The 144,179-nt window shown below is 32.6% G+C and overlaps 1 protein-coding gene and 1 pseudogene across 3 annotated transcripts; both read right to left on the bottom strand.

Annotated features, from left to right (window-relative positions):
• Positions 1-36,355: 36,355 nt before the first annotated feature.
• LOC149482471 (uncharacterized) lies at positions 36,356-42,341 on the bottom strand (annotated as a pseudogene).
• Positions 42,342-52,507: 10,166 nt separating this feature from the next.
• On the bottom strand, positions 52,508-134,339 carry LOC149482470 (neurotrimin-like). 3 transcript variants are annotated; one of them, XM_089704060.1, is made up of 8 exons: positions 134,199-134,339; positions 89,771-90,001; positions 71,343-71,554; positions 61,994-62,122; positions 58,514-58,607; positions 55,201-55,328; positions 54,612-54,780; positions 52,508-53,191 (listed from the first exon to the last, which is right to left on the bottom strand). In XM_089704060.1, the coding sequence occupies exons 2-8, from the start codon at positions 89,874-89,876 to the stop codon at positions 53,067-53,069; spliced, it is 963 nt and encodes a 320-aa protein (XP_089560186.1). In that variant the 5' UTR covers positions 89,877-90,001; positions 134,199-134,339; the 3' UTR covers positions 52,508-53,066. The 3 variants fall into 3 exon arrangements, with proteins under 3 accessions (XP_089560186.1, XP_089560188.1, XP_089560189.1); XM_089704062.1 differs by having other exon boundaries at positions 52,508-53,188; XM_089704063.1 differs by having other exon boundaries at positions 52,508-53,164.
• Positions 134,340-144,179: the final 9,840 nt, after the last annotated feature.

Genomic DNA, 144,179 nt, shown 5'->3' with positions numbered 1-144,179 from the left:
CTCATCCTTCTTAATAAGTACCTTTTTCATTTGAAATTAGTAAAATTGAAAGGAACAAACTGTTGTTCACATAGCCCCATATAAACCCAAAGTTTATAAAATTCCCGTTTATAATATGCAATACTTCACCTGCGCTCTTTACACGAGCTCACCTTCCCAGTTCCCAGAATTTCGCTTTGAAACTTTCCAAAAATACCAGAAGAAGCAGTTAGCATGTAACCAAGTTTATTATACGTATCGCTGTTAACGCCACGCGTGCTCCACAATTTAATTAACTCTTCAAGGCTTTTCGGGACCTCTGTTTATTTTCGTACTCTGTATTTGTAAGAACAGTATGTGCGAGCCTAATTGCGATCGCTGTGTGCGTGAGTTGAGTGTGTGTAAACGTATGTTTTTTAATTGTTGTTTTCTTTTCTGTGGTTGCTAATTTTTATAACTATTAAATTTTTTTTTTTTTTTTTTTTTTTTTTTTTTTATGTTAGCTCCAACAAAAGAGCAGGCGACTCACTTTCTAGAGGTTCGTCGCCGCCCATGAGCGTTCGCACTGTCGGAGACTTTGCGAACGTTTTGCTGGCCTTTCAGATATGTGTAGGCTTTCTTCTTGAAGGTGCCCATGTCAAAGTTTTTAGGAAACACAGAAGCAGGTAACTTGTTCCACAACAGCGTGGTTCTCGGCAAGAAGTGTCTCGAGAATCGCACTGTAGACGAACGCCACGCATCCAGGTGGTGTGGATGGTATTTAAGCTTGTGTCGTGCAGTGCGGTTGTGGAATTGCGCAGCTGGTATCAATCCAAAAAGTTCATCAGAACACTCTCCATTGTATATCCGGTAAAATATGCACAGTGATGCGACATCACGCCGCAGTGCTAGCGGATCCAGCCGATCGGTGAGCTCGGGTCGGTCGACGATTCGAGAGGCTCGACGTTGCAGGCGGTCGAAAGGAAGCAGCTGGTATTGGGGTGCTCCAGCCCAGAGGTGAGAGCAGTATTCCATATGTGGCCTAACTTGGGCCTTATAAAGTTGTAGGCGATGAGCTGGCATGAAATACTGTCTCGCTCTTGCGAGCACCCCTAGTTTCTTTGAAGCTAGTTTAGCTTTGTCTTCCAGATGACCCCTGAACTGAACGTCGCTCGCAATGTCGACCCCGAGGATTCCGATGCAAGGCGTGGCCTTAAGGAGAGTGTTTTGAAATTGAGGCGCAATGTCAAAAGGCTTCTTTTTCGCGGTGAAAGCGCAGACTTGTGTTTTGGAGGGGTTGAACATAACTAAGTTATTCTGCCCCCATATCGAGATTTCATCTAGCGATTTCTCAATTTTCGACACAAGTTCTTTCCTGTGCTGGTCCACTTGCTCCTGAGAGATATTTGGAAAGCCGGCATAAGCGGCATCACCCGTACTATCATCCGCATAACAATGTATATCACGTATTCGCAACATATCATTGATGTGCAATAGGAATAGCGTAGGCGATAACACGCAACCCTGTGGGACACCAGCATTCACAGGCATGGATTTTGAGCACGATCCGTCGACAACGACCTTGATGCTTCTTGCCGTGAGAAAGCTGGCTATCCAGTTGCAAAGTCTCTCAGGAAGGCCGTACGAAGGCAACTTGGAGAGGAGCCCCTTGTGCCACACCCGGTCAAATGCCTTCGCTACATCTAAACTGACTGCCATAGCTTCCCCCTTACTCTCAATCGTGGACGCCCATCGATGTGTTAGGTAAACCAAAAGATCACCAGCCGAGCGGCCTCGGCGGAATCCGTATTGATGGTCGCTTAACAGCTGATGATCTTCTAGGTACCGCAACATCTGGCAGTTAATGATAGATTCCATCACTTTTGAGAATAAGGAGGTAACAGCAATTGGCCTATAGTTTTTTGGGTCAGAACGTGAGCCTTTCTTGGGTATTGGGTGGATCAAGGCAGTCTTCCAAGCGCCCGGGACGTTGCCAGAAGTGTAAGAACACCGGAACAACTGCGTAAGAACTGGAGCCAACTCGGGAGCACAAGTTTTAAGTACAATGGCAGGGATTCCGTCCGGCCCGTTCGACTTATTTACGTCAAGAGAAGAAAGGGCTTTACGCACGGCACGTTGTGTGAATTTCACGTCTGTCATCGTAAAATTGCAATGTGGGATGGTAGGGGGTGCCCTTCCTTCATCGTCCAAAGTTGAATTCGACGCAAAGAGCGACACCAGCGTATCAGCCTTCTCCCTTGCCGTATGAGCCAAAGTATCGTTATCCCTGCATAATGGTGGAAAAGACGATTTACAAAAGTTCCCCTGGATGGCTTTGGCAAGTGACCAAAAAGCACGTGTACCTGAAGGGTAGCGTGCTAGCCTCTTGCCGATCTTCGTAATGAACTCTGACTTTGCCTTAAGGATCTTTTTCTTGTACTGTCTACAGGCAGCATTAAACTTTTTTTTAAGGTAACGAGCTCTGGGATTCTTTTCTGCTGTCGCTTTTACCCAGGCCTGAAAACAGCCTTGTTTCAGACGAGATGCCGCTTTACAGGACTGTCCGAACCAGGGTTGAGACTTGCCACCTATTGGTACCACTGAGTAGGGAATATAAAGTTCCATACCCTGTGTGACCACATCGGCGACAGAGTCAGCGCAAGCATCAGAATCCTCAGACGTAAAGCAAATTTGCCTCCATGGGTAGGATGCAAAGAAGGTACGCATGCCATCCCAGTCAGCTGATCTGTAGTGCCAAACACGTCGGTAACCTGCTGGTCGAGGCCGAGTTTGCCGTATGATTGGCACAGTGCTCTGAACTAAACAGTGGTCAGACGATCCAAGTGGAGCTGCAACGGTTATCTGGTAGTCATCCGGGTGAGAGGACAAGAAAAGATCTAATAAAGATGGTGTGTGATCCTCCACGTCCGGGATCCTTGTGGGTGCAGAAACCAGTTGGGTTAAACCATAAGAGAGAACAAAGTCATAAAAAGAACGTCCTGCATGATCGGTGGTTCTAGATTTTAACCATTCGGCATGATGAGCATTAAAGTCGCCGAGAACCACTATTTCAGCAGAGGGAATCTTTTGCAGTAGTACATCGATTGTGACCTGAATGTGCTCAATCAGTTGGTCAGTTTCGTCATTCCCGCTGTGTCTCCTGTAAAGGCACGCGTAGATACGAGGATGATCGTCGCAGTCTACACGTAACCATAAGATGGATAAGTTATTATTACCTTCAAGGACGCCAAGGCGGCGACAACAGACATCCTCTCTAGTATAAACGCACACGCCGGCACGTGGTACAAACGAATGTTCTAGCGCGTAGCCCGGGTAGTTAAGGTAGGAGATGTCAGCAGGAGTAGAGATCTGTGTCTCCGTCAAAAAGAGTAAATCCGGCTTAGACGTCTCGAGGTGTTGGTGGACGGCTGTAAGATTTGAATGAAGTCCCCTAATGTTACAAAAGTCCACATGTAGTGGCATGATAGGGGACGCCGAGGTAGTTTTACTTTTTTTGCGCCTAGTGGTGTAAGAAAGCGGGATTTTGCCCCCCCCAGAATACGTGGGGCAGCCTAAGCGTGAAAGCTATTAAATGCAAATGTTATATGAATATGCAGGTCGATGTTCTAATGAGGTAATATAAATCTAGAGACAGTTGAATGATTAAAAAATATCATTGAATTTACTGACTCAAAACCGTTTATCATAATAATTGTAATATTTAACCTACAAATTTTACAGGCATTACTACCAGATACAAAGAACTCGATAGGAACTTTGGCATATAATATTTAAATTGTGCCGACATTCATTTATTTCCATGTAAATTATTATAATCGAATGGATATAATGATGCAGAGAAACACAATGTTATTACCGTGAATACAATTTGGTTATCTTTAATTCCTGGTTATTTGTGAGAATTCTTATTGAAGTGGAAAGAAAAACTTCCCTTGTTAAACCACCATTAGACTTGGACCCTTAATTATCGGTACGATGTTGTATTTATATTGAGGGCTAACTTTTGGAAGTCATTTATAAATTCTAAGTACGCATTGCTTTGGACTTGACCTTTTGAAGAGTTTATAAAAAATTAATGTATTTTACAGTATTTGATGTTTTATGGTTTGGCCAACGCATTCAATTCAAGTGTTTTAAAAATTGAAATTACTTGAATTGATTTGACGTTTACTGGCAATCCAGTACACCGGCCTAAGCTTTTATTTAAGTCTTGTGCTCAATAGGTGTAAACAACGAAATATTTATAAATAAATAAATAAATAAATAAATAAATATTTATTGATTTAACTTATGAGCTGTCTGTGTTACATTGTTACAATTTTACCAATAAATTCTGTGTTGTTTTATTGATTGAGAGCCAAATATCTAAACATAAACTTTCTCTAACCGAAGAAGATGTCACTTTAAATACATCCGTCATCTTGAAAAGTAAAAATTAATATTGTATCAACATTGATATTATGAAAATAGTAATTTCTTTCCCATTAGTGCAGATTTAATTAATAGTCCATGAAATTAAGCCTTCGAAAGTCTGCTTTGAATTCCTTGAAATGGTATAAAGCTCTCAGTGCATCAAAGAGAGAATTTTTAACATCAAACGACACGTTATATTTGTGTTATACTTAATATAATAATATATTATTATAAGTTATATTAATTTTATTTCCAAACTATATTAATATATAATAATAAGGAAGATTACGCTCTATAATTAATAGAAGAAGGAATAGTAGACTATCCTTTTGTGGTTATTTTAGTTTACTACATAATTTACCTAATTTATCAAGAAAATAACCCAAAATTAAACCACTACTGTAACTAAGCCTCGATTTGTACAAGTTAAATATACTAAATTAAAGCAATTATACCCCTCAGTAATTAAATAAGCTCGCATGACTTCACACGAAGTACGGCAAAGGGTAAGAATTTAACATCAAAGGAATATTTTTAATCAACTTCGTATACGTCTTGTGCCTTATCCCAGTATCTTATTTCAATTTTGTTCCTTTGAGTTCTTATAGATTATAATAATGTGTAGAAAGGGTTTAGCAAATCGTACGTGTATCTGGTAAATGTATGCGTAAAAGTTATGCGTAAATGTTTAACGTAATTTAAGAGTGGAAAATTAGAGTTATTGTTGTGATTATAATATTATGTGGTAGAGCTACTTAAAATATACTATGTATATTTGACATCTTTTATTATAAAATAGCACAATATAATTCTTATACCTAGTAGGTATCTTACTCCTATCCAAAGATAGGTAGAAAGTATTTGTCATGAAGAGATTTAGGAATTTCAGACCTAACCTATAAATCACGGCTTAAAATAGTTAACACAAAACATTTTCGCAATGCAAATACGCAATCTATAACTAATACTTAAAAATGTTCACATCCAAGTGTTTACAAATAGTGTAGCTATTAAAATATATCAAATCCGTTATAAAACGTAGCAGTGGGAATGACGAGATATGCAATACATGCTATTCTGTGAGGATTGGAGAGGAGCTATAAATTTAACGGCATAGACGGGTTTTATTGTTAGCAACAGCGCAAATCTGCGAAATTGGACGCGTCTGTACCATTTCAAAGCTGGATTTTATCTGTGAATAATCTTACATTGTAGGTATGCAGCGGGAATGTGAATTATTAATAGGTATTATTGATCTGATTTTGATTGTTTTTAACTGACTTAAAAATAGGTTGATAAAGGATTTTTATAATTTACTTGTTCATGGTATAATTAATGCATGGTCATACTTCGATTCTCGGTGAGAAATATAAAATGCATATTGAAATATAATTTATTCAAAAATCATTTTATTATGTAAGTATAATCAATTATGTAAAAAGCAGCTGAATAATGACGATGATGATGACGTAAAAACATAAATCTCTATTGCTCAAAAAACTGTGATGGTGTACTAAAATTCTACTTTTCCATACATTTTAAAACATAATATTAAAGAAGCCATAGAGTATAAGGCTTACATACCTTAAATATAGGAGTTGCGGGTGTTATTTGATTTATTCGGTCAATAAGTGTCGTGCTAAGCTACGCTTGTGGGTTGGGTCGGTAAGAAACGAGGCCTAAGGTTGAGCTTTTATAATTAAACAAACTCTGTGTAAACTGTACTTAAATTTAGGTAAAATTAATTATAATATAAACAGTTATAACAGGAAAATTTGGCTTATTCTAAAGTGCAAGAACTTCAAATATTTCTTTAAATTTGCAATGCGTTGTAATTAACTGACAACTGAAAATTTATTTTATTTAATTTACTTTTTAAATCATTAAATATTTACTACCTTCGATATTGATTTTGTTTTTTATGAATTACTATTAACATATTTTATTGTTATTATGATATTTGATAAGAAGAATGTTGTCGTTAACATAATAAAAAAAACTATTTTATTGTACTAGAACAAGCGTCTATACCATGCCTTACCTTTACGAGATATCTACTAGACCATAGAGTCTCATTAGAAGAGTTGGGCCTATTTGTTTCTCTTTCTGCTGAATTAATCTTCTAACTTAAACCGCAATCCCGGGGGAGGCCCACAAAAACAATGTTCGTAGCGTTTATTAAACAAGCAACGGTGATTGACGTGTTTTAATAAAACCCAAAAACTGTCTAGCTTTAAGTTGTTGTTGTTTACGATCGACAAACGATGCGGTTTGATGTTATTAGGCGGGTACACACAGAGCGAATAAACTCGGCGCAATGGAGCAACGAAGCAGCTTGGTCAGTGTGAACGAGGCTGGGCCAAGGAAAATGACGTATGACGTGTAGCGGGTACACACAGAGCGAACAGCCTCACGAGGCAATTGCTACACGAAACAGTTCGGTCAGTGTAGACGTGGCTTGTCCCGGGAAAGGCACACGCGTTTTCCTCGCTTTGTGTAGACCAGCCTAAAGCCAATCTGAAAACTTTTACAAACTTATGTAGATTGCGTTGTGAGCGAAATTTTTGGCACGGCCATGCTCCGCTTTATTGCGTCTTAAATTTACGAAATGCCCATTTGTCACGGGGAAGAACTTTAAATTACCTTTGCTGAATCGGATGTTCGTTTATTAGTTGCATACATTGTAAGGATACTAATATTCATACCTGTAGGTGGGAAAACATATAGAATATTCTTTACGTTGCAGTTGATTTGTTTGTATGTACTTGTTGGAAATATTGTGAGATGTAATGAGTTAATTTGCTCCTGGTATAATATTATAATTTCTTATGCTAATAAAACGGAAAACTCATAATTTCACGAAAAGTGCAGTCTCCGTCAATTTTATATATCATCATCGACAGGAACATTATATAGAGTTAATGTTAATAAATTTCTCATGATAATATATTTGAGTCATCAATTGTCTTCATCGATATGAAGTGATCAATCATGGGCCTAGCCAGGCTATGACTTACATTTGATAGACGGTCCGAAATTTGATGGAAGATCGCAATTCACACTGAGTTGTTTTATTAGTTTCCATTTCCACTAGGACCAGACGCTTTTTATACTACCAGACGCTTTATATTTTAAGGTAAATCTATACCAATATTATAACGATTAAGAGTTTGTTTGCTTACTTCAACACGCTAATTTTAGGAACTACGTGTCCGAAACCTTTCACTGTAAGATAGTCCATTTATGAAGGAAGGCTATAGGCAACATAATATCACGCTTTGACCAATAAAAGCGGAGCAATGCGGGTAAAACTGCCGAGCACAGCTAGTAAACAATATTAATAATATATCCATTCAATCTTTTTTCAGGCTTGGCAAATAATATGTGATGACGCAATAACCGATTTACGTCATAAAAATAAAGCTAGAACATTCACATCCAATTCGAAAGCAAATTGAAACAGAAAGGTAGCAATTAATGAAATCATGAGCGCTTATTTGAAATGGAAAAGTGAATCTAATTGGTTTTGCATTGCGTGCAAAGTTGGGATCATTATCACCCCTGTTGATGATTGCGGCTCGTTAAGATACAATGGTGATGGTAGGAAATATATTATAGTGATTTCCGTGACGATGATTAATGTTAATGTTTTCGGTTTGAAGATACTTTACTTTTAGTGTAAATTACGCACTCATTTGCATTTTAAGTAATGGTTTTTTTTAATTTATTAAAATCCTGCCTGGTCAAAACACTTTTAGGTCACGATAATCTTTGGTTATCCTGAGATCGACACAATTCACTTCCAATAACAATTAACAATGAACAATAACAAAAACCAATTAACTTGTTATTAAGTATTACTATTCAACACTCGCATTTACATAGATGACAATGATATCCCAGTCTAAAGTCAGACACACTAAATCTACAATCAAATAGACCGGATTTTATCCGCATAATCCTCTTGGTGACATTTTGGATCCTAAATTAAAGAGCCATTTGTTTTTAATGAACAAAAGGCAGTCGCAGACAGAAAGGTGATATTAAATTGTGTAAAATGACTCGTCAATTTTGAGGCACGTGTTATTTAAAATGTCGGTGTTATTACCGGTGTCATTAACATTCGATTGGATTCCTGTACACTCGATAATGACGGGAATTAATTAAAAATGCTCGCTACGAGCACCCTCAAGGAAATATTGAGCAAATATTTAATAAACGTCCGTGGTAAAGTTTAAAGGTTGAAGTTTGTTGTTGGTTGAACACTTAATGTATTTATGGGGAAGGTATGATTTAAGATCTCATTAGGGAGGTGCTGAATAATATTTTGACGACCTCTAAAATTCTGTGGAAATTGTTTGCTGTAATATTTATATAGATATGAGTATATTTATTTATTAACGCTTTCTGTATGTGATATTGATGTTGGTGAATTTTTAGGCATATTGAAAGTGCTGTGAACCACGAATGAACACACAAGACAGATTGGGATAAAATTTTACACACGAGTACTTCATGACCTAAATTAATGAGATTCTACAAAAAATGGCGAATAACACAGGTGAGTAACGTGAAAGGCTAGACTCTAGAGTCTAGACCATATCACGAGGGTCACGGGTTGTTGTATTTTTATACGTATTATGCACCCCGGACACTCCATACAAAATTATCGTTTTGACAGTCACACTGTAGAGACTGCAAATGTGTGTGTTAACGCTTTATGGTTGGCACATTTTTGACTAGCGTAAAAAAATTCGCGTTTTTCTGATGAAATACATCCGTAAACAGCACAATATCTAACCATTTTCTACGAAAACGATAATCACAAATCCAAAATAATAAAATTACTTTAAGTCAATTTGATTAATGTTGTCAATCTTCGTTGCGTATCGTCCCTGTAGAAAAATATGGACCATTTTTAGCCTGATCGCGCGGGGTGAGGTAAGTGTTTAATTTTGGCGGGAGGCGGAGAGTGTCCGTTCTGTAGCGTTTAGCTACTATTATGTATTCTGTGGTAGCGCGTTATATTATATTGATTGAGATAAAAAAAACACCTACTTATAAATAAGTAGGACTCGTTGCTACAGATTTTCTGCCCAGTAAAATGATAAAAAATAAAAATTTAACCAATTGTAGGTTTAAAAATTACAGATAGTTTCAATTTATCGTAAATTATATTATATATTATATTATATTATAGATGTTAATTTATGAAATCACATTGCAAAAAAGCACAAATACAATTTTTTATCAAATTCGGCAGTTTTACGTTTGGCACGAACGTTCTCTCGATTTATTATATCAAAAGTGTTTTCCTAAGCATTTCTTTTGTCATAAAAGGACAAAGGTTGAGAAATGTTTTCAAGACAGGTCGTGGAACTTCAAACGGCGGTTTGTAATATTTCATCAATTGAAGTATACGCAGAGCATAATGCAAACAGAATCGAAAATAAAATTCGCAGAATAACTTCTTTAGTTGTAATTATTTTATGTTGCAGTAAATATTTATTTGATTGATATAGGTACATGGTTATATTTTTTTACGAATTTTATGTCTAATGCGATGGTTTTATATTTTATTATATAGTAAAAAATAAATAGTCTTTATTTTATGTGTTATATAAAAATAAAGATATATATACGAAACTACATTTTTTTAATAATTTGATTCCAAACTAGACGTAGGCAATTCATTCTTACTAATGACAATCTAGAACTTTCGTTAATATTAATAAAGAGTTCTAAATATCAATATCAATGACAGTCTATAAGATTTAATAATACATACTTCTTACAGCTTCATCTCTAATGCTTTAGGATAACGCGTCATTGAAGCAGATCGTTTATTACATTATAATAGACCTACTTATCTCCAGTACAAAGTCTATATTCTAGAAATGACAAAATCTAAATGTAAATGTTATCTGTAGTTACCCAACGTCGCCAAGACATCTTATTAGTCCAACTCTAACACAATTACAGTTAAGAAGCTTGCAACTGGAAAATGTCCAAAGATAACAGTCTAATCCAAGTTTCAATTAGGTTCCGTTCAACCTATCGTATGTCTGACCACATATAAAGTTAATTAGATGATCTTATTTTCAAAATTTTGTTCTCTGTGCATGTAGGGTAATTGGCTCTATCTATATTATTATGTGGGTTAATTTTTTACGTTGGAACTAACAGATTGCTTCTTATTTAAATATCTAAAATCTTTTAAAACGAGCGTGTGTGCCGAGCACACGTGGCAAAATTCAAAGATACCAAAATCGTCGCCTTACTCCAATTACGTGACGGTATTGCCATGACGTGACTTTAAAATTTTACTCTCAACGTGCCTAAAGAAGTTCCACTTCAAAAAAGGAATTGACAAAAGAGGAAGAAATATATTACTCATCTCTATATATTACTCTCTTAATATATACTCATCTCGGTAACAGCTGAAAAAATTCGATTATTTTACTTTTCAAATATTTATTAGTTAGTGTGTTAGTTATTGAAGAAAAATAATATTATATTGGCTCTTAATAAGAGAGATAACTTAAATAAGATATAAAATCATTGTAACAAATTGTATAAAAATTCAAAATTCAAAAATATCTTATACAAAATCAAACAATTTTGCTAACGAAATATTCCACATGGCATTAATGAATCCGACAAAATGTTCAAAAAGACATATCAAATGCCTTTACGTTCGCGACGTATATACGTATACGTACGATATACGTATCGCGAAACCTATGGGCGTATGTCATGATGTGACGTGACGGTTTTCTCTGACAGAAAGAAAAACGCTTTTATTCAACCCTTTGTTTTCCCCAAGGTTTGATGGTGGACAACAAAAGCCTTGATTACTGGGTACATAATAAATTGAGGAAATGTATTGCGTATGTCAGAATAATATGGCAGGATGGGAAAAGATTTGTTCTTTTGTTTGTTTTAAATTCTGTGAAGAACCGGTTTTTACAGCAATTTATTCATTCGTTTTAATGTATTATTTCTAAATACATATTACTCCCGAAAAATAAAACACAAGAGTACTAAGCTATTCTATTTAAAGAAAATACCTACATATATATGATTAATTTTATATTTGGACCTTGAATTTAATTACTTATAACATTCACGTTATATTATATACGAGAATATTCTTATAATAATTACCTATGATATTTATAGGTTTCCGCCCGCGGCTTCGCGGCTTCTCTATATGTGTGCTAAATTTCATTGTAATCGGTTCAGTAGTACTTGCATGAAAGAGTAACAAACACACATCCTCACAAACTTTAGCATTTATAATATTAAGTAGGATTCATAAAATAATATGAATGTTGCCATAGCAACAGTTTTTTCTAGTGGAATGATTTTGTACAAGTCCACTAAAGCTGTTTCTTGGCTCAAGCTTTTGTTCGAGACAATGTTTTTATTTCTATACCTTAGAGGCTTTATTTATAGAAAATTTCCGAGAAATATCTACAGCGCTTGAATTCTGATCAAATCTTTGCACATATTATACAACTAGCTATGCCCCGCGGTTTTCCCCGCACTCCGCAGTGCTCCGCTCCTGTTGGTCTTAGTGTGATGGTATATAGCTCATAGCCTTGTTCGATAAATGGGCTATCTAACACCGAAATAATTTTTCAAATTGGACCAGTAGTTCTTTTGATTAGCGCGTTCAAACAAACTCTTCAGCTTTATAATATTAGTATAGATAAATATGATATTGGAATTAAACTACTTATACATAAATTACATAAATAAATCATAAACTATGATAATTAATTATTTTCTGTGACATTTGTTATTAATCTAATTTCATAATTCGCTACCGCATACAATTCGAGTAACTAAATAAATTGAATATGTATCCAAAATAAAACTATTTGTAACCAGAGTTTAAATATCCCGTGCCCCACTTCGCCAACAACGAAGAAAAGGTCAAAGGTCAATCTTAATTTCACAATTATCACCTTTCACACAAAGGGATCAGGCGCTCCTTTAAGAGTACTGGAGTAATCTTCAACCATCTTGGCTGCTTGCTTTGATGTCGACTCGCATTGCTCGATCTATTATAGCTAGATCAGATGTTAAGGACAGTTGTGCTGAAAGGAAATGTTAAGGAGATGCATACCTAGTTTTAAGATTGGACAATGGGTTGTGTGTAAAAGTTTGGAATAGTTCAAGATATAGGTTAAATATTTTTATTTATTGCTGCAATATAAACCTGCTAAAAACTACTTTATTCAATGTTTATTTATATACTGAATTGTGAGTATGAGTTTAAGGGTACCTAAGTGAGTATGAGTATGAGTTTAATTATGACAGAAAAATAATCACAATTCGAAATGTTATAAAATAGAGGGAAAACTTCTGAATCTAATTAAAAGAAACAATTTCTGTTTAAAAATCCAAAATAATAATCTTTTCTCTATACATACACTGTTACACAACCGACTGAATATATTATTATGTGGTTAAAAATATTATACTATATTGCACGCCTCATAAGCGAAGCGTTGAGGTGGGTACTACTGTCACTTCGCGCAAAACATCTGATTTTTCAAACTTAAAATGTCTTTATGTATCATACATTGCACTTGTAAGATAATACATACACACACATATTAAGAAAAAACACTATTTTTAACGTTCATGATATTTTTGATGTCATTTTTGTTATTTAAACTAGTTAAAAAACAGTTTAAAAAAGTTCTGTCTTGGACGTCCGTGTGTCTGTATGTGCGGATCCTTTTTCTTGTTAACACGATAGCGACCGAAATACTTTACTAATCGAGTCTTTTTTTTTCTCTTACGCTTGAGTATGCTCAGGAATGAACCCTTTCATTTTTCAGGGTCTGATTCGATGTGGTTTAATTGTTATTAAATAAACAAAAATAATAATTAATAAATATTTATTAAAAAAAAATTATGAGGCGTGCACTTTTGGATTTTCCAAATTTATTTAGTATTGCAATGTATTAGTATTTAATAATATCATAACAAAACGTCCAACGAAAGACATCACACAATACATAGAGTTTAATAAAACCCATTACCGACCTTTGTTCACAAAACCATACAAGACTCAAAACTATTCCCGCCCAATATCGAAGCTCCAAAGTCAACAATAGAAAATCTCTTAAAACGATTACAAAGAAACATACGGAAGCACTCAGACCGTATGGCCATCTAGTCCAGGAGGAATCGGCGCATGAGTACCGAAAACTATTCCACCTCAATTTTTTTACGTGATCCTCTTCAAATTGCCCTACTGATGATATAAATGCATGTTGCCATGGGGCAACCCGGTGCCATATTGTTTAAACCGAAATTGTTTAAACAATTGCAAGGAATTGTTATTTTTCAACCGGACAAATTTTTTTTATATTTTTTATCGAAATACCAATAAAAAAGGTCCAATTACTTTTCACGATAAAGTTAATATTTTCAAAGATATGAATTTTTTAAGGTTTGAAAAATCTCAAATTTGGGTACTTTCGACCCATGAAAAATATATTTAAAAAAAAAATAATATATAAGTAATATTTTTTTTTCAATTCTCTATACAATAGTTAATAATATTGTTAATAGAGATTTAAGAAAATTTCATTGTTTATATCTGTTTTTTAATTGTTAACTTCGCGCGCTCACAAGTACGCGCCGCTTACCTTTAAGTATCGCCGTCTCTCTCTTACTCATGCGCTGCATCGGCCTCTGTGTCTTGAATCATTATTTATCATTTATCTTAAAAACTATCAACTTTATCAAGATTTCTAAAGAGAGCAATCTTATTAATAATTAAATTGTCTACAATTTGTTTCTTATATATTTTTTTCTGAAATCAATTTTTTTAAAGTTATTTAAGCATAAATTGAAACATGTAATTAAAATTACTTTTTTGTCAGTTTATATTACTTTTTTGTTATTGAAACAGAAAGTAAGGTAAAAGACCCAGTTATTGACACTGGCCTAGTTGTTTGACACTCGCAATTTGATTTTAATTAAAAGAATGAAATGTTCTCAAAAAACCAAAGATCTTAAAATTTTTAATTCAAAAATTATATTTATTAATTTATTAGAATTGATTTGTTTTTTTTTTAACTAAAATAAAATTTAAAGTGTCAATAACTAGGTCTTTTACCTTGACACTTTAAATTTTATTTTAGTTAAAAAAAAAACAAATCAATTCTAATAAATTAATAAATATAATTTTTGAATTAAAAATTTTAAGATCTTTGGTTTTTTGAGAACATTTCATTCTTTTAATTAAAATCAAATTGCGAGTGTCAAACAACTAGGCCAGTGTCAATAACTGGGTCTTTTACCTTACTTTCTGTTTCAATAACAAAAAAGTAATATAAACTGACAAAAAAGTAATTTTAATTACATGTTTCAATTTATGCTTAAATAACTTTAAAAAAATTGATTTCAGAAAAAAATATATAAGAAACAAATTGTAGACAATTTAATTATTAATAAGATTGCTCTCTTTAGAAATCTTGATAAAGTTGATAGTTTTTAAGATAAATGATAAATAATGATTCAAGACACAGAGGCCGATGCAGCGCATGAGTAAGAGAGAGACGGCGATACTTAAAGGTAAGCGGCGCGTACTTGTGAGCGCGCGAAGTTAACAATTAAAAAACAGATATAAACAATGAAATTTTCTTAAATCTCTATTAACAATATTATTAACTATTGTATAGAGAATTGAAAAAAAAATATTACTTATATATTATTTTTTTTTTAAATATATTTTTCATGGGTCGAAAGTACCCAAATTTGAGATTTTTCAAACCTTAAAAAATTCATATCTTTGAAAATATTAACTTTATCGTGAAAAGTAATTGGACCTTTTTTATTGGTATTTCGATAAAAAATATAAAAAAAATTTGTCCGGTTGAAAAATAACAATTCCTTGCAATTGTTTAAACAATTTCGGTTTAAACAATATGGCACCGGGTTGCCCCATGGCAACATGCATTTATATCATCAGTAGGGCAATTTGAAGAGGATCACGTAAAAAAATTGAGGTGGAATAGTTTTCGGTACTCATGCGCCGATTCCTCCTGGACTAATCAGATAAGCGGCTATCTCTGGACAGGAACACGCAATACAATCCACCATAAAGGCGAATAGAAGAGAGTTCACGGTTTAAACCGGCTACAGTTTTAAACCTCGACTTTACAATGTATTGAACGATGGCTTCGAGTCGTGCCAAATCGTGTGGTAATAAAATTATACCGGGCTATGTGTTTTTAGTAGATAAAATTATACAATAAGTATTGCGTTTTGAACTTTATGCATTGACAGAGCGATATTTTATCTGCAGTAAAACTAAAGAAAACTTAAATCTATTAATTAGTAAGAAAAAAATAAAAGTGGGTTTCAATCATCATAATATTATAGTATAACAATCCAGTTTCGTATAAATCGGAAATCCGTACGTTAACATGAACTACCTCTAGTCTATTAGTTGGGATGCTTCTAGAAACTTCCACGTCCACAAAGCAAAGTCCAAACATCCAGGTATCTATTACTAACTCTTTCACGTACCATTATTTACGTAACCTTGAGAGTTATTTCAGTTGTATACGTGAGCTGCATCCATCAGAGATAGAGAAGGGACTCTAACGTTGATCCTTTGGATTATCCATATAAGCTCCTTTACCCCTACTAGGAAATGTTAAGCGTATTCTAAGAAAGCTTCGAGAGTTTATTAATTAAATTCACCGTGTTATCCTTAATTTGGGTAAATATTGTCATTGCAGAATAACATCGTAGGGCGGTTTTTCTTGTGAATCTGTAATGCTAGCCCGGAGTCAAGAAAGTGTTAATTTGACAACATTTTACTAGACATAGTACAACTTTTTGTGTTTCATGTGAAAGTAGAAATTTATTTATTAACCAAGTATCATTCGGCTTTAACATTCAATAATATTAATGAGGCCATAATGTAGTTCGGGAATTGACAGATTTATCATGCTCGCAGTACAGTGATTATGTGTTAAATGTCATAATAAAAACAATTGATAATTTAGAAACTGTAGGCTTATTGTCATATAACATAATATTTTTCGTTAAAAATATTTTTTGTCTTTCGTCTTTAATTACTTCATATTACTTTAACTAGAAATACATAAAAACGATTGTACAGTGAATAAATATACGCATAAAACCAAACAAATCCTGAAAAATATGGTAAGGGTGCTCCAGTTTTTTAAGTCTGTTCTTTTTATTGTCGCGCGTCGATCTAGAGTAATTAGTTCGCTTTAATTGAAGGGATTTGTGGCGAGCTTATCGTTCTGGATCACGGACGATTGCCAACTGTATATCTTTTAGAAATAGGCATGTGTGTTTTTGGTTGGGTTTGATGTTAATTATTTAAGCATGCATGGAAGAAATAAATACAGTAGGAAGGTTTTAGGATTTTATTTTTTTTGTTGTGGAAATAGATAAAGACATTCACTATAGTTAATGTCACGATCTTTGCCGTCTACCTAACATAGTGGGAGTTATTTAGTTTAAAATTTACACTTTTAAATACATTCTGTTTAAGAGTTGGCCATCTTGCTTGAAGTATATTTGTAGTATAGCAGTTTTCATGTTTTTATAACATTGCATTTTTACGATTATTTTACTATGTTACAATATAGATTTTTGATTAAGCTCATAAAACATACTCCAGACTGAATCTCTCAACCTTTAAGCGGTATTGAAACAAGCTATTTTTATTCAAAAATATTCATTTTGTATTTTACTATTCATCAAAGTTATTTATTCTTGTCTGTCCCCAGGTGGTTTTGTTAAAGCGCAATCGAAAAGAGATATACGTACTACTTAAATTACATTTAATAAATTCCATCACAAAATTCAGTCCATCCAGAATATTCGGACTAAAAACTTTTTAATTTAAATATATTATTTTTCTGAATAACAAATTCAAATTTAGTTTCGAATACCTCCATTCTTAATTAGTCGCAACGGGGAAAATCCAAACGAATTAGTTGTGTTCGTAATTTTCAAATAACTATTACTACAAGTTTTCAGTTTGTAGTTAATTAAAGGTAACCGCGACGCACCGCGTTGTCTAGTAATTTGTAAAGGTCCAATTCAAATGAAATTACGATTTTTGTATGTGGAATTGTTACGAAGTACCTATAAATATTTTTTGTAGAGTAAACGTGGATGGAACTTTTGCATGGAGAGCTATTTTTAGTAAAAGCTATAATATTATCTTGCCGTTGAATAATATACTCGTCTATAAAATGTGATGACTAATGAATATTATTATTTACTTTCAAGTAAGGGTTTTCTTCTTTCCATTTCATTTTTATACAATCACAAACTTTACAAATTTTAATACGAATCAATTTAATATATTTCTAAATAATTAAAGAGTGTAAGTTTGTAATTTGTATCATTACAAGTTGAGGTTTTTCGTTCGTTTCGTTAGTTTTAATACACATTCTTATGATTTCTATGCCAAGGCGAGGGCTTAATAAAATGAAATTGCTATTAGGCATAATAAGATGGGCGGGTTTATAGTGGGCATTAAACACAATTCCCTTATTAATATTTTTACTAAGGTAACTAAATCTGGGTAAAAATAGATTGAACTACATAAAATGTGAAGTATGGCTTTCGTTACTAAGTAGTAGTGGGAAGTAAAATCATATCTAAATAAACAGTAGAGGCCTCCTACCCTCATATTATTATTAATCTTTATTTTTTGAATGAGTTGTAATTTTATGTAACAGATAAATTATAAGCTATTTATTATGTGCTTGTACAGTGTACACATTTGTCGTGCAATTCTGAAGACATATAAATTGACTAGCTGTGCCCCGCGGTTTTACCCGCACTGCTCCGCTCCTGTTGGTTTTAAAGTGATGTTTATAGCCTATTGTAGTCTTCCTCGATAAATAGGTTATTTAACACCGAAATAATTTTTCAAATCGAACTTGTAGTTCCTGAGATAAGCGCGTTCAAACTAACAAGCAAACTCTTTAGCTTTATAATATTAAAAAATTAAAGTATAAAATGTGTCGCCCGCTCAATTTTCTTATTTAGACCAATCATAAACACGAGTACGCAAGCGGCTCGGCGAAGCACTACAGATAACAAACGAACGGATCTATGAACTTTGAGTTTTATTTCGCTTCATTTACGATTTGTTTTTAAACAGAGCGCCGATGTGGAAAAATAAACTCGATATTTTTCAACTTTATACAGTTGAATTATGCATTGATATTTGTTTTTGCAGTTTTATTGTGTGTTTTCTATGATAGATGGAAATCGGTGTTGAATATACTGATAGCAGTAGCAGACTAGAGTCATCAGCACAATAATTTATGTTGTGAGTTTACTATAAGTTCTACTGAGTACATAATACAAAGTTTTAGTTTCATGTCAGTCAATTCATATAAATTTTCATTAAGCTTTAAACTTAAATTAATAAATTTGATTATCGATTTACATTATTGTTGAATGTTTATCTTTACCGCGTTTGTTTGTTGTTGAAATCTTAATAAAGTAACTAAATATTATCTAGGTACCTCTAGTAAAACAAAATTGTACATGGTGGTTCGAAAAAGAAGAAAAAGTAATGATTTACTTAACATTGTTTACCTAGAACCTAGTACATAAAATTCTACGTTTACCGTTCCTAACGATCAAGTAAATAGAAACTTCTTCAAGATCTTTAAGATCAAACTGCAAATATATAAGACGGATTCTGTACGCAGTTCTAACATGTATTGCGACTGAATTAAATTTAGCAAATAACATGAAAATCGGCAATGAACGTAACCATTTGGTGTTTAATGATGCAGCCGATGATGGCATATCTACCCGTTCCCAGGCCTGTCCATTTTATTGAAATTCAACGATTCGTAAGAGGCAGTGAGAAAATGCGAGGACAGGATATAGAATAAAACATTAAACTAATATTATGTATATTACAGTTGTTTATTTTGAAAGTCTTTTTTGCATATTTAGTACCTACGTCCTACATCACTACATAGTATAAAACAAAGTCGCTTTCCCTGTCCCTATGTCCCTATGTCCCTATGTCCCTTTGTACGCTTAAATCTTTGAAACTACGCAACGGATTTTGATGCGGTTTTTTTTAATAGATAGAGTGATTCAAGAGGAAGGTTTATATGTATAATAACATCCATTAAATAGTGGAGAAGTACTGTTATTTTTGAGGTTTCTAATGTGATGTCGTAATTTTTTACATATTTTCCGCTTACATTGCAAACGCAGGCTGAACCCTACGAGTTTTATCAAAATAATGTACTAAGTATTATACACATTGAAAAGGTCTACAGAAAAGTCCGCGATGGTATATGTCTATCTCTTATGGATAACCCACAATAACATTTTTTTGTCATTTACTTTTTACGAAAAGTAATGGCTAATTTTCGATGCGATTTTAACCAATACAGCATTAATCCTTAACCAATTAAATACCTTGAATACATTGTTCGTTTAATATAGATCTATATGGCCCTTTACACCGTATGATTTAAGTGAATATTTTCGAAGATATTACAGATTAAAAAATTGCGGGACGTAGCGTTTGCGGCGGTACCGGCCGGCCGCCAGGCTATCTATACGAAGTCGGAGCGGGCCGCTATGTTTTTATATACAACGTTCACAGTTTTTCTGTAGTGTATTTAGTATCAGCATTGCACCCGTGCGAAGCCGGGGCGGGTCGCTAGTCTTATATATATAAAATTCTCGTGTCACAATGTTAGTCTGCATACTCCTCCGAAACGGGTGGACCGATTCTCATGAAATTTTCTGTGCATATCGGGTAAGTCTGAGAATCGGCCAACATCTATTGTCAGCTGTGATGTGTACCTATTTAAATAAATAAATAAATAAATTATAGTTTTAAAACCTAGGATATAGTTTCCTAATATTCAAGAACATGGTTGTAATACCACATTTCTTATCATCTCACTTTAATTGATCTGGATTTCAGCCAAATGTAGGTTAGTCAAACAGTGAGTGAGGTTCAAACATCACTGAGGATAAGCCTCACTATTTCCAAGAAAACAAGATGCAGCGACTAATATATTATGTACTAGCTGCGCTCCGCGGTTTCACTCGCGTGGCTCCGCTTCTGTTAGTCTTAGCGTGATCATATATAGCCTATAGCCTTCCCCGATAAATCAGCTTTCCAACACCGAAAGAATTTTTCAAATCGGACCAGTAGTTCTTTAGATTAGCGCGTTCAAACAAACAAACTCTTCAGCATTATAATATTAGTAAAGATTTGTGGCTAAATATAGAGTTACCTTAACATCTACATCAGGTGGGTGTATGGTGAGCGTGTAGTGTAAAATGTAACCTTTTACATATTTATAAGCTGGACTAAAGTGCCGGTCCGGATTTAGGATGGCAACGGTTTCCCATTGTTTTTCTCCACTGTATTCTTGTGGTTAAGTCCTTATTATTAAATTTTATATTGGAAAAGCTAAAATATGGAATATCACTAATGTAGTAGATACAGGCTGGATAAATAGTGCTTTTGTTTATGCTAAAATGTTACGTTCAAATGAGAAAGGGTTAAAACAAAGGAGAGTGGAAACGAATAAACTGTATTTTGGTCTCTATCGGCATATCTGGAGAAATGTAAAGGAACGTATTTTGATTAAATTGACAGCTTTAAAATTATAGATACGATTATTTACAGAGGTTGCTTCTAATTCGTTTACAGTGGTTTTGCGGCTACTGGTTTTTTAGTGTCTTAGTAATCTAAGGGGTTATAGACTCAAAGATACATTAAGTCGGTCAACGATGTAAATAATATATAATAGGTCATATCATGACATTGAAAAGAAAAGGGTTACTTGAAATAACATCCCTAGACACCGTTATGTTATACGAATTCGGTCCAAAACTTGTTATTTTTAAATAACAGGACAATTTGCCGTTCACATTATTGAGCAAAATATACATGAATTACAATGTTACCGACAAAAGTATACAAAATTCGAACACAAAGGAAGGGTCCTCTACATAATATCAACATAAGGGCCGATAGGACGAGGGATTTTAAAGGTACAATTTCAATAAAATAATACGGACGTAAGTGAATAAGAGTACATTTCGGTTCGAACCGTTTCGTTTGAATTCGGGTAAATTTCTATTTTGAACCATGAGTGAATTTGTAATAGACCCGGATTGACGCTAGCTCGTTGGTCCTAATCGAAAAGTCGTTCGACAAAAGTGTTTTTAGTTCGAGTTTAAAATAAAATTGGACGCGCTTTTACTCCTTTGTCAATTGATAAAAACGTTTTCATAAAATGGACATGCGCTGTAAAATCTATCGTTTTAATTTAAGCTGTCGAATGGGTTCGAAATTCTGGAATAAAATTCATTTATTGTTTTTAATATTTTCCTTAATTTTAGATAAATAGTAAGTCAATTTGTTATTTATGACAATTTAAGTCTACATTGGTGTATTGGGTGCATTCAAAAAAGACAAGACGAGCTAAGTAGCTCACAATAAAATAATTCATCTATTCATAGCTACTCTTAATACTAACTCTTACACATAATAATTAACTGTTAAAACTACCCATTTTTATCATAATAAAATCGTATAATGACCGTATAGTATCGATAAATGTAAACATTGAGTTTAAATTTGTTTATACGCTCAAATCCGGCTGGCCATAAAATTTTAAAGTTCCACATTCATTCAATACAGTTTATCAATGTTGATTTGCGAATTTAATCTTTAAATTCGTTGTCTGGGTAATCGAGCATCAAAGGCTTATCGGCCTGAATGAATTTTGCATACATACAATTTGAATACCATTTCATATGTGGTAATAAAATGAATAAATTGTTATTGGGTGTAATGTGCGAAGTGAACGATGTTTATGTTTAATTCATTATTTTTATGGTAGAATGTAAGTGTTTCATCTCAAATTATTTGTATTATCAATGTATACACGCATTTAACTATTCAATGAAATATTTAAAAATGAGCAGAAGAAAGCGCTTTTTACTGCACACCTTTTTTTTTGAAACCTAGCTTATCCTGTGTTTAAGGAAAATTAAAACTAAATCAGTTTTCCTAAATGCCTGATTGCGAAGCTCCTTTTCCTGCTGTGATATTAATTGTAGTTCTGTTGAAGAGTGTAATAAATCCTATCCTACTAATATTATAACTGCAAAAGTTTGTGAGGATGTGTGTTTGTTTTTTCACGCAAATACTACTGAACCGATTACAATGAAATTAAGCACACATATAGAGTGTAACTTGGATTAACACATAGGATAGGTTTTATCCCGGAAATCCCACGGGAACGGGAACTATGCGGGTTTTCCTTTGAAAACGCGGGCGTAGCCGCGGGTTGAAATCTTGTTTATTATATTTATGAACTCTACAATAGATAAACCTATTTTAACCAATATAGATAAAGGAAAAAAACACGCTATCGTAATAAAAACAATGATAAAAGTGATTTAGTAAAGATATTTTCATTTACATATTTATAAATAATGTGACATTCTGTACTCCTGTATTTTATTGTTTTTTGGGGTGAAGTCGATACAGTGTGGAGATAGGATTTTGCAAGTACGTTCAGGAACATAGAAAGTACCTATTTAATTTATTTATTTATTTAGGACAACTTACAAAACAGACACCATTACAAATATAAAAGATACAAATAGATAGCCGAGTGTTGTTTTAATTACAAGTTTTCACGTCTTGTTAACGGACAATACAAAAAGAGGTTTATAATAACAACTTAAATATTGATGGAAATTCAGAATAGATTACATTATAAAAAGGGAACTCACGTTTTGAAAAGTTACTTGACATACACACAAAAAACGAGCAGCTAATTTGTCCGAAAAAAATGTATGTTTTCTTTACCAGAACGATCTACAATCTCATGGTCCACCGGGAATCGAACCGACGAGGCTTGCCTGTTAAAAACGTTTGTGTAACGCCCAATTCCTCTGCAAATCACTTACCATTCGGATCACGTAGTTACATTGAACTAGGGGTAATTTGTAGGCCGTTACATTTTAAGATTCCTAACATACATCCCTAACTACCTTTCGGAATTTATCGAGAACTTAGCTTATTGGCATGTGGTCTAGATATACTAAATACGCATTAATATAATTCGGTACTTTGTATTGTAAATATTAAAATATAATGGTATATTGAAGAAATATTGTGGACTCCACGAATTTTTTAAAACTGAGTTTATCTTTGATTTCTAAAACTTTAATTTATTCTTAGATAGTAATAACTAATTAATAATAACGAATTAGACTCGTTTCTTGATGATTTAATTCAATTTGTAGTAAGCTAAAATAAAATCAATTACGTAATATTTGTATTTAGATAATTAAGTCTCTACATTCAATGTATAATTGTACGACATTTGTTTCAGTTCAATATAAGCTTCATCCAAACATAAAATATTAAATATAGTATGATAATAAATACATTAATTAAAACCACGAATTCAAACAATTCGCAAATTGAACTAATAAAGTAATAAAAGCTAAAATCTAAACCAATTAACGAAATTTAAACGTATTTGCGTCTCGCTCAGAACAGTTTCTATAAATCAAAATTAATGATTACCTTCACACCGAAGTATCGCTACGCACGGAGGCTTACAATCTAATGGTAGAATGTCATGTCGAAATATAAAACGAGTGAAAATGCCTTGGAAAACACGAAAAACTCTTAAGTGAGACTTTGCGTGACCCGCGGTCAATGAAAATTCAGTAACGTTTCGATTCCCACTTTCTTGTTTGATGTTTGTAATAATATGTATCGTGCTTTGATATTTTTACCCAATTAGCAAAGGTGCGCTAATTCTTATGTAAAGTAAACGAATATTATATCAAATACATACCTATTGGTATAATTTAATTCACTGCTAAGCTGATCATTGACAAAGAAAATTTAAAAACAAAGAAAAAGAAATCTCAGATCTGAACCGTCATATTTGACTTCAATTTTATCTACTTTATGTATGTGTAACTTTTATCTCTACAAAAAAGACAACTTTTATCTAAATACAGTCAACCATAAAAAAAACATTACTATAGATCTACATTAGCTAAATAATATAAGAAGTATGTGAATTAAAAAGGAGCTACGACGTGCTACGATAAGGCTACGATGGACGTAGCAAGTTTGTTTGCGTTAAATTTTCTCTTAATGAAACATGCATCTAAAGATATAGTTTTCCCGTTAATTCAAAGACCAGACAATTTTAATTTCCATACCTTTCTAAACGCAAATACGTAAAAATATGATTTCTCTCTATCATAAAAAGTTTATCGTCAATAAAACTAGAACCAATAAGGAGTCACGCAAAGCGGCACTTACGATGCATAGTGCATTTTAGTCAATTCAGGGAAACGCTATTATAGTAAAATCCATTTATACTCTTAGACAGAATGAAAAGTTATTTTAAAAGTATGAAGAAACAATTTGAAAGGAATTAATGCATTTCTTGAAATAAAATATTGTTTCGTGTAATGGAAGAAATAATTGAGCTATATCTGAGTTTTGCAATGTTGTTATGCTTCCATTTTTATTTTATGGAACATAAATTTTGATGGAAATGAGGTTTTAATGTTTTAATGCCGTCTGTTATTGGAATGTTGTAATTTTAAACAAATGGTGTAGTCCCGATTTTTTTTAAAGTTTTTCCCGAATGCACTAAATGGAGTTACAGAATATTCTAAACAACTTTAAATATTTGGAAATACATACATACTTCAGAACTAACTATGTATGTCCATGCATTTCTCCGAAACCATTATTCGTATGTAACTACGTGGTATTAGGGCAACAAGTCTTATCAAAAAACGTTTAAATGAGAATATGATTAACCTTTTTTCATTGTCTAATCAGACTCTTCTCATCGCTTTCTATTCAATATATATGAGCCAGAAAATAATGATTTAGTAATCATGCTTTACTGCTAATTAAACCTAATATTAAACTATTAAAGTACGAGAAATCTAAACAAATTGTGACACGTCAACACGAAACGGCAAGAATAAAACGCACACTATCTATTTGGAGCCCAAAGGTAACATTAGAAGCAGACAGTTTGATAATTAACGTAGTTGTTAGTTAGGTACAAATTGTTGCCTTTAACTATTCAGTCCTGGTTGGTTGTTAGTCACGCAATTAGCTTTCAAACACTGTTTTTGTACGGCTCTATGTAATTGTCGTCCTTGGAACACATTTCATTACTTATTAGTGTACCGCAGTCGTAAATCAATCAACGCTTTTCGGTAAATAAATACGATTAACTTTTAAAAGGTTGTATTCATATGGGACACATATTTATGGGAAATTAATTGATGTGGTTCCATGTCAGTGTTTTAAATATTGTTTGTGAGTCTTCTTCAAGCGAGAAACGTTTTTAACATGTGAGATGTGAGTACCATGATTATTTTTGTTTCCATCCTTAAAATAAGGTCGATCGATGTAAATGAGCTTATAATGCTTATAATAAGCTTATAATGCAATAATACTTTTAATTGTAATTCTTAGCACTTACATAACAATTACTTCGTTATTTATTTTTACACGGATTACAAATCCCAATTATTATTATTTGCACGCTTTCGATTTATTTCAGTAAAGCCAGGCTCACAGTGAAACCATACGACTGCAGGATTCTCGTAAACACGCTCCGTTTATTAGTAAATTGATTGTCTCTCATTAATTGCCTTATCCATAAAAAAAGTTATGGTACCAATTGACAGTACCCACCTTAACGCAGGTGACAGGCCTTAATAGGCTAATTCGGCAAAAATTTTATGAGCAGGCCAGCGTGTGTACTACGCTTTAAGGTGTCCCTTGAGACAATCTAATTTTACTAGTATGTAATCGGCCTAACATGACTCTTGTTTACGATGTACAGGGTGAATTAGTACCTGCCAAATGGGATATAATATGGTTCGTTTGGTAATATAATGAATTGAATTTCTCTTTACGTATATAGAGCACTATTTTTTGATTATAAGCGTTAGATAAACAGAATTACGTATCTAATTTTGTGATCTCTATTAAATTTTAGGTCACGTCTATATTTGCTACATTTATACTAAATATTAGTTTAGTACCTATACACAGCAGTAAATAATCTAACTACAAATATTACCATTTCTTCCCAGAATACGCTTAATTTCGAACAAAATTTAAGCACAAAATTCCGGACTAATAATTGTGAAAATTCCCTGACAATTCCCAAGTCTTACAATTGGGTTGATTAAATGTTAGATTAGAGTGTGGAAAACTATCGAAGCCGAACGATTAATCAATCGAATTATTCGACTGTCTAAGATTTATTGCCCTGTGGCCTTAAATAGATGTCTCTAATCCTATTATATTCGAGTGACTTGATAGAACTAGCTATAGCAGTGTCTTTAAATTAAGATTAATAATTGGATGAAAGTACTTTACTACTTCAGAGTGTAAGTACTGATATTCAGAAATTGTTTTATATGTATGGTTATGTTTTGTGTTGTGTAACATTAATATTAGTTTACCATATTTATGGTTAGGATACTCTATGTAGGAGACAGATTATAAATAATTCTCAAACTTACCCTATATGCTCACAAACTTTCATAAAAAACACGGACACGGCTTTTGTATGTATTGTATAAAAAATTACATTTTAGAATGAATCCTGTTTTGAAAGCTTTTAATTTTGCACCAAAATCGTAAAAAAGGGTCCTAAATCAAAAATCCCGCGACCTAATATTATGACTAAACACATTCTGTGAACAAACAGGCAAACGTTTCCACAGATTCAATACATCGGGGCACCGACCTTCCGAATAACGGACAACACGCAATCCCCCTACATTACCGTCGGCAAAGGGGAAATAATTTCGTTTTCCCTACATTTGTATAAAATAAATCCTTTTAAACTTCGTAGCGCGTAATTCGAATTAAAGACTATCATTGTCGTTGTATCAATTTAAACTTGTTTTATTGGATTTCTTCTGTGTACTGGGTTTTGTGCGATCGTGCGAAATATATTGCTGGTAGAGCTTGGGTTTGGTGTTTTATAAGTATTAGGGTGTATCTTAGGTTTGATTAAGCAGTCTGAATGAAGATAGATTTGTGATTATTTATTTTAAGTAATTGATAGAACATTAACTTGTCCAAATTATAATTTTTCGTTCTCCTTTAAATAAAATATCACCCATGTCTAGTACATTAATGTGGATAATAAAATCTATGAAACTATACAAATTACCTTCTTCTTCATCTTCTACCTACTAGTCGAAGAGCAGTAATCTTCTGCTTATCTATTTGTATGGCTCAAAGCAATATGCGGCCTGAAAACGGGCCAAAGTCCAAAAGCTAAGTTTATAGAACTCAAAGGTAAAAAGACGTTCAATTATCTAGAATTATTTGACCAACAAAATAACTTTGAGAATATATTATGATGATGGAATAAAATAACAAATTTTGATAATATTCCATAATTTATAAAATAAAGTACCTAAAGATGATAAACGAGAACTAATATTTGTTTAATCAATGTACTTTAGTTATCAAGCTATTGGTGCAAATAAAACTTCCAAAGACTTTATTGGATTTGTTAGCGAGTGTAATTTTAGTATTTTCGTAATTAATTTATTGTTATGAATATAGATTTTAATTTGTGAAACCTACGTTGAATTAAATTATATTATCATGTAAAAGAACTGCTTTAATTAATAATATCCTACAAACATATTTTTTACATTACGCATTTTGATATTACGTATTCAACAAAACTGTGGAAATGTAATGCATAGATTTATGATATTGTGTGTTTTGGAAGATTTATCGAACTAAATTTATTTCTTTATCTTTCAAAGATTGAATAGAAATGTGTAAAATATTTTAGAAACATACCTAGTGCTAAAAATACTTAGATTATTGAAAATCTAAACTATTTTTAAATGCAATGATATGGTCTAAAATCTACAACTTATTAGTTTCATAAATTGTTTGTATAACACACAAAGTGTATCTATGAATAGTAATGTTTAGACTCCTTACAGCCTGTTTCCTTCATTACGTCTCTATTAACCCGAATGTCCCATAAATGCTATTCAATTAATATGAAGATGATTCCACAAAATGTTATAATGTAATCGAAACTATTTAGAGCTGAAAACGGTCTGTTTCTCGTTTCTTAGAAGTTTGTATTGTGATAGACATCGAAGAAATACTTGCGGACGAGTGTGGGCGTTTTGGTTAGACGTTGACAATTTCTTCCAAATATTTAGGGTGCACTCACACACATCAGTCACCGTCAAGTCACCGATGACTGATCGGTGACGGTTTGTGTACGTATCCACAAACACCAGTCACCGTCATGTTGTCCGTCAGTCACGTCGCCGGTTTGACTGAATCATTGAACACATACATCAGGTTAGTGAGTGATTAGACGTGTGTCACGCTAGAGAACATGTAGCAATTGACGGTAGCACGACGCTGACTGAACTGAGACGTGACGGCACCGGGTGAGTGGGGATAAAAGTATGATACATGTATGGAAAGATTATTTGACGTGCCTGACCGGGGACGTCACTGATAGATTTCGTGCCGGCGACTGTCGTGTGGGAACAGAGTCATACTAGAACTATTGATACATATTTTTTTTTAATCCTGTCCGGTGACGTGCCGTGACGGTGACTGATGTGTGTGAGTGCACCCTTTAGGCTTCTTTTTTACTGTTTTTAAAAGTTTATTCTGTTAATATAAAGGTTATGAAATCTTATGAAGACTATTTTAGGCCCCGCTACAATTCTTCAAGACGAATTGAATATCAGCGTTATGATAATGAGAATATTAAAAATGTTTTTATGATTAGAAATGAAATAGATTCTGGGGTTGTTTAAATTTTGTAGATATATTTAATTTTGTATTATATTTGTAGATATTTAAGTCTAGGTATGTGCTTTTGGTTTTCTTTTGCTTTCTAAATTAAGAACCCTTAGTGGTTATTAAAATACTATCAATATGTTAGATATAACTTTTGGTATAAACAAAAATAACAACGAAAATTTCTATTTATATGAAAAAGTAGGTCATAGGGACCTTACCCTCTAACAAACTTCACTAAACATAATTGGCACCAGAATAACATGATAACTAGTCATAACATAAATTACATATAAACGTCGTAGAATAAATGATTCACCATAAACAACTGCTAGCTACGATCCACGGAAACATTAGCTCCAGATTATACAATAAGCAGCTTTATTGTAATGTCTTAAGGGCCATCCGGTCACCGCGGGCCGGCTTATAACCAACCGAGCGTGACCGTGAAGCCCGAAAGAGTATTACAACGCTGTCTCCATAAGAGATTTAAGCCGCTTTCTTACAACCGCTCCTATGTACAGAGCAATGTACAATATAAGCTATGTTTGAGAATTGCTCGTGATAGATGGACCTTAATCAAATTATTCAAATAAAGCAGATTTCGCTCGACTCGCAGGCGCCCGAGTCAACAAACACGAGTATTTACTAAGACAAGTTGTGCGGAATTGCAGTTCAGGTACAGAATGGATTCTCTGTTTTGACAGCTTTGTTTTTGAAATGATTTTATCTCTTTATTACTAGCTATATTGTTCAGAATAAATAGCGACGGAAATGAAGTTATTTTTGTTCACGTAAATTGTAAGTATAAAACGTATTTTTATAAATAATTTTGAACTTTGCAATATTTCTATTTATACCTTTCGAGCCTCTGAAAGGTTAAAATATAATAGCTATCCATGAGCATATACAAAACATGCCTTTGAATATTAAAGCAGTAGATTACAGACGAGGCTTTTTACGTCTTCTTGACGTCATTAAAACATGAAAATTTCGTTCTAAATAGGTAATGAATCAGTCAAAAGAGATAAGGGCATGACCTTTAAGACAAACACAGAGATAAACTGCTCAATCATAAGCGTATTAACAACTAACTATATTATCCATTGACGTTTCCAATAATACCTTCTATTGTGTATATAATCACCGACTAAAGACAGACAGATAGAATGCACCTCATTAGGATCGAAACATCCAAGTAATAGGATTATTGTTGAAGTGATATGACGAACTAAATTGTTTGAATACTTAGTCTAGCCCGCTTTCTGGTCTAATGAGGCGCAGCCATTATCAGTATGGCTCATTAAATTTTACGCCCCCTAATCCAGACGACCTCGGTGATTCGGGTAAGCGATTTTGGGCTTTATCGAATAAGCAATTATGACTATTCGTTGGCTATTGTCGACTGAGGTAATCAATTTAACCGGCCGAGTGAAAAATCTTTCAGTGGGAACGGTGTTTAGTGAATTTTAAGCGGATTTCGATGCTGGTTGTGTTTATATTTATTGGATAACGTTATTTGTGGTTAAGTCCTTTTACAATAGAGAGTTAGTATAATTATTCTGCATTTTAAGTGAGAATAATATAGTGTTCTATTGTTACTTTTGTTCTATAGCGACTACAACAAACATTTTTATTCCTTTCTTCTTTTATAAACTGCTGATTTATAACAAACAATATACCATATTCTCTGAATTACGACGTCACATAACTCTTACCTAATATACTTTTTCAACGTTTACCCCAACAAGTTTCTAATTAAAGGAAAAAAGCAAAAACAATAAGTCCGCGGCCATGGGCGGTACGTGCTTCGCCTTCTAAGTGAAAGTAAATAATAAAGGAACTTGGTCTGCGCTGAAATAATAATTGTGTGAAGAGGCTAGAGGAGATCCGAGTGTGATTGTAAATTAACTGGGCTACGTGATTCGTTACCTACATTAGCTGACGCTTCACGTGAAATTATAAGGGTCTGATGTTATAAAGAGATAATGTTTCTTTTGTAACTAATGAAATCAGAGACTAGGTTTGGTCTAATGTGGTTAGAATTATGCTTTTGTATATAAAATAAAGCTCTAAACTAATACTAATAATAAGAAAATAGATTTTTTTGTTTGTTACGATTTGATTAAAAAACTACACTATTGATTTCCAAAATTCTTTCACCATCAGAAAGCTTATTTTCCGAGTAATATATTATGCTACATCTTGGCCTGGGTTAAGCCGGGTGAAGCTGGGGTTAGCGATTTGTTTTCTTATCTTACATATTATAATATAGGTATAGGATTTTTTTTAATGAATTCAATAAGTGCAACCTCAAGCAAACCAAATTTAATCAAGAAAAATACAATTGAAACGAAGAATTCAAGAATTCGCGGTGGAACTTTCGCAAACTGCACGTAGATAATGCTCCAGAGACCGGCGTTGTCAGGAAATTCCTTGGAAGCCGCTGTTTTAATATACCTAAAGCATTTTAAATTATCAGGGTACTAATTAAATAATTAATAGTGTTCAAAAAACACGCTTAAATCATGAACGTATTATTGACCGACCGGTTAATTGACTGACCGGTTGGCTTGGTTGGTAGTGGCCCTGCCTTTCAAGTCAGAGGTCGTGGGTTCGATTCCCACCCGGGGCAAATATTTGTGTGATGAACATAGATGTTTGCTCTGTGTCTGGGTGTTAATTATCTATATAAGTATTTATTTAAAATTATATATATGTATGTTTATCAGCCATCTGTTTTCTATAACACAAGCGAAAAGTTTAGTATGGGATCAGATCATGCCGTGTGTGAAAATTGTCCTGAAATATTTATTTATTTATTATTGGTCCCGATCCTTGATAAGTGTACTAAATTTCAAATAAATCTGTCCGTTTGAATTCAATATATCGCGTGTAAAGGAGGATCATACATACATATCAGTTACATACAAGTGCAGTTAATAAATGCATGTTAAAAAGGGGGAGTTGAGCATGCTTGGTCAACTACTTCTTTCTAAATATATTCCAAAAAATATTATTTCTAATCTATACTAATATTATAAAGCTGAAGAGTTTGTTTGTTTGTTTGAATGCGCTAATCTCGGGAACTACTGGTCCGATTTGAAAAATTATTTCGGTGTTAGATAGCCCATTCATCGAGGAAGGTTATTACTTATTAGGCTATATAACATCACGCTACGGCCAACAGGAGTGGAGCTACGGGGGTGAAACCGCGCGGAGCAGCTAGTTTCTAATATATACTCAAAAACATAAGTACGATTTATCTTTCCCCAGCTTTCAAAGAGGCAAATAGAATATTAGTATTAATGTTTAATAAGAATATACACGTGTTACGGATAAGCTGATAACCATAAGGCTGGTGGTTTCTGTTTTATAAAGCTTAAAGCTTATCCATCTTATATTTCTGTGAATCATAAACCGCCAGCCTCGTGGCATATTGCTCCTCGTTATTATTTAAATTAAATACTATTAAGTAAATCTTCGTCATAATTGCATGCATCGTATCACTAATAGTATAAAACAAATTCGTTTCTCGCTGTCTGTTCCTATATGTATCAATGTATGCTCATATCTTTAAAACTACGCAACGAATTTGATGTTGTATTTTGTAATAGATAGAATTAAAATACGATCTTGGGAGGGAAGGAGATATAATGTGTCTTAGTTTTGCCAAGTGGATGGTTTGGTAGAATTTTACTACAAACAACAAATACTGTTATTATAATTATAATATTATTGTTTTAAAACCTACGCTTTGATCTTACTTAGTACTGTACCTAATTATTTGATGTACGAAGAATGGGTTGCACTGGGAAAACTATATTCGTAATTGAATTCGTTGTAATATAGAGGTAATTAGATTCGCAAAATTAAGAGAAAAGCTGCACTACAAATTTTCTTATTTATAACATTAATTAGCCACATAAGCATATTTTAATATTGACAAGATTTCTTTTATGTTGTTAGCATTCATTGTTATACATATGTATATCTTAAAAAAAGCTTAGTTTAGTTATACCTACATTGAAAAGATAATTTATCATCGCACAACCTAAACTAATGGACCGATTACATTGAAATTTGGCATGCAGATAATATACACTATGATGCAAACATCATCATACATCCGCTAAGAAATAATTTTAATAAATTCCGCCCTTCAGGTGAAATTTTTTTACCATGAATATTTATTTTGACCACGCGTACGAGGCTGGGGGCAACAGCTAGTAAATTATTATTTTGAATACCATAGCATAATAATAATCTACTTGAAAGGAAGCCATAATATTTTGAGACCGTATTGAATGTCTTACCCTTTCAGTCCCACGTTTCGAAATATGATCACTTCGTTAATCGTTGCTTAGACTGTCTAAGAATGTTTTTGTTTTAGAAATAATAATGTTGAATAAATTTCATTTTAGTTGACTTAATAAACGCTATATTATTCTTATTAAATTTTACAGAATTTATTATTGAATTTTCTTCTGATTGATGTTTAAAACTAAAATTAAATATACAGATTTGTTTTAGGTTAAAAATCATAATTAAGTACTGCATTATTTTCATATATTTCAATCGGCTTGTTTTTCATTGTGTGAAAATTCCCTCAATGGGCACACGGAAATAAAAACCTTCATACTAGTACAAAATTTGCTCTATGCCTATGTGCTTTTTCATTTTATCACACCCCCATGCTATAATACACAAACGATATGCGTAAAATTCGAAACATACAACGCCTCCGGTCTTAATTCCGATTCCCCATGGCCGACATCTATATCGGTTGTTAAATAAATGTTAAGCGAAATAAGACTCCAATATTTCTTTATTCACCCTTCTCACGAGACCCAAGCAAGTTATATTACATATCTTTTGCAATAACAGTAACGTTTGACCCTCCCGTTTTACTATTTTTATGTGAGCGCATCGCGGATTCCTAGATTAAATTTGGCAAGACTCGCCTCTGATAAGGAATCAGATTCAAACTTTTGCTATTTTTGTAGACGAAATACGAAATTGGCTGCACTTTACGTCTGAAAAGTATGCTTTTAAATTTTTATGGATATTAAGTCAAAAGTTGTTTCCTTTTGTTCGAACGCATTATAAAAGGTGCATTAAAATGTGGTGCAATTTAAAATATAAATACTTATGTTGTATTTTACAGTTGTAAATATATTTTGTTCACTCAAACATTTTTTATTATATTTTTTGTTGATTTATTTTTTTATGTCAGAGCAAGCAAAGGGGCCGGTGATGACCACTTAACATCATGTGTTAAGTGGTCATCACCGTATACAGAGAGACGCATCGTCTCTTCGCACTGACAGAGGATCTAGCCTATATGATTACCATCAGAATCATAATAATTGCTTCATTGACCAATAGAACCATTATTATATTGACTTCATGTCTCCTTCATGTATGGCCCTTTTTATAGAGTCGATTTTTTATAGACAATTATTTTTAAAAATCGTTCTTATACTCGTAAATAAATTCATATAACGTAGGTTTCGATACCCATTACACGGACAATATCTTCATACAACTTAAGCTAAACTACGGAAGGAGAGTCAAATGCGATTACATCGTTCAGGATATACATTCGCAAACTTATCCATGTTGCAGTGATGTCTTAAATTCAGTCTTAGATTCTTAAATGTCTGAGAATATATTATATAGTTACAGTTGAATAAAAACAGTCGATAAGAAATGTTATTCGTCATGAATATGTCATTCAAAGCAACTAGATTAATGTTAAAAACTACTACTTCTACTACTAGTACTAGTAGAATTAAAGAATCTATTTTAAATATATAACTTGCAAAGTACCTATATATTTCTCCAAATTCCAAGACTTGAAACTTCAGGAGATGAGTAATATAATAACAAGTACTGCGAATGTACATTGACGGCACTTATCACTAAAACTATAATTAATATGCTGTCGTTTTCTCCTGCAATAAAATATAATATTATTATATTTCTAAATAAAAAAAATAGAAGATATTTTATAAATTCACGGTAATATAACAGAACGGCAATCGACTAGTTTTGATCGTTTTACTACAACAGCTCAGCAGACTGTTGTTCTGATATTTTGCCAGTATAGGCAAAATTGTTAAACTTTACCCAGTTTATACAGGAATGTAAGACTTCGAGCATAATCTTATTACTTAAATGCTTAAGCCTTTTTACATTTTCCAAGCTATATTTTAGTGTGTGTATAACAAGTGCGTGTAGTTCCTCGTATAGAACGATGTATTTCGTGTAGAAAAAGGTTCAGTGACAATATACAAAGAATTTTATTAAAATGACTCTATATTTTTATTATGACAGCCGTACATCAAATAGGCTCTATCAATTTATCCAAATGAGTTGTGGTATAAAAAATGATGCAAATAAAATAAGTATATTTAAAAGAAAAAATACGCGTTCAAAGTAAACTCATGAAATTATTGTATTGTTACCGATCCTTGATATTACCTGTATAAAGTTTGAATGTGGTTTGAATTATGTGCGTTTAAAGTGAAATCGAGTCTGCCTAAACGAGTTCGTTACATACAAATAAACAAGCATACAAACACAGGTGAAGCTATTAAACGCGTATTAGAAATAAGTCGAAATAATAATAGCAATTATGCCGCAGAATACAGGCGTTATTTTATTTAAAGCGAGACGAATTAGGTGCAATAAGTGTGATATATGAATGCTCAGTGTGGCTATTAAGTTAAAACCATTTATTTTTTGTACTCTACAAACCATAAATACTTATACATCGCATGCTATAGTCCCTGATTACTTGTAATGGGTGAAATTTTACGATTTTTATGTTCTAATTATTTGTATCACATTGAAATGATGGTGTGGGGTTTTTAGCTCAGTGCTATTAAGTTAAAACCATTATTTTATTTTTTGTACTCTACAAATCATAAATACTTTTACATTAATGCTATAGTCCTTGATTACTTGTAATGGGTGAAATTATACGATTAATTTTTTCGTACTAATTTGTATTTCGTTGAAATGAGAGTGGATGTGGGATTTTTAGTTTATAGTGTACTTTGGTGGTCTTAAATCCGAAAGAGGAGAAGAAGTCCATTGCTGAGGTGAGATCGTGGGTTGCCAAGCGATCAGAAGGTACTGCAGCAAAATGACGCTACCTAATTGAAATTATATTATTTTTAATTTTCTTGTAGCATAACTGAAATTCAACCATGTTTCAATCGTAACTATCCTCAATACATTTCCAATAAGGAAGATATCTTCTATACAAATTTGTCTCAAGGATCATTACTCGTATAGATAACTGCGTAATTCCGGATACATTATTCCTCAATTCATTCAAGTGGGTGGCGTCCGCCATTTATTTATTTTATTCGCGCCATTTGTGTTTTGGTTTTTTATATCATTCCCTTGCATTTGATTTGTTTGTCTGTATTGGTTTTGAAATATAGTAAGTAGATATCTAATAATAAAAAATTGATCGAATTTATATTTATCATTCTGAAGGACGATTAAAATAAACGCAGTATATGGCATGTAACAACATGTTTAAATTTCGTTGTATTTTCTTTCTTTTTTCACTTTACAATAGAGCTAATAGTTCTTTGAATATAGACCCATGAAATCTCGGAACTGCAAATACAAAAAACAATTTTTTTCAATGGACATTATTATTCACTTTTTCTCGTAATGTATGTAATTACTCATACAAGATGGACACAAATCGGATTATAGCCAAAAAGTAAATAACCCAAAAGTACAGGATATACAAATAGTAAATATCCAATCCAAACATTTCATCTTATTAATTGAACAATCCACAATATCCTAAACCAACGGAACGTATAAAACAACGATTCAGCCCTCATCGATCGACGCGTAACTAATTGTTTTGCTGTCGAACATTAACTATGACTAAATCGATTGTATTAATCGACCTACAAAAAGGCATGCTTATAACCTGTCCTATACAATTATGTATTGCATATGGAACTCACACTGAAATTTTATATAAGCATAAGGTAATTACTAAATACTAAGTAATAATGTAATTATGCAATAATTTAATACGCATCTATATTGAATTTTATTTATGTATGCTTCTTCGTACCTACTGTATATGTAATGTCATAAAATTCCTCTTAAAATCCGACTTTGAAGTTGCCATTATATTTGAAATATGTAGAACTTGAATTTGTAATTATATTATTACACACTTAATACTAGTCTATTTTTGATATAAAAAATGTATAACCTTCGTAGAAACATATGAATATAACCCGCTTCCAAATAGTTCTTGCTAAAAAAACAAAAAGCCATCTTTTGTCTTAACAATCAGAGAAAGAGGCATATTTTCATTCGTGTTTAAAATCAGAGAGAAACATTAAAGCTATACGAAGAAGTCTAAGCAGCGAATAAGCAGGGTCATTGCTATAAACGTAATTATCATTACCCCGAATGTTTCATTTCTAATTGTTTAACTACCCTTAGTAATACTGCTCTTCACGGTATTTTAATTTTGTTTAATAATGCGTAGAGAGAAAAGGTTTCGTTTTATATAACGTACATGTTTGCGTTTTCCTTTTTAGTTTTGTTCATAACCTACAGATTGGGAAATCCTATGTTTTCGGTAGATATCACAATTTTTTTTAAGCTATTGCATAGCTTCTATCGCGGGCCTTGAGCGCGGGGACCGAATCGAGAAATTCCGTAACGAAAAAAACTCACGCTCCCCACTCCGACGGACACGGAGGTGTGGCTTGAAGGCATGCTATGCAATAGCTTTACCGCGGCAGTCCCCGAGTGCCACACGTCTTTTTTTCTACTTATCCGACCATTAACTAGTATGAAAAGCAAGTCTTTCAGCGAATCATTTTGACGATTTAAAACATTTTACACCGCAATTAAGTTTTCACAATTAAAATGCAATCTACGCAGAATGACGTCACACTGTTATTATGCTTGGAGTGGGGTTTTTATCGCAGCGAGCGGGTGTGAAGCGTTCCCTTTAATTTTGCAGTTTGCTTCACCTGGTGTACGTTTAACAAGCTTCACTTGGAGTTTGAAAGAAAAACCAGCAACTTTGGCCTATACTAGCGAGTACGGTGTATTGATTCAGAAGTTTCCACGCTTAGTAGGAAAACAGTTGTTATTTTGTGTACACACTAGTGATTTTCTAGAAAGCGGTACCTACATATTATGATGTAATTTTAATATTATATTCAGTTCAAGTTATATACTACTAGCTTCCGCCCGCGGCTTCGCCCGAGTAGTGTTTTGATTAAAGGTATATTAAAGGTATGTTCTTTCTCAGGGTCTAAAGATTGTCCAAATTTCATCAAAAACGGTTGAGAGGTTTAAGCGGCGTAACAGACAGTCAGACAGACAGAGTTACTTTCGCATTTATAAGATTACTAGGGATTCAGGTTATATTGTTATTTCAGATAGAAAATAGCAAACCCTTTTATGTATTTTATTTTTTTTTTTATTTATTTATTTATTTATTTATACAAAACCATTCCTACCATTACAGTTTACCCAATGCGATAGGGAGGTCAAATTTACAATACAATTTATTCATTAATACAAAAAGAAAAAAAAATTACATTAATTAAGATTATAATAGGTATACAACCGCTACAATTATGTTTGATATTCTAGTCAAATATTATAATGATTAATACATTATATATAAAGCTGAATAATTCACTTTTTTTAATAATGTCAAATTTAAAACATATTAAATTAAAAGTTAAAAACTAAATTTAATTCAAAAACGCAATATTAGTACATATATAATATAACAGTATCACTACATTGATTTAAGTACACTTAATACAGTTTTAGATAATTTCCAATTGAAAACATAATATTCCATTAATAGTCAGAAAATAAAATTCATTTATAAATCCAATATTAAAATAATAAAACAATAAAAATACATCAATTTAAATAAAGCCACTCATTTCTCAACAATTTAAATAAGTTGTAAAATCTAACACTGTATAATATGTTAGATTTTGGGACTAGGAGTAAGCAATAAAATTTAAAATAATCTTTGTCAATTCACTCAAATTATTTGAAAAAATGTCAGACTTACTGTGCACCTCATTGACAACATGGATGGCCTTTGTCAAAGGGGCTCTAGACAGTAAATTAGTTCTGGCCTGGGGAACAAGTAAAAGCGGCGGGCTTCGACGCTTCCATACATATGCGTCCGGTACACAGAAACTAATGCTTCGTAAAACTTGCGGGTTCTGGTCTTTGCCCCGTAGTATACGTATCAGTATCAGTGCAAGTTGGCACTCCCTTCGCACTTTTAAATCGTAATATCCTACCATTCCGAGAACAAAAAGAGTAGGATACTGCAAAGGATAATATGGGTACACTGCATAAAGTTTCATGTATAAATATCTTAAAAATTTATTTTGAATTCGCTCCAACATAAACGAATATTTTTGTTCATACGGAGCCCATACAACTGAACCATATTCAAGATGGCTTCTTACCAGTGCATTATATAGTGATTTGATGGTTCCGATATCGGTAAATTCCCGTGATTGTCGCAATATAAAACCTAGGTTCCTATAAGCCTTTTTGCAAATGTTTATAATATGATCAGAGAATGTTAAATCAGAGTTGAAGTATATCCCTAGATCTCGTATTTGAGAGACTCGCTCTATGCAACTCGACTCAATATTATATTGGTGAAGTAGCGGTGTTCGAGTGCGAGTGAAACTCATTACATAGCATTTAGTTGTGTTAAAATAAAGTTTATTGCTCTGACCCCATTGAACAATTCTATTAATGTCGTTCTGTAAAAGTTTACAATCCATGTAGTTTTTCACATTCATGAATAATTTTAAGTCATCCGCAAATAGTAAGCAGGTCCCGTGTTTAATCACTTCCGGTAAATCATTAATCATTAATAAGAATCCAAGAGGTCCTAAATTACTTCCCTGGCTCACGCCTGACCAAGTGTAATATGGTTCAGATAGAAAGCCTTTGTAATCTACATATTGTTGCCGATCTCTCATGTAACTCACAAAGAATTCTAATAACTTTGGGGTGTATCCTACTTCAGCAAATTTTTTTAAGAGGATGTCATTATCGACTGTGTCGAACGCCTTTCGAAAATCAAAATATGCAACATCCACCTGGCCTCCAGCATCCACCGCCGGGATCAACTGAGTCATGAAACTTAGGAGGTTTGTGGCAGTGCTGCACGCTGGCCGGAACCCATGTTGCTCGTCCGAAAGCATTGGTCTGATTTGCTGCTGTATTCGACTATGGAGGGCTGCCTCAAATACCTTCGCAGGTGTCGACAATACAGCCACGGGCCTATAATCTCTTACACTGGATCCAGTTTTATTTTTGGGAACCGGGATGACACGTGTTATTTTCCAACGGACCGGGAAAGTAGCAGATTTTAAACAAATATTAAATATATAGAGAAGGGGTTCGACTAACACTCTGCTGCAATCCTTGAACAGAAAAGCAGGTATACCATCAGGCCCTGCAGAATGCTTTGGCTTCAAATGTTTTAGCGCATCACTTACATCTTTTTGGCTAAAAGCCTCCACATGCACTCGTGCGCAAGATACTCCACTGGTCGCCGCCGCCGCCGCCGCCGCCTTGGCATCTAATCGTGGTGGTACGCTGCTATACACAGACTCAAAAAACTTCGCAAATTGTGCAGCACATTCCCCATCGTCTAAATGTTTGTTATCCTCTATAATGACTGGTTGATTCGGCGTGCCTCGTTTAGACCGGATATATTGCCATAAAGATTTCGGATCCCTTTTGAACTGTTTTTGAATTTTATCCCTATGCAGTTTATGGGCAGTCTCTATTGCTGTTTTTATTCTAGATCTATATGCAGCAAATGCAACATAATCGGTTTTTAGTTTGGATATTTTATATTTTCTATGTAACCTAGCCTTAACTTTAATGTCATGTATAATATTTTTCGTGTACCACTCCGGATATTTATATCTCATATTTGTTTTGAATTGTTTTTTCTTGGGAACACATCTATCAAAAATATCATACACTTTCGCATAAAAAAAATCTAGCGCCTGTTCAACACCTTCCATTTTATATAAAGGATCCCACTCAGTAGACGTTAAAAGTGCGTACATCAATTGAAAATCAGCCTTATAAAAGTTCCATTGTAATCGGTCATTTGTGAACCCGGCGGAGGCGGCCTGGGTGGTGGGGGCGGCAGCAGCGCTCGCGGGAGAAGCGCGCGTGCGCAGCCTCACCGTCAGAGGTGGATGATACGCGTCCGCAGGCACTAAAACTTCATCCGCTGCAACTACCTCAATTCCATCGCTAAAACCCGAGCACAGAACCAAATCCAACTGTCGACCTAAACAATTACATGTTGAATTTTTTTGAGTGAATTGACAATATGTCATAAAATATTCATAATAATTATTTATATTTATTGAACTAGACTACAGATTAAAGTCACCTAACACAATAACTTTTTCATATTTACAACATAATTCCTCAATTTTCTTAAATAATACCATATACTCATTTTCTGAACTACTTGGAGGAATATATACAACACAACATAAAAATAACATTTTATTACCTAAATGTACAGTTGCACAAACCATCTCGAACACGCAGGAGTCTATCGCGACGCCGGGCGCGCGCACCTCACGTAGCTCCAACCGCTGTGTGGCCACGAGAAATACGCCGCCTTGCTTGCGTCCGTCATTGCGGTCGCAACGTAGAATTTGATATCCGGGGGGAATAATTTCTCTATCTTGTATAGACGGACTACACCCAGATTCAGTTACAGCAAAGAGATCTGCATTCAATAATTCAATATTCACTCTAAGTTTATCCAATTTCGTACGTAAACCCCGTGTATTTTGATAGAATATTTCAAACTCAGAACTTGGTTTATTCATTCGCTTTTTTATTGGATTTTCGAAACCAAATCCATTCATTAAATTCAACATTTACAGGCCAAATTTCAGCTTTATTCAATTTATCAAACATCTGCTCCGGTACGCTGATAATAAAAGATACATAATCTCTCTCGATTTTATGTTTGATTTTTTCAATTTTTATAGAAACATCAGGACCACATACCGATTGCACGTAAGAAGTTATGTTTTCAATAGTGGTATTAGAGTGTAAGCGCCACACGTGTAAATGTTTCTTACGTTCAGTGCCCTTCAACGCCACAATTGACTCGTTATTACCTTTAGTCACATAGTTCTTGGTTTGACGTCGCTGAATATTTTTATACGGCATTGATTTAAAATTAGTATCCGCGCTTTGTTCCATCATGTGCTCATCGATTACATCCGATCCATTCATAGATAAAGCAATTTTAATATTTTATGAGGTTCTTAGATAAACGTTTTAATATCTACGGAGATATTGGTTGCAAAATTTAAACTTAATGGATGAGAAGATATAGGAGGAGTACATTCTCTTTGATTGTGAAGTATTATTTTTCATTTAAATTTCATCTGATTATTCTTTACAAGCATGTCGTTGAACAATATTCTGTGCACCATCATACCAGATTTTTATTAAACATAATATCTCCCTAATATAAATCCACGTATGTATAAAATTACAAAAGTTAAGCAAAATAAATTTATTTACATCTTTCGTAAATGTATTTGGCTTCCACACAACCAGCTTAAATCAGCTCTACCTTCACAGATGTAAACAATAAACAAGATGTATACAGTAAATACGGCATAGATATATTATTTGAGAAAATATATTCCTGTAATCACCCAGATTCCCTTTCATTATGATTACTAAGTATATTACTCTTAACTTTTTAAGTGTAGTAATACAAAGTATGTGGTAGAAATAACGCCTAAGAATTAATTTGGAAAGAACTTAAGTGTTATAAACGTACGGCTTTAAAGCCGAAACAAAGATGTAACTAAAACACTTTCATTAACAAAGTACTTACAGTCAAAGTTTATGAAAGTAACACAGCTCTTCCGAATATACCTAAATAGAACTACCTTTATTAACTCCGCCCTGGCAGGATAAGCAATCTCGCCACTTTAATATAACTAGTTGCAAAGCTTAACTAAGTTAAAAGTTTTATGCTCTTAATTATTAAGATAAACAGAAATTTCTTTGAGTTTGCGAGAAAAAATTCTTTATGAATTTCGTTTATGTTAGTCCCGAGAAATAAGTGGTTTCTCAAAGAGCGAATACGTGAATGTAAGGCAGTAGATTTAATTTATGTAGATATAATGTTGGGAATTGTTAAAATATTTGCTCAGAAAGAACGTATTGTAGTCAATTGATACTTGGAATTCAAAGTGAGTCGAATCATTTATGCATCACGTTTATCAAACTTAGTAAACGTCTTTATAATTCGACGCCCCCCGCGAATAATCCGGTAATCGTAAAAGTGTAAATGTTCAGGAAAAATAAAAAACCATTTTTCCTTAATAACTCCATTAAACAACAAGTATCAGAGACTTTTAATATCGCATATGGAAGCTAATTTTTTCAGCTATCTGGTTATTTCAACAAAATTTAAGTAGTCCCAAGGGCTTCGTTATAATTTAGCTGGATTCATTTTACTATACTAGTGTAGGTCAAGCTCTGGTCAGTAATGTCACTTACGATATTGTTCGTGTAAATTTATATTTTCGACGGCAACAGTAAAATCTTGTTGCGCTAATATTCGTGTTATTTGTTTTGTATACTGAACATTTGTAATAATCTATTATTTGGTTATTCGATTGTTTAACAGTAACGTACATTTTATTGTTATAACTATTACTGTTTATTCGAATAGTTTACTTAAGTATTATTTGATGATTATTATAGTATGTTTTATGAAATACAGGACATTTTAGTAAATGAAACAACTTTGGATTGTTTCACAAAACACGATAGTTATTATTATCATAGAAAATAGACACTGCACTGAAAACACGACTATTACACATGATAACACAATCATGAAAATTATACTATGGTCCTATTACAGTTAAAATTTAATCAGAATCCTCATCAGAACCTCACAGAAGGCGAATCCACCGTGACCAGTCAGTACTTGTGTGGTGTGGTGTGTGATGTCTTTTTCGCGACTACCTTGTATACAGCAGCAGCGCTTGGGAAAAAGGGCTTCGTGACTCCGGCCGTTCCTCCTACATCGTATCTCCTATCCCATTCGCTGATCGTATCCTGTCTCAAAATAAGCTTGACGAATGAAACAGGACACAGATCGTAATCCGGTTTCCGGAAAGGGCGGCTCCGACTCGACGGCCGCAATCTTGCTGCCGTTCCTATAGACCCTGAAGACGTGGCTGTTAACCACGTCGGCATAGGCATCTATCAAGCCAAACCCCAGCTCTACCTGCTCTGCCGTATGTGGGTCCGTATCGCGGGTGCCATTCGTTCCATCTCCCTGTCCCTCAACACCGCCGGGTGCAACACACCCCTCTTGATCTCATAAAGCCTCGAAGCTTCGAGTATCCTGAGGTCAAGAGGGAGAATCCCAGCCAACAGCATCGCAGAGTTCAGAGACAGTCCGATATGCTCTGCAGATCTCCTGGGCAAAACCCCGTTGAACGGTGTTAAGCCTCTTTTGGACCCCCATCTTTTCCGCTTTGGGTGCCCACGCTGCTGATGCATACAATATAGTCGGTTATATAACTGCGATATATATAGTCTTAACTACTTGGGGGTTAAGCCCCCAACTTACTTTAGCTGCTCTTGCTAATAGCTTATAACGGGCGATTGTCTTTTTGCAAACGCTCCCGACATGGGCGTTGAATGTCAGGCCGCCATCAATATAGTAAGGGCCAGTATCTTAATACTTTCGAAATATTGGATGTCCACACTCCCCATTACAAGTGGCCTGTCAAATTTTAATTTTCGTGTCGAGAGCAGAGCACATGTCTTGTGTGGCGCGAATTTTAGTTTATTTCTGACACCCCATTCGTCAATTTTCCTCTATGTGCAGTTTGCCTCTACTTCTAAAGCAGTATCTCCATCAAACACTAGCACAATGTCGTCGGCAAAAGCCTGACAAAACACATCCATCTCCTCTAACATCCACAGAAGAGGATCCAGCAAGAGGTCCCACAGGAGCGGCCCACCTATGGAACCCTGCACGCACCCCTTGTTGGTCTCTCTACTCACTTCCACACCCGCATACCTAACTTTCACACCTCTTCCACTCTATATCTGTATCTGCTGATCACCCGCCTAACGTTCCCCGGACACCCAACTTCGGCCAACCGCACCTTTATGGCTGGCCACCAGGCGCCCTTCGAAGGCTCCCTCTATGTCTAGAGATACCACAACAGAAATCTTCTTCTCCTCCCTCTTATTTCTGATGTGGCTCACTAGTCTATAGAGGGTGTCGTCGGTGCTCCTCTGTGGCATGAAGCCATACTGATGGGGGCTTATTTTGGCCAGCAGGTAGAACCTGAGTCGGACGACCAGCTTCTAATGAAGATGAAGATGAAGGTTTCGATGTGGTCTATTCTGATGCCTGCCTCGTTTATCTATCAAACTTTCATCTCTTTTAATTTTTTCTAAGGCTGTGTAAATCATTTGCTCAGTAATAGAAAGAGTGTTTAAAAAAATACCTTGCATACTTGCACTCCATAATGAAAGTAGCGGGAAATCGATTTCTTAATAAAACCCCGAATAAGCCTGTACTAGCACTTAATTAAATAATGTAGAAAACTTTTTACCTGAATAATATCGTAACAACGTTTACTGTCAAATCATATTGATATTATTTTTCGTAAAGATCTAAAACCATATTATTCGTTTCAAATACATTTTAATGTTATTTTATGGAATAAACGCGTAGTTTTTTATATCTTCGTAAATAAAGATAGAAAAATTCTGAAAAAAATTTACATGGTGTATTTTAACTTCTAGATGCCGAAAAACGCATAACATGAAGAACCCCGTAATAGGTCATTACCGGATTATTCGCGGGGGACGTCGAATTGTTTGATATGTTATATTTATTCCACCGAAATGGAAATTAAGTGTGCTTGATTATGTATTTTATTAATTTATGAGAAGAGCATGTTCATAAAATGTATGATATAGGTAAGTAATAGTTATTCGATATTTATAATATAAGACTTGTACTTTCTTATTGATTTTAATTGCTACCGTTATAAGGGAAGTAATTTTTAAGCTATTGCATAGCTTCTATCGCGGGCCTTGAGCGCGGGGACCGAATCCAGAATTTCCGTAACGAAAAAACCTCACGCTCCCCACTCCGACGGGCACGGAGGTGTGGCTTGAAGGCATAGCATGCAATAGCTTTACCGCGACAGTCCCCGGGTGCCAAACGTTTTTTTTTTTTCATTTTTAACCGGCGTGAAGAGTCCAAAACTTTATTTTATAAAACATTGCTCAGATGAATTAAAAGAGATGTGTTAGTCTTCTTTATCACTCAAACTTATACAGAATTCTAATAAATACGCTAATAACACGGTAATTCAATTCAAATGAACATTATTCATATGGATGCGTATGATAAATCATTAGTGTATTCGTATATGATTGTTATGGATTTATGAGCTGTGTTTTATTGCTAGTCATCAGTAACATGCGGGGTCATTAGCCGATACCTTCCGTAAAAATTTCATAAATTGCATAATATGCAAATCTTAATGCAAATAATAATGTTCTGCTATGAATGTTATAATAATAAATGTTTGTATTCTGGTGAACTTAATTTACAATGACTATTAAACTTATACGCAAATCGTAAGTATAAGGAAGAGTAGATAAATTCTTATACTCTTTATTGTAGCTTTACCAATTTCAATGCTCGTTATTTCAGGGAAAATTTATATTGTAAGTTCTAGTTTATTGTGCTCAAACTTAAATTATCTAGACTTAATTTTAGTCGCATGTTACTAACCTCGGCAACATGAAGTCATACAAATCATATTCCATTTTTGATTGAAATATATTATCCATCAATTTACGGCAATAAAATCTCTCCCAAACTTATAAAATGAGTAAGTACTATTCAATGAGTTTACTTGTTTTTAAGAATAATTTTTACATCTCTCTCTCTCTCTCTCTCTTTTCAGCCTTTTTCCGTCCACTGTTGGATATAGGCCTCTCCTAAGGCACGCCGTTTGGCTCGGTCGTCAGCTTTTCGCTGCCATTCTGTACCAGCAATCCTGCGTATATCGTTGCTCCACCTTGCTACAGGGCGTCCTACACTACGTTTGCCGAGTCGTGGTCTCCACTCAATTAATAATAATTACTCAAAATTACTAGTAAAGCGTTATAAACAAGCTACATAAAGATATAGTACAAATTAGAAATTTATTTTTATTTTCCCTTACTGCAAATCGATGCACGCACGAATACCTGTAACCTTGGGTTGAATACTTTATGACGAGAGCCAGTACCGCCATTAATAAACAAAACACAAATCTAATGAATACTTAATGTAGAGAAAAAAGTTAATAGCCAAACATGGCTGCTGACCTTTGTTCTGTCGATAGGTTAGATTAGGCGAATAAATGAATAAAAAATTAATAATTGAGCTTAAGTTTCCATCGCAATTATATCCCAAATTTTATTAATGTCAGTGCAATTTACTATTTGAAATTTTGTTTAATCGAAAATCATATCTGTCTTTCTTAATTTTAGTAGTTTTGTGGAATACAGCAGTAATAAATAAATAAATAGCTTAATAATTATGTCGAGACAATTTTCTCACACGGCACGATCTGGTCCCATACTATAAGCTTTCGCTTGTGTTATGGAAACCAGATGGCTGATAAGCATACCTATATAATTTTAAATAAATACTTATATAAATAATTAACACCCAGGCACAGAGCAAACATCTATGTTCATCACACAAATATTTACCCTGGGTAGGAATCGAACCCACGACCTCTGGCTTGGAGGGCAGGGTCACTACCAACCAAGCTAACCGGTGAGTCAAATTTTTAAAGAGATCACGATAACTTTTAATATAGTAGAGCTTATTCGTTACCGCTACCATAAGTACTTGAATTATAATACAGAGAAGGCTCTTCTTTACAAGGCACATGATCCAATTTATTCAGAACGGCTCTTGCGTAGGTAATACGCCTCTGTTCTGTCAATGGACCCATTACAGTTTAACTTCAAACAAATTTGCTTCGAAAATACGTAATCTATTAAATAACAGCTAGAATACATTTACGGGTTTTCTCTTATATTCAATTATCATGTTTTCCTTTGGAACATCTATTTATAGAATTTTCTGATTACGTGGGCAGTATGTTTGTCTGCGGAGAAAGGGGGAAGGTATTCAGGGTTCAGTTAAAAATAAATATCATGTTTAACCCATTGACCACCGAGCGGCCCGATCGGGCCGCGACACAATAGATTTTCTATTGTGTCTGTGATTCAGGGACTGAGGGATTAATAAAGATATGAGTAGCATTGTAGTCACAAAATAGACTTGAATTATTGAGCGTGTAGTCGTCAGTCATAGGTATGGCAGTTTTTGAAGTGAAATTCTTCTTTAGCGGCGTTGAGCACTTTTTCTGTAATGGGTATAAAATCTTAAACTCGCATCAGGACACGTGACCTGATCGAAAAAGCGTAAGATGGATACCATTCCAAAATATCAAACATGCTCAACGTTAATAATCAAGTTTTCACTTCTGCCGGCACTCCCGGAGTGCAACCCGTCTTTTTTTTCAGAGTTAGTTTATACCATCCATTCTTTTGGATTAAACTGTCATTCACTCTATCGCAAAAAGTGATCATGAAACTTTAATACATAATATTATATTAATGAATGTGATTGTGTTATAATTTGTTATGGCGTATTTAAAATAAACTAAATACTTAAACAAAATAATACGTGATAATACTTCGGTAACTTAAGGTGAAAAACTTTTTAAACATTATCCTACAATAAAAGCATTCTTGGTCTGATAAATGTATAAAGTAGATATCTTGCTGAATCGCATCTGCCAGATACGCCTCACGTCTCGTTCATATTTCATTCTTTTTATTGCCTGATCAATACTTTCAAGTGTGTCAATAATACGTCAATATTTTTACCCTCTTCTCGAAGCTTAATACTTAATTAAACCTCAATGAAAATCAATAGATAAAATAATTATGACTGATCCTGGATACCATTTGAAATGTTATTATTTATTAATAAATTACAATTTAAAGTGTTTTCCTTATTTCGTAGAATATAAATGGTAAAAGATAAATTACTACTAAACGAGAAAGTGCTTTAGTAGAAGTAAATAACACATAATTTTCAATGCGCTAAATATTACATCAGTTCCAGGGCTATAAAATTAAAACTTTTAATACGGAAAACGAACTTATCCATACAGACGAACTTTTACAATTTGTTTACGAGGCATTACGCGCGAGATAAGAAAAACGTCCTCAAAATAAAATTTTAATAAGCGACTTTCGTGCTATTACGGGCTTGTACATTTTCCTCGATAGACTGCCTACGTAACATGTAAATACGTCTCTATGAATTAGGGAAAGCATCTTTCATCTCTTTTCAACACGATTAGATATTCATAAGGCGCCGTCGGGGCCGCCCCATTACTGTTTAGAGCGGCCTACAAACGGATTTCTGTATTTTCCTCGCATGTAAACAAAAAGTTTTGCAACTCTGTTATATTCTGAATCTATAATGCATAACTCTGGGCTGTCCCGCCTTATTCATATTCGTTTAATCGTCAGTTTTCTGGGGTGCGAATACTTGAGACGTGGGGTCCAGACACCCTTTGGAAGTGATATGATAGTTGTTTATGGAGCGATTTAGGTAGGGGAGTGCGTATTATATTACCGAACGTTAGATTTATCCCTCGCTCTACATAAGAATATTACTTCAATAAATTGTAATGGAAATTTAGGAGATGTCTGCGATTTCAATATAGAATACGAAGTATTATTATATTTTATTTGTTTATGCATTTAAGAAATATCTAGAATCTAGATATTACCTATAGAAATACTCACTTAATTGATATTCCCAAAGCAACCCAGTAACATGACTGGCAGTAACAATCCTTGTTTGTTTCCTCTTCCAGCTAGCTTCCAGAAAGCAAATAGCTCATTCGATAAATTGACATCAAGTTTTTTGAAATGGATGAAGATTTGCTACTCCATTTTAGGTTATTAGAAAATTTTGAAAGAAAACGCAAATATTTTTTCAAAACTTTATTATTTTCTTTATAATGTTTATTATACACATAATTTATATCGTGCGTCCGCACAGTCAAGTATTATACGTACAACAAATGTCTATTGTTATTGTATACAATAATAAACTTTTCACATAATAATAACTTGTTATACTAAAGGAGATTCTGATTTACATAGCCGAAGACCAAATACTTATCTTCGTTTAACATCGAGATGAATGAAATACTATCGGACACAAAAATTATATACAATTATCATAGTTATTTTAGTAAATAAAATATTTATATTTATCGACAGTATCTGTCTTGAAAGCACTTCGAAATTCTATACAAAATGCAGATATTAAAAGTAGGACGGGGCACGCCTATAAAATTAAATAAAACAGGTAACCTTCACTAGATTTAGCTTCCAAAATTAATTACCTAAGATATGATCTGGGACCACATTATGACTACCGCAGTTGCTCCAAGGAAGAACGTTAAGTATAAACAGCGTTATTAAAATTAAATAATCATTACCTCATTTATCTATGCTATAAAATTTATATATTTTTACTTATTATACTATTTATTACCTAAATATTTTATTTTACAAAATTATTTACAGGCTACAAGCAATAAAAAAGAACGGAGGAAAATAATTTAAAATAGCCTGTAAATACTAATTTTATATGTACAATAATTAAGACATTTATAATGATCACTAACTGTACTTACAATTTACATTCTTATGCCGAAATAAAGCTAAATAGAATGTTCGTATAGGTCATAATATACCATACATATAATATTATGTACAAACCACGAAATATCTCTCTGTTAACATAGTATTGTCAGCTGCTTGCCTGGTGTGATCTATCATATATCTTTTGTATTATTTAATACTCTTCTAATCCATTTACATGTCTGTCGAACAATTACGATTATCAAATGATAAAATCGTATGCCCTTTGTAGAACATAATATTTTGCTTTATTTCGTGAACTCGGCGACAGCAATGCGGCATTTGAGTTCACATTTAAATATCGTAATATTGTTTACGCGCAGTCAAGAATTTCGCATTTGAGCAAATCAAGAGAATTACTAAGAATATTGTTTATATTTACTCGGCGTTATTTTATTCGATAAAAATATTTTTACCGAGAACTTGTGGTAAATAAAATACGTATAATTCGTGGAAAAGAAAGACTTTTTTATTCTCATATTTAGAACATACATTAAATATAGGATTGAAAACAACTTACTGTTTTTTCAAATATATTTAATCAAATTGAATATCATCTTCGTTTTTTTCTAGAAAACGGACTATTACGTTAATTAAGTCCCATTGATGGTAAAGGCATGTGTGTACATGTTGTAGAGACAGATATTTCTCTTCAATTGTACTATGTCCTTTCGATGATAATATTTACTACCACCGACGGTCTAACCTACGAATTCTTTGTTATTATTGCACTTAATACACGTTTTAGGGCATACGATTTCATCAAACACTATATCCATTATTGAAAATACATTTGAACTCGGAGAAAATGAATGAAACCAGTACGAAAGACTTAGAATAGATTATATACAGTTCTATGTAACAAGCACATTAGCTACTTGCTCATGGATTTAATTATATAGTACATAACACAACCCACACTATATTATATAAAATAGCAAAAAACATCACAGCTTGTATCGACCTTTGTGAATCAAGTTTATTTTAGACATAATTGGGAAACAAAAACTGCTACGAAAGTCCGCATTAAAATTCATAATATAGGTTAATTTGATTTTTTATAAGTGTTTTAAATGAAATTTAGTTTAATAAATAATGAAATCGAGCCAAAAATATGTTTGTATCAAATTCTTTTGAAATTACTCAAAGTATAATATAATAATTAATGGTTCATATTCGTATAATCTTTGAGTATTTTAGTTCTGATTACATTGAACAATTCATTTAAAATGTATGATGAAAGGTTGGACAACATATATTTTATAGATATTTCGTAATTATAGGTTCAATGTATATAGAAAAAATGTAGATTTAAAAGCATATCATGTTATTATTGGTTATCAATATAAAGCGAATAAGTTCATTAAGGTATTGCTATCAAACATGGGTCAATATAAAAATATATAGCAAAATAAATAATTGCTTTTTAACGATCCAATATCTGTAATGGCTCCATTAAAATACATTTACAATCACGCTATATTTTTCACGTTCGTATTTAAAATAAAACACAAATAATACGATACATCACTTTACTGATTAATGCAATAAATAAACATAATTATTACAATAAGATATCAAAAACATAGTTTACTTTGTACATATTCAAACTAGCCAACACATGACCATCGTGGTTCCTCTTCACAATCGAGAACGTTGGCCCAACAAATGATCGTCGATGCCGCCATTACGGTGATTACGAATAAACTACTCGCCCAACTGCGCCCATCGTGAAGAGAACCCATTATGTCATAATGTGTAACATTCCCACGAATCCACAAAGGTCAATACACCCAGTTTAAGATAAAACTATTTACAAATGTCCGTTCAGTGTTTGTCAAGAGACCGCCAGCAAGAGGGCCATGGCCAGCAGAACGCAGTGCGTGTGCGGTGTGAAGCTCCGGCCACCCCGCTGCATCGCGGCTGGGTACTCACCTGAGAGAGGAAAAATCGAGTTTGCTTCTGCGGCAAACATTAAAACTGTCTTTAACATTGCCGATTGTTGGAATGTATACAGTGTTAATTAGCCTGCCCGCGGTTCGCGACTACATGACGTTGTTAAGACGTTAAAATGTAAAAACGTTATATTGTGAAATAATAGTTGATCTTGTCGACTCTAAAAGGGATGGTATTCGTAGTAGGTATATCTGCTAGTAAAATTAAACCATCAAATGTTTATTTTTTTAAACAAATTGTCTAAAAATTGATTACTGCAATTTTTGTAATTTAACAACTTGTGTTTAAATTTCATTATCAGAGATTTCATGCTATCGAATCTGCTATTAAATAAAATAAAGCATTCAATTAATTTAATTATTGACTGTACATGATAAATAATAAGGCAATATTCAATATCCATTATATGTTAATTGGTTATTAAAAAACTGAAATTAACATGTTGTTTTATTAAGCATAAAAATATTTAAATATCTGTTAAATCCTAAGGAAATTATTCACATGAAATTCAGTTTAAAGTGACTTTTGTTCGTGGTTACAATGTAGCAGCTCGGTCGGAAAACCGGCATTTCCTCACAAAGACCGTATTGTCTGATGTGTGGTAGTTCATGCGAGTTATCTTTAAAAATAAACAGCGAATTTTTATCTCTATAGTAAATAATTTGGAGAATATTATATTGAAAAATATCAGTAGGAAAGGGTAGGTTACTTTTTGCAGTAAAATAATAATAAATGATGAAACAACTGAAAAACCAAAAGTGATATCGACATCATTCTTCATTCAAGAATTCAGAAATCATTTTCTAAAATCTCCCCAAAATTTTCCAGCCACGTCATCAATATTTTATTCAAGCTTCTGAACCTTTTATCACTGTAATCGTCTTTCATCTTAAATTATTGTAAGTACCGAGGGCGTTTATCATAAAACTAATCTCTTTATGGACAGGGAATCAAAATGTTGACTGAAGATTGGAAAATTTATATTCAACAGTGACCTGTTTTACGACTCGTACTGGGTCAAGGAAAGTGTCAGATAAAATCAGTCGCTTCAGACTTCATTACATATTCAATGTTTCAAATTGTTGTTGTGTGGACGATTTGTCATCGTTCTTATAAATACAGTTATTATGATAAATCGATGTAAGAATTGTTGGGTGGTAATTGCAGGAAAATGGGGAGCAAATAACATGTTTGATAATGTATAGTTACTTTAACAGTTGCCTTAATCAATAAGCTTTTATAGATGTCGTTTTATTTGAAAGTTCGTCTGTTTTTATTTTGCTTTTATGAGCCTCTGTAGTTGTTTGTTATACTCCAAGTATCTCAAAAGTCACTTTAATCTTTCGTCACTTTCGTATTTACCTAACAAGATCTTATTCTATCTATTTTATAAAAACAACATCTAACATCTACTACATATTCTTACCATTAAGCACATGAACAACAACGCTCTTAGACTGCGCGTTGCTCGGGTTGCACTGGTAGGTGCCAGAATCCGAGGGTCTAGCTTGCTGGATGAGGAGGAACGACGTGGTTGTCTCCCCCTTCTCGGTGACCACTGAGACACCTCCTCGAGGCGAATCGTAGCTTATTATCTAGAAGAGAGAACTTTCGTTGTAGAGAAGGTTAAGAGTGACGTCATAATTAGAGGAAGTAATGACTCTTTGTGGACAGCTGATTTTTATTTTTATTGTATAATATTTTTTTTATTGTATTAATTTTTTGATGACTATGAGTGTATATTTTTCTGGTAGATAGAGAATACCGATCACAATTTTGGCTACTGATCTTTATAAATATAGGGAACCTAATGCATGTTACATTTGAGAATGAACAAAATATAGCAGTCTACCAACATGATAGACAATCGTTACCAAATAAAATAACAGTACGGTCTTTATATCCTTACAATTACATACAACAAAATCTATTTCAGCCGATCGAATGAAAATTGATTGATTTACACGTTAGAAATTAAACTCTATATCAAGGATACAAGGTATATAATCACAAACCGCATCATTATGGTTCCAGAAAATATACGCTGGTGGTTCAGGGGAGTACAGCACCACGCACGTTAAGTTTATAGTGCTCCCCCGATCGATGTATAGCTCGGGCCCGCCAATTATCTCCGTCGTAGGTTCTGCAACAAATCCAATTAAATCGTAAGGACAATGTTTGAGTGCGGCTGATGTATTGTTTGTGAGACGCAATTATAGGAATCGTGGGTAATAATAATGGACTGAGGGACACGGAAAATAATGAGTACTAGTCTTTTACAACTTTTTTATCTATCATTACTCAATCTTTTGGAAAGTAATGATGTTTGTTAAAAACGTTGTAAAAGGTAGTAGAAACTTGTATAGATTAATGAGCTCTATAAAAATAAACTGTGATATGATGACATATTATGATGTAAAGTTATTAGTTAAAAAAAACTGTAATATTCTAAGAGTCGTTAAGTTTTTTCTAAAAGCTTATTTTAATGGTGAAAAATGTACAACAATTATGAATTTATTACATTGTATTGTGACCACAGATCCTACAGGTAACCTCAGCTAATTCGAGAAACTGATATACAATTAAATATAACGTAGTTTAATACAAATTACAAACAGATACAGATCGATATAGAGAAACATTTGAAAGAGAACTGTGTTTGTTGATTTCAATACACAGGAACGGTGAAATGAATAGAAATTGTAATAACAAACGCTCTGGGTGTTTCTTATCTCTGTGAGGCATTTAGTTAAAGGTTAAGGGCCCCAATACCTTTGCTGGATTTAAGCCGCAACCCTTGGGTTTGACGTAAGGTTCGCTTACAGTGCAAAGGGTCAAGCCATGTTGTAATAAGTCAATTTCAATTCAAGAATTATTGGGTATATCGCATTGTGTATTGATCGTCTTGGCTTATAAAAATCGAGAAGTCAACGCGTATATAAGAGGTAGCTTAAAGATATGTTTTGAAGATTTTTTCTTAATATATATTCAATATTATATTTTTATTTGCAGTGATTAATTAATTGCAGACGTTCTATTGTTTAAAGATCCTCTTCTTGTTTTTTAAAGAGAAGTGATTCTGAATGTAAAAACTGTTTTCTTTTAATTCAACCAAATTGAAGCCGCACAATTTGTGTTGTAATGTTATTTGATCTTAACACACATATAAATAGTTTTGTTAACTAGCGGTATAAGACTTTATTAACCTAAATATATCCCTCGAGACTCAAATCACAACCCACATGTACGAAAAATAATATTCGATTATAATTTTAGAAGTGTTCACCGCTTATCAAAGATGCCATTCATTCACAAAATAAAAATCATCTATCTTGACATCCAATTTACTGCTTAATCGAAAATAACGCCTACGTATGATTAAGCTGTAAATAAGCCACAACATAAATATAAGATTCATAGTTTTAAAAAGACCATCTAAAAATATTGTATGAAAGAAATTATATTTTCCAGACGCTTTAAAATCACTTACAATTCAACGCCATTACTATTCATTCTTTCAACATTTTAAATTGTCCTTCAGAGCTATAAAGTGCACATTAAAATAACATGGCAGACGGTAAAAAGATAATGAAAATGCAAAAGACGCAGCTAGCATTGTTGAAAATTAATTTTGGTCTTGCAGACATTTTTTACTGTACTCTCGGGTGGTCGCCTCCTCTTTATTACATGATAATATACGATGTAAACATTGTGGTTTGTAAACAACTTATATAGAACTGTAAAAGCTAGATTATTACGTTTACACAAAAGATGAAATACCTTGATGGAAAATGCTTTTGTTATTTATTGCAGTAAATAATCATGTTGCGGTTTTTCTTCATTAGAACAGCTATGATGTTCATATTATGTTTTTCTTTTTTAAAACATTTTTTATTTTTAAATTATGTACCTACTACTTTTACTTATACTACCTATATTATACCTCTAGTATCTATAATCTATACCTACACAATTAAATGTATCGTGACTAAAACAGCAATTCTCATTAACTGTTAGAAATCAATTTACATTGCTACCGATTTGTATATAGCTTAATTACGAAAGCCACACACAATACGTAATTGCGAAAGAACAACAAAACAATAAAGTTTGCTCATAAAATCCAGCCAAATAAAATAGCAACAGAACTTAGTCTATTATGCGTATTTTGTAACGGCCTGCGTGTCTTCAATATAGCGGAGTTAATTAGTTTTCTTGTTCAAACGCAAACACAAGGTACGTTGGAAAACGGTCCGTCATACGCGGGAAATTCAACAAAGAAAAACGGCGCAGTGTTATTTTGTTTTCAACCTTTAATTATGTTTGTTTTCTTTAATAAGACGCGTATCAGAATGTTATAATTATGAAAAGGATACATTGTTTTTGTTTTATTATGGTTAATGGTATCGGAAATTGCACTCTTTTAAAACTTTTTAACTGATTACGAATAACTATAGAGGGAAAATATTATCTACTAGCGGTCCGCCCCGGCTTCGCCCGTGGTACATATTTACGTTTTCTCTACATAAGAACCATCCTTGTACTTCAAGGAATATAATAAAAAAAGAATTATCGAAATCGGTCCACCCGTTCACGCGTGAATGCGTGATGCCGTGACCAAGGAAAACGGGTTTCATTTTTACATATATATATAGATAAACTATTTGTTATTAATGCTGCCTTATAATATTTAATATTTTTTTTTTATCACTATACCTATACGATCTATGAGATGAGGTGTGTTAATTGAATAGAAAAAACTCAACACATAAATAATTTTATACCACAATAATTGACACCTCATACTTTAAATAAAGAGATTAAATTTCATAAATTTTGACCTCTAAATAGAAGACGCAAGAAGACAGTCATTGACCTCCCACAGAATATTATTTATCGTTAAATTTCTAAATACAAAATATAGTAACTACAATAACATAAATCAAGCGAATCAAAAATGATGAGAGTGCGTTTTCGTTCATTGTTTAGTGGTTGTTTTAGCACTGGTTAAGGTTGAAATAACAAATTTATATGAGAAAGCATTTACCGTTGTTTTACTTAATATATTAACAACATTTTTTCTGTTTTGTTAATTTGTTTTTACATATTTTAAAAATATGCAGTTATAATTCACTTATTGTTACACGTGTGTTATTATACGTATTTTGAAATAAAATGAAAAAAGTCTAAGGCAAAATAAACCGCCTCAGGCAACCGCGTAAAAATTCCACCCTCAAGTGTATGAAACACAATATATGAAACGTTCTATCAAATTAAAATGCAAATTCGCAAACTTTAGCAATTTCTAAATAATGAAAGTGAACTTACCGACAACATTCAAATGTATAAAGTGACTCATGTGTGGTGTCGTCGATATTTGGCATTCGTAAATACCAGAATCCCTGTGTTGTGGATATTTGATCTGAAACAACAATACATTTTAGTATGATCGCATCAATTTTCTCGTCTGCTGCATATTTCAATAACAATAGATAGAGTTGTTGAACTGAAGTATTAGATTATCTTAGGCGGAGCTGATCCAGTGCATTGCTTTATATTCAATGACTTGTCTCGTTTTAATGAAGTTTCAATTGAAGGGCGTTTGTTGAACTATAATATCATTTTATAGTTTAATTGGTTTATGAGATCGATTTTAAAGGGATAAAGGCGATAATATAAACATTCAATATAATACATTTATAATTGATACTTCAAAGAAGAACTAGACGCTACAAGTAATTGGTTTGTATACGATTTATATGCAAAATAAAATAATGAATCACAATCGATTGCATTTAATATTATAGTAATAAATTTGAAGTATATTCTTAGATGTAAATGAAGAATTTTAAATTGTTAAATTTATTAGTATGTAAATATTTCATCAAAGTAGGTCATTGATAAACACAAGTATAAAAAATCTGTATTAAAGTATGAGGCGTGTTATTATTTCTTGATGAATATTGAGTGAAAAACAAACTGCACTTTAAATATCCATTATTGAATACCGCCTTAATGACTCTATGGTTGTATGGGCTAACAAAGTAAAGGCTTTTAACAAAGTTAATGGAAAAACAATGCTTTAATGTGTGTACTTATATATGTAAAATACGTAGGTATTAGGTTACGTAGGTATTATCGCCGCGTCTCGGCGTCTAGGTCACATGGGGTGAATCCTTCCTACGAGGAAGTAGAGGAGTGGAGGGCCGAGGCTGTCGAGCGGCGGTTCCGAGAGTGGGAACGCCGGCTCGAGGAGCCCAGCGCGGGTGAGAGGACGGTTGCGGCCATACGTCCAGTCCTCCAAGAGTGGTGCGACAGGCGGCACGGGGCCATAACCTTCCGCCTTACGCAGATACTGTCCGGGCACGGCTGCTTCGGGCGGTACCTGTGTAAAGTCGCGAGGAGGGAGCCCAGCATGGTCTGCCATTGGTGTGCCTGCCCGGAGGACACGGCAGATCACACTCTTGCCGTGTGACCCGCGTGGGCCGAGCCCCGTGCTCGCTTAGTCGCGATAATCGGGCCGGATCTCTCTCTACCCTCCGTTGTTCGTGCAATGGTGGATGGCGACAGATCCTGGCGTGCGGTGATCGCATTCTCGGAGAGCGTGATCTCGCAGAAAGAGGAGGCAGAGCGGGTGCGCGAGAGGGATCCTCACGCGGACCCGATCCGGCGCAGACGTCTTATTGGGCGTCGTCGCCGTGTTGCGGCCGCTTTACACGGTCGCAACGTGCCTCCTTGACGAAGGGCGCCGGGCGGTGGAACGGGGAATGTAATCCATCGTCCGGTGCGGTGAGGCGACTTGAGACGTGTTCTGCTCATGCCGCCAACGGGAGGGAAGAGCAGGCAAACCACCTTTCCTGTTCTTGGCTTGCGCCTGGCCTGGAGATGGGCTGCCGCCGAGGGGGTCGCGGAAGAATTCTAACAAATACCCGCGGCCCCATCATTAAAGCGGCTCGACGGAACACAGTGGGGTTTTAGTCGGTAAGAATCCGACATAACCCACGGCTCCTTCCCCGGGGGCCGTGGGCATCTTTGGAAGATTTCCCCACTATAAAAAAAAAAAAAAAAAAAAAAGGTTACGTAGGTATTAATATACCTATATTTAATTAGAAATATAAAATAGGATCGCTCATTCGTGATAAAATTATGAACTTATAAATTGTAACCTATTCCTTACATTATTTGAACTTGTTCACATTAAACTTAACACAAAAAACAACTGAAAATTATTGTCATGTAAAATTCGAATAATGCACAAAATATTATCAGTTGATAAGGTGCCTCGTCAACTGATAATAATTAGTATATTTTTAATATTTACTAACATTAATGGATCTCTAAATAAATAAATAAAAACAAAACATAAATCAGTTTTACTTTTATCTAACACTCATTCAAGACACTAACAATGTATTCCCTGCATTACTTTTTTAATTACTCTCAATCGTGAAAAGAATCTATATGTATGTAAAGAATGTAAAACATACAAAACCAATGCATCTATCGCATATTGTAAAGAATACTTACAACTGAAATGAAACTGAAATACATGGAATTTATCCAGCACACTTATCATAATTATGTACGAGAATATGAAAAAGTATATACGAACTCCCACATAAGAGACGATATTTTTAAAATGAATGCCTATATATCGCGAACAACAGAAAACAAAGACCATCATTATGATGACAACTTTCAGTACGGCGATGAAAATAACAAAAGCTTTTCAAAATGAGAAGTTGCTGTATTAATGCAAATCTTATGACTGTTACACTAGGTCCTATTTTTAAATGAACAATGCTCTGTTCCGCGAAATTTATTTTAATTATTTAAATTAAAATATACTTGGAGTGAAATGAGATTTCTTTAATTATATCCGCATAATGCTAAGCGCATTGCGAAGGAAGCTTCTTCATTAACGATGCACTATAAACGATATCAATTTAACGGGGAATTCGCTCGAGAGAACCTTTCACCAATATAGGTTATAGATTTGTGTAACACTAGCTCGTGCATGCGATGTTTACCTCTTTTTGTGTAATTTGATAGTAGTGTCATCAGGTCATTGCCCAATTTTAATAGTTTCGTAAAAAGTTTCTCCAATAATACTTAAAACAAACATCGGGTTAAAATACACGATATTAGATCATTATTAGGAATAAGAAGATAATATATTTATGTGGGAATACAAAAATTCGTCTATCAAAATGCTATTAACACAAAATTGCAATGATAATTTTAAACTCCTATTACATGGTACTTATAAAACAATACAAAGACCGGTATCGATAAACAACTACCATCGTTGCGTAAATTAGTCAAACGCCCAGCACTATTCAACTGCGGCGCTCCAGTTTCACAATGGTATCTATTTCATAATACATTGAATATAGCGTTTAGTAAGGACTTGAAATTCTGCTGGTTCTGGGAACATAGGATTAAGTCGTTTGTGTTAGAAGACCGGTACGGTGCTGTGAAACCTGCCAACTATACATCTGTACTAGTATCTCTATGTTATGGTGATGTTTTTGTTCCTCGGATTACGGGCTGAATATTGTTCCGAAAAATTACGAGGATCTCTGTTTATTATACACATGTGAAGGTTATCTTTCACGAGTACAACAATAAATTAAAAAGAAATAAGCAATACTAACGAGTTAACGACGTAAAAATCTGATACTTTCATAGTTATGAACAAAAGAGTGTCAACTTGTCTACACAATAATATAACATGTCTCAAGAAGTAGAAGGAATCTCGACTGATTGAGAAAATGATTGTCAAAGTAGTAAAGAGTTATAATATACCTGTAAAGTCCAGTCTTCAGAATGTGGAAGGTGTATAGCTCGAAACCGCTGGTCGCTCGTGTAGGTGTACCTGCCCACAGTCAGTAAGTGGATGTCACGGTGCCTCACCCACGATACTTGCATGTTAAGCTGGAACAGAACCTATTGTGAGATAGTAGGAAACGTCTCAAGAGGAGCCTTGAAGAAATTGTAGTGAAGCAGCTCTGTCAGTGTAGACGTGGCTTGGCAGCAGTATGGACATGTTTTGGACGGGAAAGCGCCTGTACCATAATTTTCTCGCCACGTTCACACTGACCGAGCTGCTTTGGGCAGCATTTCCTTTCCTCGAGGCTGTTCGCTCTGTGTGGACCCGCCTAATAAGGACGATATTTTCAACCATTATTAGTAAAGGGTGAAGATCTATTTGTCCAATGACTTCGATGTTCAAAATTAAATACGGTTCATATAATTTTATAGAAAAATTACTGGAAGCATGGGGTTTTCAAGAAATTTTTCGTTTATTTTCGTTTCGTACAATATGAGCGTAAAAATATTTTGCTTCTTCTTTCACTGGAAAGGTCACAGTTCTGAGAACTTCTTCTGAGAACTTTCGTATTTTTGCTTTTCCAAATTAAGTAAATAAAATACGAACAAAATACATGAGAAATTTACCAATAAGGTTTACGTTCGAAAACCGAAATGATTGAAAATTTAAATATCTATTAAGAAACAATTCCCCAAATTGCTAGGAACCTTTAAAGAATAATTAATAACGAACAAAGATTGATTTATCTGACTGAGCTCTTGTAATCACCGACGACGGTAATCTCATTATTATTTCAAATGCTTACAAAAGTGCTTGGGAAGATATACTAGAAATAATTAAGTGGACTGTGAAGCTAATTAAATTATGTCCCCATTGGGATGCGAAACCGCAGTTCCTTTATTAGAGACGTGGCTTAATTACTTTAAAACTTCGGACATCGGCTGTATGATAATTCTGATGAATTAACACATTATTGTCGTGTAATTTATCATACTATTGTCATGTAACTTAACATAATATCAAAGTCATTATAAAAGGGGGCACTGAAAAACAGCGCTGCCAATGTTCCTGAACGTTGCAGCATATGCTGAGCTGTCTCCTTTTTGTCAGGGTCGTATGACACACCTTATAGTCCGGGATACATCGCCCATTTTTGCAAGTGATTACTATCAAGCTAATTTTTCGTGAGTAGCTTTATTTTGATGAGATGCCCAATAATTTCATGTACAAAACTCTCAATTGTGGTAGCTACCAGAGGAAACAAGGTTAAAATATTTTGATTTGATGGTTCTCAAATATTAATTACTAACTGAATGTTTTTTTTGTTCAATCTCAAGATAATTATCTAAATTATTCGAAAAAATATTTGTCCTACAAAATCTATGGTTTGATCAAAGAGTCCCCCTTTCCAATGTGTATCGATAACGAAGTCATCATAAATTATTACTAACCAGCTGATTTTTTTATTTTCACTTATTTAATACTTATATAATTCAACAGACATATTGTCCTACAAATTGCGTAATAAATATTTGAGAACCGTCAAATCAAAAATTTTTATCCTTGTTACCTCTGTAAGCTACCACAATCGAGAGTTTGGTACATGAAATTATTGGGCATCTCATCAAAATAAAGCTACTCACGAAAAATTAGCTTGATAGTAATCACTTGCAAAAATGGGCGATGTATCCCGGACTATTAATAAAAAATATTGGTTATCATTTTATTTTCTGTACGTGTTTTTTTATGTTATTAATTTAAGTGTTATTGTTGCTATTTCTTGTTGTGGTGCTTTCTTATTTAACTTTTACGGTTCTTCATGTTTTATATCTATGTGTGTGCGTGTGTGTTATGCTGTCCTTGTATCAACATAATATACAAAGTGTGTTTATCAGTTCAGAAAGATCTGAACTAATCAATTCAGTAAAATTTAGGACCAACAATCTACATCCTACATGGATTAAACTCAAACTCACTTAAAAAGAAACATAACAACTAACAAAAATTAATCAATTACTTATAAAAGCTTCCAACTTTAGCTGAACGATAATTCTGATGTTTTTATCACTAATATTGATAAAAACATCAGAATAAGTATAATTAAGTTTAAGTATAATACACTGTTTGTAGTAAAAATAAGTATAATTTAGGTTTGTATGAACTTCGAACTTTTAAGAATATAATGTGGTGTAGAAATATCAAATAAGTGACCTTTCATTAAAATATTAATTCAGTTTTTCGAGAATACTGATTTTTATGCAGATAAAAATTAATTCATCACATTCTTACTATTTTGATTTCCAAGTTCAAAGAATCAAATTTTGAAATTACATAATATAATTGATTCATAAAGAAAAATACAGATTTTCGTTACTATAATTTAATAAAAAAACTTGAAATTTTTATTCCATACATAAAATTTTAATAAGTTGGAGTATAGTTTATAAAAAATTGGTCTATTGATACAACATTTAAATTCACCGAAGCTTCGAGATTGAATTTTCATAAAGTAAAATCCTTGGAAAAGACACAAATTAATTAAAATATGCTTTAACTTGTAAACTTAAAAAATGAACAATTCTTTAACCCTTAAAGCTTTTCTGTCACTTTTTTAGTACATGTACTTATTGCCGTGTAAATCTTGAACGTTCCAAAAAATCTAGAAAATTGACTACGTTGGAGAAAGTACGATAACAATCCTTTATTTTTCTCCTACATGCCAATTATAGAAAACATTTAATTCGTGTGCTAGGTGACTGTTGAATTTAGGGAATCCCGGAATTAGTGATGGTTTGTGTTTCTGGTCAATAATAGCTTTAATGAAATAGTTTCCATGTTTGATTGCTATTGATTTAACTTTCAGATGAGATAAACTGTTGTTTTTGCTATAAAGATTATAAAATATTCAAATAATTCTATGACAAAATATTCGAAATATAGCTGGTCCGTTTTTTGGGACAGTGCCGTAGATACAGGTAACTAAGAACCCATTGGCATGTCCCAAGAAACGGACGTTGCCATGATTCGTACTTTAATAAAATATCACTTTTATTGGATTTTCTTGCTTTAGAGTCTTTAATTATATGTAGAATTATTTTTAATTAAGTTCAAAATGACGAATATAATCTAAGACCAGTTAAATCTGTTGGGTCTACAGTAGAACCGGGAGTTCCTCGACCTCCACATGCATTTCGTCTAAATGTCCTAATCATCGGCCAAATATCACTTCACATTTTAGAAAAACCATTATTATTTGTATTAAATGAAACTAACGGTTACTTGACACGAAATAATAAATGTTATATAACATTCCACACAACTAAATAGTGTGATTGAGCTCGAGAGGGCTCAATTATCATTTGTTAGGTATTTAGTTAAAATTTAAGAATTTTTTGTTATAATAGATAGTGAAAATACTGTGATACAATAAAACAATAAAATGCTACTTGAAATTGTTTTCAATTGTGTTATATTAAGTGAATTTTATTTTTTTTTTCATTCTTATTTTATAAGCTGTATGACAGCGTTGTCCGTTTTTTGAGACAGCAATGAAGACGGGGTTCTTGGCAAAGGCCGTTTTAACGGACATCCTGAAAAACCTACTTACAGGAAATTTGTTTTATTTTTTTCTTTACTATAGTATTTTTTAATCAATAACTATCACTAAAACCAATTCAGGTCATATCTGGATACATTATTTCAGGGCTTGCCGTGTTAAGGGTTAAGAATCTGTTCATACGAAGAAAAATATTAACATAATAATTTTGCGATAGGGCATTACAGAATAACTAAAGAGGCATAAAATGCTGTTGTAACAACGTTAAAAAAGATAGAAAGAGTTAATTTAACAATTTTTAATTCCAAACGGCAGCTTTTATAATCACTAATGGCTATGTTTTACTTCTTTCATTTAATAGGCTCATAATAATACTTTTCAAAAATTAAAAAATTACAGGATATAAAAAGAAAATCAATCATACTACTACTATTTTATAATTATTTATATTACAATCTAACGACTCGCTCCGGTTCCACCCGTAATATGATGAAATAATTTGTAGTTGTAGTTTTGCCTTAAAAACATACCAGTAATCGTAACTTCTCTGTCTAATAAGCAGGTTATTAGTGAACCTAATTCTACGATCAATTACTTATAGATACTGAAGATTTATGTATAATGATAATGCATATATGTTATTACTAGATTTCCGCCCGCGGCTTCGCCCGCGTTTGCAAAGGAAAACCCGCATAGTTCCCGTTCCCGTTGGATTTCCGGGATAAAACCTATCCTATGTGTTAATCCAAGTTACCCTCTATATGTGTGCTAAATTTCATTGTAATCGGTTCAGTAGTTTTTACGTGAAAGAGTAACAAACATCCATACATCCATACATCCATACAAACTTTCGCCTTTATAATAGTATTAGGATGATAATGCATATATATTATTATAGAAAAAACCAGTTTTATCTCGGAATATACAGTAACATTTATTATCCCTACATAATGCAAAACCGCTGGTGAACGCCATGCTATTCATTTATTCATATTCCTTCATAATAGGACGATAATTTTACACAAATTTCTACGCAGCACGTTCGCGAACATTGTAAATTTAGCCTTCGCATTTCCACGTAATACCAGGTTACCCAAATATTTAAATAACATTCAATCTTCGTTAATTTTAAAACAAATTGGAATCTTGAATCTAAAATTAATTTTGTCTGCAATTAATTTGATTGAAGCTACGATTTTAATACTTATTTAAGTGGAGCCAACATTCTTATTTGTTAGAGACATCTAGAAGATAATATAATTTGAGTTTACTTGGTTACTTTGAAACCAAACCACTCAGTTAATCCGTGAGACGTGAAATGTAAAGATTCCTCCGATAAGTACTTCGTAGACTGTATACAATGATATTAGACTTTGGAGGTCAAATGTTGAACTTGTTATAATATTCAGAGGCTATTTTTATATTGAATAATTTTGATATACTTGGATAGTTGTTCAAATTTATTCAGTGAAATTTTCAGTAATTTAATTTCAAAAAGTACCTCTAATATTGATTAATGTTATAAACTTTGAGTATTAAATGAAAAAATACAAATTTGATTATATTGAGCCAATTATTGAGTCAAAATTATTATAACATTGCTTAAATTTAAGCACAGATAAGATAATAGTTTTAAAAAAGAAATCACTTTTTCCAATAATTCATAATAACTATCATATTATATAAAATAGGTTTCAGTACTTAATTTTTAGTTACTTAAATTATATTTATTTATTTATTTATTTAAAATATACATACATACTCTCATTCACACACTCACTCACAAAAAGTCTTTTGTGAGTGAGTGTGTAGTGTAGTCACACACCATTCCTACACCTACACTCATCACAATAGTACTTTGTTTATTATTTTAACGTATATCTTTTCCTCCTACTTTCTAACTCAATTTTCTTTGTCACATGTTTATTATAATAATTCTATTAATGGAATTCCTTTTCATTGGCGTATTGTTCAATTATTATGTAATTTTTGTAAGAATAGCTGTAAGGAATCAGAAATAAATAAATAAATAAATAGTTACTACGTGAATTATAGTCCGTTAAAAGAAAAATATTAAAACAAAAATCACTATTTTATAAATTCGCAGTCACTTAGCGCTTTTTTTTACATAGGTACTTAAGCTTTTTTTTTAATAGACTCTTTGTAAAACTTTAAAATGAGAAATCTCTTATATTTCTTTTTATCTTCTCTTCTGGTTGGATTCATCTAGACAGTTAGTGTATCTGATTTCACGGTATTCAGAACCCTTTCATCTTAAACCACGCGAGTGGATGAACAACTGAGGAAAAACGTAACGAAATGTATTAATAATAATTACGAAAGGGAAGTAAAGCCGTAAGCAATTATAGTATTTCCTAAACATCAAGATATTCCAATTTTTTTTTCTTATCTATTATAAATAAATTTAAATTGAAAACTAACACGACTCACCTGATTATTATAATAATTAACACGACCGTAATAAAATATATAAAACAACATAAAATTAAAACTATATTACAAAATGGTAGTAAAGCCGAAACCAATTAAAGTCTTTCCTAAATACTTATTTAGAAATTATACTATTTTCTTATCTAAGGTAATAATTTTAAACCTGCACGTCAATAAAGGTGCCAACTACGTGAACGAATATCCAAAGCCATTACATTAGCACACACAATAAACAAACACGAACGTAATAAATATTAAACAACATAAAAGAAACTGAAACTCATAAAATCTGCACTAACAATCGTATCTCCTATAAAGCAGATACCCGATCATATTTCGTTCTTTTACTAGCACTATTCTGACAGAGGTTATATTATATGGGCTGTAAATCTAATAACACAGTGCTGAATTTAGCCGATCCGGTTTCATAGTTTTGATCAAATCTATACTAATATTAAAAAGCTGAAGAGTTTGTTTGTTTGAAGGCGCTAATCTCGGGAACTACGGGTCCAAATTGAAAAATTCTTTCGGTGTTAGATAGCCCATTTATCGAGGAAGGCTATATGCTATATATCATCTCACTGAGACCAACAGGAGCAGAGCATTGCGGGTAAAACCGCGGAGCATAGCTAGTGCCGAATAACCGTTTGCGCATATATATGTAGGTCAAGTAAATGAAAAGGATCCGTTCAAATGCATTTGGGGCGAGCCAATTCTCACAGGAAATCATTGTGGCTGAAGGAGCTCGATTCATTACCGACTGGGTCTATTTTTGTGTCACTGGAATTGATTGTGTGACGAAGGTTTCAATCTTCATTCTACATTATGGTGTGTTATAAATGTGTACGGAAATAAATGTAGTTGAAGTTAGTTTGCCGAAATGTGACATGGACGAATCTTTTATTAGGACGCTTTGTGTTGATAAAACTGAAAAGAAAGGTAACATAACATGGATTTTTTTTACCTTACATGAATAATATTATAGCTAACCGTGTTTTATTTCTATCTTCATATTTTAGTACTCAAGTATTTGTGGTTAGCATTGGCTTAGCTTTAATAAGTGAGATACTACACTGACCTAAAACATTGGCATGCTGACCACTGACCACTAAAGTAATTGAAATATTTAGTCAGAATTCAGATCTCCATTTCATATGCTCATTCGGTAAGCTATAACCCAAGGCACTAACTGTGTCATCGCGTAAAGCAATTACTCTCGGGGTCATCCAGTAAAAGGTACCAAAACTAGGCCAATACCATTAACAGTGAAGAAAAGGCGTTTTATTTTCCACATTGTCGTCATAAATAGCGCGGTGAAATAAAAATCTGAGCTGACGATCTCATTAGGAATACTTGTCATAACAGTTAATGTGGCGTCGAATGCGCAGTGGACGTGACACCCACAAATACAGTTTAATGCTCCATTTCCTAGGCGCTACTCATTAGCATATCTAATTTCAAGCTCGACTTTCATTTGTCCGATCGTTAGTTCTATCTCACGGATGCGCTGGGGCGGTTCTGTTGATTTGTTACATTTTTCTCGTTAGTTCAAGTGGGTTGTGGGATTATTGCCTGTGCGGTGCACATTACGAGCTTTTAATGCGCTTTGTTTTTTTAACCAATTTTGTAAGGATATTTTTGTGTATTGTTGTGTTAAAAACCATCGATAATGAGATATTGTCTCTCTCTGTCAGGGAATTTCTTGCTGGCTCTTCCCTGTACAAATTGCTATCAGAACCGGTGTTAAATGGTAAAAATTTGTAACCATTCAACAATACTTGAAGCACTTTTCTTAACATAGTTTTGAAGATGAGATAGAAGAAGTGAAATTTAATAAATGTTTTGAGTTTAATAATAACAAAACTATAGAAATAGTACTGTATGCAAATTACAAGCACTCGCAGTGCGACATACAATTATTCATTATACATTTAGTGATGTGAATTTCAATGCATGTTTAGAGCTTAAGCTACCAGCTTAAAATATAATCTGCATACAATATTGTGCAACGATTTGTGAATGATAAATGAATATAAATGGATGTTTTATTGTATGTATTGTAAATGATAATAAAGAAATTTGAAAATATAATGTTATTAGAGTACAAGTATTGTTTATTAAAAATAACGATAGTTAACTAAAAAGGAGTTTAAGAGTTGAACATTAATTAACAAATATAACGCTTCAAAGCTTTCAAATATATTTGAAAGAAAGCTACGAGCCGAGTTGAAAATTGACAAACTTAAAAACAAACAAAACATTATAAACGGATTTTCATCCAACACTCTTTCAAATAATAACTTTTTTAATTAGCACAACCGTTTATCACGAAGAAATTATGAATAAATTATATCATCATTCAGGCCGAAAGTTGTCTTGTGTCTTTGACGAGAACTCGGAAAAAACTAGGCCAAAAATGTTCCTTTTGTGTTCTATAGCTAATGAGGTGTACATTTTTGAATAACATTATGCTGAATTGGAAAATGGAATAATACAGTCATTATACCGTAAGAGTTGTTATAGTGGATGATATTAAAGTACATGAACTTGACTCAACGCTTGCTACTTATGAAAGATGTGGCATCGCTGCCTAATGAGCTTTTTATTTATAAACTTGCTCCAACAATGCCGGCTTAAAGTTGCATTGTGCCATTGTTACATTTCATTTGAAACGCGGATTTTGTGGTACGCCATCTGAATTGGACGTTGGTTATGAAATAAGGGACCTCGTTAGTGAGAACGTGCACGGCCTTGTTTTGCTGTGCCCTTCAATCAACTTTATTTCATTAATGAAATGACTATGATAGTGTTACGTATTTCTCGTTATTCGTTTTCCATTTGTAGTAAAATAATGGAAGCTTTACCTCGAATTTCGAATGAATTTGTTCTTCTGATGACAAATTCAAGGTGTTTTTTATAAAGTACAGTAAAAAGCCTTGTAGGCTGTAGGGGTATCCGTTCTCAACGAATTTCTACTACAAATAAAAAGCGGCTACTTTTTAGTCTATTGATTGCTACGAAAGATACTTCAATACAACATATTAGTATGTTATTATATGCATAAGTAGTTTGAAGTTTGAATTTTCAGTAGGTTTGCTGAATAATAACAGTATACAGTATAATAACAGACAATTTTTGCCACTAATCACTTACCGTTTTGTTTCCCAGGCTCTTAACTCGGCAGTTCAAGTAAGCGGTCTTGCCAAGTAACGCAGTGACATTCTTAGAGGCCGCCAAGTCAAAGTACAGCTAGTTTGGGCCTCGAGCCACCAACCAAACTACTGTCACACTATTTGATAATACTTTTTATTGCTCACCGTTTTGTTTCCCAGGTTCTTAACACGGCAGTTCAAGTACGCAGTCTTGCCAAGTAACGCGGTGACATTCTTAGAGGCCGCCAAGTCGAAGTACGGGCCGGTGCGGGGTGTCGGCCGTGGAGCATCTATGGAGCCCCCCGGCCGTATCGCGTTGTCCACGGCCGGCGGCGCGGTGGCGTTCCCCTTCCCTAGCTCCCGTTGTGCTGATGACACTGTAAAAGATATACTGTTAGAAAATAAACATTTAAATAATCTACACTTGTATTATAAAAAGGTTTTTATAGTGAAACTTTTATTACATCGTCTCAAACTTTTTGGTCTGTGTAGCGCATGTCGCGTGTATCGCGGCTGCCGAGTAGGTATACCTACTCGGCAGCCGACCGTCACGCGACATGCGCTACACAAAGCAGTGTTCGGAACCGTTCGAACAGTTTTACTTTTACCGTGGTTTCATAAAACCACACAACATTTTTTGTTTGTTTCTGTTGAATATGCTCCGAAAGTTCTGGACCGATTTTAATGATTTTTTTCATTAATATGAAGCTATGTTATTAGGAAGTAGCATTGGGTATTTTGTTTGCTTCATCCACCCTGACTAATAATATTGTGCAATTCTAAATATTGATAATCCATTAGTATTTATTAAGCTTAGACGAAAGCTTAGAAGTCTAATTGAATGAATAAATGTTTGAGTTTGAGTTTGACGGAATTATAGATGGAAATCCGTAACCGATATCACATATAAATAAAATGGAAGAGGACACATTCCTTTCTTATTAATAGAAGTAGTAATAGTTCATTTTATTTAAATATTAAAATAATCTACTTAAAACATATTTTATCTCGACAATGTGTATTAAGCATTTTTAAAGTCAATAAATAAAAGCATTAAATTTATCCAACACGCATCTCTCTTAGTTAAGGATACGATTAATTCTCTAAGCTTCTGATCTTTTTCTGATCTCAGTAAGACTTAGATATATAATTAATATTTATAGTCGCATCGTGCTCAATAATAAATATAATATAAACCCGGTTTGTCTAAAACCTAATAAATTATATACTAAAACCTTCCTCTTGAATCATTCTATCTGTAAAAAAACCGCATCAAAATCCGTTGCGTAGTTTGAAAGATTTAAGCATACATAGGGTCAGAAAAAGCGACTTTGTTTTATCCTATGTAGTGATAGTATTATATTATCTATGGTATAACCAAGTAAGCGATTTACCTACACAGAACAACACAAAGCTCTTATGTGATAGAGCCTCTATTTGGAGCTTGTCAAAACGTCATTTATCAGACCAAATACAGTACTCTCATGTCCGAATTATGTCATGACAATATTATCTAAATACGTATATGACAGAATATTGTACTAGAATATGGATCATCGGACACGTTTATTATAAGAGTTTCCTCATTCAGAATATTCGGGAAACCAATAATAACAGGAAATTTTAAGGGTTAATAATTATGTAAGTAGGTACGAGAATTCGCGATGTTAAATTGAATGTATAAATTAATTATTTTGCGAAATAATTAATTACGAATTTGTTATAGAAATTAAAGTCTTTTCAAAGGATTTAGGATATTCAGTTTTGTTTAATATATATCGATATTACGAAATATTCAGCGGGCGTGGTTCTGAGTACGGAAGTGTATAACCTGAATTTGCATTTGTAAACTAGTAAATTATGATTATAGAAATGGTTGCTGGTTCTGATTGCTCTACATGTTAATGTATAGAAAACGGAACAATTAAAAAATAAATAAATAAATAAATAAAATATTTTCTTTACAAAAGGAAATATTTTAATTAATATTCTAAAAAAGGAACAATTAATTCAAATATTTTCTTTACAATCCTAACGATAAGTAGGTATGCTATATATTATAGAGTATCGATTTAAAGTACTTGTTTACATTCAATAAAAATATATATATTTATTAATTTACTAATGAGCGCAGATTTAAAGTACAATCTTTTGACAAATTGAATCCAGAATAGGATGAAAATTAAATAATAATATCCTCCTCAATTATCAATAAAAACATCACAACACAATAATGAAAAACAACATTTTCGCAACCCAATTTTCCGTCATTAATAATTAATTGCCGGATCCAAATTCTATTTGCTAATAAATGATTTTATTTCGCAGTGACGAAAGCAGGTTAATGACCAACTCTTCAACTCGGCTAACGAGAAACGTCATGACACTTGAAATTGTAGGCCTTTGTACGGAACTAAGGTTGTGACGTCATTCATCCAAAATGCGCCCTAAATATGAGGCAGTTAAATTGACTATGGTTTAGCGTATATGATATGTGAATAATTGATTACCGATAATCTAAATCGTAGATTTATTTGTGTAATTAATTGTACTTGGTTAAATAAATTATATTTGAAGGCTCTGGAACAATATAATATGTTTAATATATCCTCAATAAATGATTATCTGTTTTACTTCACAAACAAATAAATTATTTACTTAATAGATTTCCACCCGTGGCTTCACCCGCGTTTGTCTTTGAAATAATTGTAGGACTACTTACTTACATACCTACCAAATATCATTGTATTCGGTTCAGTAGTGTTTGTGTGAAAGTATAACAAACATCCATCCATCCATCCATCCTCACAAACTTTCGCATTTATAATATTAGTTGGATTTATCACACGATATTTTAGTATTTCTCTGTGTGGTTTTATTTCTATTACGACGTTATAATAGAAGTTCAACAAAGGATGTCACATGATTGACAATTCGGTCATAAAATTACTTTTTTATCTCGTCCATTCAAAAAGCCATGATTGGTTCTTAAATAAACGCGGGTAAAGTCTTCGAGAGACTCGTAAGGGACGGTAATGAGATTTAAATTTGGGACCTGAATATTGTGGCCTTGACCAAGAAGGTTGAACATAAAATTTTCAGAAAAAATACTGGCTGTTAACATTGTTTGAAAGCGTACTAATTAGATTTTGTTTTTAAGGTCTCTGTAAATGTTCATGGGTGGTGCTGGTAGCTAGTCGCAAAAAAAAATATTAAAATGAAATTGGCAAAAGTATCTTCTATGAAGATATTTTAATGTTAGTGAACTTAGCAGATCATTTTTAGCAGATCAAAAAAAAAATGTGAGTTCTTATCGCGTGCAGTTGAGTTCTACAGTTCCTGATACTTTTTAGAAATAGTTCTGGCGTTTTTACCTTAAAAAACGACATTTGGAAAAATGATCTGCCAACTTCCCGTAGCAGATCATTTTTAGCAGATCAAAAAAAAATGTGAGTTCTTATCGCGTGCAGTTGAGTTCTACAGTTCCTGATACTTTTTAGAAATAGTTCTGGCGTTTTTACCTTAAAAAACGACATTTGAAAAAATGATCTGCCAACTTCCCGTAGTAGATAATTTTTAGCAGATCAAAAAAAATGTGAGTTCTTATCGCGTGCAGTTGAGTTCTACAGTTCCTGATACTTTTTAGAAATAGTTCTGGCGTTTTTACCTTCAAAAACGACATTTGAAAAAATAATCTGCCACCTTAAATTTTTAGCAGATCAAAAAAAATGTGAGTTCTTATCGCGTGCAGTTGAGTTCTACAGTTCCTGATACTTTTTAGAAATACTCGCGTAAAATGAAACACTAGAAAATTTATTTATGTCATATTTCATCACGCCGTAGCACCATGCCGTAGCATCACGCCGTAGTATCATGCCGTAGCTTCATGTCGTAGCATCATGCCGTAGCATCATGCCGTAGCATCATGCCGTAGCATATCGCCGTAGCATCACGCCGCAGCATCACGCCGCAGCATCACGCCGTAGCATAATGCCGTAGCATCATGCCGTAGCATCATGCCGTAGCATCATGCCGTAGCATCATGCCGTAGCATCATGCCGTAGCATCATGCCGTAGCATCATGCCGTAGCATCACACCGTAGCATCACGCCGTAGCATCACGCCGTAACACATGCCGTAGCATTACGCCGTAGCATCACGCCGTAGCATCACAGCGTAGCATCACGCCGTAGCATAACGTCGTAGCATTACGTCTTAGCATCACGTTAAGCCGGGTCCAGGTCAGGTTTTTTCAAATGTCGTTTGTTAAGGTTAAAAACGCCAGAACTATTTCTAAAAAGTATCAGGAACTGTAGAACTCAACTGCACGCGATAAGAACTCACATTTTTTTTTTTTTGATCTGCTAAAAATGATCTGCTACGGGAAGTTGGCAGATCATTTTTTCAAATGTCGTTTTTTAAGGTAAAAACGCCAGAACTATTTCTAAAAATTATCAGGAACTGTAGAACTCAACTGCACGCGATAAGAACTCACATTTTTTTTTTGATCTGCTAAAAATGATCTGCTAAGTTCACTAACATGATATTTTATCTGTATTCCTATTTCCTACATAACCATGTAACTATAACGTACTGCAATGAATCCTGTCAGAGCATAGTTTTAAATAAATGTGAAAGCTATATTACCTACCTAAAGATAGACTTTTCGTAAAATAAAACTTGCGAGTGCGTCACTCATGCGAAGGTCGACTCCATTTATATCAACAATCCCTAACAAAATATTTGCTTAACCCCGGCTACGTTTCTTCCCGAGGCTTTTAGCCTGGCGTAGAATAAAACAATGTTATAGGGAAAGTAAACTATACATTTTTTTATTAAATTGAACTTTATATGAAGGTTATGATTAGTTTTTAAAGAATAATGAAGGTATGAATTCACTAGTACATATTTACTAAGATTTACAAGAATCTATTTTGAAATGTAAGACGAAATGAACGATTCACTAAAACTACAATTATATCAAAACACAGCTTGTATTCGAACTATACATACATAGTGTATTTATAAGTGTAGCAAATGTAAATCAAATAAACATAGCATAAAGGGAAATTCTATAAATAACTGCACTAGACTTGCATGTGTCCGCAAACATATAAATTGGCAAGGCAAATAAGTTATATCATATGAATATTATATAATTATGTGCAAATACTGCAGAGGAATTTATATACCTATGGTATATACTATGGTTGGCATAATAGGAATGCCATGTAGCTTGTTTAGCTAAACATCAAGGATTGGTTATTGTTTTACTGAAAATAGCTTTCGATAAATTGTTGATTTAGTGTTACAGCGGTGCCTACCTGTAATTTAGATACGTAAGTACTACTTAATGTTTATTTTAAACTAACTTGAATTATTGTAACAAATATTATTATCTAGATGGTAAGCCTTTTTTAAATAAATAAATAAAATGCAAATGGCAAGACAGTAAATACAATCTAATAAGATTTGCCCTAATTTAAAGAATATAACATACACTATCGATTCTAACTTACTCAAGAAACAATTGCGTGATAAATTGCAAATAGATAATTATTTCGTATTTATTCAATTAAGAAACTGAATAAGTGAAATATATTTGTATTGAAACAACTTACTAAGCCTCATTTACATGCTTTAATATCTATTCGAATAAATACTTAGAAAATATTAGCATAAACCTTACCCTATAATACGCCCAGTTAGAAATGGAAAATTAAATTCATTCTTGAAGAATAAAGTAACATAACCATCTATTATCTTTCCCTCACTATACGAAGTTTATATTTACTGAGCTTTTAACATGATTTATATGAACGGCAATGAAATAAATGCGAGAACGTAATAATAAAAGTGACCATTACATAAGAAAACCAGCCAAGTGCGAGTCGGACTCGCGCACGAAGGGTTCCGTACTATAAGGTCCCCTTAATGTTTTACTTTTTTAAATTTTTAGTATTTGTTGTTATAGCAGCAACGGAAATACATCATTTGTGAAATTTTCAGATTTCTAGCTATCACGGTTAGTTAGCTACAGCCTGGAGAGAGACAGATAGACAGACAACGAAGTCTCAGTAATAGGGTCCCGTTTTACCGTTTCGGTACGGAACCCTAAAAACTGTATTAGACACAGTTATCGTAAATCCAGATGTAATGTGTATGGACCTGGCCGAAACGCTGATGTTTTGGTTTCTTCATAAAGGATTTCAGATATTTATTGAATGTGTACGGTAAGGTTCGTTATTGACACAGTTTTGGTCGGTGAAGGGATAACACATATTTCACAGAGATAGGATTGCGGGGTTAAACTAATACGGTACGATAAGAAGGAACTCTGACATTTATACTTTTGCAATCACTGAAATGTTTACGTATTTTGCTGTTACTATAGGAAGTTTTATATTTTTCCTGTTTTGACTGTTCATAAGAAATAATAACTGTTTTCATTTTAATGTAAAAGTATGGCTCAAAAAGGAATGCGTAGGTTAACAAGCGAACATCGAATCATAGTTAAATATTATTTTACGGTTGTCACTATTTATAATAAACTAGCGGTCCACCCCGGCTTCGCCCGTGGTACCTACATGTTTAAACTATCCTATCTCTCAAGTTGGATTGAATTGCACATGGTGTGCGAATTTTATTATAATCGGTTAAGTGGTTTAGGAGTCCATTGAGGACATACATTGTGACACGAGATTTATATATATTAAGATAATACGTAATTTAATTTTAATGTAGAAGTATGTCTCAAAAAGTAATGCGTAGGTTAACAAGTGAAGACTGAATCATTTGAAAATATCTTGATTTTCACTTATACAAGCGAGGCCCGGTGAAAATTATTACTTTTGATTAAATCATAATATTAAAACAACTTTCGTGAAATAAACAACTTGATGGGCAGAGATAGGCGTGGTCTTAATCAGCTGTACCAAGCAATAGAGCGGCTTTATTTTAATTTAAATATTCAATTGACGTTGAAAACGTTCATTTGGTTTCCATAATAACATCATATTATTCTAAAATATATAATATAATTTGTATATACGTATATAATTGAATGCGGAAGCCTTTGTGTTTATATTTACATAACCTTGAGTTCTTTAGATTTAAATTTTTACTTTGATTCAGCTGGTACTACCGAAAATGCTATAATTTTTTTTTCACCTACGTACACAGTACAGTTTCGACTCGAGAAGCGAAATGAGATGGAAAACAATGCAAATGTACTTATACATCAAGGAAAAAGATCTCTTAAGCTCAAAGGCATATGGCGATGTTCTTTCGATGTAGGAAGAACAGAAATAAGGTTAAAAGTCCTTCAAAACAGTGTCAGTAGAAACGCACAGAGTTCATCGTGAAAGTGCCCAGGTTATAATGCGTGCTTACAATGCTGCGTTTTCATTTCACGAAGTGTGCTATTTTTCTAATGGCGGTGTGTAAATATTGGTTTATGTTGTGTTTGTTTCTAACTGTTCCTTAGCATCTTGGTTAGAATGTTGTTCATGAACTATATGGTTTACTATTATCTAATCTATACTAATCTTTGTTAATATTATAAAGCTGAAGAGTTTGTTTGTTTGAACGCGCTAATCTAAGGAACTACTGACCCGATTTGAAAAATTCTTTCGGTGTTAGATAGCTCATTTAATTAGGAAGGCTATAGGCTATATATCATCTCGCTAAGATCAATAGGAGTGGAGCACTGCGGGTTATACCGCGGAGCACAGCTAATTTATTATTAAATTCATTCACTGTCATGTGTGAAAGAGTAGCAAACAATTTTTTATCCATTCTTATCTCAGCCACAGGACGTCCACTGTCGGACATAGGCTACCCTCAAAGATATCCATCAATATTCTAAGCACACATTTAAAAACAATCTTGTTCATCAGAAATGTAGTCTGCGTTGTACAAAGTTATTTCGTTTGAGATCGTGCATAATAAGATAAAACAAATAGATCGACAAAAACACATTTAAGTCGCACGGATTCAAGATGCAATTCAATTCCAATACCGAGAGTAACATTGTATGATAGTTTAATCAAAAACTCTGTATATATTGGACTGAACAAAGGAAATAAGCTACTTTCTCATTTGTTCCTTACGTTTAGTGATTTCAAGCTATTCTTAACTTTTCTTTGTGCAGTACTGCTTTGAAAAGAAAAACTTTAATAGCGTGATGCCACCTCGAGGAATTACGGAAACGTACTTTATACAACTTGAGGTATAAAAGGAAAATGAAAATTTAACAGTCAACTCGCTCTTTCCGGTTTATTTTGTGTCCATTAACTTTTTAAAGAAAGACTTATTATCTTTCCTTTGAATATGATAAAATTGTACGTTATCGCAGCGAAGGCTGAATGAATAAATCTTAAGGATTTAATTTTATATGATTTATTTCATGCGTCTATATTTTTTTGGTATTTAGCTACGCAAACGAGGCATACGTACCCGTTCGAACAACGCAAACGTATCATTCATTGCATAGTGTTATATTCAGCAATGAATATATTTAAAGAGAACTTATCTTTTTTTTAACTATTTATTCGGAAGACTAATATCTCGAAACTCAAACTCAAATCTATTTCATTACTCATGCTGGCTAATGTTTATGAATTATTGTTTGTTATTTATCAATTCGTCGAAATGAAAATGATAAACACCTTATATTAACACGAATAATTTGGGATCTAAATGGCATTCTCACCGTAATAATTGTAAAATAATTGAATATTGAATAATATCTTCCCAAATTTAATAAAAATATTGTAATAGACTTTTTCATCAAGGCTACTCAAACAGATTGCGATCAATATCGTCCATGTTTGTTTAGTGTATAACTTCTATAGTCCTTCGTAGTAGTACGAGCAAATGAAGTTGTTCAACTATTATTATATTTATCAAGTATCCAACGCAACGCTGTTACAAGCTAATAAGTTTTGCTTTGGATAAATCGTTTAACATATTGTTATTTTATACAATAGAGTTGACTAGCAAATAGTAGCTTTTGTTTGATGGGACTTTGATTATCTTCATTCCTAATTGATCTAAATTGGTTAAGCAGTTAAAGCGTAACCTATAGATAGATATTGTTGAAAATGTCAGGAAAGACTTTGTAAAGGTTTCTACTCATGACTCTCGTTTCGCAACAAAGTTGAATTAACATGTTGCGGAGTTGCAAGCGACACTAGAGAAATTTCCAAATCGGACCAGTAGTTCCTGAGACTATTGCGTTCAAACAAACAAGCTTCAGCATTAATATTAAAGAATAGACAATTCGTCATTAAAACTCAAGTCGGAGCAGTATTCTCGATAACATTACGCATTTAAGCCCCCCGCAAATTGCTTACAAACATTTATACAATTTATTTATAAATCATGTCCTTTATGTGTTTATCGAATCTGATTTAATTAAAATGTCTCCTCTTCGGGGATTTTGAAACGGGAAAGTTTAATTTTGCAGTGTAATAAAGAGATTTTCTTGGAAATTCATTTCTCCTCGTTTTAGAAATGTCTTTTCTATGGCTGAGTTAATTTTTATTCTAAATTCGTAGTTTGTTTTTAATTACTTGTATTTCAATTTATTTATAATGTAACATTCAGTTATCGAGCAAATGATTCAAGTTTTTCTGTTTACTTGAAGCATAATAATATATAGGATGGGTTTCGTTTCACATAATTATATAAGTAAGCTACTCTTGCGTTTTTAGGTCAACTGACGCAATTTTAGGAGGCTTTTGTAAAATGAAACAATTGAATAAATAAATTAAATTAAATTAATCCCTCAGTCCCTGAATCACAGACACAATAGAAAATCTATTGTGTCGCGGCCCGATCGGGCCGCTCGGTGGTCAATGGGTTAAATTAAATATTTAAACAGACAGATACATGAATTTAGTTTGCAATATACATACAAGCAAATAAATATAGACTCGACAAGAAAACTGATCTAACATGAAGTTTATAGAATGATATCTAAAATGAAATAAATTAATTTTATAATTTTAACTACAAGCCTTTCAACGATGCTGTAATACGATACAATTCACGTGGCCATAAAATCAGGTTTATTTTCCATTCAATTTTATACAAATTAGATAAAGAATACTTACAAATACGAGTTTGATAAACGTCGAGTATCGTATATCCAGCTTTCAAAGGATTTTTATTACAGTCTGCTGAATTAACAAAAATACTGTTTGAGTGGAAGCCATATTGCTTCGGAGCGCCTAATCTGACGCTCGATAAAAAAATTGTTTAAAATTTTTATTGGAATCTTTAAGCTAATTAAATAGTCTGAATCTTTATTAAGATGTTTTTATTAATAACGTAGTAGTAATAATATTTCGTATATTTTAATATAGTTTGTCGAATGAAAGATTTATTGTTTTTAAGAAGTATATAAATAATTACTAAATAATATTAATAGCCGAAGGCTTGGTCACAAGGACTCAATGGATCTCATCATCAATAAATAATAGTATGTATTAATACAGCTAGCTTACCTTGTCTAGAAAAATGTGTAACGTAGCGACCAAAAATGTTTAACAAGTGACCTACTAATAATTCAAGGAAAACTTCAATTGACAATTTAGTATCTAGATAGCCTAACACAATAATGAAATAAAATATTAAATTAAACTAAAGTCACGTCTCTAACTATATTAGACTTTGGATATAACATCTAAATTTACATAAATAAATATGCAGTGAAATCCAAATACAGATAACTTTTCGGTATCCAGTGCATGCGAAAAACGCCTCTATATATTATTATATACGCCAGAAATCCGGCTAAACGGTAATTTAACTTCTTGAACGTAATATAACTTTACTTGTTTCGCATTCACATGAACATATTTAGAGGGTTATGAATAATTTAACGAATGCCAGCTCTATTTATCATGGCTTATTACAGAACGCTCTTTTATTGTCCAAACTTTATTAAATACTGGAGGCGTTTTGGTTCTAATTCAACATTCTCATTATATCACCTGCGTTCCTAACGTCTAAAATGTTCAATTTACATATTTGCATTGTAATATTAAAAATTACGATAGATTTAAAACTTACTCGATAAATGGAAAACACAACCTAAACACCTACGAAATAACGACCATATTCGTAAATAATTTGATATTCTGGCAACGATCCGCATCAAAATCCGTTGCGTAGTTTTAAAGATTTAAGCATACAAAGGGATATAGGGACAGAGGAAGCGACTTTGTTTAATACTATGACGTAGTGATATTATAGTGAAATTTTTTTCGTAGGCGGGTCCGAGCCGAAAAAGCAGTCTCATGAAGCTATTTCTACAGCAGCTTGGTTTATATAGACGTAGCTTGGCCAAGAAAATCCGTATACTGTCAGTTTCCTCGATCGAGCCACGTTCACATAGACAGAGTTTTTCTCTGTGTAGACCCGCCTATTAACTATGAACATCATGAGGACTGCTATTGGAATCGCATTTGATTAGTAAAATTGCAATACTATGTTTTTTAATACCTCTCAATACAGGACATTAAAATATCACTCCCAGCGGCATAGCAATAAAATAATAAATGGAATAGCAATTAAATGATTTTATCACAGTTGCGACTGCTATAATAGAATTAATCACTGATTCGATAAGAGTGATTTCATTCGGATAAAATATTTAATTGATTACGATACGTAATTTATTGCAATGTAATTTATTCCATATGAGTACGGTTGTGGTTCTCCAGAGTAATTTGGGTTTGAAATAGATGGAATATGAAATTTTGGTCAGATGTGTTAACCGGTACAATTTATTAGAGCAATCTAATTTGGATGTGTTACATGGGAGAGGCAAAACAAATAGTCTTATCGAACCTCATAACTTATTTAGATACATAAGATTGTTAAGATATAGGTACTATGAAAATAATAAGACATCTTTTGGTTCAGATTAAAGCGTACCTAGTATTGATGAAGAAAGTTTCCAGAACATTTATTTTATGAAAAGCATTCAAAAATTAAATGATAAAGCATTCGTAAAGTATGCTGAAGAAAAAATAGTTGGTAATATATGGATTTGGAATTTTTAAGAATTATTCATCTATAGATTCATACGTAGGAAGTTGAAGTTAATATAACTTGCCGTGATTCGGAAAATAATTTAAAATAAATAATTTACCAAGTATTGTATTTGTAACTCGACATAAAGCCATACATGATTGTGATTGAAACATCAGTACAAGCGTAGAATATATAAACCATAGTTTAACAAACACTATTTAAAACAATATACAGCTTGGTCGTCGATCTAACAATAATCTACAGATGCTACAGCGAGTTAGATGACCTACTCTCTAAGATTGAATCCCTGCATACACTATACCAGTATAATGAGACTATAGAATCAAAACCGCTTCACACCGCACTGTTAGTCATGCTTAGTTAAAGCTTGTTAAGCGTTATTTATTTATACTCATAATATTATAAATTGGAAAGATTGTATAAGTTATGTGATTGAACTCCAAAATAACTGGACTGATTTGGGAAATTCTTTAATCATAAGAAAACTTCGTCTTTATCGAGTAAAAAAAGCGATTTTTTTTTAACTTCGATCAACGAGCCGCTAGTTGTGTACTTACTTACACCTAATTTCACTGAAAGAATAGACCAATTCAATTTATCTTACTAGTTTTTAATAAATAGAAAAATTTAATTAATTTAAAAGAAACAAAATAGTTCCTAGTTATTCGAGTATCTAACAAACATATTCTTTTAAACATTTATTACTTAACTAATCTCTAGTTAGATATTATAATAAAATTGAGCAATAACGTAAATTAGGTCAAACTATTAACGCATATTAATGCTAAAGAAACTGGACCCACTTTATTTTTTTTTAAATTGATATAAAATCTGCGTCTTGATATGATGATACCTACATTAAAAAAAAAGTTATTGAAAAATATTAAACCTTATTTTTCAATAAAAAGTTTAATTGCAAGTCGCCAAACTAACCCCATTCGTGATACAGCCTTCGTGCCTTTACTATATAGTTTGAAACACGAGAAACTGTCGTGCAGAAAACTGCTGAAATAGAATTTCTTTTACTATTGTTACGTTATTAATTTAGAGTAAGAATGGGAATATTTGTGTCGTATAGTCTGTGGTATTATGTATGAATCAAATGCTCGAGTCACAATATTTGTAAGACTCTTTTGAAATGGCTCAACGGATTTTTCTTTGTTCTAGTAAGTTTGAGAATATAGATTGTATTTGATTGTATCTAACTATTTTTTAAACTCATATGTGATAAAGGTGTGCTAGTAGAACAATGTTTTCCAGTGTAGTTACTATAATGTATATCACTATTGATGGGACATTTGGTTGCTTATTGCTGCTTAGAATAAAGCGCGTCACACACGGTGAAGATACTATACTATTTTATCTTAAGATACTGTTATATTTTATATTACAGTATCTTAACGCATCCGGTATCAGCGTTCGGACCATCATTTTTCTTTTTGTCATTGCGTACTAAGACTCCTGTAGAACCGCCATCCTGTTACAAATGACCCACAAAATTTCGCGTCATTTGTAACAGGATGGCGGTTCTACTTAATTTGAAGCAAACAAACCGTGCAATCCATGTTAATTTAGTAACAAATAGTATTTTCTAGTGTTTGATAGTAAAAAATAAATTTTATCGTAATTCATATAATTTTCATGTAAGAAAACACTGATATACTTAATCCTTGAAAAAAAAAGATACCTATTCATTCATAAATTTTAATCAATTTGGTGAATATATTCATTAGAAAGCCTGCACAAAAATGTGACAGAGAACTAATGACTAACAGGCTTTGCTGCAGTAATTTGGTTTTAATTTACTTTATAAATTTATTTTTTTAAATATCGTTAACAGTTAATGTAGAAATTAATGTTTATGTTTTGATTTTAAATTATGTGACAGTAAATTAATGTAAACTAACCTGTACATTTAAATTATTATAATTAAAATGTATTAACTTGTTCTTTTAAAAATCCCATCCTTCGTTTCGTGCAATTTAATATCTTCAATTAAATATGTTAATATCAATAAACTTTTCACTTCACACTAAACAATGTTACGTCGCACAAAAGTAGTCTACAAACGACTAATTCCGACGTCAAATTGCGCCGGTTGTAATTCCCTAAACTCGTTCCCGTGCTAACTCATTTAAATATCTAAAACCAGTATAATTTACCGCAACATCCAAGTAACATACATTTACTAGTAATTTATTAAAAGCATCCACATCCAACCCTGCATTACTGAGATTGGCCGGCTATCAGATCGAAACAAAATCCCAATCTCGTTACATGACAAACGAGTTCAGAGCTATAAAATTTTAGCGTATTTTCATAGTTTTTACGAAGGTTGAATTTACCACTTTATTACCCGGTAATTTCATTTTATACAACCTTCATTCGCAATTGCAAACGTGAATTTAAAGGAAAATATGTAACTTTGTCGTGAAAGTATTAAGCGAATGAATGTTTGCTTTTAGAAGGCAAACGAGTTATATTTCTTACGAGATCGATTTTAGTTTAGGAGAAAATGAACTTTATATATTGAACAATCTTTTGCTATAATTAACTTGATCCAGCATTTGTGTAAATAAGCAAACCGTTTATCGTGTTAACTTTAAGTTTTACTCGTGTACTTTTCCTAAAAAAGGCAAGACTCTCTGAAACACACTGTTAAAAAGGTACTTATTACTGTTGAATGTTTTATACAAAATAGCTTGCTTTGCTTCAATAAAAACACCTAGACTTTAACCCCAATCTTTAGCAATCAAACTACTTAACTCGGTCAGTGCTATTTATATAATATAACATCGCTTAGAGTCCGAATAATCGCTCAATTGCGTGTAAAAACATCTCATACTTTACCATAACCTTAATCGCATTTACTAACTACTTCTCCATAACCCTTTAATAAGGTTACTGAACTATAAATTTAAAAGTTAACACCCTTATCTTCTGAAATTTAAAATCATTCTTGTGAACTGGGCAAGCAATTAATTTCACGGTATTAGTTTTAAGGGGACCGTAAACGATTATTTTGAAATATTATAAGCTTGTTTGGAAAGTTGCGTTTGACAATAATTTTAGGGTGCGTTGAATTTGTTAAATTTTGTTAAACAGCAAGTTTACATTTGGCTTGGTGGGTTTATATTTCGACTTGTATACTTTGAAAGCTTTTGTTTTTAGTAATAATTAAACTGCGATAGAAAAGCTATACTCAGCATTATTGAAATTTAAAAATCGTAGGGTATAACCGAGACCAAAACATGCTACATTTTTCATTTATAAGTACATACCTACATTGTATCTTTTATAATTAAATTCAGCACAGCGCCTTTGGGTTTCACTAGGTTTTAATCATTAACATTATAGATGATGTTTTTCATCAGACAGAACTAGATGTTGATATAAATAATTGTACATTAGTTAAATCATCATTACATAGTATAACAACTATGTCCCTAGTCTTCTTCTTCTTATATATAAAAATGAATCGCAAAATGTGTTGGTAAGCGCATAACTCGAGAACGGCTGAACCGATTTCGATAATTCTTTTTTTATTATATTCCTTGAAGTACGAGGATGGTTCTTATGTAGAGAAAACGTAAACATGTACCACGGGCGAAGCCGGGGCGGACTGCTAGTTTATTATAAAGTAGTATTAATTATAGTAAAATTTTATGGTTTATAAAAACAAATCATCTCTTGCAAATAAATTGTAATTTTTAGGTTGCATAGTGTTTGTATGTACAGCTACTGCCCTAACACATTCTGACTGTTTATTTCGTTACATGGATTCCAATATATTATCCTAGTATAGTGCAGCATATGTACGTTCTATAAAACGTTCAAGTACTAAGAATAAATTCTTTCTAGAAACAAAACACATCTGCACGTTCCTGCTTCAACCTCGAACGGGTCAGACCCTAAAGTTTGCCGTAATGTGGGAAATTTTCAACCATCTTCCATAATTTCTGTTCAAACTTATAATACGTCGATTCATGAAGTTCGACAGTTTTATTTAATTGTTATTGTTATAATACGTCAAATTCGAATATTGGAAAAAATGTTAGGTAATTCGTTAAAATCTGCATCAAAGTAGAAAAAATGAAAAGTAATTAGTAAAAATCTGCACCAACGTAGCTCTAAGTATCCATACGTTCTTTTTTATTTACCAATTCCATCGTTATTAAAATATCAGTCTAATAAAGAAATCCAATCAAAGAGTAGCAATGTTCCATTCATGTTCTATTTAAGTTCTGTGTTTTTTATAACTTTTTAAGATATATGAGCTAGTGCAAAATCTATTGTGAATTCCAAGACAGATGAATTAAGATTGCATTTATTTTACCAAACAAAAGAGCATTCTAGCTACAAAACAACGAAAGATTGGAAAGATTTAAAAATCTCTAAATCCACGACAAAGGGAAAAACGGAATCAGGATCGTTCGTCGTAATCCTGTATATATACTTCATTAGCATACCTGTTAAGCTTTTAGCGACCTGCGTCAGAATTCACCAAACTAGTTTTGTCACAGTTAAATTTGTTATTGGGACTTTTTGAAAGGAGCCCCGCTGAATTCGGGGCGGATAATTAGGTTTGCGAACAATTTCCCTCGGTTTGCCTTTCAATGGGAAACTACAACACGTTCGCGTAATGCATTTCAGTGCTCTTTACTCTTGTAATTTTGCTTTTCGAATGCTTTTTTGCAGTTAGTCTCTGAATCCAAATTAGGATCGTTATTGCGAAACTTAATGGATTTTAAATATATAATGTACGTTGTTAAGAAGTTTTACATTTTTGTACGTTGATTTTGAACCATATTACTCGTAAAATAGAGTCATCAAATATTTTTTTACAATATACGAATCCAATATACATACTTTAAAAAAGCATGCAGTTGAAAAACATGTTAAAATACACCTATTTCGATTTTTTCCCTGATATTATTCGAAAATAACTGTTCAAAACAGCACAGAAATCCTCTCTAAGCGTAGTCCGACAGTGTAGTATGCATTCGGATTTTTGTTAGAGGGATTAGCGAGGCGGACCACAAGCACTCTTTAAAACCTCTGTATTAAAGCAGGCTATTAATTTCAATATGCTGTGTTATCCACAATAGTATTAGACGCATAAAATATTATACATAGAATAAATCTAGTTGTGCTAACAAAACGACGAAACTGTAAGAGTAGAAAATAAAGTTATCGTTTATTATCTACATATTACTCATTCAGTGATTTTTTTAGCTTACAATCCATACTAATATTATAAATGCGAAAGTAACTCTGTCTGTCTGTCTGTTACTCAATCACGCCTAAACTACTGAACCTATTTTCATGAAATTTGGTATGGAGATATTTTGATACCCGAGAAAGGACATAGGCTACTTTTTATCCCGGGAAAATGACGCAATCCCAGAAATCCCACGGGAACGGGAACTATGCGGGTTTTTCTTTGACTGCGCGGGCGAAGCCGCGGGCGGAAACCTAGTAATTTTATATATTAGCTTTATATTATAATTTAAATTTGTCAATAACCATGCTCACTGTTATGTGATTGAAGCGTCGAGATAAACAATAAAAATTAATAAATCATCAAGCCTATTAGTAAAATAATCTTAAATTCGAAAGTCCCCTAGATATAGTTAAATCCCATATTCAGCCATTCTCTTCCCAGAAGGGATTAAACTCAATCCTAACCAAGTAATCAAAACTCTGACGCAACAGTCAGGCTCTAACTCTGCCAATTAGGTCGCCAGGATTTAAAATATAACCCCCTAACCCATTTATAAGAGGTTTCCTTCAAAAGGGTAATTTTTCTCCACTATGTAAGGAATTTGCGATATTCGTAAATGCCAAAGGTCTCGCAAAATTCTGCCGAGTTAATTTAGAAACATCATACAATCTTTATTATTTTTTAATATTCCAGACGAGCAATAATTTTGATGAAGACGACGACGATCGTTTTACAAAAGAATATTATAACTAATATCTGAAAATAGAATAAATTGAAATGCTTCTATTGTTGATGAAACGAATATTACACAATATTTAATTATTTGGAAAAATCTTGATATTTTCAAACATCTAATAAATTTTTCCTAAGTAACATTGTGGAATATATTTTTATCTGAAAAGTTGTGAGAAGTTAAAAGCTAATGACATACTTGCTAAGCAATTCTATTAAATTCAAGCACGTACAATAGGTCTGGTTTATTCCAATGCTGGTAAAAAATAAATTTGATTCTTAATGAATGTAAAATAATATTATATCTTTATTCATATTCTGTCTTTCAAAATGTCGACCAAACTTTTATGAAATATATTTTATTTTTGGGATAAAAATATGATAAATATCCAGTGCTATCGTCCTTTAACATTTCTTTTCAAACTTCGAAAACAAAAACATCGCGATGTACAATACAAAAATGCACCAACACATTGTGTTAAGTTCATAATTGGCGAGTAACTTTCCAAAAATTCGGCTACAAAAAGCGTTTCAGTGAATACTTTGAAATAAAGGAAAAAAGGATACATACCGTATTCGGGGCAAGTGACACAAAACGCTACTGCCAGTAAAAAGCCGACCACCTCACCGCCGAAACCTTTGCTTCCCATTTTCTCTTTTTTAACCCACGCTAGCATTTACCGACATTTTTATTTCTGTACTATCACGGTGTTACTAAAGCCTGTGTGCATTCATCGTTGCTCCTCCGGTCGATACTTCTAACTGCATTTTATGTCCCTCCGTTTCGTTTTAATGTTCATATCTGCAACAAGAAAAAGTTCGTCCTGAGTTATAGTCGCAGCGGCATTGATGTATTATTGCAGAAGTTTTTAATTATTGTATATAGTTTTCCTATTAATGTTTAGTTTTGAGCCACGTAATACTTAGAAGGAACTATGCAGTTGTATATGATTTAACACACAAAATATAAATTAGATGAATATCTCTATATGTATATGATATTATGTGCAAATGTACACTTCTAAAAATGTAATTTGTTACAACACAACTGGATAATAAAATTGATGTAATTTTAACATATCTACTCAAAACATGTCACTATTAATACTAAATGAGGGTAGTCGTTCAAAGACCGAGACGAATGCGCGCCATTGCAATGGGGTGTAATGATATATGAATTTGTCACATTGACAGGCGACATGTGTCATTTGTATTGTCAGGTGATTGTTGTTTGCGAAATACGGAATTTATTAAGCAACAAGTAGTCACAGTTATTTATAAGCCTTAAAATTTCAATTAATTCTAGATAGTTAAATATTAATGTTGATTACTTCTGGAAAATTAACAATTTGTTTTTTTTGTTAAGCTAAAAAGTAAATGTAAAAATGTTACTACTTGCTCTCATACAAAATTCAAATTCGAAAGTCGTCCCTATAAAAGTTTTAGCTAGGCAAATATACCTAATATTTACATAAAAAAGCTTCAAGTTGAACTTTTAAATTTACAAAAAAGACAAATAATTAAACTAGACGAGCATAACCCTGTTAGTCGTTAATGTAAACATAAATCTAGCTTAGCCAGGGCAAGGCGAAAATATTTTCGGCCATCACCCATCCATTCATGTTGACCTGCCCAATGACACGTTACTTTAATGCGAGCAAATAAAATTTTACGACAAAATCAAATACAATTAAGGCCAAGATAAACGGGTCACAGATAACTTAATCGTACAGACGCTCCATGTAACATTTCTCCCTAATCATGCCTGTCCGTCACAATTTCTCCCGCTGTCAGCTACACTCGTTCGTCACATACGTTTGAACCCATATTTTACCAATTTACCTATTCTTGGATACAACCGTCGTTACTGTAACGCTTCAGAATTTCTTTGAACGATATTCGCTTTCCATGACTCATTCGATTAACGTGAAATGTTATATGGTAATTACTTACTGAAGTTTCGAACCGTTTCGTTCCGAAATTGGGAGATTATTCTTTATTCGCTTTTATTTTTGTATCGAGGTGGGAAACGTGTTAAATTGTAATGAACAACTTTTATTGGGAACGTATTATTAAAAAGTGACTTGCCATTATATGAATCGTACGTTTTATGCAATATTATTGAATTTCTATACAATTTACGCTGTGTATATAAGCCTTAATAAGTTTAAACATTCCACGGCGGCCCCTTAAATTAATTATCTATGTATTGATTGAATGAATAAACATTCCCAAAATAAAGTTAAAAAACCACTCATGGAATATGTAAATAAATAATAGAAACAGCACAAACACTATCCCCTTAGTACAATTAAAACCAATTTTTACACAATACCCTGTATAATTATTAGTACAGCGTATAGCTGACCTGAAAAGGACGACATATTGTACAAAGGCGTCCGAGGCAGAAATTGTATTGTGTGACGTCGCTTTATACTGCCCGCGAGTGTCACTTCTGTTTACCGTATACCTTCGTCTATTCTTTGTCGTGTCACCCACTTATTACGGCGTTGTTTGTACCGCGCTTTTCTAATGAAATGTTTTATTCACTTACACAGGTATGAGCTCTTTGTGGTACTATTATTTTAAGGATATAACATATTGTTTTAGTATTCCTATATGAGAGTACCTATAGGTGAAGAGCTCTTGTGATCTCGCTTGACTGTTTTATATGAAGATGTCTTAAGGATTAATTTGATTGACTTGTTTAAGATTACATGCGAAATAGTTGCCGTTAGTAAACGCTGATAGATAAAATGTATTTTACTAGTCTCAAATATAACATTAATATTAATCAGCTCTTCAAAGCGTGGGATGATGAAATAGGAGTCAAAAACTTATTATAGATTAAGATGTTTCAACATATTATTATAATAAAGATGAAAAACACACTACCACCAAAATTTTCTTCGCAAAACAAAGGAAAAGTCTAAATCTTTCTGATTGTATCTATACGGATAAAACGTACTCTTCTTTATATTTACAAAAAATGTTAACATATTTGATTATAAACATGCAGTAACGTGTAACTCGTTTGTAATTTAACTAATCCTAATGAAGTAATCTAAATAATGCCTCCAAACGGAAAAAGGGGAGTCTGTGATTACTCAAAGCGACAGCAAAATCCTATCATTTCTTTGCCTTTCAAGCTTTTTCCAATTTATTTCAGATGTTAATGCAGAGGAAACAAGATTATTTACACTCCAGTTCATGCCGTTGGTTATCTTTCAAATAATAAATTGCAAAGAATAAATTTTTGTTTTATATTGTTTTGCTTATCATTAGCTACATCTACAAGTTTATATTATAATAGACTATATTTTCTTAATTGCAATTGTATAGGTAATTTAATATAAAATAACTAGTACTATAGAAAGAGTATATTTCTACAGAATGGTATAAATTGTATAATTTTTCATATTACGATTTATGTCCGTTTAGTTACAAGGTACAAGTCCTTAATTCCTGAAAGTCCAATAGCATGAAATAGAATGCCTTGCATCACTCCCAATGCACTTATATATTTTAATTTATTAAGTAGCACAACTTCAACACAAAATTATGCTCAAAGCTTTAATTCGAATCATGTTGACGCAAACAACCAAATTCCCCACTTTATTTTACTGTGATACGGAACTGCTTGTAAACAACAATAAAAGTTATTATATAGGATAAATACGAAATCACCGACATCCTTACATATCCATTTTTCGGCGAGGTCATATACACGCCGTAAAAACAAGTTTGTGTCAACATAAAACCATTTTATGGCACGTCCCGACGGATGACACGCTTTATTTTACAGTAGGTGTATTAAGATCTGCCTATTGTGATTCGTTTTGTATTGAAGGCGTGGAGGGTGAGTAGATTTGTTGCTTAATATTGTAGGAAATATGTGCAGAACATATATTTATAGCTATTTCCTTCAATAAGGTCAGGTTTTGAAGTTTGTCTTAAATAGATTGATTTCGAATCATACGGGGACAAAATATGACAGCACATACGCAAATTATACCGCCTTAACATAAAATACATGTCGAGCTTTGTGTATTTGCACATTTAATTAATATTATTATCTGTAACGTTGATACAATAGCAATAAAATCATCGAAATTTATTTACCTCTTGTACATACTGCTTAATAACAATACATAACTGCATAATTAAATTCAAGATTCAAATGACAATAAAACCTTAATTAAAGCGCTTGAAGAATGAATACAGAATTCGTTGCTTGACGGCCTTGCAACGGATCGATATAATCTCTTGCCATATTTTCTCCAAAGTAGGCTTTCAATTCAGCCACGCTTAAAAGATTTACAGTGTGGAGTTGAAGAACTCATTTGCATTGTTACACTGTAACTTTGTTGATGTAAAAAGTTTATGGCAACGGCAAGGCGACTAACTGAATTTATGGCCAATATCTTTTAGGTTAAATGCAATGGTTAGGTGTGGCTCGTTAGATGCGTTGAGACATTGTTATTGATGACGTCATTTTTTCCACGTTTTTAGATTTATGCAAATTGATAGCAAGAATTGTTTTAGCTTGTAGCTTACAGCCGAAAACAAAAGTGTTTTTGGCTGTAAGCTACAAGTTCAGGAGGCTTGTGCCTCTACAATAGGCTGTTGATATAACTTTGTTAGGTACTCTGTGAATTAAACTTGATTACGAAAATAAAGAACTAAATTGTAAGGTAAAACAATGTTTTCCAGTTTATATAGATTATAGTCACTATATACCACTTAGTTTTAATAATATATTTAATAGTTCTACTAACATCACAGATTATTAAATGTACTACGTACCTAACAATTATTATACATTTAATCGTTGGCATTTACGCAGGTTTGTGGGGTTGGATCATGGTTGGATGTATGTATGTTTCCACGGGAAAACCACTGAACGGAGTTTGATAATACTTGGCAGTGATGTAGGTAGCTTATATATCAGAATAACATATTATTATATTTATAAGCTATAAAAATATTTACTTTTACGGGGGGTTCGTTCGCGGCTGAAACCGCGCGGCACAGCTCTAGTATTTTTATATTCGTAAACATTACCTTCATCCATTAGTCATACTATTAATTTTATAGCCTAAACCCTCACGAGGCTTAATCTATAGAAGTATGAATAGCTGGATGATGATTGCGAGTCATTAGTGAATAATAAATTAACTTAGTTTTGCTAGTATTTAGACCATGTAAGTATATACCTAATATGTAATATTCCCCTTTTTATTTAGTATATTTTCGGAGACTACAAACTTCACTTTTCAGTTTATGAATTATGCAAAAACACGTTGACCCAGCGGACAAAAAACAACAAACTCCACCTGCTCAACATAATACAAAGTTTGAAGTTCGGAATATGAAGGTACTGTCGAACAGAGAATACAGAATATTGCTTATTTCAAATACAATGCATTGCTCGCGACTGTACCACATCCGCTGGTAAGCACAACACCGGTTACGAAACAACACTCCGGTACAGTTAAAGAGAGAAGTCAAAGAGAAATGCCACTAGCTCACGTATCGTTGCGCACGGAAGCTGCGAAGCAATTCTTATCCGCGAATCAGGGCGAACCGGCACGGAATATCAAATAAAGGTGACTGTCGATTTTTCTAGTGATGTATTGTCGAACGTCCGCTTTATTAAACGTATGCAGGTGGCTCCTATTTTGCAGAATCGGAGGAATATATTTAGGTCATTCTATATTGGATTTAGTACGTATCTTTGTAATTTTTGTCACGAGATAAATATTTTGAATTATTAGTAAAATTTATTAATATAAAACCTAAATGAAATTGGATTTTATTCACCAAAAGTTACACCGAAAAATGTAATCACAAAACCAGATTGTGAGTAGAAGAATTGAAAAGTACGGAAATTACGAGCAAATACATTCAACAGATACATAATGAAAGGGCTGATTAAAAATTGAAACGGTGTAGGCATAAAAGCGCGGGCTCTTTCGCAAATTTAATATTTATCACTTAGAAGCCTTTTACATCTACGTTAATGTAGTCGCATTTATAATTTATATTTCATCGGCTTTTCGAATAGTACTTTGATATTGCCAGTAATGTCTTGGCTCTTGCTAATTAGTTTTAGCTATTAAAGCGATGACATCTTGTAGAAGTTTGTGGTTTATTATGCTTGCGTATTATGTATAACTTTTAAGTTATTATTGTTTTAACACTAAATTTATAGTTAACTAGAGGTCCGCCCCGGCTTCGCCCGTGGTACATATTTCGCAATAAAAGGTAGCCTATGTCCTTTCTCGGGTATCAAAATATCTCCATACCAAATTTCATGCAAATTGGTTCAGTAGTTTAGGCGTGATTGAGTAACAGACAGACAGACAGAGTTACTTTCGCATTTATAATATTAGTATGGATTTAAAAGTATCATTTGTAGGATTTTTGGTTATATAAGGCTTTTACAAGACGATTTTTTTAGTACAATTGGAACTAACTTTAAAAAGGAAACAATTCTGCCGTTTAAATATCCTAAGTAAAAGAAGTCGGTTAATAATAATGTATCACAACGTCAAAAATTTATGAAAACAATATAAACGTAAAAATAACAAATTTTATTCAAACAGTATTAGTTCTTGCATACCAATAGCCTCGCCTTCATAGCGTTGGAAGCGTTCCAAAAGCGCGGCCATATTTTTTGTCCAGAAACTCTGTTCCTCTGACATATTTCCTCTGTCAAGTTGATAAGGAAATGTAAAGGTTGTTCCATCTTCATTAAGCATTAGGGAAATATAAATTAAGATATTTATACAGATTTGGGAACGATAAACTTACTAGGCGGAGAAAGTATGACGTCATGAATAGGCGATATTGGCATCGTTCGTTTAATACTTTTACTATAAGAAATGTTTTATTTGGAATTAAATATTGTCTAAGATATATTCTATCGCTAATATAAATTCATGCTTATTTTAAAACGAACTCCATTTTGTGATTTAAAAGATTGTATCCAAAGTAATAACTAATAAGGCAACTTAAATGTTATATTTTCCTTATTTTCAAAAGTTTCAAGCTGACCTTTTTATATTTAATAATTCTTTCTTTCAAAAGCAAAAGAAATTGATTATCACCATTCTGTGTAAGTGCTAAAAAATTATCTACTAATAAAATAATACAAACTTTGGATCAGTTCTTATTAAATTAGCGAAGTTTGTGTTAAATTTGAAAAACACTGACGCTTTTAAAAATATAATCTCACTACTGAAGTTCTTTTCTTTGATACTTAATAAAACTGTAACAAACAATTATTCCTCGAGCACAGAAAAATGCCTCAAGGTTTCACGGCCTCTATTAAAACTAATTAATTAAAAAGCTTGCAGATATAATATAAATTAATTTAATTCTAGTCCCCGTCTCTATCTTTGTGTAGAGAAGATCGTAGAATAGAAAGAGAGGTTTGATATCTAGTCAAATAAGCCAGCTAGATTGGACTCACAGATTGGACTGCTTATACATAATGAATTAGTGTTCAATCTGAAAAACAGATAAATATAATAATATGGTTTTAACATTACTTCATTTTATAAAAAAAAATCTCTTAGGCAAAATGATATACGAACATTAAACATATTTTAACATTGTGTTTTTGAACAGACATAATTGGGTAAAAATGTTAAAACTAATTTTACAAAGTTCAAACTAGTTCACGTACTCAAACTTTTTCATTATCTACCTATTACAAAAACGACAAGGAAAAACAAAGTTTACCACTACTGTTATTATTACAGAAATATTAAAATAACATTAGCAGTTACTTTAGAAATTTTCATATTAAAACTGATTGAACCTATTTGGATTAAGTTAGCCACAGCAAGAAAGGAGACAGGATAGATATTAGGTATTCCTGAAATTCCACGGGAACGGGAACTATGCGAATTTATTCTTTGACCATGCGGACGAAGTCGCGGGTGGAAAGCTAGTATGTTATAAAAGGGTGGGCTTGACTGTTCCCTGTATGTATGTTTACCTGTAATTACATCAGGTAATCCGAGTAGGTATTCAATATTTATTTAGCCCTACTAATACTACCTACAATCCTTAATCTGGGTCCGATACTTCGAGCTGATGAATAAAATCAGTCCTTCATAATCTCCTTTAGCACTATCCCCAGTTTATAATTAACAAAAGTAATTCAAGTGGCTTAGTCCACATTAAAGTAACGACATTTTCAACTCGAAATTTCAACGACAAAAGACCTTAGGGTTGTGAAAAAATGGCTGACTCTTTTGAATAATTGCACTCGTTCCGTTTGACGCGCCTGTTTCTCATAATATTCGCGTCTTATTCGCGTAATTGCTACGGTATAATAGGATAAAATTTTACACTTTATTAATGCGTGCAGTCATTTATGCCGTACGAGCGCTTTTGATTTTTATTTATTGTTTTGTCATCCTTAATAAGGAGGCGAATTAATGCAGCAAGCTTTTTGTATTAAAATATAAATTTGATAAATGAGAAAAGTTGTGTAGCAATATTTACAGACTACAAACCGAGATCATCATAAATCTAAGCTGGCTGGCCTCGTTAATTATATTATGGGTAAATAGCATTGTCTGAAATATGATGCTGATAGGTACAAACATTTACATATTCACAATATTATATTGTGTAAATAAAGGTTTATTTCTAACTTGATTTGGAATGATTTCTGCTTTTAATGATCGATATATTATTAGGGAATCCAAATTTATAAAGTATTGTTACTCCACATGATAGTCTACAGTCTTCTCTCTACATTTACTTTATCCAAGGATAAGAATATACATACAAAACATCGACAAAATACCTCTATGAGCTAAAAACAACGCTCATTGCAAAGTCGACTTTATGCTATACGCAATAAATACTTATTTCCTCTATCAAAGAACACTTTAATCGGATAAATAACGAATATTTTGTTCCACCTGGATCAACCCTTGGTAACAGGTCAAGTGTATGAAGGAGTCATCGAGGCGCAGTGGAAGCATCTTTTTGTTCGATGCACCTGTTTGTTATCGTAAGTGTCGCGTAAGATAACCATGCATTAATTAGGAACACAAAAGACGGTAATAAGCGATATGCTGGTATATCACAAGGGGGTGAAGTGGATAGATTGCGGGCTTCGTTCGGATGCAGGCGTGTGTATTGTACACTTGTGCATCCATGAATGTGCAATTTCTATAAGGTATTCTTTGGTCGCTTCGTTCGTGTTCTGTTATTGAATTATAATATAAATCATGAGTATTCACGTAATAATATACTATCATCGTCTTTTATGAATGGAATGATTTTCTTCATTTGTTATACAGTATTTTAAATTTTAATACAAAATAAATTAAATTAAAAGTAAATATCTGCTTAATTTTTCATAATAGTCATACATTTGTGTATTACAAATGAATAAAATATTTTAAATAATGAAAATTAATATAATTCATAATTAAGTTGACATATTGACTAGAATAAAATTTTATGTATTGTTACTAACATAGTTATAAGAATATTGTTACTAACAAGTTATGACGCAAGGACTACAAGCTATCCCTCAGATAACCCTGAACGGCTCTCAGCTGCGAATTGTCGATAGTTTTAAATATCTCGGATCAACTCTGTCAAACATACTTACTCAGGATGCCGAGATTGACGTGCGCATAGGCAGAGCTGCTACTATGTTTGGCAAGCTAAATGATCGGGTCTGGGATAATAAATATCTGACAATCCCAACGAAAGTAGCTGTTTACAGGGCATGTGTGCTTAGTGTTCTATTATACGCGTCAGAAACCTGGACATCTTATGCCATCCACGAAAGACGTCTCAATGCTTTCCATTTACGTAGTCTTCGAAAAATACTGGGGATTACATGGCGTGACAAAGTTACTCATGAAAACGTCCTTAAGATCTGCAATATGTCAAGCGTCATTGCAATACTCAAAGAAAGACGTCTTCGCTGGTTGGGACATGTGCATCGAATGGAACCCACACGACTGCCCCGACAGGTGCTATTCAGCCAACTTGCCATTGGAAAAAGGCGTATCGGCCGACCGCTGTTGCGATTTAAGGACTGCGCAAAGCGAGATATGCAGTCTTTCAACTTGGACGTATCCAAATGGCAAGAGTACGCGAGCAACCGTGAGAGATGGCGCTCACAATTACGGGAAGGTTGCAGAAACCACGATCAGACTTGGTTTTCTAAACTGGCTGATAGAAGACAAAAACGACACGCCCAAACACAACTACCTGTCTCCACTCAACTCCCTGGAGAACACAGGTGTCCCAAATGTGGGCGCACCTGTGCATCGCGTATTGGGCTACATAGCCATCGTAAGAAATGCAGTAGATAGAGACTCCTTACCGACTACGATAATCGTCTGAAATAGACGTAAACGGCCAATGATGATGATGACTAACAAGTGGACCAATGATGTTACAATAAATAAATAAATGAATTATTATTTGTGTAAGAAAATGAAAACTAATAGGTATTCCATGATTTAGGATGACAATACCGCGTCAATATAAAATAACGAAATAATATTTCTAAAACCGCTCAAAGACAAGTAACGTAAACTATTGGTAGGTATTATTTCATTACGTAAAACGCAAAACTATTTTCATTCTTAGCTGTAATGCGACATAATTTAATCCAGTAAGCATTCGCAAGGCCATTGCTAACTCGATTGAAACTAATACTTACGTAAATCACAAAACGTTACATAGTTCATTAAAGGGAATAATAACAATATTACGAAGAAACAATTTATTATGATTTACTGGGTGAGCCCGAATTGGTCCCCAAACAGCGACTTGTAACAAACTAAACTAAATTTTGCGCTATTAATATGAATTACATGAATTTAGAGAACCTTTGGGATACAGTTATTTTCATATACAGTTTAATACCAATAGTTTAAAGTCTAATTGTACTCTAATCACACGCTGTTGAATTTAAAATGAATTTTATTTGACACATCTATCAAACAACTTTACTACAATATTACGATGTGTTTTAAAACGTGGTTTAATTTGCGAGTAATTTGAAAATAAGCGCGTCTTTACAAAAACAACGTTTGGTTTTTATATTCTGTTGAATAAAAAATGATGTGGTAGATTTTTGATACTACCTAAACAAAAACTAAATAATACTCTATTGTATTCAGTTAATCATATTGATTAGAAGACGCTACATAACCGTAACACACTTAAATTAATTAAGGCATCAGCCAAAAACATAGCATTGAATAAATCAACCATAGTTCTAATAAAATCCATGTATTGGCCGGCAGTTTGCCAACCTTACAAATATAAAGATTTAGTATCCCCATAGGGAATACGAACTTCGACATTTGACCGATACGATCGAATATGAAAATATATTCGAATGTAAACTTTTAGGTCGAATCCCTGAAGAATAATAGGGTCTTGAAATAAAGAGTTCGTAATGGATTTACTTTTAAAAGTTATTCTAAATGTGATTTATTCAAGTATAGAACGTGGTGAGACAGTCTTGTGACTTTCGTGCTATACATTGAATAAAGTTGACAGATTTGGTTTAAAAATAAGTAGATTATACTTTCAAAACTTTACACGACTTCACACATCGCATGTCGGTTTTCTTATCGAATTAATGTATTTTGTATGCAAGTTGCTCAAATACAAGTGTATATGAAATTAGTTAATAATTTTCAGAAGCTAATGCTTCGATATTTCCTTCGAAATTTTTTTATGAAAAAACATTTCTTAACAATCCGCACTTAATTATTATTTGAAGAATGTATTCTAAATATTCAGAGCTTATCAATTATAATAAAAAAAAATCTTAAACAAAATAATATCAAAACTACACTATTTAAGCTTTTTCTATGCACCAGTTAAGAAAACTGCACTACAATTTTAACCATGAAATAGGAAACAGTTCAAACTACATTTACTTTAGATATACAGAAAAATAAACATGTTCTTTTTAAAGCGTTTAACTTTTACTTTAGTGTATCACGTTACGAACAATTAAGGCCTCAACTTACAACGCTGTTTTTTTTATTACGTATCAAATGTAACATTGCTGACGGGTTTTGTGTGAAATGGCCTGAAATTTCATACATGTTTACTTTTTAAATGTAGCCTTTACGTTTATGAACAAAAGGTTGTTTTTTAAATAATGGAATTAAGTACCTATTTTTTGTTATAACATACACTTTAAAAGGTTGTTTTAAAACTGCTTTTGAGGCGAATGATGCTTTGTAGATATTTTGTGTAATAGAATTGGACTGTGCATTTTTTAAGTTTCCCCCAACCATTTGATCGCATAAACTAAAACAAATGATTACTCTACAATCTCTATTTAAATTTATATAATATTTTCCCTTCTAATCATCTCACTAGGTCACAAGGTACTCATATCGAAAATAAAAATGCACACAAAATCTTATCATACAACCAATCTCAATGAAATTTGATACGTGACAAAATTACAATACCTACAATTAAAGTTATATTATTAACTAAACAAGTTGGAGCGCGAAAATTCCCAACTCCATCCTAATTGGCTTCAAGTTTATTCCCGCAAACAATGCCAACACAATTAAATATATTCAATAGATATTGAAATTAGATTAGTGTCCTTGAAACGTCCTTGCAATAAGGGCCTAATCCTTATTGTTTTGTAAGCCTTGGCTCTTGAGGATCACAGAGGGCGTATTCCCTATCACAAGGGTTTATTAACAGTTAGCCTATATAATATAGATGTATGTGTTATGTAATGTCTGGTACGTGGATTTGTTTTACACAATATAAATAAAATTGTCGTATTTTATCCAATTTCTAATGTGCATTTAAGTATTGAGTAGGTAGTTACTCGAAATATATATTAATTGTAGATTTTTTTAACAAAATGGTATGTAATACTGTCTAGCTGTCTGTTTTTATGGAAATTTTGAAAGGAAATTAATGTTTAAAATATCTAAATATAAGCTCTTTGAAAAACTCCCTTCTTCCTACTACTACTAGACAACTTATATATTTTTTCATTAGTAACGATCCTAGCTTAATCTTACACTTCAAAAACCTTTACTACTACTTATAAAATTTTGAATTAAAAATTAATTCAAGTACATGAAGAATGACTTACGCTATCACCCGAAAAACAGGAGAGCGTAACCGGGGCGAAAATCTAGTTTAATAATAAAGTTTTATCGTACCAAATTAGTTATCTACTAAGTATAAGTTTCAGCTCAAACATCCAAGTCTGTAAGTGTGGCTTCCAGTTAGGCCATGTCCATTATATGAGGGAGATCTTTCTAGAACACTTCGTTAGTTCGCTCTAATAAATGTTATAAGTTTGTTGCTAATTAGTTATTCCTTTAACAGATTCCTGAGATAATTAAATGTTACAAAGAATGGTTAGATCAAACGGTTTTGCAAGTATTTTGAGACTGCTCTAATTTTTGCTATATTGTTGTTCATATAAAGACACATATAAAATAAGTCAATCACATAATATTAAAAGGGTATGTACATATACAATAATATATATTTTTTGTGTGTCTGTGAGCTTAATTACAGAAAAATACAATATTACTATGCTGGGTTGGGACTGTATTATATCTGACTATAGTTGTAAAACAGAATGTGGCCTCAGAACTAAACTACATTTTTCATATTTCTTGATATTCTTTAGCAGGCATAAAATTCAGAATTTTTAAAGTGAAACTTTTATTACATCGTATCAAACTTTTTGGTCTGTGTAGCGCATGTCGCGTGTATCGTACCTACCTACTACCTATACCTACTCGGCAGCCGACCGTCACGCGACATGCGCTACACAAAGCAGTGTTCGGAACCGTTCGAACAGTTTCACTTTTACCGTGGTTTCATAAAACCACACAACATTTTTATATTATTTTGATTTTTTAGCTTATTTCTTATACCATTAGCCAGAAATACATACACCCACGCAAATATCCCTTTAATTTAAAGATTAAAGGAACTAAAAGAAAACGTTTTGAAAGGCGATTTAGAAGCGAATTTAGGTTGAAAGGCAGCCTTTCATACATCTGGGGCGTCCTTAGTACCGTATATTTGCTATGAGATGAGTTGACATACTACACTTTATATATAGTGAATGGATTTTAGTAAATGGCACTTGTAGGGCACGTATACGTTAAAGGGAAAGAAATACGAAAATAAGAATGGTACATTGAATAAATAGAGTACAATGTTTGCAAGTTAATTGCAAATATATATAATCTTCAAATTAGTATTTGCATTTTGATGAAAGGTTATTTATACACTTTCTTATGAAAAATAGCGTTTGACCACGATCTCGCCTACAGGTAAGCGAAGATGTGGTCTAAAATGAAGCGCGCTCTAGATGGTAGCTGTTCACTCTTGTCTTGAAGACTAATACCAACACTGCAAGTTCTTTGTTGCTAAAATTTTCGTTCACTTCATTCGAATTTTCTACATCTAACAAAGTTAGGACGAAGTAGGAATAAATAGAAAATCTTAAGAACAACTTTATAGATAGAAATAATGTCCATCGAAATAGAAATCATTTATCCAAATTTTCATCTCCCGTCACTAAAACAACCATAGTTTAATATTGCAATAACCTTACAAGGAACTATTTCGGGCGCCGCGTGAAACCGACTCTCAGCATGCACTCTGATACGTAATGAACGTCTTCAATCTTGCAACATGTTCTCGTGTCCCAGCTTTGTGGATACGCAAATATTCCTGATGAAACTGCAGTAACGTGCATTTAATGGAATACTATATTACATCAATTCCTTGCTTATTCATTACTGATGGGGCGAGACGATGGAAAACCAAAAGCAAATGGAAACAAGTTAGTGTTTGTGCCTTTCCAAATCGGTGGTAAATGTTAAAAAATGTTTTGACAATTCAAAACTGATAAATTGCAATTTCTGGGATAAAACCTATCATTTATTAACACATAATCCAATATAATCAATAATCCATATGTGTGATAAATTTTATTGTAATCGGTTCAGTAGTATTTGCGTGAAAGAGTAACAAACATACCTACATACATATATACATCCATCCTCAAAAACTTTCGCATTTATAATATTAGTGTGATATGATTATCAATTAAAAAACCACTAATTTAGATGACATAGTACCTTCCGTCAAGTAGTAATATTAAAATAATTCTATAACAATTGTAGTCTACGCTCCCAAAACATTAAATTGAATAGTCTCAAACTGCCCACACATTAAGCTATAAATATCCAAACTAATACAACAATAGTTAATCACACTCTGCTAACAAATTAACTGCATATACCTCTATAAATTAATACGGATAATGTAATCACAATATAACCGCTATTAAACAGTCTTTAACAGAGACACAACAGTTCAAACATTGGCATGAAACAGTCGTAATTTTTGCACCTGAGCATGCCCAGGACTCACGTCGCGCTATAAAGGTATATAAGCTATCAAATTTTCTCCTTCAAACGTCTTTGAAGTACAGGCAATTTCCTTAAGCCGAATTTCATGAGCAATATACTTCGCATAACATTGTTTTTGCTAACGGGTGATCGTTAGAACTTATTGTACTCGTATTGATTGCTTAAAGGTATGGAAAATAGTTAATATGGCCCCAAAAGGTTTTTATACATTTTTAATTGAAGTGGAAAGGTTATGCGACGTCATAATATTCTACCATTAAGTCCAATTTTGCTAATACGTAATATTATATAAAATTTATAGAAAAAGAAAAGCAGGATGAGATTAATGTTTAGTAATAGATAGGCTAAAACCCTTTTCATAAGCTTTACTTAATCAACGCAAAATCATGACTGGAGTATTAATATACTTTTTGTTTACGGTTCTTTTGTTAGGACATAACATTAACAATATGCACTATTTAATAATTAAAAAAGGTAAAATAAAGGAAATTTAAGGAATTTCTCCTTAATATAATTGAAAACTATTGACGGATAGTAACATGTACCAAGGTAATAAAGCATTATTTAGTCCCAAACAATGCAGAATTTAAAACCTCTGCACCAAAATGATACACACCAAACCAATCAAATGGCGTACGTTTTAATACTGCACTGCTGGATCGTACAATATTGTACATATTATATTCGTATTATAATATGCAATACATACATTTATTCGCCGTATGCCACAGTGACTGGCAACTTGCCAATACATCGCTGAATGTGGAACGAAAGGGACATTAGGTAGTGGTGGTTAAACAAAATTAGCTGTGCCTGCAGTTGTAATAGCTGCTGAGATTTACCACAGGCTCTGTTCAAAAATACAGGGATTATAGTCTCATTATATATGGGAAAACAAGAATATTCATGTATATTTCATACACCGTATCAACCCTGAAACTAGGAATAACTATTCCTAAGATTAACATCTTAGGAATAGTTATTCCTCGTAATGTAGCAACTAAAACATGTTTAGTATTTTTTATACTAGTTAATATAATTTTTTATTATATTAGTATACATGATGTTCAATACGAAAACTGTCATGATATCAAATCATCTATTACATTTTTTTTTTCAAGTTGTTGATTTTTAGAATATGATGTTAACCTCAATGATGACTTTTCTTAGGTGATTATTTATTACTCAGACAATATCGTTAAATATTCGCAATCCTCAATCTGACGATGATGCAAACATTATAACAGCCATTAACACAGCAGAATAATAGGCATTAAAACTGAAGCAACATAAAGCTGTTTCGTTTGTTGAATATATAATGTAATTGGAATAACGTCTCTGAGACGATAAGCTTCGTTAATGGACACGTTCACAGCATGTTTTCAATGCTACTGAATTAAGATCAAAGGTAATTATGAATTTGGGTGAAGCTTTTTAGTCGTTAATTTTGAAATACTTATAAGATAGGATTACAATTTTTGTATACTAATAATAATTATTGTAGGTTTCAGTTATTTAATAAGCTTTAGTCGAATGCTCTTCACTCACAAGAACATGAATAAAAAGTTTCATTTGTTTAGACTTTAGGTGATAATCTTATGTCTCTCACAACTTTATTTCTGTAAGTACAAATAAGTTTTACCCGGTTTCTATTATCTGTAAGTATTTCAGAATTATACTGTGTATGTTCCTGAAAAAACATAACCCTTCTTTGACGCAGTTGAATAGTTAATGGACCGTTATACCCCTTTTAAGGAATGGCCATGACCTACTAGCCGTATAAGATAGACAACGCTTTCTTTCATCGTTACAAAAAATAAGATTGTTACATTTTCATCTTAAAAACTATCCATTTAAACCTATATAGATAGAGGAAGTTACAAAGTAAGTAACTAGAGCAAAAATAATTTAATTTTAAGCCCGCAGTATTGAAAAGGTCGTCGTCCAAAGTTCAACACTAGCACAGCACATACACATACATACATAACGTTTTCGTGTCATAACACCTTAATGAAATCTACGAGCTAACCTGGCTAAGACTTTAATAAAGGCACTTACGTATCTTAAAAGCCATTTACACTGGGCTTTTGTTGTAAGAAAACTGGCATTTACTTGAAAATGAATGTGCTGCATTTCAGCGTTTTGATTGTGCTGGATTTGGGAAGTTAATGACGATTTAAAAATGGTTGCGCAACAACTTTGGCGTTTAAGTTAGTTACGTTTTAAAGTTAAAATTTTTATTGTACAAAAATACTAGGATAATATATTATAGTATAACATTTTTGAATAATTTTGATTATTCTCTTAACTCGTACAATAGAATATAATTAATAATTTACATAGAAGTCTCAAAGTTTACACACTTGCCTTGAAATATAAACTGTTTCAGGCATTTATTAAATTAAATTAAATCATCTTTGCAATATTGTGCTGTATTGTACTACCTACTCCTTTAAAGTTCTGTTAAGATCGCATAGTAAATACTCTACAATCCAGGACTCGGCTATGTAAATTCTTCTAAAAATTGTAAATATCCTCTTCTATTGACGATGTTATTACAAAAAATGAGGCGTAAAGCCTCTATATGTCGAAGTCTATGTGCTGATACTTATTACGAACGCAGATTGACTAGTTATTTTCCGCTACATGCAAATTTTATCAAATTGCCTACGTAATATCTTTCTGCATGACGTCGGGTAATAACACGCCGTGATGGCTAATGAAATAGCAAAGTTAAATTTAGCAGAAAATTTTATATTATATGAGATGATTTTAGACGGAAATTGATTGGCAGAACGTCGGAGATGGGGTTGATTATAACTGACTTCCAAAAATATTGCCAATATGTAGCGTATTTTAAGGTGGAGTTCATTGAATTTATGTTTGGTTTTGTTTTATTCATAACGAGTCGACTCTATCACACAAGAATAATAATCCTTAGAAAATATGGTATATATTTTGTGAAGTATGTTTAAAATATGGATGCTACAATTATTTTTATTTCTCTCTAAAAAGGAGTAAAACATAAATATAAATTGCTAGCTTTGCTCCGCGGTTTTACCCGCAGTGCCCCGATCCTGATGGTTCTCAGCGAGATGATAATTATATAGCCTTACTCGATGAATGGGCTATCTAACAACGAAATAATTTTTCAAATCTGACCAGTAGTTCCCGAGATTTGCGCGTTCAAACAAATTAACAAAGAAACAAACAAACTCTTCAGCTTTATAATATTAAGCATAGATTTGATGAACCTTTAGAAATACACAACCTTCTACAGTTACCTTCGTTATAACTTGCTCGATATTATAGAATAGTAACAATTACCACTGAACTGCGATTTCGCTGATTCAACACATCTATTAGCAGTTCACGAAAAAGGTTTTTTCTAAGCACTACCTATTTTATGGACGGGCGAAAGTTGGAAGACGCTGACTCAACATCGGATTGTTAGGAATCGATTTTCAGTGCGTCATTGCGCGATTCTGACTTTAGGCGAAATCAGTGCAATTAGATAGCGTCTTGATTATTTCGAAATTTACCTGTGTATATAATTTGCATGAGGTGAAACATCATTGATATGAATATTTATTATAATAATCATTTATTATGAATTAATGAAGGAAAATATGAATATATTAATTTCATTAACAGATCAATGTAATACAAGTGTTTCTGTATAATTTTGTCTTAATTCAGTTATTAAATAACTATCGATAATTTGCTAGATAATACAACAATTGTGTTCGCAACGTGAGTCGAGAACGTTATAGAATCCACTACGTTTAAGTGGGAAATATTTTGGAAAAGAAAATTTTACCGCGTATTCAAAATGCCTTATGTTGATTCAAATGTCCGGAGAGGCTTATTTTACTCGAAGTGTTGTTTTAACGAAACTCAAAGAGAATTGACGTTGTAAAACCTTGCAAGATATTGCCTTTTTATACTTTCGTTTTATCGAGAGAAAAAACCTCTGAGGAATTAATTCTTTAGCAAGTCAATGGAATTATGACTACGATTATTTTCTGCGGAGAAAGATGGACGGTAAAGTTAATGAATTTCTATTAAAGTGATGGTAATTTTTCATTTAATTGTCCGCTAAGAGTAAGAATAATATTATAGATAAAAAACTGGTAGATATTTGATGTAAAGAAAATAAATGATGGATCTTTCGTTCGCTTTTTTCCTTGCCATTTTATCAAGATAAACGATCTTTGAAATAATCCAAGTTAATTGTCCTCTCTACATTTCGGTTGTACACTTTCATATTATTACTAGCGGTCCGCCCCGGCTTCGCCCGTGGTACATATTTACATTTTCTACATAAGAACCATCCTCGTACTTCAAGGAATATAATAAAAAAAGAATTATCGAAATCGGTCCACCCATTCACGCATGATGCCGTGACCAAGGAAAACGGGTTTCATTTTTATATACATAGATTATTATCTATCGTCTAGCCAAATATTAACCTTCACCCACATTAATAATAAACGTTGCTAAAACATAATATAACACCATAAAATATTATCATAAATAATACGAGATTTGATCTTGATATATTGTGAAAGAAAATTGCCAAAGTTCATATTGTTTGAGTTAATGTCTCAAGTCCTAACAAACAAGTATCGAACACTGGAAAAATAGGACACATTTAGCGAAGAAAAGTAGATCAAATGAAGGTACTAGAAAGTTAAATAGAGACAGTCAAATTCAAACTCAAACATTTATTTATTCAATTAGACTTCTCTTAGAAGCACTTTCGAATCGTCATAACATATTTTTTTAAATTTACCACTGATTCGGAAAACACGAATATATATAAATAAACCTGTTTAAAATCATCTCAGTATTACAATTTAAATTTACAAAGTATTTAACTACATAATATAATATCATAATATGCCAAAGAACTGTGCTGTGGTTCTCTTACGCGACAACCGTCCATGGGTTTGCATCTTCCATATATTCATTAATGCTGTAATAGTAGTAATAGTAGGCCATAGTTTTAATAAAACCAGAAATATCCCCACATTCTGCATACCCAATAAGCGCCAATATATAATGAAATAAATCCCATTACACCTAACCTCAAGGCCAGTCATAACCAAAAACCTTGCTCTTATTGGTCACGAAATAAACGAGGTTACTAGTTTCTGTAATAAGGCTAGCGCGTCACCATTTTCCGTCTTAAAACAAACTAATGTATTCATCAAGATTCTATCTCACTTATGTCACGGAGGTATGTTACGATAATGTAACTATTACACGCTAAATAACCTTATCTAAGTAGTAAATAGTGAAAGCCGTGTTCTTGAAGGTTTTGCGACAAGTCCATGAGTTAAAAATGTAATGAAATAAAAAATCTTTACATTATAAGTGCAATGTTGTTTGATAATTTCGATACGCTGCAACGTAACATCGTTATTATGATGTTTTTTTTTTAATGAGATATTACTTCGAAAACCTAAAAGAGTTTTCTTTTTTTTCTAATAATCGAACAAAGACGCGTGTTTTTAATTACTTTTACTGTAAGTGATAAAGTTTAGTTATTATTGTATATCCAAAAATTACTTTATCAATAACGATGGTTTATTATTTCATTTCAGTTTTATTTAAATATCTAAAGTAACCGTCATGAGAAGCTATAAATTTTGTAAACAAGTGTTCAGGAGTTCACAACATTTGGACCAACAAAAAAAATGAATTTGTTTAAGATTTAATAAATTATTAAGTAACAAATATTAATTAACATAAATATTATTTAAGAATAATTATTATTCGTCAGATTCAGATGTTTCCATTTCTGTGTCAGAATCAGTGACATGTATCACGAAGCTGTCTACAGTTTTATCAATCATCTCATCGATTTTGGAATAAAAATTATCTTCTTCCTTGATAACATGCTCCACACAACGCTTCCAATTTTCCGAAGTAATCTGCTGCAGTCCCTCTTGTAATAATTGTTTTACCTCGTCAAATTTAAAATTTGTATTTTTGCGAGCAACATATCCTTTTACGTTGGCCCAAATTAGCTCAATTGGATTAAGCTCACAATGATATGGCGGGAGTCTCAATACTTCCACCTTATATTTTTTTGCAAGCTCGTCCACTACATAAGTTTTAAAATTGTCTTTAACATTTTTTACTTTTAGCAGTAATTCAGTCTTAATTTCATTGTCGTCGTAAGAAATATTCTTACTTACAAGCCAATTTTGTATATCATTTTTTTTCCAGGCAGTAGTAGGAATTCTTTCAAGACGCCTTGAGTGGTATGGTGCATTGTCCATTACCACTACTGCATTTTCTCCAAGTTTTGGGAGAACGTTTTCGAACCATTGTTCAAAATGTGTTGCATCCATTGATTCATGGTAATCTCCCGTCTTCTTGCATTCAAATATATTTTCACCGCCCTCTACAAAACCGTTCTCATTGCCGATATGGGTAATTATTAATCGTTTACCTTTTGACGTTGGGTTACGTGCACCAATGCTAAGTCCTTCTAGGAAAGCCTGCTTCTTACTTTTAACTTGTTTGTCTACCCAAGTTTTATTTACGGTATGTCCTGTAAAAACAATTAAACATTTGTTAATTAGCGTCTTGCGCAGTAAAAGAGTTGAAGTACATTATTATTAATACACACTTGTGATAGCCCTTAAGAACTAATGTCTCAAGGTCGGCGGCGCGTGGGTTATATTTATTTTGCAAATAGATTTGCAGTATCATACACATCACTTCACGGTAAAGGCGACGGTATTTGCTTACAATCAGGCGAACCGTATGGTAGTCTGCCGTTTCACTGCAATAAAAAAAAACACACTAACCTGCATTCACCCATGTCTCATCCATGTAAAATATCTGGCGATTTTGTTGTCTATAGTCTTTAATAGATTTCAAATATTTTCGCCGCCATATTGTTATGTCATCTCTATCAATAAGTGCGTTATTTCGCTGTCGTTTTATATATTTAAAGTTTAAATGCTTTATTAGCCGCCTGAGAGTTGTTTCGCTAAAATTTGGCATATCTTCATCGTCATTGACTGCCTGAAGAATCTTGGGAATTGTTGGTAATTGGCCATTTAAAAAGAAACTGTGAATTTTTTTCCTAATTACGGATTTATCAAAATCGTCTACTTTCTGATAAAATTTAGGCCTGTCTTTAGACTTGATAGGTGATTTTATTCCCTCTTCTGATTTATATTCTTTTAATATATTATACACAGATGCTATGCCAATTCCCAAAATCGATGCTGTTTTTTTATTTATTTCGGTTTTGTAGGGATATTCATTCGATGGCCAATTTTCTTTCACGTACTTATATACGTTGATCACCATATTTTTCTCATTAACCGTAAAGCTCGTCACCTGTAAAAATCACCGGTAGTCACTTGTCACACGAAGCTCAAGCTATATCTCCAGGTATACCAATTAACCTAACCAATTACTTCACAATTTAAAACCTACTTCTAATATTAACCTTAAGTTTCCAAAGATTAGCGCGTTTGAACAAACAACTCTTTCTTTTTACTTATTATATATTTTAGATAAATTGTATTACGCACCTTTTGACGTTTTTTTCGTGGCGAATTTATTTCCTTAGATGTACTGGCTACTGGCTCCATTATACGTAATAACAAATAAAATTAACGCAACAATTAAAGTAACAACAATAAAAAAGTGATAACGAAACAATAACAAAATTAACAATAACAACCAGATCCGCGATATATGCAAAGCAATGAAACAACTCAAATGATGCGTTTATTTCAAAATGGCGTCCCGATAGTTCACAATCCCTGCGACGGACGCGTTCCGGTACCAAGAAACACAAACGATAGCGCTTTGCGTCGTTAAAATATGATCCGACTAAATTAAATAGGTTGTTACTTTCATATAACCCGTCTATATTTCATGTCGATTGAATATGGTCAATTTATTATTATCTCGCAGTATAAAATGTTTACTTAGTAAAAGATGTTTGTTTACATAATTTATAGCTTCTCGTGACGGGTACTTTAAAACGAGAAATTCCAATCTATAAATAGAAACATTTTTAATCAGAAACAGTCCGATTAAAACAGGAATCCAAAATAAAACAGGCTATTGAAAACTGTCCAATCATTTGCAAGTTTATTTGTTACTGACAATTTATAAAAGCCTGGCAACAATTCTATTTTTTTATAAAATAATTTTTGTTTGATGTTCTTTATTGTAATTAAAAGTAACCTATAAAATAGTTTTGGAAAATATGTTGAATTTTTTTTGAAATACAATCAAATATAAAAACAAGACAATAAATTGCTTGCTGCATTGCTTTACCCTAGAAAATATTTTGAAAAATACATTTCTACTCAATGATATTATATATAGAAACAAGAGGTAGATACGTCATCAACGCACCAAAACTGATTCCGTGAATTGGTCCTATTTGGGACCAATGCAATCAGTCAGATTGTCACCGGTCCCAGTGAGCGCATGTGCCGATAGGTACATTAAAGTTGTCGAAAATGCCTTCCTGTGTGTTCAGAAAGTGCACGTATTCGTGCAAAAAAATAAAGAAAGATAAAGGAATATCATATCACAGCAAAATATATTAAATTATTACAGTTTAAGAGTAAAAATAACAATTTACAATTCTTTAATAATGACACTTGCTTGACACGTGTATTGAAATAATGAAAGGGATAAAACATTGCTTCAATCACTAGTGTGACAAAGCTAGCGTACACTGTGTTCAAAGATTATCATGTAGATACGATTATTGAAAATAGAACGGTTATTTTATTAATTTCGATTTGGGTAAATACTTGATTTAATTTTATATTTAAATCCACACAGTGCATATAATAAACAAATATATCTATTTATTATATACAATAAATATATCTATTTATTATATACAATGAAATCGTGATGGTAAAAATGTTTGATTGCAAAAATGATGTTGAATATACGTATACATTGAAGAAAAGATTATCGCTGCTGACGAAAAAGGCTATTTGCTTTTCTGTAAATAGCTATTGAACATAAATTTTATTTGTGTTTTAGATGAAAAAAGGCTTCATCCTTTCTTTTATTTCATCCTTTTTTTGAAGTGAAACTTCTTTATCGGGGGTGGAAAAAAATTTTGTGTAACATTTTTGCGTTACGCCGCGCGCGTGACATTTTTGCGTTACGCCGTACTCGTGACATTTTTGCGTTACGCGCCAACTTTTTCTTATCCCTACCACGCGTGATTCGAAGTATACTTTCTCCAGCGGAGTAGGGATAGCGTATCGTTTTAACGTACGTCCTATCACTTTACTTGACCGTTTTTCTATTGCACTCGTATTAATTTCCAACGCTCTATAGTGACGTGGTAATATTACATTAAAGTGATCAGCAAAATCTAAGTGTTTATTTTAATTCTAATTCCAGTGAATTTCTAAAAAAAGTAAGTAATTACATCTCTTTTTCTAATACTTAGGTGTAATAATGGTATTTATTTTTCTAAGTTATTTATGATTAACCTCACTTTTTGATTGTATTTTTCAATACACTAACACGTGGGTGGAATTATGGTATCTATTTAATTTAATAATTTATATAATATAATATATATAATTATATTATTTATATATTATATATATATTTATAAATTATTTATATAATTATAATATAATATATAATTTATAATTTAATTGTGGTATTTATTTTTCTAAAATTGTATTTAAAGTTAACCTCAGTTTTTGATTGAATTTTTTAAAACATTAATAAATCTATGACTCACGTTAACACGTGTTTGCTTGATTGGTGTTCATATATGATTTTGTGAATTCAATATTTATAAGAATAAACCTCAAACTCTTTATGTCCAATCAAAATATGCATGTGCTTTGTTTCTAAGAATTACAAAAGACCCTAAACTTTGATTACTTTTACGATAATAGCCATTGACTATTATACTGTGCCAGATGTGGATACAGTTACCTATTCAAATTGTTTACAATACAGCTGAGCCGGTCGTTCTACAGATATAATTCTCCAAAAATATTAACCAAATGTGGTCGCTTAGTGCGGTATGTCGTAGTAAACAATGCCGTAAAAACCAATGTTTTCGATAAGGCGGTCATATAACATTCAGCAAGGACCTTTCATTTTGGTCAATTTAACCGGTATGTTGTTATAAACGATGTCGCCATAAACGGTTTTGACTGTATTTAAATAGGTAGCGAGGAGCGAAGCGACGAGCGTGTTAGACTAACGTATTTCTGTAATATTGTATACAAGCTGTGCCGCGCGGTTTCACCCGCGTGGCTATGCTCCTGTTGGTCTTAGTTACGAAGTAACTATTCTCTAATCTGTGGTCTTAGCGTGATAATATATAGCCTATATTACTCGTGGATAATGTAGCTTTCGAATGGTGAAAGAATTTTTAAAATCGGTCCAGTAGTTTATGAGCCTATTCATTACAATCAATCAAACAAACAAACAAACAAAGTTTTCCTCTTTATAATATTAGTGTAGATAGTAAATTATTTTTTGAAAAATAAGGTCATAAAGAAGTTTCACTTCTTACGTGTGTACTCTAGTACACGCACACATTTTTTTTCATCTAGGCACCACTATTATTATAATTATCCTACAAGTTGGAGTGATGACCTTGTACGGGTTTCGGGAACTGCCTTGAAACGAATAGCGTAAGATCGGTCCTTATTGAGTTCTATAAGGAGGACTATATGCAGTATGTTCAGCAGTGGGTGATTATCGGGTGAAATGATGATGATCGAAAACGAACACGGAACACCACAGCTAGTAATAAATATTTAATACAGTTATATCTCCAAAAAAGTTTTTTATTTTTTTTTTTCATTTTAATACGACATCATAATAATCATAAAATAGTAAATGAAATTGTCACATTTATTTACTTGTGCAGGAAACCTAACATCTATAACATTGAACCTTCTGTGTCGTTAATCTATGCCAATTACCATGGCAACTATTTGTTTATTTATATTTAATTGGTGAATTCTTATGACTTTTGCTTACACCTGCGCGGAAGTGACAAACTATCTTTGTCTTTTTTATTTATATCATTTTATTAGAGCCACTTCTCTTATACAGTCTGTCAATGTAATAAATTAAGTAAAATGAAAATTGTATTTGTGTGTGCCTGACACTGCATATGAAGCATTTTTTTTGGATATATTGGGAGTATATAACGTATCTATACATAAAATATCATTGTTTCTACTAAGAAAACATTCATGATATCTCTTGTCACTCGTAACATTTGACCAAAATCTTACTTATTCGTCTAGCGTCTTTCAACGCGTATAATCATCAGAATTTATAAGATGTTCACAAAAACCAGTCTTGGCCTGGTTTTGAAATTAAAACGTTAACGAAGTACCCACTATACGTTAAGAAATAGTATAACACAGTTAAATATAACGTGGCTTAATTTCACCCTACTTATTATGCCACTGGTGACTTTTTAGCTTTAAATTTTGTATAATTTAAGCTGGAAATGTTAAATAACCACGTTTACTTTGGCTAATGAAATTGAGCATGCGTTTGTATTTTAGCACTGTATAATTGCACCTATTAATATTCTTAATTTTGGGAATTCTTATTACGTTCAAATTATTATAAATTGAATAGACCTTCGAAATATGCAAGTTACGTATAAATTCGGACTTATTCTAATTAGAAGTCTTCTTTTTATTTAATCGTTTTTATGACTATGGGTAGGTACACTGGTGTGTGCAAATTTAGAAAGTTTTTTTTTAATATCTTAGCTCTACATTTGCAAGTTGTTACATTAATTCTGGAAATTATTGTTATCCGTTTTTATTACACACATACAAACGCAACAAAATTAAATAACAATTTGTAACACACATGTTTACCCCACGTAGGTACCAGGACAACAGAACAACGTAGAAAGCTGTAAATAAACTTTTATTTGATATCGCCGTGGAACAAGTATTGTAAAGTAATGGCACCCGAGGGCCGTGTGAGGCAAGAAGCACATTTTATACGTGTCAGGTGATACTTTGTATGGTATTGTATGCTATTGTCCGGGGAATATGTATTGATGGCGATTTCGACGTTTTAAAATGTTTCCGGAACAAACATGAAGGAGTTTACGGATTCAAAACTATAATTTATTTTCTTGGCGTTTTTTTGCACACTTTTTTGTAATTTTTCATTGTACATCCGTATTCACTTTCAAACTTTTAGATTTCATTGTAGGAAATAATGAATAATTTGAATACTAACATTACCCGATGTCTTGCTAGTTCATAAATGTTTGTCCTATAGATAATATTATATTTGCTATTTATCGTAAGTATGTCATTTAAACAAAATATATGTATTTAAACATAATTGCTTATTTTAATTGCCTATATAAATCAACGAATCATTTTCTTTTAAGCTATTGCATAGCTTCTATCGCGGGCCTTGAGCGCGGGGACCGAATCGAGAAATTCCGTAACGAAATAACCTCACGCTCCCATGCCGCGGCATTCCCCGAGTGCCACACGTCTTTTTTTAACAAGAATTCAACTTATAATTTTATAGATTGTAATATGCTCACTAAATTAACATATGTTCATACATCAGCTGCACTTAATAATTCGGCTCACGTTTCTTTTTCTCTGCAAAACAAAATTCTGAACGCAAATGCGAAATCTTTTTTATGAAATTCACCATTGATCAAAAGATCCTTTGTGAATGTAGAATAATCGTACACAGCTGTTTGTTGAGTGATTGATAAAAATATGGAAAGTAAAATAAGGCTATGAAATCCATGGGAATGCTTTTATCTAATTTGAAAGTGTATGAATGTAAAGGATTTTGTTGTTTTACGTAAAGAGATTAAATTAATATGGATATACATATATGTAATTAAGATACAGAAATTCCTTGTCACCTTGTATTTGTCGAAGTCATCTAGGTGAATATGCTATTTGATTGAATGACTAGCGCGTTCATTGAATGACGACATTTAATTGAATAACTAGGAATAACTATCAAATATCTAATTAAATCAGATGACGGCGACATAATATATATATAGATACATTTGAATCTATTTCACTGTATGATTTTCTTCATGGACAGTAATAATTATTAGCCTTCTGTATCTTGACAGACAAAGAAAAATTTATTTATTATCACATGGGGATAATACACATTCGCTATGATTCAAGCGAAGGGTATTAAAGGTTTTATTTTATTTATAAACTGCCAGTTCTTAACGCATTTACATTAAACTGAGCATGAGACATCACATAGTTATTTCACAACTCTAAAGTAATCTCTACGCACCTACTTTGACCCAGTATTTGCAGACTTTCATACCGTAGTACAATGGCTATATTGTAGTCGTTCATCAAGGTTTTATCACGAAGGATTCCCAGGCTTATGTTTCTTTACGAGTTTCTTTTCCAGTGATAAATGAGAGTATTGATACGCGGTTCTCGTGTGTATCATAAAATCCAGGGATTTTGCTTTAAATAATACAATGTTTTACCTTTTTTATTACGTAGATGTGTATTGTTAACCTAAATAGTGTGTAAGATTAATTTTTTTCAGTTTGTTCTCGTTATAAATATTCAAAGTAACTTCTGGATAGACGGTTTTTTGTCGCATTATAAAATGTATTTCTAATTTCAATTAATTACAATTCCCAAGTCTTACAAATATCTACTTAATAGGAACAAGAACTAATAACACGAGTATCTATAAATTTTATTTGAGCTAACTACAATCTGCATATAAAAGTACAAAAGACTTGATTTGTTTCATTATTTGATTAAAAATTCTTTATTTTACATACTCATGTCGAGTCAATGTCTCACCAATAAATGTTTTTTACACCTCACACAAATCTTTACCCCGTTACGTGTTTGGAAGATCTATGAATACAGACGGGAAACGACTCTGTTTTATGAAGAGATTAGGGAATAATAAATAAACAGAAAAACACATTAGCTCCCATTAAAAAGAATATCTCAATGAATACAGAATTGTCGTGAATATACCTAGAATATCATAAAATAATTATTTCTCCTGATAATATTATTTCTTAGAAAGCCTACTTCTTCCAAGAAAAGGATCTGAATGACGAATTCATGTTTTTTTCGTATTTATATTTATTATTTAAGTTCGATAAAAGTAGATATACAATTTATTATCAAATAATCTTTACGGTAAATACATGATTTGTATTGGTTTTTTGAGAGATATAAAAATTCTGTTTTTATTCCAATATTTATGTCTTATATTCAGTTAACTAAGTTCTTATAATAACCAAAGATATATTGAATGAAATAAATAATAATTACAGAATATTTATTGAGTTAACACTTATGCGGAAGATTAATACATTCAAAATTGTACGGAGCTTATATTTCTTACTTTTTCCTTTTGTAAAATAACGTTCAAAGATTAAAGTGATAGAAGATTCAGTACTCTGATGAAAGTAATCGATGCTATTTTAAGTCAAAAACAAGAACAATTCTCATCTTCAAATCGAACTTTTATACAAAAACTGCCAATACAGTAGGTGTAGTCTCGACACATTAATCGACATCGATCTCGACCGAAATCGGTCGGTAACTAACGATTTTCAGTAACTATAGTATGGACCTAAAAAATTTAGTGTTGTTTTTCCAAGAAATTTACCTTGATATTAGGGAATATATAGTAAATTAAAATTAGTTACATAAATTTTTCGCATTATTACAAATACAATTGCATATGAAAAAAGCACATGTTATGCACAAAAAACATGGCAGTTAATTTAATTTTAATCAAATTCGATATTTTTTTATATCAATCGTTTAATTAATGTTCTATTTATTACATATTCATGGAATCCAAAATTCCATGTATGGCAATCTCCTTATTTACTTTTTTGACATTTGACATCAATCAATCGAAATAATATTTCTATCAAAATAAATATAAATTGTGTGTTTTCAAGAGGATAATTTTTAATTATGTTCTTAAAAATCCTATAAATCTATGGGATAACAAATATCCTAAGAAAATATCAATCTGCGTTATGTTTTTATATAGTTAAAGCTATTAGTTTTAGTTTAGTAATATTTTGTTATTTGTGAAGTGCAATAAAATTCTAATCAAAAGACTCTAAAAGCTCTACAAGATAATTCTGCTCAATTCGAAGCCTTTCGAGAAATCTTTAAGACCTTATAGAAACGGACGGAACTAAAACTAAGGACGGAACGGATAATTTGTATCACTTGTATTTTTAGCTTGTATTATTACATATATTATATTATGTGCATCATTGTATATTTTATTACAGTTAATAAGCAAAGGATGAATATATGCAATTGATTTAGCGGTTCACGGGTAATTATTTATGTGTTAAATATAAAATATTTATTATCTATAAATTTTATAATTTACAGATGAACAAGTTACTAGAATTATGTTGATGAGAGATGATGGTTTTGAGCCAAATTTTCAACTACGCTATTATAAACTGTTAAATTAAATTTTTCTAATAATTTTTTTTCTTAATTCGATCGTTTTTTATTTGTATTCATCTGTATAATTTTATTATCTTAGAAGTTCAGAAAGAAATTAATCGAATATGAATGCAATAATTTAGGCTGAATAAATGCAGACAGCAGTACACTACATATTTTAATATTTATTTAATATAATATAAGAGGCTTCTTAACATTTTCAATAAAATTTTGAAACCATCTTAAAAATAAAACATTATTTGTTTATTTTATTTTAATTGCAATAACATTAAATAAGAGAAAACAATATTGCGTTAAATCATGTAGCATCGGAAGTGTGAAATATCTTTTTTATTATAAAATTATAATAATCTATAATTTTTGCGACATTATCAACCGTATCTACAAACCACACAAACCGTAAGGCCCTTCTCCCATTACGATACTTCTAGAATACGATACTCGAGTAGAATACTAGTTAGATATTTGCTCGCTACCCGATGCTCGCATATTATGCGACTGAAAAATGACTAAATTCATCATTATTGTGCCTCGTTTTTCTAGACGGACGCTATGTCGAGCGATTCCAGTGACGACGTAAAAGTAGGAAGTAGGTACTGGATTCATCCATATATTGAAAGAAACATAAATTGTAGAGTTTTTATAGCCGCACGAGAACTACAACATGATGATAAGAATTTTTTATCTTTCTACCGAAGAGATACGCGCGAAACGCGACGCAAAAGCGACCAATTAAACTAGTCGCGGACGTGTAGGATACCGGTAGCGTAATGGGAGAAGGGCCTTCGAGATCTTGTCGAGATCAAACGTCGGTATCATAACGATTGACAATGTCAAAGAATAATTTGTTTTGACAATATTCGAATGTGTTGCAAAGAAATGATTTTCCAAATCCATGAAATCTATATTTTATTTATTTTTCATATATCTACTGAATTGAAATAATGATGTTATTAATTTAGATAAAAATGCATTACTACAAGGCTATTATTATATAAATATTTTGACGCATTACGGAAAGTTTTGTGAAGAATAAAAATTATAAACAAATATGTATCCATTGTATACTTCCATCAAATTAGGGAGAGGTATTAAGCGACATCATTTTCATTGCTGAAGACGGGACTATAAATTAGTTGTCGATAATTACCGACTAATGTGTCGAGACTACGCCTACAGAAGTATTTAATAGAAAGCCCGTCGCCAACTTTCAACCAGCGTTCTGTCAAGTGCAGGACGCTTGAAATCAAAAGTTTATTCATTTGTTGTGCACTTCACTCGAATGTTCTAGTGTCATGCACAAGTGTCTAGTTCACTGTGTAGCTGAATTAGCTGTTAAGTTTCGTGAATTGTCGCGAATGTCTTGGAGTAATTTAACTTGCTAGTTTGTGTTGTTAGTTTGTAAGTGCTGGGAAAAATGTTGATCTAACGTGATAGGCTTTAAGTGGTGGCTGGTACGTAAGTACATACGTAAGGACTAGTAGCAGTTGTAGTAGTAGTGAATGATTGATTTTTCCTCTATTATTATCTTATGTCTGAACTAACAAAGTCTTGGAGAACTGTGGCAGAGCTCGCTGAAAAATGTCTTTCTGTAGTGACCTGTTGGCTCGAAAATAATCTACTGTCAATAAATACTAGTAAAACTAAATACATGTGCTACAGTATGACATCTAAAGGTGCCGCAAGTCAAGACATTATTATTAAAATACATACCTTTCCATGTAATCGTAGTAATTATGTGGCCCCCTGTAACTGTTCTACACTCTCACGGGTTAATACAATTAAATACCTCGGTGTTGAGTTTGATGATAAATTGAATTGGATTTCGCATATTTCAAAACTAACTTCAAGAATACGTCAGCTAATTTATATTTTTAATAATTTAAAATCTGTGGCAGAACAAAAACTGGTGATATCTACTTATAAATCTTTGTGCGAATGTATTATAAGATATTGCATATGTGCTTGGGGCAATGCATCCAAATCCCACCTTATTTCAGCAGAGCGGGCACAGAGAGCATTACTTAAAGTTTGTCTAAAACTTCCATGTAGTCACCCAACAACCGATGTATATAAAAAAGCCAATGTACTTAGTATAAGAAAGATGTTCATTTTTGAAATCTTACGTCGCTACCATAAAAATGATGTTCCACACTTACCCGAAAGTAACAAACGCGTCGATCGGTGTCCGTTTCCTATAACAAAATCAAAATTCGCACAGAAACACTACAAGGTAGTTGCACCTCGACTGTACAATAAAATTAATAAGGAAATTAAAGTTAAAAAATTGAATAATCATAAAATAAAAAAATGTATACTTACGTGGCTAGAGAAGTTTGATTACGACGAAATTGAAACCGTGCTAAAGGATATATAATTTAAACGTGCTATAAGAAAGGATAAAACAATTATAATTATAAATAGATATACTACACATATTTTTTTTCACACATCCACACATAAAAGCACAACTTACACGCAAACATACACACACACATTCACACACACACACACACACACACACACACACACACACACACACACACACACACACTCACACATATACACACACAAACATTAAAGCGCTTTCCACTTACCTTTATTTGTTATTTTTTAAATTTTCTTTTATATAACGTAGGTATACTGTTTCGAAATTAATGGGAGAAGCCACTGGCTCCTGAGACACAGTTTTTAACTAATTCAGGAGCCTATGGATTCATATATAAGCTGTACCTATTTTTTAATGCCAATAAAGTTATTTATTTATTTATTTATTTATTTAACACATAATAGTGAAAATATCTTTACAAAAATTAAAACAATGATTTGTAAGTTTTGGATAAAATACCTAATACTATTCTATAGGATGAGTGTTTTTTTAAACCATATTAATTATGTTATTTGAAATTATTTATGTTTCAGTAAATATGAAAATATTTCACCTTGCCTATAATACAATTTATTTTATAATATTGATTTGATTAACTATGACTCAAATAGTAACATAATCAAAGCTCTAGAGAATTCCATGCTCAATATTAGCCCACCTTGTTTATTAAACTGTATCCCAAACCAAAATCAAATACTACACACACACAATGTAAACATACAAAGACTACGGAATTATTAGCACAGATATTTGACAACAGTTACTTGAGCGTCTAACAAGCTTGTAACGAGCAGACAGCACGTTGCTTAACGCTTGAAGCCATTATGACACTGGCATTTACAGTGTTCTCCCAGAGGGAGCGCGGTAACGACTCACGGTATCGCGTCTGATTTTTATCTAGTCTTTGGTGTATTTGGAATAATATAGGAGGATTAGGATAACATGTGTATTGTGTATATTTCGAATCGCTTATATCTGTCATCTGTAACTTATATCTGCTGTATTTATTAATCAAATTCAACCAAATAGTTTCTACTGACAAGAACGAATAAACTATTAAATAAAAAAAAGACGTGTAGCACTCGGGGACTGCCGCGGTAAAGCTATTGCATGCTATGCCTTCAAGCCACACCTCCGCGCCCGTCGGAGTGGGGAGCGTGAGGTTTTTTCGTGACGAAATTTCTGGATTCGGTCCCCGCGCTCAAGGCCCGCGATAGAAGCTATGCAATAGCTTAAAAATATTTTTTGTCAATTATTCTTATGTTATACTTTGACAAAAATAGATACATACTATTACGCAATAAGTAATAGCAATAAATCTAAAGCTAAGATCTACAAAATATGGTAGAGCGCAAATAAATTCAGGTTAATAATAATGACGTGTTTTTCGCGACCTTAACTAGGCTTAGTTATCCGCATATCTTAGCCTTAGTTAATCTAACTATCTATAAAGTTAAATAGAACACAAAATGTCGTGTGTAATGTTCCCATAATAACCTATAAACAAACCGCGAGTAGTCCCAACTTTTAATGGTTGTTTAGCATATTGTATGTTGCAATAGCGAAAACCTCTAACTACAATTAGGGTTCCTTGACAAAATCACGCGAACGCAACACGAACGATATAATTCCTGTAATTTTATTGTCCTACCGCTAACATTTTGCGATTTTACGAGGCTAAATTTTAGTGTAAATAACTATAAAACCCGGCGTTCGCATTAATCAAAATAGAACTAAATTTACTATATTGTGTGTGATATATATACGTCATTACTCAATATTTCTTTGGCTTCTGCGTTTAATATTAAAGATAAGTAGGGAAAGACTTGTAGGTTTTTAGTTAGTTATTATTTAGGTAAGCGAGGCCTAGAGGCCTAATAAACAAACGTATTTTATTACCTGTAGTCCTATTGTGTTCGTTTTATATTAAAGACCCTATTCAGCTACTAATTGGAATATTTATTGTGTCCTAGATATCCAGTAATAGAGCGGTAGTAAATTGTGTTTTTATCATTTTTACTATGAAGAATAACTCAACGTATGAACCTTTCTTCTGTATGATTATCTTATATGGATATAAGATATATTATTGAGGATTTTCAAGAAAACCAATTTGTTTCTCTGTAAATTCAAAGTTTTTATTTTAAAAAGCTTTCACAATAATTAACATACAAGTTTGTTACTACAACAACTTAAAATATGTAATCTCACCTATATGGATTATAAACCAAATTGGGTTATTGGTTTGTGTATTTATTATTGGACAATAAGTATTATGTTAGAAACATCTGTTTTATCAAACCATGTTACAAGAAAATTTTGAAGTAACTATTACTACAAAACTACGATTTATGCAGCTCTAGACATAGAGACAGGTTAAATTTAAAATTTCGAGCAATTTTTAGATTTTTATTTACACTTGTTTAATTTACACTGAGAAGGAATTTAAGTTATGCTAAGAAAACAACACGAATATATGTTCAAACAATACAATAAAGTATATAAATCACTAAATAGTACAAAGTTGTTTTCTCTGTCCCAATGTCCCTATGTGTGCTGAAATCTTTTAAACTAAGCAACGGATTTTGATTCGGTTTATAATAGAAAGAGTGATTCAAGAGAAAGGTTTTAGTATATAATTTTTAACGTTTTAGATAACGCAGGCGAAGCCGCGGGTGGAAAGCTTTCCAGTTAAGTATATAATATTAAAAAAGTTTGCATTTCTGGAACGTTGCGCGAATTACTTTATATCGATATCGGTATACATAATAATTAATTGAGATAAATTTCCAACTAGTACCTATTAATTCTTATTATCTCTTTTCCAGTAAGCGTCTATTGTAACAGACACTGTTTGAAGGGCACTTCTATAGTACATATGGAGGTTAAAAGGTTATTTTATCCCCTACAATGTTGACAAGTCGGTGAAGATAAGCCAAGTAAAAAATTTATGCATATACCAATATTATAAGAACATACATACCTGCTCTCTATGGTTACATATATATTTTCAATAGCCTTGACCTTCGTAAATTATATAATATATTCGATTCATAGACTAATAATTATACTAAGTAATATAATAAACGCAAGAGTTTTTCAGATTTCATGAATTTGTTAATGTATGTCTTTCACGCAAAAAAGCTGATTGTATGATTGCAGTATATAATATATTCTGAATATTTTTCCCAAGTACCACGCGAGTAACGCCAGCGGTTTCACCAAGCATAAACTAAAAGCAATTGTATGTTTATTTGTAATGTTTTCACACAAAAACTATTGTACCAATTTTAAATTCCTTCACAACTATAAAGCTTCATCTTTACCGCGTAACAAACTATTTTTATCTTAAGTGAATCCAAACGAAGCCGCGGCAATCAGCTTGTATTATAATTATCCAATCCATGAAGCCAAGCAACCTGATCCTCAGGCCGCAATACATAAAATAGGATTACACTAGAAATACTTGTACAATTGCAGTTTTGAACGCCCCGGATTATGTATTGTCCATATAAAGTACAGATAGAGGACATGCATGTATTTTGCATATTTTAACGAATCGAAATCTGGATTTTGTATCTGGCATGTTAACGTTACTGTTTTCGCACTAAATTGTAAAATAGGTGAACTAATATAAAAATGTAAATAACTACATACTACAAGCGTAGAGTGAACAGGTGCCTTCTAGGGAAGCGCGTTCCATCTTAGACCACATCTCAGCTTAACATCAGGCGAGATTGTGGTCAAGGGCTTCCCTATTACCAATAAAAATAAAAATAAAAAAGGTAGGTATAGAACAAAGTCGCTGTCGCTGTCAGTCCTCCTCTATGTATGCTTTAATGCTTAAAACTACGCAACGGATATTGATACGGTTTTTTTAATAGATAGATCAGTAGTTCTTAAGGTTTAAGTATATAATTTGTTTAATTATAGACAAAGCGGGTGAAGCCGCGGGTGAAAAGTAGTTTACAAATTAATTTCCCTAATTTAATTATATTTCTACCCTCTTCTGTGAAAGTGCAGCTCCCACGCTCTCAATTTGCGTTAGATAGTTGCTGAGAATTGATCAGTATTTTAGCTTCCGATGATTTCTCGTAATTTCTATTGCTTTTACGTTTAAGTCATTGCATTCATGGTATTCGAACATTGCATTTCAAAGGACCTCTACCAAGAAAATATATACTCGTAGAAGAAAATTAAGGAAAATCCTTTTTTCTGTTAAATATTGATAAGATTTATCTTTATTTCGGAGAATGCCATAAATACGTGTGTGTACCAGTGCCCTTTTATTTTACAAAACAATATTCGTATTTTTATTTTTAATAAATACTTGAACCTTCATTAAAACACAGGTATTAATTATCTATACCTACTTTCATTCCACCAAAATATATAATAACGAAATCTGCTGTTAAATCTGGTAAATCGATACAATTATACATAGTACATTGCGCACAACCCAACAAACCAAGCAAGTTATCAAAAAGAAAACATTTTAATGAACATTAATAAAATTCAACTTCAACGCAATATAAAATTCATGGTATCACAGACAGCTATAAAAAAGCCCACAAATAAACGCTTAGCAAGTCACGTCAGAAGTATAATAAAATTTTATAATCATAAAAAATGTTAATTATTTCATAATGGAAGTTTCATGAGTCGTTTGTTTTTTCGGACGTGGCGAGGAAAAATTAAATTAATGATCACTGCCATTATGTTAATAAAATTCGTATCATTTGCTTCGCCAGCTGAGGTTTCGGAAACACTGATGTAATTCTGTATCTACTCGAATACGTCGTCACTACATAGTATAAAACAAAGTCGCTTTCTCTGACCCTATGTCCCTTTGTATGTTTATTTGTATTATATTATGTTGCTCCGCTCCTGTTGGTCTTAGTGTGATGATATAAGGCTATAGGCTTACTCGATAAATGGGCTATCTAACATCGAAATAATTTTTCAAATCGGACTAGTAGTTCCTGAGATTACCGCATTCAAAGAAACGAACTTATAATATTAGTACAGATTATCGTGATGATAAGTAGCCTTATAAGTTATAGCTTTTCTACTGACTATCTATATCCGAAATATTTTTTGTTTTGACTACATCCGCCCAATATTAGTATCAACAAAAACTAGTTATGAAATATAGGTTGAATACTGAAGTGGAATGAAAATTATTATTATGTTTCCATTAAGAAACGGTTCTTTTTTATCTCTATAATTTTATAACAACCTAAAATTATTTCTATTATCAAGTTCAATCATTATTTTTATCGAAAGATGTTATTTCAAATCTTTTATCATAACTTCATCGAGTTGGTTTATGACTTGAACAAATTAAAATACGAATTCGATAGCATAACTATATAGAATATGGATGTAAGCAAAAGTATATAAAACGTGTTAGTTTAGTTATTTAGAACACTTACCGGAAAGATCATCATTTTACTATACTATATTTTTTTATTATAACCTTGTTTAGAATCCTTAATTAAATCGTAAAAATAAACTCTCTTTACATTCAAATAAACTTACAAATTCTCATTATCAATACGATTCTTAATCACTTTGAGAAACCCTTTCCAAATGTATTCATAAACTATTGACATCACAATATCTACCTCACTCCGAGACCCTTCATAACAAATTTAATTTATTCAAACCATCTCGAAACAAGCCGAGACTACAACAAAAGTGATTGATTACTCCAATAAAATAAATATTGAAAGAGAAAACACGAATAGATTGCGATCAGAAAATTGTATTTGTCTTATCATATTGTGATTTTGCCTTTGTGCCAGTTACGAGGTCTTACAGACGATACTAGATTGAAGATTCAATTTTACGTAAGGATCAATCTGGTAATCAGTTTTATTAGTATTTTTAAGGTATGATGTAGGTAGGTAATGGTTTGATAAGAGTATAATAGATTTGTGAATAATACGCTTTTCTGGTGTGAGAAAGAGGCTTTTTCGCTCTCTATCCTAATTTATTTCGCTCCATATTGTACTTTTTGGTACTTACAGTAGATAGTTGCAGGAAATAAATGCACTATCGTAAATCAAATTTTAAGTTCATGAAATAATTTTAATTTGATAAAATAATTGTAACTTAATATATATGTGTATAGGTGTATTAATATGCACTGATTGATAAAAAAAGTTATTATATATATTATATATATTAATATTGCAAAAAATGTCCCTTTTACTTCTTTTTCTTTTATGGCTTTTTTTACTATATTTGTATAACAACCTCGCATTTCGGAATATCTGAGTTAAGAATAAAAATATACTTATGAAGACAACACTAATTAGCTATATAATGTAGTAAGTATAACTATTTCACTATTTATCAAGCATTACAATTGACAGAGGAGTATAAAACATAATTCGCAACACAATATCGAAACCGTTCAACAAGAATAATAAGAAATACCACACTAGAACGTTCTAAAAGATCCTACGCTAAAAGCGTGTGTATCGCTATTCAAGTAAAAATTTTCTTTCCTGGAACGTTTGAAAAAGCAATTAGAAAGCCTTACCAATGTAACAGAGTGGGCTACATCGATGCATTTACCAGAACGCTTTTCAATAATAAATATAACTAATTCTAAATTATATACTTGCTCAAAGTAAGTAGCTTGAACTCTATTTATGGTAGAACTTATAATAATTTATAATTCCTTATTTAGAATAAAAACGACATTTAAGGTTACAAATTAAAATAACTATTATTTACAATGTCCATGCTCTATTACTTTTTCACTAAAAACTTATATCAAGTGAATGATACATTCATTATAATATTATTATTTGTACAGAGTTCTAGATAAGATACGAAAAAACTACATTTATTAACACATTTACGACGGGGTAGATAATATAAAACACGTTTTGTATAAAAATCAATCGAATTTTGTATATTTGTTCTAAAGAGATAGAGGTTATTCTTAGGTTATTTATCTTATAAGTTTTTTATCTATCTGAATATTTATATTATGTGTGATTTGCGTGTTATAAGAAATTAAATACGTATTGAAAAGAAAAACGTCGAGTTTATTACTATTCTGTCTACGTAGAAACAGGTTACTCAACCCCGGTTGATTAACCTGTTTAACAAAAAATAATTGTTATATAAAAAACATTTCAAAGAAGCTTATGTTTATTTAATACAAACGTGTCATACGTTTATTGAAGAAATGTTTCACCTTTGAACTTTAACCACCTATGAATCATGAACATTTTCTACACGTATATTAAGCAAGTAATTTAAATATTAACTTCTTTAGTCTTTGGAAATAAAGCCTTACAAGGATTTAAAAGAATAAATATATTTTAATTCAGTATCTACATCAAAACCACAATCTCATGTAATCTTCAAAACACATCTATAAACCTTATATAGTATACACAGTGAACGATAGATGGAAAGCCATCTAGACCTGACTTCAACCTGTATAAAATATACAAATAGACCTTTTTCAGCTATTTTCAACAAATCAATATCGTCCCGGGCTGGTAGACGTGAATAATTCACACACAAACCGGAGAACTGATCAATCTGAGTGCCTATTTATATACATTTTATTATCACGGGTGAAAATATCGGGCTTTTCGACTCGATGAATAAAAAGGTAAGTCGTAAGCCAATGATATGCTTCCAAATGCTCGATGGAAGATTGAATATTTCTGTTAAATAAATTTCATTCAGAGTATTGTGAATGGCAAGATTTTGTTTAAAGGGTACATATAATGGGAAATTGAATTATAAATCAGGGACTGTTTGATAATCATGTTGGAAGGGAAATGTGAATGATGAAAAATAAACAAGGCTTTGACGAGAAAACGGCAGAATGGGCTTAAATAAATGCTCAATTTGGAACTCTACCAATTTACAATTAAGTCAAATTTATTTCTAGTTAATAATGATATGGAATATTATCTACTATAATAGTACAAAATACAAATGTAAATTGTGTAAATTATTCGGACTTGGTATTTCTACGAACAGTTTGTGTATCAAGCCATACTAATGTTATAATATTTTCAGGGTATTTGTTTTAATCTCCAATGCGTTTTTAAAACTATAATAATAATAATTGTAAAAATATTTTTGCCTTAAGAATTTTCCTCTACCGTGTTCAAACATACCAAACCCAATGATCGAGTTTATTCTTTCCTTTCGCGTAAACAGGCAAAGAAACTTTGCACGCCATCTATCAACATTAACTACAACGATACATAATTTGGCATAAAATAATGTTTGTAAAATCTAATCTCTTCTATGTCGAACTTGCAACTCATATTATTTTATATGAAACAAACAAATGCCATTATTAATTGAGAGAAACCGCAGTATCTTGTCTGTATACTTTTTCAATAAATTAGACTCTAAATAATCGGAATGCTACTCAGGTGAAAATAGGAATTGTCTTTTCCCAGATTTGAAATCTAACTATTTTTCGCTCCCATAAAACCCTATTACAAATTTCATGGAAATCCATCGAGCCGTGTTTCTAAATAAACATTTATTGTATCGAATATACGTTTTAGTCTAATAAAAGTCAGTCGGAACATGGAATTATTTGTGGTCACTGCGGTGGAATGTTTCAAATACTAATTTGGTTTAATTGTTAATATCCAGCTTTTGAACGCGAACTTTCTATTGTAGTTTAAACCACGCGTGTTGTATTATAATCACGTATTGAATTAAATATGAATTATACTTTTAATAGTGTAGGTATAAATAAACAATGTTTTGTTATATATTTTAATTATTCCTATTTATGTTATGTTATGAACCTCGGACTTCAAATCGATAAGGGCGCGTTCCCACCGGGTCGTGACGACAGATAATCGTGTAGTTTTAAGTGTCGTGGCTTATATGTTTAAATGGAGGTGTTCACATTTAGAACGACACAATTTACTGTCGTCTACGACAGTTTTTGCAGTGACGACACTTTGTCGTGACAGTGGGAACGGCAAGCACGACAGTCGTAAAACGATAAAAAAATCGTGGACGGCAACTCTATGTAGACGAACACGTGTTTTCCCTTCCCTCTCACACCCGCGCGCCCCTCGCGTCTGTACTCGGTTTGCTTTTCCCAACCCAAGCGAACGCAGAGGCGACTAGATTTGTAGCTTGCTGATGATGCGAGCGATCTGAGCGATCCAATGGGAACAGCTAGATACGACAGTCGCTAAACGATAAAAAATGTTGACGACAAACAATCGTTATAATGGGAACAGGTAGAGACTACAGTCGTCGAACGATAAATTAGTCGTTACGACATAGTGGGAACGCGCCCTAAGGCGGGGGTTCGACACCAAATGAGCTCGTAGAAAATACCATTGATTTTTCAATTTATCTGCGCATATAAATAACATCACCATGCTAAACATCGTGAGGAAAACGACATGTCGAAGAATCAAAAATTCGACGACATGACTTGTCATCCGCCAACACGCACTTGGCCAGCGTGGTGGATTATGGACATTTTCTGTACTAATCTTATTCAAGTATTCTTCCCAGAGAAAAATGAAAAAAAATATTGCTTAGCTAAAAAAAGCATTGATTAATACTCTCTACAAAAAAAGGACTTTATTCATATCGACTAACCAAACAAGTTAATTTGCTAGCTAAAAAATTAAATGTAAGGCTTTAAAAGAATTTGTTGTTTTAACCCCTTAACTCTGAGAAACCTTTCTTTTTCCTATTATTTTCAATCAAGGATAAAGTAAAATTATCTTCACTGTTGAGAAAATCTTCAGAGGATTCCTTCAAACTTAGTTTTCCAGTTAAAGTCTAAATGTTTGTTTATTATTATTAGTATTCCTTAATTACAAGATCCGAGTATCGGGTATCTTAAAGTTTTTCTTCAATAAATTGGATATTTATTTTATTAATTAACGCGTTTCGATCCCAAAGGCGTAATGAATCTATTTTTACAAATGTAATTTGTTGTATAAATAACTAGTATTCCGACGCGAAGTCATTCATGTTGAATATTCAAATCTCGGCATAACAAGGAAAGTTGCATAATGAAAATATTTTTCTTTAATTTTGAATCCCTTTCATTTTGATCTTGTCCTATTTATCATAAAAGTCAAAAGTGTAGGTTCCTACTTAAAAATTGGAAAATATTAATGCGAACGGCCTACGTTTTATGCAAAACAGTGTCCCACTTAGAAGAGAAAAATTCGCATATCAACACAAAATTTTCACTTCATAATATTAAAACTGCAAAGATATAGAAAACGTTCTTTTTCTCAATGATTTTATTTATAAACAATCTCTGAACTTCACATTTTACTTTCTAAGCATACCAATTTACCCAAAAAATAGTAAGTCGGTTTAATGTTAATAACTCATCATATTCAATTGAATATAAACTATTGAATATTATAGTACAAAATATAGTGAAAAAAAATTATCCCTCTTAAAAAAATGTGTGCGTGTACTAGTGTACACTGTACACACGTAAGAAGTGAAACTTCTTTATGACCTCATTTTTCAAAAAAGAATTTACTATATGCAACTTTACAGAAATACGTCGAATCAAAGATGGCGCGTAACGGAAAAATGTCACGCGTAATGAAAAAATGTTACACTAAATTTTTTTCCAACCCCGATAAAGAAGTTTCACTTCAAAAACCCTTAAACAACTCTAAACTCATATCGCTCACACATGTCCAAACGCTTAATAGCAAATAATATGATGATTTTAACATTTTTTATACAAAATAGTCCCTTATTCGAATCACGTAGTTCCGTTCCGTAGGAAGTGGTCAAAAGACACGTACCTGGCTCAGTAAATTCGGTAAGCGCTCAAAGTGATAATGTTTATTATTTGTGATAGATATTGGACCTATCCTATCCTAGAAATACAGCTGACGTTGTTGTATATCTTGTATCGATTAATTGAAGTGTATATTGTATTCATTTAATCCAGTTATAAGTAAAAATTGTGTTTGTACGCATTGAAATAAAACATGTAGATTTGTACTTATAATGTAATTAAAACTGATTTTCTTTTATGTAAATATGCGGTAAAATAGCTGAAAAAGAATAACGTAGAAAGTCCTGTTAGATATATTTTTTCGTAAATAAGGAAATGATAAAATAACAAAATTATTTTACTATATGAACTTTCAGCAATAAAATAATTACCTTTTTTATCGTTACCTTTAATAAGAAAATGGGTGTAAATAATCTTTTTTCATTTAAGCAAGAACGGAGTTCTCGGGGTGCGTTTTTTGTAATTTCATCGGATTAATATTTTGTCCAATTAATATCTATAAATACATATCTTTAATTGCTTTTAATTGCTTATCAATTTAGTAGTTTCAATTGAACTATTACTCATAAAACTCACTCATAATTAATACAATTTGTAATAACTATACGCTTTGTAGAGCAAAAGATTAAACAGTCTACTCGTACATCATATTATAAAGGTTGCGTATTGCGTATCTCCTAACACAGTTTAAACTTTTAAAAGCTCGTTCGTTTTACTTCATATAAATAACATAATTATTATAATACGATAAGTGGGCCCTCATCATTAGCACGTCACGACTGCTTGCACTATAATCATCCCTCCACCGACACCTTATACTCTAAAAAAGAACTTACCGCGAGAACGGTACAAAAAGCCCAAGTTACACAGACACTTTCACAAGTCACAGAACAATTTAGGGTTTTCATCCACTTCACGTCACAGAGCTGTAGGTCACTATTTTGTTAGATTGTCACACTCACAAGCGAACCCTCGATCATAGCTGGCCGGACTGGCTGGGGCGCCGCTACCGCGCGTGTCCTGCCCCCCGCCCCCGCGCCCTCGCCCCGCGCACCTCTGCACAGGCAAATAACTAAAGTACAAAGAACTAAAGTATGCGCTGTAAGGACAGAAAGAAAAACGGATCTGCCTTTAGGATAAATAAGTTGGATGCTTAAATCTCGCTATGATAGAAATGCTTAATTAGAAGCGTACGTACGTTACGCTAATTAGTTCCAGGCGGTTGAGGTTCGTCCGACTGTTTGTGCCACGGAATAAATTGCAACTCTTAAAAGTTTTCGAGAGGCTAAGGGTGCTATTTGATAATTATTCATGGAGTGTTGTTTTTTCTCGAATTGAAATACTTTCGCGGGCTTTGCGCGGGATTCTTTTTTGTATTCTCTTTTTAAATATGGGTTTTTATTTTTGAGTGATCGTGTCTCGGCCAGGCTAATGATGTTTTTATAAATTTGTATTGAGGAAAATTAAATTATATAATAAAAGCTGTAGTTAAATAGGAATTAATTATGAAAATGACCGCAGTTCAAATTTGTATAATTTTTAATAAGACTACATGAAAAGTGTACAGTTTTACGGTGCGGTTTTTCCGTATATTTAATGCTTTATTAACTTGCATTTATTAATTATTATTATTCGAGTATAAATCTGTACTAATATTATAAAGCTGAAGAGTTTGTTTGTTTGTTTGTTTAAACGCGCTAATCTCAGGAACTACTGGTCCGATGTGAAAAATTCTTTCGGTGTTAGATAGCCCATATTTTATCGAGGAAGGCTTATAGGCTATATAATATCATCACGCTAAGACCAACAGAAGCGGAGCAATGCGGGTGAAACCGCGGGGAACTGCTAGTAAATTATAATATCAGAACAATTATCTGCCTGACAACCAAGCTTAGGTATCTAGGTATGCATTATATTCGTCTATGTTACCTTAAAAATTATATCTCTTTAATATCTCTTATCCTTTGCCATTAAAATAATCACTTTCACACACCATCCATACAATTTAAAATACACTATGCGAAAAAAGGGAGTTCCAAACAACGTCCCCAATCTCCTATTCCAAGAAACGAAAGAGCCTTTTTCTAAGCCTTTAAGATCACTGCCCCGAATGTGCAAGTCAATTTTCTTCCCAGCTTGACCCACTAGAAGGGATTACATCGAGACTCCTGCGACTTCTTAATTGATTTATGTGTATACGTTTCGGAGTCTTAATTTTATTGGATTATGCTCGTGCGTTGGCTTAGCTTATAATCGTTTTAACGAATTTAGTTGGGTAGTGTTTGGAGAATTTTTATGGGTAATCAAAGAAGGAATATTGTGTTAAATAAATACGATGTGTCTTGGAAATATACAGGAAACTTTTTTTATTGTATAAAACATATTTTATGCTTTGAGATACCTGTTGAAAATTCATAGATAGTATAAATAATTATATTACATCACCGATAGGTGAAAGTTTTTCGCAACAACATTATTACACAATATTATATGATCTGCACAATAACCATTTCAAGCAAATTAGATAATATCAAATAGTTAAATCTAAATGTATTTAGGAGATATACTTTAATAATTAAATGCTGTGAATAAAGATAAAATAACGTTTTTCTTATAATATTTTAAATGAACAGTGTTTTATGATCTACGTCGTAGAGCGTAGTGGCGTCGTAGCAAACTACGGTGAGTCGTAGACCCAATAAAAGCGTAGCAGCGTAGCCTAAATTTATGAATGCTAAATAATGATCTATAGAAACACAATATTAAAGAAAGTTGTTATAAATCTTTTTACTTTTTCTAAGCTTGTTTGTCTAGGTGGTTAACTAGAGGTCGTATAATAGAATAAAGTTGAGTGATTCGTAGTTAATTTATAAAAAGACAATATAAAATTATTCTCAAGGTTTTGTTTACGTTTAAGATTCTACTCTCTAATATTTAATAAACTACAAGCTTTTAAGTTTCAATCAATTTAATATTATACGCTGCATTGCAATTTAGATCAAAATTGGCCTTTACCGTCTAATTTCATATCTTGGAAAATATCACAAATTTAAAATTATTTATCGCTCGCAACGGGCGGTCGAAAGGGTTCTTCTTATTATATTGCAAATTTTCTATGTTTTATTAACTTTATAAGAGACTTTTCTTTAATATGTATTTTTTCATTTAATCAAAAGGAAAATTCTTTATACAAATTGTTCATTAAACATTCTGTGTAGTATTATATTTTACATACCTAAGCATTATCAGGATAGGTTGCTACACACTATTCGTCAAAAATGTTTTATGTGTGGATGGTTAGCTTTAAATAAAGATATTTTTGGACACATAATTAGGGACTGACACCCGTTTGTTATATTTTAACTTCAAACTATGATACGATTCGTTAACCTTCTCTTCTCTAATATCATAAACTTACACTGTTTTTTATCACCAACAAAGAACCTCTCGTTAAGTTGCTAATTATGGGAATTGTGCCGTGTTTGAAAATTGTTCTGAAATATTTATTATTATTATTATTTATTAAGAACATTTTAATCATCAGATTTCGACCATGGTTCTAAAGCTACCGTCTAGAACACCTTAATAATTAAAGTGCTTTAATTTCGCAAGTAATATTAATAACAAGGTGCATGTTGAAGCAAGTTCAAACTAATACATGTAAAGTTATATGCACTTTATAATATATCGTAGTATTAGTTGGGTGCCTTGGATGTCACATGTATCCAAATTATAAGACTTTCATAATATCTGCAGAAGTTTGAAGAACGTGTTATAATTATTATGTCTCTAAATATTTTTTGTCATAGAAAAGAATAAAGTAAACACATATACTTATGGAAGGAAAACACGAAATAGGGACAATAGAGCAGAATAAAAAATGTGTGCGTGTACTAGAGTACACACGTAAGAAGTGAAACTTCTTTATGTCCTTATTTTTCAAAAAATAATTTACTATATACAATATTAAAGAAATACGTTAGTCACACGCTCGTCGCTACCTACTTAAATATTTACACCGGCCGCTGCTGCAACTCGCTCGCTTGGCTCGCTCGGCTCGTGCGGTAGTTCAAAAGTTAACCTAAGATGCTCGTCGCTTCGCTCCTCGCTACCTATTTACATATTTACACCGGCTGCTGCTGCAACTCGCTCGCTTCGCTCGCTCGGCTAGTGCGGTAGTTCAAAAGTTAACCTAAGATGCTCGTCGCTTCGCTCCTAGCTACCTATTTACATATTTACACCGGCTGCTGCTGCAACTCGCTCGCTTCGCTCGCTCGGCTCGTGCGGTAGTTCAAAAGTTAACCTAAGATGCTCGTCGCTTCGCTCCTCGCTACCTATTTGAATATTTACGCCGGCCACTGCCGTTTTCAGCTTATAAAGGATTTCGACTTAGGCGGATTTTGATTGGACAGAGAGTTTGAGGTTTATTCTTATAAATTTTGAATTCATAAAATTATAATTGAACACCTGACACCAATCAAGCAAACACGTGTTTACGTGAGTCATAGATTTATTATCGTATACTCCTAAAATGTTTTCTAAGAAACAATAGTGTAGGTACTTACATTGTCGGCACGTTCTTAAAGTCGGTAACTTATTTTTGTTCGAACAATAGAGGTAATAAATTCCTAATGATCAAGTTGTAAAGGTTGTAAAATAAAAAATATTCTATATTAAAACGTATATATAATATGTGCGTCATTAATTTCTGACTGTTTCGAAATTTGGTGCAAAATAAAATAGTGTGTAAATAAAATTTGTAAAAAATCAATAAAATAAAACAATTGAGTAAAGATCTATAGGCATATTATGTATGTATTTATACAAGATATGTATATTATATATTTATACAGGGAACTTCTCAACGTGTTATCTATGAAATTATACTTTACTCAATTGTTTAATTTTATTTACACACTGTTTTATTTTGCATCAAATCTCGAAACAGTCAGAAATTAATGACGCACATAGTACATAATATATACATATTAAGACAGAGGTTAAGCTTAAATAACTTGAAAAATAAATAACATGATCACGCCCACGTGTTGGTGTTTTAAAAAATTCAATCATAAACTGAGAATAACTGTAAATATTTTAGAATTAGAAAAATAAATATGTACCACAATAACATTCAAGTATTAGAAAAAATTTATACATAATTCCACCCACGTGCTAGTGTATCTATACATATTATCTATACATATTATAATAAAATTGAAAAAATTGAAAAATACAATCAAAAAGTGAGGTTAATTTTAAATAACTTAGAAAAATAAATACCATAATTACACCTAAGTATTAGAAAAAGATATGTAATTACTTACTTTTTTTTTAAATTCACTGGAATTAGAATAATTAAGATAAACACTTTGATTGTGCTGATCACTTTAATATAATATTATCACGTCACCATAGAGCGTTGGAAATAAATACGAGTGCAATAGAAAAACGGTCAAGTAAAGTGGTAGGACGTACGTTAAAACGATACGATATCCCTACTCCGCTGGAGAAAGTATACGTCGAATCACGCGTGGTAGGGATAAGAAAAAAAATGTCACGAGTACGGCGTAACGCAAAAATGTAACGCGCGCGGCGTAACGCAAAAAATGTAACGCGCGCGGCGTAACGCAAAAAATGTCTCACAAAATTTTTGTCCACCCCCGATAAAGAAGTTTCACTTCAAAAACGTCTACGCTAGTTAGAAATAAATATATGTCAAAATGTAAAAACACAGAATGTTTTTGGTTGGCTATAAAAATTAAGTTTATTTTATAACTAGGTTTCCGCCCGCGGCTTCGCCCGCGCAGTCAAGGAAAAACCCTCATAGTTCCCGTTCCCGTGGGATTTCCGGGATTGCGTCATTTTCCCGGGATAAAAAGTAGCCTATGTCCTTTCTCGGGTATCAAAATATCTCCATACCAAATTTCATGAAAATTGGTTCAGTAGTTTAGACGTGATTGAGTAACAGACAGACAGACAGAGTTACTTTCGCATTTATAATATTAGTATGGATGTATTCATGATTGCGAAAGTGAAAGAAGAAAGCCAAGCAATAAGAAAGTGACTATTGATTTGAACCAAAATTAATCAACGGCATAGCTAGTACACAGATGTTCAATCAAAAGAGATTTTAAATATGTTTGACTGAAATAATTGCCAAAGTGAACGTCTTCGAATAGTGCCAAGGGATTAGGCCTAAACTCTTTAACCACGGCAAAGTTTGCAAAGTCCAATTAACAAATTTTAGCTCGTTATAAATCTCTTGCTTTTCTTGTCTCGATGAATAATAATGCTTGGCTTTGGGCGTAACGTTTCGGCTTATTTTACTCCTTTAGGTTTCCCTAATTTCACAACGAAGTATTTGCTCTGAGTGTAGTACTGTATGTATATTGTATAATATTTCTTCTAACCTTCGTATTTCCGCTGTTTAAGTAGCTAAAAGCTACTATTTTAGTTTTTTTCAACGTGTTTATATTACTAATATTAAAAAGGTAAAGATTTTGTTTGTTTGAACGTGGTAATATCAGGAACAACTGGTCCGATTTGAAAAATTATTTCGATGTTAGATAGCCCATTTATGAAGGAAGGCTCTATGGCCTTTATTTATTTATTAGTCTATACTAATCACGCTAAGACCAACAGGAGCGGAGCACTGCGGGTATAACGGCGGGGCACAGCTAGTTGATATTATATAATAACTAGTGGTCCGCCCGGCTTCGCCCGTGGTACCTACATGTTTAAACTATCCTATCTCTCAAGTTGGATCGAACTGCACATGGTGTGCGAATTTTATTATAATCGGTTAGTGATTTAGGAATCCATTGAGGACAAACATTGTGACACGAGATTTATATATATTAAGATATTGTTTTGTTTTTATTATTTCAGATTTGGTTAACGAGTTTGCGGTCAATCAACATTGTCATTGATCAATTGACAGATGGCATGGATATTCGTTGCTGACATATTAAAATGGAATACATATTATTTATCTCGTTATCGATGTAATGAAGAAAGAATTGAGGGACGGAATAAAGAAAAAAATGAGAATCTCCCACTTATAGTAAATTATACTTATACCACAGAATACATAATAGTAGCTAAACGCTACAGAACGGACACTCTCCGCCTCCCGCCAAAATTAAACTTACCTCACCCCCGCGCGATCAGACATAAAATGGGCCATATTTTTCTGCAAGGACGATACGCAACGAAGATTGACAACATTAATCAAATTGACTTTAAAGTAATTTTATTATTTTGGATTTGTGATTATCGTTTTTCGTAGAAAATGGTTAGATATTGTGCTGTTTACGGATGTATTTCATCAGAAAAACGCGAACTTTTTTTTTACGCTCGTCACAAATGTGCCAACCATAAAGCGTTAACACACACATTTGCAGTCTCTACAGTGTGACTGTCAAAACGATAATTTTGTATGGAGTGTCCGGGGTGTGATTATACTTATACAATGTACTTAGAGCGTATACGCACTATGCGGGTAGCCGCATTGCGGGTAGCCGTCCGGCTGACCGCAAGCACAATTATTATGTACGTAATATTCATTTCTATGCGCACTGCGATGCGGCTACCGCAGACCGCACAGTGCGCATAGAAATGAATATTCCGTACATAATTATTGTGCTTGCGGTCAGCCGGACGGCTACCCGCAATGCGGCTACCCGCATAGTGCGTATACGCTCTTATAGTACATTGAAAATTAATGTTATTGCGTATATTTTAAAATAAATTTATTAAAGAATATATCATTTGTTATCTCTGCAGTGTATTCCTGCATACTTCAATTTTATCAACTTGTAACTTATTGCTCAAAACAATTAACAAAACATATTATACCGAAATCTACTAATAAATCTTAGTGCAATATCTATCGTTCTATAGTTATTTCCACTTTCGTTTCACGAACAATACATTCAGGAAGCGTAATATACTTCCAAAATACGGAGAGAGGTGACATTAATAATTTGTCTACCCACTGAAGGTAAAACGGATAAGTCTGACTAAACTGTTGGTTGACGTGTAAAGGCGAAGATAGGAACACTAACTCAGTCTCACAAGCCCTTTGTGATTTACCGTTCTTTCGGAACTATAACAAGATTTTTCGTACAGCTGCTCCCGCATTTTAAAACGGAGTGTACTAGCTGTTTTTAATGTTTATATGCTGGTAAATGAGGCATTGTGTAGCGAAGTTTTGAATAGTTGTAGGTTTTAATTTATTCTGTGTTTGTGATATTTTTAAAGGAAAATCTAAATGACTTTAAAAATATATATGTCAGAACTGAACAAAATTGAAAAGGAACCCACTGGAAGATAGGACTAGGAAGGTTTATATAAAAAAATCGGTTAACCCAGTCAAACTTCTGCGATAATAAACCAACAAAATACACAGTCGAATTGAGAACTTCCTTTTTTAATCGGTTGGAAAACTAGGAAAATAGTAGAGATCGTATGAAGCAAAATGAAGACTTTGAATTTAATACATAATAACACCTTACACATAATTGGAAAGCGTTTTTATCAAGGTTTGAATATTGAGACAACGTAAAGATAAATACGCTACGATTCTTTGAACAACTAAAACAATATACACACACTAATAGTTTGTTTGCAACAGTTAATTTAACCTGAAACACAGCTCCACAATATAAACGTCCAGATTCTAGGAAGCTAGCCGCACATTGCAATCGACCGCGAAATTAAGCATCATTACAATTGACGCTGATAAGTGTAATACGATACAGTTGGCTTATCAATATATTAACGGAAACAAACCAAATTATGATATTTATCAGAGAGAAAAATAAGTCTTTATACAATTGAAATTTTAAATGAAATTAAATTTAAAAGTTCATCTTAATTTTTAAACAAACTGATAAGATGTGTAACAGAAGTTTTTCATTATTTTTGCACTATACATTTTAATACAATATTATTTTGAATTTAGATTACCTACTATGAATGTATCTTAAGGGCTTGGTCTAGTAGTGCAAACAAATGCATCCTGTCATCCTATATGTAAATAATACAAATGTACTAAGGGAAAGTTGCTCCACTTAATTTTTAAAAATTAAATCATTCGTATGTATAATTTAATATTCGTAATAAGTACCAAAAATGACAATTTGAAACAATTTTCGTGAAAATTACACCGGGTGATTTTTTTTTATCAGTACACAAAATTTGCGAATACTTTCTATTGACATCTTCAACTTCATGTTTATATAACTGATCAACTTTTACAAAGAAATTTGGACGAAATATAAAAAAAATAAGCTTTCCATACAAAATGCATAACTCTATACATTTTTTTCGACCTAAGTTTCTTAGTGAAAGTTGTTCAGTTTAACTAATAAAACGGATAAACAAATTTTGTATATAATAAAAAAAATGTAATGTTTGTGTTAAAAAATTATAAAATAGAAAAATACGCAAATGAAAACAAAAGATATTTATTTCTGACTAGCTTCCGCCCGCGACTGCGTCCGCGCGGATGTCAGTCTTCGCGTCTTCTACAGATTTATTATATTATGTGTAATATATAGATTTATATTGATAAACCTAATAAATCTTTTGCTAGCATTCTGATGCTTTATCGGTTGCACTGGATTTATCTCTTTTTTTTCAATCGCTTGAATGATATAGGATGGGTCCTTGATGGGCATCGAATGCTGAAGTCTCGAATCAATCAATTCTGACAGTAGGCAATTTATGTAAAATCTTGATAATGGTCCATCATTTTATTTTGCCTAAACGTTACATACTTTTTTATATATTCTATTTTTAACGAATTATTCACTCCAGTCCAAACAGCAAATAATCAGACTTCTGCTTCTGCAACGTTTAGTTGTCCCTGAATTTAGAAAAAATAGTCATGATTCTTATCTATGACAAAAGTGTTATTTTTTGCATTGTATTTCAAATATTAAATTTTTTTTAACCGCATCTTCCGCATTCATGTCTTTTGCCGGAATTAGACATTTAACTTCTACTAGTCCCATTTTCCCTTTTTGATATGGGAGTGTATAAAGTAAATTTTTTAGATATTTCTCGTTATACTTTTAAAAAGTTATTATTGTCATTTTGCTCATTAGGTAAAGTAATTTCGATATCAGTTTTAAGTTTTTTGATACCTGCAATAATAACGTCATAATCGCCTGCACATACTTATCGATTACACCCTGTATACAATCCACCATCCACATTCATAATGTTTTACTGTCCTCTTCTCCTTTACGCTGTTCACCGATACATTTGAAATGAGTAAATCTGCTACCACTGAAGGATGTTTCATTGTGATCAGCAAATTTTCACCACTGTTGTCGATTATTTGTTTTTCATTTTTAATCAGCAATTGGGAATCATCAGTTTTGTTTTTTGCAGATTGGTGATGTACCCTAACAATACGTCGAAAAGGGAAAGCATCAACGAATTATCGTTTTCGTCCTCTTTTTTTATTCTTCGCGTCTCTGTTACTTCTGTTTGTTTAGTTCTCAACACCCACTGAATTTTCTATGTTATTGTGATCTTCCATTACATCTGAGTTTTGATGATGTGATGATAATCCATTCGTTTTAATATTGGTACTTAGAGTTGGTAGACTAAACTAGAAATGGCGGACTAAATTTGTCAGCGCGTCTGTAAGATCAGAATATAAAACCAACATCCTGTATTTAAGTTACAAAATTAATAATCAAACAACATGCCGCTACGTTGAAAATGACTAGAAGAAAAAATTAAAACACCTCGGATCAATTTTGGAGTAAACAAATCATTTTCCCCGTATGGGGATTTCC

This window comes from Colias philodice, chromosome 15 (genome assembly GCF_061535455.1).
Source record: "Colias philodice isolate Cphi_HAF_F1 chromosome 15, ilColPhil1 Martin Lab GWU primary, whole genome shotgun sequence".
Taxonomy (NCBI): Eukaryota; Metazoa; Arthropoda; class Insecta; order Lepidoptera; family Pieridae; genus Colias; species Colias philodice.
The sequence above is the reverse complement of the archived record's forward strand: the minus strand, read 5'-3'. Positions and strand labels throughout refer to the sequence as shown.

What these genes read in the sequence shown, in the direction of transcription:
- LOC149482470 (XM_089704060.1), bottom strand. Translation starts at nt 89,876, where the DNA reads ATGCTAGCGTGGGTTAAAAAAGAGAAAATGGGAAGCAAAGGTTTCGGC. An exon ending in AGAACCTGGGAAACAAAACG is followed by an intron (nt 62,123 to 71,342) that starts GTGAGCAATAAA and finishes GTTCTGTTCCAG; the next exon opens with CTTAACATGCAAGTATCGTG. An exon ending in TCTGGAACCATAATGATGCG is followed by an intron (nt 54,781 to 55,200) that starts GTTTGTGATTAT and finishes TCTCTCTTCTAG; the next exon opens with ATAATAAGCTACGATTCGCC.